The sequence below is a fragment of the Hemiscyllium ocellatum genome, chromosome 8, assembly GCF_020745735.1.
Source record: "Hemiscyllium ocellatum isolate sHemOce1 chromosome 8, sHemOce1.pat.X.cur, whole genome shotgun sequence".
Classification (NCBI taxonomy): Eukaryota; Metazoa; Chordata; class Chondrichthyes; order Orectolobiformes; family Hemiscylliidae; genus Hemiscyllium; species Hemiscyllium ocellatum.
The window spans coordinates 70,090,632-70,216,692 of record NC_083408.1 but is presented as its reverse complement, the minus strand read 5'-3'; the positions used below and the strand labels follow the sequence as shown (position 1 = coordinate 70,216,692).

Genomic DNA, 126,061 nt, shown 5'->3' with positions numbered 1-126,061 from the left:
CAATGATGGGGTCTCTGCGTGTGTTTGATTTATTTAAAGGTATACAGTCTGATGTATTATATAACACATAAAGACTCGCATACTGTTCTATACAGAAAATTGTAATTTTTTTATGGCATGATTGTTGAGTATTTTAGCGTCAGTAACCCCAGTTCCGCCTTGGACTGAACTGATTGGTTTCCAAAGAATGACGTTGAAATAAGGTTTATTGGCACAGACTGCACAACATGTTTGTCCCCAAATTAGAAGACCACGTTTTGCAACTGTACTTCTTTAAATACAAGATTTCAGGTTATTCTTTCACCAAAGAGTGTAACAGAATCAAGAATTGTCTCACATATCGATGCCAAAGTTTAACAACACTCACAGGGATATAATGCAAATTATGTAAACAGTCTGGCTAGCTCATTTGTTTACAACCATGAATCGCAGAAGTCTCCAAATCAAATCTGACTGGGAACTATTTCCCCCTGAGTAGAAAAGGCAGGTATACATGGATCCATTATTAATTGAGAAATAAACATTCTATTTACTTTCTCGAAATCTTAACTGCAATAATTTCAGCATCTATCACTAAAGAAAATTAATCGAGGGATATGGGTTAGGCTGACAAAGTCGGTGATTATTGCCTTTTCCTAATTGCCCAGAGGACAGGAGAGTCAGTAGATTTAAGTGGATCTGGAGTCACATGAAGACAAGACCAGCTAAAGATGACAGATTTCGGAGACATTTTTTACTACAGTCTTGTTCTAAGACAATGTCCCTATTTAGGATTCAAATTATGGAGCAACATTTTTATTGTTGTTATCTTGACCAGGATCCAAATGTTATCATCTTCTTGACCTATGGAATAACTGATTGTATATTCTTTTAATTCACTTGCCAGCTGTTCTAAAACATCTTTACTCAACTGTAATGAGTCTTCATGTTTTCACTTTTAGAACAAAGAATAAAGTTGTAATAAATAATTGTTTCTATTATTCTGCTAGATTTAACCAATTCCATAATCTCCTCCAGTAAACTGGTAGAGATTGACTAGAGAATTGTACACATTGGAACCAACAATACAAGAAGGGAAAAGGATGAGACTCTGAAGGGAAAATATAGAGAGGCAGGAATTTAAAAAAGGAGGTCCTCAAGACTAGTAATATCTGAATTACTCCTGGTGCTACGAGTTAGTGAGGATAGGAATAGGAAGATAGAACAGATGAATGTGTGGCAGAGGAGCTGGTGTATGGTAAGGATTCACATTTTTTAGATCATTGGGATAGAAGTGACCTGTATAAGAATGATAGATTGCATCTGATTTGGAAGGGTACTAATATACTGATAGGAAGATTTGCTAGAGCTGCTCGGGAGGATTTAAACTAGTAAGGTTGGGGGTGGGGGGAGGGGGGCAGAGAGATAGTGAGGAAAGATATCAATCTGAGACTGGTACAGTTGAGAAAAGAAGTGAGTCAAACAGTCAGGGCAGGCAGGGACAAGGTAGGACTAATAAATTAAACTGCATTTATTTTGAAGTGAGAGATGGCATGGGGCAGGGTGACACGAGGCACACGGACACATAAGATGTCTGCTGAGCCATCAGCTGGCCACTTGACTCATAAATTGGTCACCGGACCACAATATGCAGAGCAAATACGCTGTCTGGGGCCACCGGAATGCCAGCACAATGCACTCACAAGCTACTTGGTTAGTTTAAAGCAGTTGGGGGAGAGAATACACACGAGTAGAGTATACTGCATGCCGAAGTATCTGGTTCCAGCCAACACCTTTTATAGAAATGCTAACAACTTGATTCGGACCCAGTACAGAGTGCTAATAGCCAGGGCTGCAGTAACCGTCCTTCTCAGGAAGAGCAATTAGCAGTCATTACAAGACCAATGGACTTCTGTGCAGACATTGAAACTAACAATGTCTGCACTGAAACTAAGAACAACCGTGCTGAAATTAACAAAGGCTGTGCTGGAACTGACAATGACTATCAACAATTCTCTAATGATTACCATAAACAAACCATGATACAAAGACAATAATCTCATCACAGACCTATTGTATCACAAGATGTATATAAAAGTATACATGTGCTCCTGGTCAAGAGAAGATTCACAGCTGACCACTGTGCTGTTGGTGGCTTTCTCTCCCCAGAGCTCTGGTATTTCCTTGTACAATAAACTTTGTCATTGAACCCCGATACTGACTCCGAGACTGGTGATTTTCCCCACAACAATTGGTGCTGCTAGCAGGGTTTTTATTACAGCTACCCTGGTTGAAGGCCACAATTGGGGAGCTGTAGTAAGAACCAATTTGTACCTGCAAACAGGAAGAGTCAGACGAGCCAAAGACACAGTTTAAAAGGTATACCGATTGTAATGTCTGATTTGTTACAGGACTGACTTAATAATTTAAGTGCATATCTGTGGAGAATAAGTGTGTAACTGTATTAACTGCTGTAAGAACCTGCTGCTTGTGCTGAAACAGCCAGAGGACAAGGTAGTGCCTGTCTCAAAAGCCCTGCCCTAAACTGGTTGTTAAGAGGGGTAGCCCCCCCCCATGCGAAGTTGGGATTTGAACTGGGAATTGAGCTACCAAGGGCACTAGGAGCTGTGAAGCACAACTGGCAAAGTTGGATAACATTGGACTGTTGTAGGGGTGAACAACAGAGTCCAGTTAGAGTTTAAGTTAAAAGCTGGGTGCTATTTGTACTTGTAATTTTCGATGTGGTGAGGAAGAGGAGCTGCACTCTGACCAAGAGCCAAACCTCAGTGGAGTGCATGTTACCAAGGTAAGGAGCATGGACACTGTGAGTAGCCGTGATATCCTGGCAGTCCGTCGTAGAACGACTGAATAGCAGCAGTGGCCGGGAGGGTAAAGAGTCCCACCGGTAGAGAGTACACTGGGCTAGAGGGAGGTTTCTGGGCTTATCAGGAGGTTTTCGGTCAGTAGAGGTTGCTGGGAGGGTAGAGGAGTCCCAGTAGAGAGCAATCCTACTGAGCCAGCCTTCCCAGCCAACGGGTAGGTACCGACTAGTAGTGGTGGCCGGGAGGATAGAGAAGTCCCACCGGTAGAGAGCACACCTTGCTAGGAGGCTGCTTTGGCCATAAGAATAGTGCTGGGGCAGTATTATTGGTCAGGGGGTAGAAAAGTACCAGGAGATTAGTAACACTTTACTGTTGGTGGTATTGGCAGGTCAAAGTTTTAAGGGATACTGCTGGTTCCCTTATTGAGAGTACAAGGCAGACAGACAAGGGCTGACAGAGCAACTGAAGAAAAGTGATTGGGATCCATCCCAGGCATTAGCACAACAGAGAGTGTGGGTAGATAAACAGAAAAGGAATAAAACTAAAAAGATCGGTAAAATATTAGTACACCAATTAGCAGGCCTAATTGAACAAGTGAGTGCCTCCACTTGTTGAGTTGATGGAGAAAAGACCAGTAGCAAGTTAGAGAACTGGAGGATAGAATACAAGAATCAGACCAGGGAACAATGTAAAATACTGCAGCCACTGCAAAAGAACAGGGCACACAGAAGCAGTGTGTTGGGAGAAAACATGGGGCATCCCCAAACACCACCCAGAACACCGCGGAACCATGGGAATCCTGAGGACAGTAGAGCTGACAACCAGCTGCACCCATTGGTGAGGGTAAGGGAGAGGGGAGAATTTATGTGCCCGCAGTAATAGGAGGAAGGAAATGTGAAATGCTAGTAGATACAGGAACGGCTGTATCCACCACAAACTTACCCTTACCCCACATAAATAAAATGATTCACTTGACTGAGGTTGGAGGGGAAAAGTGAAACTACCCTCATAGAAATAAATAATATATATATCCCCATGAGATTCTATGTATGCCAAAATAACGAGGGCACCATAATGGGCAACCTCATGAGAGAATATAATGTTCTAATTGATTGTCAAAAGGGAAATTGATTTGGCCCAGACAGGACAGTCAGAAGACTTAGGTTGGGGGGGAACTTACAAATCACCTTGAAACTATTAAAGTGGCTACAGTCACCAATAGGGACTGGAGCCTTGAAAAGGGGGTATTTGGAGCCATTTGTGCCTCCGGCCCTGGAGCACGGGCAGTAACAAAGTTATTCACAGGTCTAGTTAACATAGACCTCATAAGGGTTCCCAGACCAGAACATAAGCCCCACCAACGATACCCAATAAAACCCGGAGCAGAAAAAGCATATGTGGAAATAGTGAAAGGACTAGTGAAACAGGGAATCCTGTAAGAAACCACAATTACAACTAATTCCCCAACATGGCCAGTAATAAAGCCTGACGGGAGCGATAGGCTCACCATTGATTATACAGGACTAAATAAGGTCACCCCCAAATTACACCCCATTGTTGCAGACCCTCCACTATTTTAAACAGCTTGGCCCTGAATACAAGATATTGACTGTTTTAGACATAGCCAATGGTTTCTGGTCTATCCCGTTATACCCTGAGTCCCAGAACAAATTCACTTTTACAGTAAGGGACAGGCAATACACGTGGACTCGCCTGCCACAAGGGTTCCACAACAACCTCACTAGTTTTCACAGGGTGATGAGCGACATTCTGAAGAGAATAGATTTACCAGAGGGTAGCACTGCCCTGCAATGTGTAGATGACATCCTAATTACCTCAGAGTCAGAGTCTGAGTCTGGACACCAGGAAGCTTTATGTCTAGTATTGCAGGGATTGGCAACCACAGGGTTAAACGTAAGTCCCACAAAGGCACGAATTGGCAAAACACAAGTCTTATACCTGGGACACCTTATATTTCAGGGACTCAAAGAAATGCCCAATGACTGTAAGAAGGCAAGCCAACAGATGCCACAACCTGACAGGGGAGTCAGAAAGGTCATGGAGCTGTTCAACTACAGTCAGAGCTTTATACACAAGTTCGCAAAATTGGCTGAACCAATCCAGAGATTAACTAAAGGAGGCAAGACCACTTTGGAACCTGCAACCTGGGGGCCAGAACAGGAGGAGGCACACAGTCAGTTTAAAACTCGGCTCATATCAGACCCCAGGCTAGGGTTGCCAGATCCCAACAAGGATTTTCACATCCATTGTAATAATGAGGCAGGGTTTTACTCCGCAGTGGTCACCCAAAACCATGGTAGCAGGAGAAGGCCCATAGGATACTCCTCAACCACAGAAGGGCCAGTAATCACCAGATTGGCCAGGTGCATAGCAGCCTCAGACAGTGCTGCTTGGGCCGTTAGGATTAATGAGCCCATAGCAATGGCAGGAATGTCATCCTCCACACTAAACACACTCTAGTAGAGATGCTAAACACAGGGAAACTGAGGGCCATCTCCAATATGAGAAGGGCAAAGTGGGAGGCAGTTTTTTTACACCCAAGATGGCCTGTGGTAATAGTCAGGGATATGGGAGAAAACCCAGCTGAGGGAATTCTAGACACAGGGGAACTGCATGGCTGTGGGATATAGGTGGGGATGAGGATAGGGGGTGAGTAAAAGATACCCTCCCTAGACACAGCCAAGGAGACCGTCTTCGTGGATGGGTCAAAAACATAGTTAGCAGGGTCGCCCTGAACAGGATGGGCTGTGGTAAATGATAAGTTAGAAACAGTTATGTCCAAAAGGATTGACGGAAGTCAGTCCGCACAGGCAGCAGAACTGGCAGCACTCACCAAAGCACTGGAACTAGCAAAAGGAAAAACCGTGAATATATATACACACAGTCAATAAGCCTTCAGTGTAGTCCATGACTACATGGTGGCATGGGGTAAAAGAGGGTTCACCACTGCGGGGGATGCTCTATCAGACACCAATTAAGAAGTCAGGAACTATTGCGTGCTAATGAATTGCCAAAAGAGGCTGCAGTAATAAAAATAGAAGCCCAACAAAAGGAACCAGCAAAAGAGAGCCCAAACTGGCTAAAATTCAAAGGGATCCAGGCAGCAGACCGAGCAGCAAGAAAGCCCTAGAACAATAAGCCATTGATGTGGTTGCAATAGCCACTATTGAAAAGACACTATCCAAATTCAGCAGCTGCAGGAGGACACCCCGCAGGAAGAGAAAGAACAATGGAAACTGCAAGGGGCATTCAAAAGGGAGGGCCTGAAGAAGGGCTTATGCCCGAAACATCGAATCTCCTGTTCCTTGGATGCTGCCTGACCTGCTGCGCTTTTCCAACAACACATTTTCAGCTCTGATCTCCAGCATCTGCAGACCTCACTTTCTCCTCGCATTCAAAAGGGAGGATGGTGGTTGGAGGTGAGCAGACAAGGTGGTAGCATTAGCATGTATACAGAACACATTGCTTGAACTGCATCACGGGCTCTCCCATACAGGTAGAGAGGCCATGACAGCAAGCCTAGGGAGAAATTGGTGATGGAAGGGGATGGGAAGAGACGTGGCCAAGTCCTGCTGCAGATGCATTATTTGTGCACAACATAACCCAGGGAGACCCATAAAAGTTAGGATGGGACACCAGCCCAGACCTAGGGGACCCTGGGAAAACCTTCAGATAGATTTTACAGGACCGCTACCACCTTCCCGTGGGAAAACGTACAGCCTGGTCATTGTAGACCAATTCACCCGGTGGTTAGAAGCGTTCCCAACCACTGTAACCAGAATATTAGCAGAGCAAGTAATCCCGAGGTTTTGACCGGGGGGATACCCCTCCAGATCAACTCCGACCAAGGGACACATTTTACTGGCAAGGTCATGAAGACTGTCTGCCTATTACTCAGCATCAGACAAAAATTTCACATTCCCTATCACCCCCAGAGCTCAGGGATAGTCAAGAGAATGAATAGAACACTCAAAAATACTTTAGCTAAGGCTATGCAGGCCTCAGGCAGAGCATGGGCTGAAGTGCTGCCAGCCATACTGATGAGATTAAAAGCCACCACAAATCGGGCAAGCGGGTTAATACCATCTGAATTAATGACCAGGCAAGCAATGCAGTTTCCAGAGACAATAATCACAGGTGGCACTGGAGTGGGTCTACTAAAAGACAAAATTCAGTGATGTGTCATAGAATTAAGTGCCCAATTGAAAGGGATGTGGAAATTTGTAATTGACAAACAGGACAAAAAGGACAAGGCAAGGGGAACTTGAAATCTTCCCTGAGGTCCCAGCAGCAGGAAGCTGCGTCCTGGTGTGAGCATTGCCCAACAAACCAGACTTTGTCCCAAAATGGAATGGGCCATACGACATGGTAATAAGTGGGGACACCTGTGCCTGCATCGATATTAAAGGAAAAGGCACATGAAAGCACAGGACCCAACTAAAACCGTTTGAAGACTCCTGTGACCAAACTCATGTCATTGACCACTCCCCAGGTGCAGACAGGATTGGCGGACAAGATGGTCATCCCAGGGGGAGTACTGAAAACACAACAGAACAAACCACACAGAAGCATGACTGTACCTCTTGACAAAAGTAAAGACTTTGACAACTTTATTTTTACTGCAAAATGTATATATAAAGCATGTACTTCACTGAGTTTGAGTGCTGTGACTGCTGGGAGCATAATGTGGCCTGACTATCCGAGGCAACAGTACCTCGAAAGCTCTGGAAGCAATTAACACAGAGCTGGCTGAACCCAGACTCTATACACAGCAGACACGTTACGCAGTGGATTATCAATTAGCAAGGCGGAGTTTGTATAATTATTGGTGACAATTGTATCACCCAAGTAACTGATGACGCTTTTAACATTACAGAAGCCATCAAGAATATCCGAGGCCAGCTAAACAGTTTTCGACAGGGTGCCACAATTACAGACAGCTGGCTAAATTGGTTACTGGGTAAATCTTGGGGACCCTCTTTGGCACACGGGATAGTTCTCCTCATTGCACGCATGCTGGTATTGTGTGTGGGCCTCGGGTGTTTAAAGCTCTGCTGTAAGGCGCTACTGATGAGAACTGCACCAGCAGCGAGTGTCACCACAGACGGGCCCCCAACGAAATTGGCACTCCATGAGACCCCTTTGGAGGAGGAGCTCTGAGAGATGACCTGCCTCTACATGTGAATTGGATGGTCTACGGAAGATCTCCGAAGTCCCTCATTGACCACAAAGAGGGAAGTGAAGTACGAGATGGCACGGGGGCAGGGTGACACGAAACACACGGACACACAAGATGGCTACTGAGCCATCAGTTGGCCACTTGACACATAAGATGGCCACCAGACCACAATATGGGGAGTGACAGCAGAGCAAATACAGACACTGCCCGGGCCACCAGAATGCCAGCATAATGCACTCACAAACTAGTTCATTAGTTTAAGGTGGGTGGGGGAGAGAATACACATGAGTAACAAACATTGCCCTCGAAAGTGTCTTGGTCCAGCCAACACCTTTTATAGAAATGCTAATTGCTTGATATGGACTCAATACAGAGTGCAAACAGCCAGGGATGCAGTAATCGTCCTTCTCAGGAAGAGCGATTAGACCCCATTGCCACAGCAATGGACTTCCACACAAACATTGAAACTAACAGTGTCTATGCTGAAATTGGAGGAGAAAGTGAGGTCTGCAGATGCTGGAAATCAGAGCTGAAAATGTGTTGCTGGAAAAGCGCAGCTGGTCAGGCAGCATCCAAGGAACAGAAGATTCAATGTTTCGGGCATAAGCCCTTCATCAGGAATGAGGAAAGTGTGTCCAGGCAGGCTAAGATAAAAGGTAGGGAGGAGGGACTTAGGGGAGGGGCAATGGAGATGTGATAGGTGGAAGGAGGTCAAGGTGAGGGTGATAGGCCGGAGTGGGGTGGGGGTGGAGAGGTCAGGAAGAAGATTGCAGGTTAGGAAGGCGGTGCTGAGTTTGAGGAATTTGACTGAGACAAGGTGGGGGGAGGAGAAATGAGGAAACTGGAGAAATCTGAGTTCATCCCTTGTGGTTGGAGGGTTCCCAAGCGGAAGATGAGGCGCTCTTCCTCCAACCGTCGTGTTGTTATGGTCTGGCGATGGAGGAGTCCAAGGACCTGCATGTCCTTGGTGGAGTGGGAGGGGGAGTTAAAGTGTTGAGCCACGGGGTGGTTGGGTTAGTTGGTCCGGGTGTCCCAGAGGTGTTCTCTGAAACATTCCGCAAGTAGGCGGCCTATCTCCCCAATATAGAGGAGGCCACATCGGGTGCAGCGGATGCAATAGATGATGTGTGTTGAGGTGCAGGTGAATTTGTGGCGGATATGGAAGGATCCCTTGGGGCCTTGGAGAGAAGTAAGGAAGGAGTGTGAGCGCAAGTTTTGTTTGCCGGGAGTGGAGGTTGGGTTGGTGCGGGATGTGGACCTGACGAGGGAGTCACAGAAGGAGTGGTCTTTTTGGAACGCTGATAGGGGAGGGGAGGGAAATATATCCCTGGTGATGGGGTCCGTTTGGAAGTGGCGGAAATGACGGCGGATGATACGCTGTATATGGAGGTTGGTGGGGTGGTAGGTGTTTGCCGGGAGTGGAGGTTGGGTAAATGTAGGGGAATGAGTCTGGGAGGGTTGCTCTTCGGAGGGTCGGTGAGGACTTGTTTGGCCGAAGGGCCTGCTTCCACACTGTAGGGAATCTAACCTAATCTAATCTAATCTAATCTTTCCAATAGGAAGGAGACCAGAATTGCATGCAATATTCCAACAGTGGCCTAACCAATGTCCTGTACAGCCGCAACATGAACTCCCAACTCCTGTACTCAATACTCTGACCAATAAAAGAAAGCATACCAAAAGCCTTCTTCTCTATCCTATCTTCCTGCGACTCCACTTTCAAGGAGCAATGAACCTGCACTCCAAGGTCTCTTTGTTCAGCAACACTCCCTAGGACCTTAATATTAAGTGTATAAGTCCTGCTGAGATTTGCTTTCCCAAAATGCAGCACCTCACATTTATCTGAATCAAACTCCCATCTGCTACCTCTCAGCCCATTGGCCCAGCTGGTCAAGATCCTGTTGTAATCTGAGGTAACCCTCTTCGCTGTCCACTACACCTCCAATTTTGGTGTCATCTGCAAACTTACTAACTGTACCTCTTATGCTCGCATCCAAATCATTGATGTAAATGACAAAAAGTAGAGGGCCCAGCACCGATCCTTGTGGCACTCCACTGGTCACAAGCCTCCAGTCTGAAAAACAACCCTCCACCACCACCCTCTGTCTTCTACCTTTCAGCCAGTTCTGTATCCAAATGGCTAGTTCTCCCTGTATTCCATGAGATCTAATCTTGCTAACCAGTCTCCCATGGGGAACCTTGTCGAACGCCTTACTAAAGTCCATATAGATCACATCTACTGCTCTGCCCTCATCAATCCTCTTTGTTACTTCTTCAAAAATCTCAATCAAGTTTGTGAGACATGATTTCCCACGCACAGATCCATGTTGAATATCCCTAATCAGTCCTTGCCCTTCCAAATACATGTACATTCTGTCCCTCAGGATTCCCTCCAACAACTTGCCCCACCACTGACGTCAGGCTCGCTGGTCTGTAGTTCCCTGGCGTGTCCTTACCACCCTTCGTAAACAGTGGCACCATGTTAGCCAACCTCCAGTCTTCTGGCACCTCACCTGTGACTATCGATGATACAAATATCTCAGCAAGAGACCCAACAATCACTTCTCCAGCTTCCCACAGAGTTCCATTGTATACCTGATCAGGTCCTGGGGATTAATCCACCTTTACCTGTTTCAAGACATCCAGCACTTCCTCCTCTGTAATATGGACATTTTGCAAGATGTCATCATCTATTTCCGTACAGTCTATATCTTCCATATCCTTTTCCACAGTAAATACTGATGCAAAATCTTCATTTAATATCTCCCCCATTTTCTGTGGCTCCACACAAAAGCTGCCTTGCTGATCTTTGAGGGGCCCTATTCTCTTCCTAGTTACTCGTTTGTCCTTAATGTATTTGTAAGACAATTTGGATTCTCCTTAATTCTATTTGCCAAAGCTATCTCATGTCCCCTTTTTGCCCTCCTGATTTCCCTCTTAAGTATACTCCTACTTCTTTTATACTCTTCTAAGGATTCACTCGATCTATCCTGTCTATACCTGACATATGTTTTCTTCTTTTTCTTAACCAAACGCTCAATTTCTTTAGTCATCCAGCATTCCCTACACCTACCAGCCTTTCCTTTCACCCGAACAGGTTTATACTTTCTCTGGATTCTTGTTATCTCATTTCTGAAGGCTTCCCATTTTCTAGCCGTCCCTTTACCTGTGAACATCTGCCCCCAACCAGCTTTCAGAAGTTCTTACCTAATACCATCAAAATTGGCCTTTCTCCAATTTAGAACTTCAACTTTTAGATCTGGTCTATCCTTTTCCATCAGTATTTTAAATCTAATAGAATTATAATCGCTGGCCCGAAAGTGCTCCCCCACTGACACCATAGGCACCTGCCCTGCCTTATTTCCCAAGAGTAGGTCATGTTTTGCACCTTCTCTTGTCATTACAGCCACATATTGAATCAGAAAATTGGCTTGTACACACTTAACAAATTCCTCTCCATCTCAACCCTTAACATTACGGCAGTCCCAGTCTATGTTTTGAAAGTTAAAATCCCCTACCATAACCACCCTATTATTCTTACAGATATCAGAGATCTCCTTACAAGTCTGTTTCTCAATTTCCCTCTGACTATTTGCGGGGGGGGGGGCAGGGGGGTCTATAATACAATCCCAATAAGGTGATCATCACTTTCTTATTTCTCAGTTCCACCCAAATAACTTCCCTGAATGTATTTCCAGGAATATACTCCCTCAAACACAGCTCTAATGCTATCCCTTATCAAAAATACCATCCCCTCCTCTCCTGCCTCCCTTTCTATCCTTCCTGTAGTATTTGTATCCTGGAACATTAATCTGCAAGTCCTGCCTATCCCTGAGCCATGTTTCCGTAATTGCTATGATATCCCAGTCCCATGTTCCTAACCATGCCCTGAGTTCATCTGCCTTCCCTGTTAGGCCCCTTGCATTGAAATAAATGCAGTTTAATTTAATAGTCCTACCTTGTCCCTGCTTGTCCTGACTGTTTAACTCGCTTCTGTTCTCAACTATACCAGTCTCAGATTGATCTCTTTCCTCACTATCTCCCTGGGTCCCTCCCCCACCCCCAACCTTACTAGTTTAAATCCTCCCGAGCAGCTCTAGCAAATCTTCCTACCAGTATATTAAAGTGTATAGGTTTAGGGTGAGAGGGGAAAGATATTAAAGAGATTTAATGGGCAACTTTTTCACGCAGAAAGTGGTGTGTGTGTGTGTGGAATGAGCTGCTAGAGGAAGTGGTGGAGGCTGGTACAATTGCAACATATAAAAAGCATCTGGGTGGGTATATGAATAGGAAGGGTTTAGAGGGATGTGGGCCAGATGCTGGCAGGTGGGTCTAGATTGGGGGGGGATATCTGGTAGGCATGGACGAGTTGGTTCGAAGGGTCTGTTTCCGTGCTGTACATCTATATGACTCTGTGACTGTAACTATAGACCAGCGAGTCTGACATCAATGATAGGGAAAATATTGTAGAAAACAGTGAAGGAGAGAATTCATGTCCATTTCAAGAGGCAAAGTTTGATCAGGGATAGTCAACATGGCTTTGTCAGAGGGAGGTCATGCCTCACAAATCTGGTCAATACTTTGAGAAGTTGATGATGGTAGGGCAATTGATACAGTTTATAAGGATTGAACAAGGCATTTGACAAGGTCTCACATGGCAAGCTGATTCAACAAAAATTAGGAGCTCATGGGGTTAAGGATAATTTGGCAAGTTGGATCCAAAATTGGTTTAGTGACAGGAGTGAGAGGATAGTGGTAGAAAGCTGTTTGTGTGACTGGAGCCCAGTATGTAGTGCCATAACACTTACATCAGTCACCAACAATCCCGTCAGTGCAGATAAAGGCAATTCAGCCCCTTGGGTCTGCACTGAACCTCTGAAGAGCACCCACCCAGACCCACACTCCATCCTGTCCCTGTAACCTTGCATTTATCATGTCTAGTAGGGCTTATGCTCGAAACGTTGAATTCTCTATTCCTGAGATGCTGCCTGGCCTGCTGTGCTTTGACCAGCAACACATTTGCAGCATTTATCATGTCTAATCCACCTAAACTACATTCCTGGACACTATGGAACAGTTTAGCATAGACAATCCACCTAACCTACACATAAGGCCATAAGACATAAAAGCAGAAATTAAGCTATTTGGCCCATCGAGTCTGCTCCTACATTCAATCATGGCTGATAAGCTTCTCAACCCCATTCTCTCGCTTTCTCCCTGTAACCTTTGATCATTTTGACAATCAAGAAACTATCTATTTCTTGTCTTAAATACACTTTATGAGCTGTCCTCCACAGCCTTCTGTGGCAATAAATTCCATTGATTCACCATTCTCTGGCTGAGGAAGTTTCTCCTCACCTCCATTCTAAAGGGTCCTCCCCTTAGTCTGTGCCCTCAAGTCCCAGTCTCTCCTGCCAATGGAAACATCTTCCCAACATCCACTCTGTCCAGGCCATTCAATACTCTGTAAGTTTCTATCAGATCCCACCTCATCCCCTAAACTCCATTGAGTATACACCCAGAGTCCTCAAATGCTCCTCATATGTTAAGCCTTTCATTCCTGGGATCATTCTCTTGAACATCATCTGGATCTGCTCCAGAGCCAGTACATCCTTCCTGAGGTATTGGGTCCAAAATCGCGCACAATATTCTAAATGTGGTCTGACATTTATAAAGCCTCAGAAGTACATCCCTGCTTTTATATTCAAGTCCTCTCAAAATAAAAGCTGCAAATGTGTTGCTGGTCAAAGCACAGCAGGTTAGGCAGCATCTCAGGAATAGAGAATTCGACGTTTCGAGCATAAGCCCTTCATCAGGAATAAGAGAGAGAGAGCCAAGCCGGCTGAGATAAAAGGTAGGGAGGAGGGACTAGGGGGAGGGGCGATGGAGGTGGGATAGGTGGAAGGAGGTCAAGGTGAGGGTGATAGGCCGGAGTGGGGTGGGGGCGGAGAGGTCAGGAAGAGGATTGCAGGTTAGGAGGGCGGTGCTGAGTTGAGGGAACCGACTGAGACAAGGTGGGGGGAGGGGAAATGAGGAAGCTGGAGAAATCTGAATTCATACCTTGTGGTTGGAGGGTTCCCAGGCGGAAGATGAGGCGCTCCTCCTCCAGCCGTCGTGTAGTTGTGTTCTGCCGGTGGAGGAGTCCAAGGACCTCAAAATAAAAGCCAATATTATATTTGCCTTCCTAACTACCGATTCAATCTGCAAGGTTACCGCAAGTAAATCCTGGACTAGAACTCTCAAGTCCCTTTGCACTTCAGATTTCTGAATTTTCTCCCCAATCAGAAATGCCCCTATTCCCCCTACCGAAGTCATGACCTCATACTTTCCCACATTGCATTCTATCTGCTACTTCTTTGCCCACTGTCCTAACTTGTCGAAATGTTTCAGTGGCCTCCCACCTCCTCAATACTACCTGTCCCTCTACCTATCTTTGTATCATGATGGCTCAGTGGTTAGCACTGCTACCTCACAACACCAGAGTCTCCTGGTTCAATTCCAGCCTCGGGTGATTGTCTGCGTGGAGTGGTCCCAACAATTGGAAATCCAGGTAGATAACATCCATTGGGTCTAACCTGCTCATTACCTCCTCAAAGAATTCTAACAGATTTGTCAGGCATGACCTCCATTTGATGAAACCATGCTGACTCCACCCTAAGTATTCACCAAGCATTCAGAAATCTCATCCTTCACAATGGACTCCAAAATCATGCCAACAGCTGAGGTCAGGCTAATCAGCCTGTAATTTTGCATCTTTTGCCTCACTCCTTTCTTAAATGGGGGGTTACATTAGCGATTTTCCAGTCCTCTGGGACCCTCCCTGACTGCAGTGATTTCTGAAAGATCACCACTCATGCCTCCACAATATCTTCAGCTATCTCATTCAGAACTCTGGGATGTATTCCATCCAGGCCAGATGATTTATCCAGCTTCAGACCTTCCAGTTTTTCTTGCATCTTTTCCTTGGTGATGGCCGTCATATTCACCTCTTCCACTCCCCCTCACTCCTCCAAACTCTCTTGAATCTTTGTGATTTAACTTGTGTCTTCCATCATAAAGACTGACGCAAAGTAATTATTCAGTTCCTCAGCCATTCTTCGTTCTTCATTACTACTTCTCCAGCGTCATTTTCCAGCAGTCCAATGTCCACTTCTGCTTCTCTTTCATCTTTTCTCTTGCAATCTTTTTTTGTATTACTGGCTAGCTTATCCTCATATTTAATCTTCTCCCTCCTTATTTTTTTAGTGTCCTCTGTTGATCTTTGCAGGCTTACCAATCCTCTGGCTTCCCACTGCCCTTGACCCTATTATATGCTGTCCCTGGTTTCCCTTGTCAGCCATGCTTCCCTCATCATCCCTTTGGTTTGCTTCTTTTTCCTCAGGAAGAATTTCTGCTATGTCTCCCAAATTACTCCCAGAAAATCCTGCCACTGCTAGGCTTTCCTGCTAGGCTCCTCTTCCAGTCAATTCTGGTCAGCTCACTCATGCATCTGTAGTTACATTTATTCAACTGTAATACATCAGATGTTCAACACCTTCTCCCTCTCACATTGTAGAGCAAATTCTATCAAATTGTGGTCAGTACCTCCTAACAGTTCCTTCACCTTAAGCTCCTTTATCAAGTCTGCCTCATTGCATAACACTAAGTCCAGTATTGCCTGTTCTTTAGTGGGTTCCACCACAAGCTGCTCCAAAAAGCCATCTCATAGACATTCCACAAATTCCTTTTCTACTACCACTACCAACCTGATTTTCCCAGTCCCCCTACATATTGAAATCCCCCATGACCACTGTAACTTTGCCTTTCTTACACACCTCTTCTATCTCCTTGCATATCTTGTGCCCCAAATCCTGAATACTGTTTGGAGGCCCATACATAACTCCCATTATGGTTTTTTTTACAAATTGCAGTTTCTCAACTCTACCCACACAGATTCTACATCATCTGACCCTACTTGATTTCTTTGCTTAAATAATAGTATGCGCTTGGATATTTGGCTCCCAGTCCCGATCCCCTTGCAGCCATGTCTCTGTGATGCCCACCATGTCATACCTGCCAATTTGATCTGTGCCACAAGCTCATTTACCTTATTTCATATACAGAGGAGCCTCGATTATCTGAATGACACAGGTGCAGAGTATTTTGTTCTGATAATCAACTGTTGGATAATTGAATGCCAGATAACACAGCTAAGCAAAGAATCAAGACCCTACAATCTTGTCTGGATAATTCGAATTTCAAATAATCGAATGCCGAATAATCAAGGTTCCTCTGTACTACGTGCATTCAGGTACAACACCTTCAGTCCTATATTGACCATCCATCTTCTCATTGTCATTCGTCTAACCGGTGTACTTGAAGTTTGATACCTAACTCTTACCCTTTTCCCAACTCGGTTCAGGTGGAGAACCTGTATTGAATCCCAATGGTACAGATCTCTCCTGTTTCAATGCTAATGCCAATGCCACATGAAATGGATCTCCTCTTTCCCATACTGCTCTTTTAGTGACGAGTTTACTTCCGTTATTCTCGTGTCCCTATGCCAATTTGCACATGGCTTAGGCAGTGATATGGAGATTATAACCCTTGAGGACCTGTTCTTTTATTTAGTTCCAAGATCCTGATAATCAATGAACAGGTCCTCTTTCCTAGTCTTGCCTATGTTATTTGTCCTGATGTGGACCACAATGACTGGATCCTCTGGATCTTTAGACAGTGGGAGGAAATTGGAACAGACTCGGGGAGAATATGCAAACTCCATACAGACCATAACCCAAGGCTGGAATCAAATTGGCTTCCTGATGCTGTGAGACTATGCTACCCAAAGTGCTGCCTCCCTTATTATGCGGGCAGCACGGTGGCTCAGTGGTTAGCACTGCTGCCTCACAGCACCAGGGTCCCAGGTTTGATTCCAGCCTCAGGCAACTGTCTGTGTGGAGTTTGCACATTCTCCCCATGTCTGTGTGGATTTCCTCTGGGTGCTCTGGTTTTCTCCTACAGTCCAAAGATGTGCAGTTCAGATGAATTGGCCATTCTAAATTGCCCATAGTGTTAGGTATGTTAGTCAGAAGGAAATGGGTTACTCTTTGGAGGGTCGGTGCAGACTTGTTGGGCTGAAGGGCCTGTTTCCACAGTGTAGGGAATCTAATCTAATCATTATTTCTGATATTCATAAATGACAGATGAGACTGTGGAGGCATGACAAGTATGTTTGCGGATGACACAAAGTTTAGCTGTGTGTTTAACACCGAAGAGAAAGGTGTTAGGATAGAGGAAGATGTAAATGGATTGTCATATCGACAGATCAGCGGCAGCTGGAATTTAACCCTAATAAGTGTGAATGATGCACTTTGGAAAAAGGATAAAGACAAGGGACTGCTAAATGAATGGCATGAGCCATGGAAGCAGAGGAACTTCAAAAAAACAGAGGGATGATTGGGTGCTTGCCCAATGATCCATGAAGATGGCAGGGCAGCTTAATAGGGTATGTAAGAAGGCATACGGCATTCTTGCTTGTATCAGTTGTGGCACTGATATAGAGGCTGTACAGGACTATGGTTAGGCCATAGCCGGAGTTTTGTCAGTAGTTCTGACCACCACATTATAGGGATGATGTGATTGCACTGAAGGGGTTGAGAAGGAGATTCACCAGCATAATGCCTGTGTTGAAGCATTGCATCTAAAAGGCTGGATAAGCTTGGTTGTTTTCTTTGGAGCAGAGAAGGTTGAAAGGTGATAAAGGTGTATAAGGTATTGAGGAGCATGGACACTGTACTTAGAAAGCACCTGGTGCCCACCCGCCCCCACAACCCACCCACCTTTGTTAAAGGGTCAATAACAAAGGGGTATAATTTTAAAGTGAAGGCAAGCAGGGAGTTAGACAGGATTTGAGGAGATTCTTTTTCACCCAGAGCATCATGTGGGGTCTGAAATGCACTTCCTGGAGGGTTGTCTAAGCAGGAAATCTCATAACCTTTAAAAAGTATTTGGATGAGCACTTAAAGTATCATAACATTCAAGTCTATGGAAGTAATGTGGGAATGTGGGACTAATGTAGGTAGTCATATATTTTTGTTGGTACAAACTTGATAGGATGAAGGCCCTCTTCTATACTCTATGATTCTATGATTCTATACCCCTCCCTTAAATGCCATCCCAGGCCTATCCCTTCCATGTCATCCCCATCTGACTCTTGTTACCACCAACCTCCCATTAATCCCATCATACTTTTGACTAAACAATCTTTCCATCCTAGGTCATAGAGTCATAGAGATGTACAGCATGGAAACAGATCCTTCGGTCCAACCCGTCCATGCCGAACAGATATCCCAACCCAATCTAGTCCCATCTGCCAGCACCCGACCCTTATCCCTCCAAACCCTTCCTATTCACATACCCATCCAAATGCCTCTTAAATGTTGCAATTGTACCAGCCTCCACCACTTCCCACAGCAGCTCATTCCATACACATACCACCCTCTGCCCCTTAGATCCCTTTTATATCTTTCCCCTCTCACTCTAAACCTATGCCCTCTAGTTCTGGACTCCCCGACCTCAGGGAAAAGACTTTGTCTATTTATCCTATTCATGCCCCTCATAATTTTGTAAACCTCTATAAGGTCACCCCTCAGCCTCCAACGCTCCAGGGAAAACAGCTCCAGCCTGTTCAGCATCTCCCCATAGCTCAAATCCTCCAACCCTGGCAACATCCTTGTAAACTTTTTCTGAACCATTTCAAGTTTCACAACATCTTTCCGATGGGAAGGAGACCAGAATTGCATGCAATACTCCAACAGTGGCCTAACCAATGTCCTGTACAGCCGCAACATGACCTCTCAACTCCTGTACTCAATACTCTGACCAATAAAAGAAAGCATACCAAATGCCTTCTTCACTATCCTATCTACCTGCGACTCCACTTTCAAGGAGCAATGAACCTGCACTCCAAGGTCTCTTTGTTCAGCAACACTCCCTAGGACCTTACCATTAAGTCTATAAGTCCTGCTAATAGTAACTTTGGACTCTTGTTAGTATTTATTTTCCTCTAAAATACCTCACATTGCTGTTGCTAGGATCACCATGGGCAGCCCCACATACACTGCACATATGCCTTTATGTATTTTTATTATTGTTCACCACAGAAATTGGGTAAGACATTGAAATGACTAAATTCATGAAGATTTAAGACTTGGCTGAAATACTAACCTAGCTTTGGCTTAAGCGAGGAATCTCCAAGGTAAATCTCAGAGGGAAAGTCAATCTTACATTACAAACTATCTGGCTCGGAAAGGAGAACAGAAGCAATGGCTTGGGAGCAGAAGATAGTTTTTGTTTTAGGAAATAAAGTATCGACCTTAGGGGCAGTGTAAAGTATAGCCATGGCTATACTTTAACATTTTGAAAATGTTAAAACTTAAAGGAGTGAATTTATGTTGCCTACAAAAATATCATTTTTGTTTTTCGTTTGTCTGTTACAGTAGAAATCTTCCAACTTGAAATCTGATTTTGTAATCCTCCCATCAGTCACTGGAAACTCAAATAGCCTTTGAAAGCAATCAGTTTCCACAGTAGCATGCCTGTATATTGACCACACCACCCAATTTTGTGTCATCTGTAAATTTTGAAAGTGACTTTCAATTCCCAATTTCAAAATGTCTATGTAAATACTGGATAGCAGTGTTTCCGGATCTCGTCATTATGGATCACCATTTGTCAATCTGAGTAACCATCTGATATCCCAATTCTCTTTTGCTTTTGTAAGCAGCTTACCACTAATCCTGCTACTTAGCACATGTTCCATTTTTTCTGAATGTAGTTTATGATGTAAACCTTATTGATAGCCTTTTGAAAGTCTAAATTTTTTTTTTACCTTTACCTAATACTTTAACCTTTCAGGTTATACTGGAACAGAAATAGGCCATCTACCACCTGAAGCTTTGTTCCACCATGTAATAAAATCATGGCCAATTTGTCACCTAACTTCAAATACCTATATTTGACCATATATATATATATATCCTAACAGTTTGGTTAATAGAAACATATCAATCTCAGATTTAAAATTAACAATGACCTAACATTAATTGCAATTTGGTAAGTTTCAAACTTCTTCAACACATTGCAAGTAAAAGTGTTTCCTAGACGGACTATAATTTTTAGACTTTATCTGATAATGTCACATTCCCAACCAGCAGAAATAATTTATCTCTATGTCCTCTTATTAGTGCCCCTTAGTATCTTGAAAACTTGAATCAAACCATCCTTTCATCTGGGACGAAACCATCTGGTCCTCAGGATTATCACTTTGAAGTGCCATTATTTTCTTCATTGCTGTTATTCTGCTTACATAGCTTTTGGTGAGTCTCACACACAGAAACATAGAAAATAGCCCTTCAAGCCTGCTCCGCCAATTTGATCATGGCTGTTCATCCAACTCAGTCCCCTGTTCTCACTTTCTCCTCCACTTTAATTCATTAATCCCCTCACACACTCCTTGATTCCCCTCTCTATTCCTGATTCAACATCAGCTTCCTTGGAATGTTGAGCATGTTATCCTCTTCCTCAAACACAAAACCAATGTAAAGTCATTATTTAACATGCTCACCATTACTTTATATCACCATGATCAGGATAGGGTTCATAATGTGTGGATAACCAAGGAAATTAAAGGTATGCTATGAAGATGTGTTATCAGAATTATCAATTTAAAAGTAATTGATGAGACAAACATTTATCTCTTGGAATTTTTGGAAAAATGCTGCTACAATTAGGAAAAATATTGCCTTTGAAAAGACCATGAGTTGTTTGAATGGAGATACCAAATGCATAATATTTTCAGAAAGAGGTCATCTCGCTCACATTGTGGGTGGAAAGGTATATATTAGATTTGAACATAAACAGTCAAAGAGATAACTTTGATAATTTAGAATGACAGGCTTTGTTGTATCTATTGTTTTTTCTAAATTCTTTTTGATCAAAGTTTGTGAGTTGTAAGCCCACTGCAAGACTTCTGGAAATATCCCATCAGATTAGAAAATGGCAAATGTATTCAAGATTCATTCTAGAAAGGAGGGAGAAAGAAATCAAGAAATTATAGGTCAGGTAGCATAAAATCTGTCAGAGAGGAAATGCAAGAGTCTGTCATTAATGTTAAAGCATGAAACTTAGAAATCTTACTGTAAGTCAAAATCAGCATGGTTTTGTGAAAGAGAAAATGTGTTTGACTAATTTGTTAGAGTTACTTAAGGAATTAATAAGCAACAAGGATAACAGAGAAAATGTCCATGCAGTATTCTTGGATTTCCAAAAGGCACTTGATAAGGTTTCTATCAACATTTGTTACACAAATTAAGCACTGCTGGTGTATGAAAGCAGAGAGTAAGCATAGATGGATCATTTCCAGGTTGGCAAGAGAAAACAAGTGGAGTTCCACAGGGATCAGTGCTGGGGCCACAACTACTAATTTAAATTGATAGCTTGAATGAAGGGAATAAATGTATGGTTGTTAAATTTGTCGATTACCCAAAGATAAGTCCTCGAGTAAGTTGTGAAGAGGATTAAAGTAGTCTGCAAAGTGATTATTAACAGATTAAGTGACTGGGCAAACATTTAACAGATAAAGTTTAATGTGGGAAAATGTAAACTTGTCCATTTTGGCAGGAACATTAAGAAAGCAGCAATTGATTTAAATTAAAAGGGATTACAGAACTCTATAATATAGAAGGATTTGGACATCCTCTAATGTAAGTCACAAAACTCTAGTTTGCATGTACAATACATGATTAAATAGGCAAATGAATGCTGTTGCTTATTGCAAGGAGTTTAAAATAGGGATGTTTTGTTATACTTGTACAGGGCTTTGGTGAGATTACATCTGAAGTATTGTGTACAGTTTTGGTCTTCTTACATTCAAAGCAGTACAATCTCTTCTGAAGGGTAAAGTGGAGGACAGAAAGAAGGCCAACCTATAGAAATAGTTGGATATTAAACATCACTCAGCAGTTGCAGAAAATCTACAGTGAATGTGTGAGTTTAACATAAGACAGACAGTACGACAGATCTCCCAGCAACTACAGTGCTTCTTATAGGCAACTAAGAAACTTAAACCTCAACAATAGTCATTGAGACATCATATGACGTAGGACGCTTGTGCTTTCATTATTTTCCTGCTTTTCCTCCCTCTGTCATCCAGACAGCCCTCCACTGCACCACCTCCATTCCCAGTTCCACTGCTCTACACCCCCTCCCTCCAAATACAATAAAGACAGAATTCTCCTTGTCCTCACCTACCACCCCACCATTCTCTGCATCCAGTGCATCATCCTTAAACTCTTCCGCCAACTCCAAATAGACCACATCACTAAGAACATCTTCCCCTCTCCACCCCTCTTTGCCTTTTGCAAGGACAGTCCTTGGTTTGCGCCACTCTCCCTAACAACTCCACTGAACCACCAGGTACCTTCCCCTACAACCGGAAAAGATGCAAAACCTGCCGATACACCACCCCTCACCTCCATTTAGGGCCCCAAACAGACCTTTCAGGTGAGACAAAGGTTCACCTGCCTCTCTTCCAACCTAGTTTACTGCATCAGGTGTTCCCGATGTGGTCTTCTCTACATCGGGGAGGCTAAACGTAAACTTAGGGAACAGTTCGCCGAGCATCTCAGCCAGGCCTGCAGGGGCCAACCAGATCTCCCAGTCATCACCCATTTTCCCACTCCCTTTCCGATATGACCATCCTTGGCCTCCTCCATTGCCCCAATGAACCAAATCACAAATTGGAGGAACAACACCTCAACTTCTATCTAAGCCGCCTACAGCCTGGAGGACTCAACATTCAGTTATCCAATTTCAAATAACCTCCCTTTCCATCCCCTGACTCCCTTCCCAACATCCCCACCCTTCCACCCCTCCCAGAGATTCAATCCTCCCGTTAACCAACCACGTTGTACCCTCTGCCCATCTTCACCTATCCCGACTTCACCACCCAGCTCCCCCCCAACGCCCTTTATCTGCAGCTCCCTCTACACCCACCCCCCAGACCTGAAGAAGGGTTACACCTGAAATATCGACTTCTCCACCTCCTAATGCTGCCTGCCTTCCAGCCTCCTGACTGTCTACACTGTTTCATTATTAACAGCAGGACAAACAAGATACAGTTCATGAGGTAAAAACAATGACTGCAGATGCTGGAAACCAGATTCTGGATTAGTGGTGCTGGAAGAGCACAACAGTTCAGGCAGCATCCAAAGTGCAGCGAAATCGATGTTTCGGGCAAAAGCCCTTCATCAGGAATAAAGGCAGTGAGCCTGAAGCGTGGAGAGATAAGCTAGAGGAGGGTGGGGAGAAAGTAGCATAGAGTACAATGGGTGAGTGGGGGAGGGGATGAAGGTGATAGGACAGGGAGGAGAGGGTGGAGTGGATAGGTGGAAAAGGAGCTAGGCAGGTCAGACAAGTCATAGGGACAGTGCTGAGCTGGAAGTCTGGAACTAGGGTGAGGTGGGGGAAGGGGAAATGAGGAAACTGTTGAAGTCCACATTGATACCCTGGGGTTGAAGTGTTCCCAGGCCGAAGATGAGGCGTTCTCCCTCCAGGCGTCAGACTCAGCCATACCACCTCCAGCCACTAGAGACTATACGGTTTGGAGGTAAGATATCTGTGTGGTCATGTTTTCCTGCCCGAGAAGAGGCTCGTTGTCAAATGCGGCTGAAAGCCTCTCCCCGTCCGGCGGTGCTTGGTGCTGAGCGTCAACATGGCGGATCCGAGGGAGAAAGCGCTTCAGGATTACAGGAAAAAATTATTGGAGCACAAAGAGATCGACGGCCGCCTGAAAGAGCGTACGTTTGCCGAATGTTACTCATTGTTGGTGGGTTGGGGTGCGAACGCGATCTCCAGGTTTTGTGCGATCGAACAGTAACGGAGTCCGGTGCCGAGTCGCTTTGTCATGCTGGGTCAAGCCGGGGCCGAGTGACCCGCAGCTTCATGAGCAGCCGGAGCGGGCTGCCCGTCTGCCGGCCTTCCCTCCAGTTCCCGGCACGTACACTGCGATTCATAATCTAAAGTGCACAAGTGAAATGTAGGAAATTGTAATCCGGGATTCGGTGTGAACTGAACGGAGTTTGTTGTGCGCCCCATTGGAAGGAAGATGATCACAACCATCAGCACCTAATGAGCTGAAGCCATAAATTCACATTCCATCCTGGGAATTCAAAATTAAACAAATTTACTGTCACTCATCTCCTGACTAATTGGATAGATATTGAGGGTATCTGGGAAATAAACTGAATCCAGAAGTGGTTTTGTATCTTAATCTTTCTCACAGAGTGCAATTTTTAATAAAATGGAAAGACGCTACTTAGTATCGTGCGTGTGCCAACCCTTTGCAAGCTATGAAAGTAGTCCTACCGTTCTGCATTTATCCTGAGGCAGTTTTTAATGCAACTTTTAGCTTATTTATATTTTAATTCATTTTATAATGTTGCTTTAACTATGTGAGACATTAACAAAGTTGAATGAAGTACTGACAGGATCTATAAAAGTTCCATATTAAGAGGTTGCCCATTACTTGAAGAAATTGAAGTATATATAGTTTGAAATAAAACACAAAATTAAACCGTTCCTCCCAATATTAATTCCATATTCTAGCCTGTGTCTATAACGAAAATAAAATACTGGAAACAGACCAGTAAGTAGATGTGAAGTGGAAAGCTAAGTTAATGATTTCTATTTTTGTTTAATTACTGGCAATATGGGAAATAGGAACAGGAGTAGGCCATTTGTACCGTCAAGTATCAACCTCTATCTTGACCATACTCCATGATTAAATTTCCACAACTTACTAGAGAAGAACTATTTGAAAGATTCACCACCCTGAGTCAATTTTGGTATTGATACTGTTCTCCCTGGCTTTGGACACTCAAGCTAGAGGAAACTTTGTATCCACTTCTGCTCTGTCACTTCCTGTGAGAATTTTGTAAGTTTAAATGAAATCACTTCTCATTCTTTAAAATGCTAAAGCACACAGACGTAATTTTGCAGTTTCAGCTCTTGAGGCAAATTGGTGAAACATCAGTATTTTTAGTTTGCTGTATAAATATGCTTTGTTGTTGGCAAAGTTTGTTTTGGGAAATTTCCTGAATGTAACACCAGAACAGGACAATTATTTTATTTAGTACCACTTTGTACTTATAAATATTAACACAAAGAAAATAGTATTTAAATGAATTTATGGAAAAATGGTAGCTCACAAGATAACTTTCTTTGGCTATGAAATATTTCACAAGTTGTATTTAGTTTTAAAACTTCTCAGTTTTTTATGATCTTGTGCTTCAAGAGGAAGCAGCAATTATTTTAATAGCAAACTTGTAGCAGAATATTGTGCGTAATGTTGAAATCAAATTTCTTTCAAAATCTTTGCTCACATCCTTTCTCCCTCACTGTGCAATTTAACTAATGTACAGTCCAATTAACAAACCTATGGCAGTGTGTTCTTGGTGGGTGGGATCACCTCTCCTGCTTGTGAGAAAATTCACACTCGTGAATAGATCTTGGGGAATATTGCCTGCTAATCCCATTAACTGCAGTTTTGTATATAAAGGGAAAACAAAGATTAAATACAAGTCCCTAACTTGATAGACATTTAACCTACACACTATTGTAAGGGAGAAGTTTGTTATTTTTGAACAATCTGAAGTCTTGAGTATAATAAGTCTGTGCACAATGTAGCACCATCTGACAATGTTTGTGGTGTCTCAAGTATGACAATGTCACAAAGTATACTTTGCACTCTCTAAATCCAAGATTTCTGTACAGAGTGCTTGCATCCTCAAAATATGCACATAAACACAACAAACTATAAATAAAAACGAAGCGCTGAAAAAAACTCATGATGTTTGGCAGCATATGTAGAGAGAAAACAACGAACAGTTCAGGTCCGGTGCCCCTTCTTCCATTTCCAAACAGGTAAAATTGAACACAAAAGTCAAATAATGCATTTAAAAATGTAAAAATGATCCTTTAGGAATAGCATACAAAAGATGGAAGCTGTGTGAAATGTTTACAAAACACTAGTTAAACCTCAGTTGGCATACTGTTTGATTCTGGTCACCACACTATTTAGGGAGGATGTCAAGGCCTTGGAGAGGTTACAGACAGATATTCTAAAATATTGTCAAGGATGAAGACTTTGGTTTATTTTTAACCTTTAATGGAAAGTGTGTTGCTGGCAAGATCTATATTTGTCCATCCCTAATTGCCTGTCTGAAAGTTATGATGGGCTGGTTTGGCATGGTTGGAGTTGTTAGAAAGTGTGTTCCATGTTTTTCACTCAGCAACAATGAAGGATGCCAAATAAACTTGTAAGATAGAATCATATGCAGCTTGGAGAACTAGTAGACATGATATGGTGCTTCTGTGTCTGCTGTCCTTGTCCAAGGTGGTAGAGGCCCAGAGGTTTCGGAGATGTTGTCAAGGTTGATGTGTTGCCTGTTCATCTTGTATATGGTACGATTGTATGACTGATCAGTGGTGGAGGGAGTAAGTATTTAAGGTGGTGATTACATTTCCAGTCAAGTGGGTTTTTTTCCTGGATGGTGTCAAGTCTCTGGAATATGATTAGATCTACTGTCATCAAGGCAAGTGTACAGCATTCCATCACACTCCTGATGTCTGCCTTTTTGATGGTGGGCATTCTTTGGGGAAATTACTCACTGCAGTGCCTGACCTACCCTCATTGTCATGTAACATGGCTAATGTAGTTAAGCTTCTTGTCAGTGGTAATCACAGGATATCAGTGGTTGTGATTTCAATATTGGCCATGTCTTTGAATGTACGGGATGCATGTTAATCCTCTTTTGTTGGAGATGGTTCTTGCCTGATATTTGGAGAGATTAGACGAGCTGAAGTTGCTCTCCTTAGAGAGATTAAAGAAGATTTGTTAAAAATGTCCAAAATCATGAAGCATTTTGATAGTAACTCAAGACAATTTCCAGTAGCAAAATGGTTGCTAATCAAAAGATGAACATTTAAGGTGATTAGCAAAAAAAAGTGAACAAGAGGAAACTTTTGTTTTTAAGTGGTTTGTGATTGGGCACGTGCCTAATAGTAACCTTCAATTGAGAATTAGATAAGTCAAGGGGAAAATATTATAGGGCAATGAAGGAAGAACAAAAGGTTGGAATTAACTGAATAGCTTTACCTAAGAGCCGACACAGGCACAAACAACATATTGTCTGCATGTATATTGTAAAAGAGAAACTGGAGGGCCTCCTTAAGTAGTTTATTAATTCTGTAAAATAAAAATTCAAACCCTTTGCTTCTTTATAGTAAGAGAACAGCTGAAAGAACTAACCAAGCAGTATGAAAAGTCTGAAAATGATCTCAAAGCTCTTCAGAGTGTGGGACAGGTAGGAGTTTGATTCTTTCAGCAAAAGATTGGTATTTTTCTACAGTTTCTGTTGAGTATAAATGATAATTTGTTTTTCTCAGATTGTCGGTGAAGTGCTGAAACAGCTTACAGAAGAAAAATGTAAGTATTGCAGTTTAATTACTGGTGGCTACAATTCATCTTCACAGACTTTCATAACAAAGCATTTAAAATTATCTTTATTTCTATATAGTTATTGTGAAGGCGACAAATGGACCACGATACGTTGTTGGCTGTCGTCGGCAGGTAAAATATTAAAAATCATACAGAAGTGTTGTGTTTAAACCAGCTATTTTACCATAAATCTCTGGCTGCACGTTTTGTTTATGTCTTAAAGGGGAAAAATTTGAGTTCCTAAATTGTCAGCTGGTACCTTTTAAAGCACATGGATAAGATAGATAAAGAGAGTCTATAAGCAAGCTTCAAGCCAAAGATTCCCCAGTGATTAGTGTCTATATTCCAAACAGCTGTTGGTTTTGTTTGGGTGCCACAATTAGAGTTATCGAGTTGTACAGCATGGAAACCGACCCTTTGGTCCAACTCATCCGTGCTGACTAGATATCCTAAACTGATAAAGTCTTATTTGGTCCATTTCCTTCTCAACCATTCCTTTTCAAATACCCATCCAGATGCATTTTAAAGGTTATAATTGTGCCCTCTTGTGCACATCTTCTAGCAGCTCGTTCCATGCCCTCTGTGAAAATGATGCCCCTCAGGTCCCTTTTAAATCTTTTCCCTCTACTTTAAACCCATGCCCTCTAGTTTTGCACTCCTGTACCCTGGCAAAAATACCTTGGCTATTCACTCTTTCTTTTTATAAGCTACTATAAGATCACCCCTCAGCCTCTGACACTCCAGGGGAAAGAAGCCTCATCCTATTCAACCTCTCCCTATAGTTCAAACTCTCCAACCCTGGCAACATCCTTGTAGATATTTTCTGAACTCCTTCAAGTTTAACAACATCTTTGCTACAGCAGGGAGACCAGAATGTCATGCAGTTTTCTATAAATGGCCTCATCAGTGTCCATGGCACCCCAACTCCTATGTTCAGTGCACTGACCAATGAAGGCAAGTGTGCCAAACGTCGCCTTCACCACCATGTCTACTTGTGGCTTCACTTTCAAGGGCCGATGTACTTGCACCCTTAGATCTGTATGATCAAGGCTCTTTGAGATGACCTTTTTCGCTGTCTAATTTTGGTGTCCTTTGCAAATTACTAATTATCCCTCTTATATTTGCATCCAAATCGTTTAAATAAATTACAAAAAGTGCTGGACCCTGCACTGCTCCTTGTAACACACTCCTGGTCACAGGCCTCCAGTCCAAAAAGCAAATCTCTACCACCACCCTATATTCAAGACAATTTTGTATTTAACTGGCTATCTCTGCCTGAATTCCTTGTGATCTAACCTTGATAACTAGTCTAATGTGCGGAACCTTGTCGAATGCTTTGCTGAAGTTCATACAGACAACATCTGCTCTTCCTCCTTCAGTCTTCTTTGTCACTTCTTCCAGAAACTCAGTCAAGTTAGTGAGAATGATTTCCCCCACACAGAAATATGTTGACTATCCCTAATCAGTAATTACCTTTCCAAAATGTAAATTGTATCCTTCAGAATCTCCTCCAATGACTTAGCTATCACTGAAATAAGGCTCACCAGTCTATAGTTCCCTGGCTTTTCTTTGCCATCTATCTTAAATAATGGCACTGCATTAGCCACCTTCCAGTCTTCTGGCACCTCACCTGTTGCAAGGCCCCCAGCAATTTCTTCCCTAGCTTCTCACAAAGTTCTAGAATACACTTGATCAGGTCCCAGGAATTTATCTTCTTTCATGCATTTTAAGACCACCTGTTCTGTAATAGTTATCAGAATTTCTGATGTAGAGACAGGATATCATTCATTACTCATTAAGAAATTTGAGATGGCACCCTAATCATTGTATTATACGATAGAGACTAGATTTTGGCAAATGGTTGCACTTGACTATGAAAATGTAGCAAAAAGTAATTTGGCTATACCTTTTAACAGACAAATGAGTCTTTTCAGACCCTGTACAAGCCGAATTACCAACAGATTTATTTATGAGAGAAATATTTTGCAATATCCGTAACAATTTGTCAAGTATGAACCAGTCAATGAGAGTTAAAGACAAACCATTAAATTGAATTCTTCTTGTGGTTGCAGATTTTTCCAATTGTAGGCAATTAACATTTTAGGTAATATTATTATCCAGACAACAATTGGTCCCAGTTGTTTTGGAAATATATGCACATCACTAACTATGTAACCAATATGATACCTCTGTGTTCATTGTTAGCACAATTTTATAACACCCTTCCTTCTCTATGTAGTGTTTACATTGCAAAACCAACTTGCTAGACAAAATTCTGGTGAATTTCTAGTACAATCTGCACCCTTTCACGTACAATCATATCCTTTCTATAGTCTGGCAACCAAAAGTGCATACAATACTCCAACTGTGGCATAACTCACATTATACACTATTATAACTTCTCTGCTGTTGTAGAAAATGCCTTGATGAATAAAGGCATGCATCCCATATGTCTTCACCATCTTATTCAGTTGTCCTGTTGCCTTCAAGGATTAGTGAACATGCACATTAAGGTCCCTCTGGTCCTCTGTATTTCCTAAGGTCCTACCATTCATTATGTACTCCTTTGCCATTTAGTTCTCAAAATGAATCACCTCTCATTTTTTTGGATTAAATTCCATTTATTATTGTTCTGTATTGTCATGTAGTTTAAAGCTTTCTTCTTTGCTTGAAAATCGATGGTGTGGTAATTAGCGATCAGAAAAATGTACTCATCAAACATCCTACAATTGTCTAGACCATTCATGTACACTACGAACTGTAAGGAACCCAGACCAAATCTGGCGGTTTCCAGTCATGAAAACAGTCTTTGACTATCTCCCTCTACCCCCATCACTCAGCAAAATAGATTGACAATTATTTAAAGTATCCTGAACACACACAGTAGCACGCGGGTACAGCAGGTAAATAGGGAAGCTAATGGAATGTTGGCCCTTATTTCAATAGGGTTGCAGTTTAAGAATAAGGAGAGTCTTGTTGCAGCTGTACATGGTGCTAGTGAGACTGCATCTGAAGTACTATGAGCAGTTTTGGTCTCCTTATTTAAGGAAAGATACCATTGGATGCAGTTCAGTGAATGATCCCTAGTATAGAGGAAATGTCTTCTGAGCAAAGGCTTCTGAGTTCTGAAGAATGGTCATTTTTTCCACACATGTTGCTAGACCTGCTGAGTTTCTGCAGATACTTCTGTTTTGTTTCATTTTCCAGCATCCACAGTTTCTTGTTTTTTTTAAAACAGGCTGGAATTCTACTTGAGTTTAGAAGAGTGAGAGTGATCTCATTGAAACATAGGGTTCTTAAGAGGCGTGATAGGTTAAGTGCTGAGAAGATGTTTTGCCTCAAGGGTAAGTCTAGGATGAGAGGCACAGTTTCAGAATAATTTGCCCATTTGAGACTGAAATAATGTGGAATTTCTTCTCTCGGGATTGAGTGTCTTTGGAACCCATTTGCCACAGAGAGCTCTGGGGGCATAGTGCTTATTTAAGGCTGACATAGATTCTTGATCAGTAGGGGAAATGAGGGTTATGGGGAAATTGCAGGAAAGTGGATGTGAGAAATGTTAGGTCAGTCAGATCATCTTGAATGGCAGAGCAGGCTCAAAGGGCTGAATGGCCTACAGCTGTGCGTATTATGGTTTTCTTGGGCTTTTAGCTTCTTGACTGTTCTCCCATGTTAGACCTTTTCAATGGCCTTACCAAAGCCCATATAGACGACATCCTTTATGTTGCCCTTATCCACACATCAAGTCGCCACCTCAAGAAACCCAGTAAAACCTGTCAGAAATGATCTCCCTTGATGAAGCCGTACCCGTTATATTTGATTAATCCTTGTCTCTGCAAGTGGAGAGTAATTCTGTCCCTTAGAACTTTTTCCAACAGTTTCCCCCCACCACTGGTGCCCAGTCATCTTGATTCTGATTAATTATTGAATTAGACGTTTGTGGACATTGTCAAAAGAATTTCTTGTTTTATTGTTTCTTCTGTGCCACCTTTTCCCAAAAACTATGCCAAATGAATATATTGCCCAACTTTCCTCATCAATTGCTCCTTCAGCTGTCTGGGCCCCACTCAATGGAATTTCTTCTTAAATGTATTCACATCTGTGTCCCCTCCGGATTCTCCTATAAAACCTGCCTCTTTGGCAAGCTTTTAGTCACCTGTCCAGTCTTGATTTGTGGATGGATGCTAACACTTGTGTGATAATGTCCTGAAATATCTTGGGACATTTTACAGTGGTTTACACTGCTGTCTCACAGCACCGGAGTCCCAGGTTCGATTCCAGCCTCTGGTTACTGTCTGTGTGGAGTTAGCATATTCTCCCTGTGGCTGCGTGGGTTTCCTTCGGGTGCTCCGGTTTCCTTCCACGGTCCAAAGATGTGCAGATCAGGTGAATTGGCCATGTTAAATTGCCCGTAGTGTTAGGTGCATTAGTCAGAGGGAAATGGAACTAGGTGGGTTACTCTTCGGAGGGTTGATGTGGACTTGTTGGGCCGAAGGGCCTGTTTCCACACTGTAGGGAATCTAATCTAATCTAACATTTTTCCCAAAATGTTACACATCTGCCTCCAGGAGCTATCTCACAATGCTGACAAGTATTGCAAGATGCTGTACATGCATGATCATAAATCAAAGTCAAACATACTCCACATTAAAATGTGCAGGCCACTCATGACACAAAATTTAAAGGAAACTTTAGATTTAAATACAAGTTGTTATTGCATCAGACCTATTTCACCTTGTATATGTTTGTTTGGCTTTCAATCTAACTGAAATGTTTCTTGAAATTTATTAATGTACTGGCTAGTACATTAAATTATCTAATCATCTTCTCCTTCAGGGTCTCACTATTTTGTATGTAAAATAGTTGTGTATGCTCTCTATTTGACAACTGTTTCAGATCTATTCTTGCACAAATGTTAAAGAAAACTATACATTTGTGCTGTACAACCGTTGACCTGTCCTCTGTTTAAAAGTTTAATTGTCTTCTCAGATAAAAGCTTAAGCCTTGAGCGTAATGGAGGTAAAAATACTTTGTGTTGTAACCAAATACTACCTGGACATATTAGTGTTGTGGACTGTACACAATGGAAGTAGTCCTTGTAAAATTTCAGTAATCATTTGGTTTGAATATTTGTCCAGAATGTAGTGTGTGTCAGATTTGTTGTTTTAAAGTTAAAAATCTGTATGATGTGATCGCCTGCTAAAACTGATAAACATTATCATTTGGATTTCTGATGTGATGTGCTGAATTAAACACTGGGATGACTGAGAAAGATGAACAACCAAGGCTGCAGAACAAATTGTTCTGCTTCATTTATGTTCAGTTGCAGAAATATAGCTAAGATGATGGCTATCTGTTAAAAATGTGGTCGTGCACAAAATATTTTAGAATGAAGCATCCCTTTGGGACAAACTATTACAATATATCTTAGAATCATGGATTAGTGCAACACAGGAGGTCAGTAGATCCATTGAGTCTGTTAACATTTTTAAAGAGCAATCCAATTACCCATCTCCCCAGACCTTTCCCTATATCCTTGATGTTTTTTCTCTAAGTATTCATTCAAATTCCTTTTGAATCTGTATTCTCAACCCTATTAGACAATACATTCCAAACTCTGACCACTTTTCTCATCATGTTATGACACTACTCTTGTTTCAATTGCATTAACTTTGTTCCTACTGGATGTAGACTCCTATGGCTGTTGTAAATAGTTTCTGTATTTTCTAGATTGAAACACTTCATGATCTTATTTAAAAAAAAACTTGACAAATTCCCTTTGGCCTTCTGTGTTCTGAGGAGAATAAGCATTTATAATTATCATGATGCAGAAGGCACTATCATGTTTTTATGAGCAACACAAACTGTTTTGTATCATTTATATCACATGATGTTTCACAGTTCCATAAGCAGATAACTTTAAAAATTGAAGAAGGAAGATGAATTATTTTCAAACTAATAGTGTAAGGAAAGATGTTGTTACTCAGCTTTTTAAAAAAAAATCAAAAAGGAGCCACAAACATGCTTTTAAAAAAAAATTGTGTTTTCTGATTTATTTTTTGTATAATAAATACAGCTTGAAAAAAGCAAGTTGAAACCTGGTACAAGAGTTGCCCTGGATATGACAACTCTGACTATAATGAGGTAAGTGTTGTAAGCCTTTTATTCAGTAATAAAAAAAAGCTCAATGATGCTGCATTGTAATTTAAAATATCAACAATGAGGTGCTCACATTACAGCCTGATGGATTGTAGTTATTCCTGCTTTAGTCCACCCACAATTCTGAATATGTTTTGTTGTTTGAAATGCCTAGATACTTGAAATTAGATGAATCGTTCCAAAATAATGGAATTCCTGTTGCGTGCTTTTATTTTAAGCAGAAAGGTATTCTACTGCAGATTATTAAGGAACTTCTTTGTATTTATGAATATAAAAAAGCTTTCTTGCTACAGTGAAGAGTGGAACATTTTCAATGCAATCTACTTGTGTAATAGGTATTTGCCAAGAGAGGTGGACCCTTTGGTGTATAATATGTCTCATGAAGATCCAGGAAATGTTACTTACTCTGAAATTGGTGGATTAGCTGAACAAATTAGGGAATTACGAGAGGTCTGTATGCTAAACTTGTTGCATTAAGATAAATATTTAATTGTTCTATGAAATGGGTAATAACTTGTAATTCTTCTGTTTGGTTTAACTTGAAATTGTTTTGTGTTTGCAGGTTATTGAGTTACCACTTACAAACCCAGAATTGTTTCAACGTGTGGGAATTATTCCACCAAAAGGTTGCTTACTCTATGGACCACCAGGTAAAACAAACTACTCTGGTGTATTTTCATTAAATTACTTTTGACTAATTAGAAATTGATCCTGTGTTCACTCTACTGTATTAAATTGAAGAAGTATATACTGTGAAACATTTAAAGAACGTCACCACCTTTGTTACTAGAAAAGGTTATTCTTGGTTGAGTCAAACTGGTTGCAAATTCCTTTTACAGAGGTCCTGCAAAGTGAGCCAATGTATTTCTTTTTATTATTGAATTTGCCTTTACATGTGTCTAGATGTAAGAATATTCACTGACCTTTTGCAGTTGATTCATGCAATTTATTCCACAATAAAAGTTGTTCTGTGGACCCCCTCTCACCAAAAAACATGATAAAAAAGAGCACCATATAATTCTGTAGCCCTCCTATTCACATGTCAAGTTCAGCATATCTCTGAAAGGAGGAAAGATATTGGAAGATTAGTATTTCATGCCCAGAAGTCCAATTAAGAGAAGGGCCACAGAGGTAGAATGTTTGACAAGCTGCAATTAGGCTGAGAACTGGTGTGCCACAGAAGAACAGAGTCCATAATCCATTATTCTTTTATCATAGCAAAAAAATGTAAATTGGTAAAGCATACATTTCTCTTTGTTAAACATATTCTGTTATTAATGAGATACAAAGGAACAGAATGTCAGTGTATGATTTTTTAAAAATCTTTTTCAGGTACAGGAAAAACACTCTTAGCAAGGGCTGTTGCTAGTCAGTTAGACTGCAACTTCTTAAAGGTACTTCAAAAAAACCTGAACTACTGATCTCTTTTGAACTAAATACTCTTTTAAACTATAGCAATGAATGTTGGCAAGAATAGTTCAGTCATTCCTGAAATGTAAAATCTTGCAACTTTTTAATAGGTTGTTTCCAGCTCCATTGTTGATAAATACATTGGTGAAAGTGCTCGTTTAATCAGAGAGATGTTCAACTATGCCAGGGATCATCAACCATGTATTATTTTTATGGACGAGATTGATGCTATTGGTAAGCTTGTCTGCCTCTGCTATTTAAATTTAAGGCATTAATTTTTAGCAAGACTTACAGTTTAATCTTGATTTTCTTTAAAACCAATCCAAATTTTGATGCAACAATCATCTTTCTCAATTCTACCAGCCAAAGAAAAGCCAAAAAGCTTTTCTTTTTAAACTTTTCAAATGCAGTAAAACCTATTGCAATAATGTTCTTTTGCAGGTGGTCGCCGTTTCTCTGAAGGCACCTCAGCTGATCGAGAGATTCAGAGAACTCTTATGGAGGTATGGACAGTATATTTGTGATGTAAAGTCTGAGAGTCATTGTGGCAGGTTTCAAAATACGTGGGCATAAGTTTGCCCTGGAGAGCTACCAAAAATCTTGGGTAAATTCAAAGACTGGGGCAAGCAATGAGAGTAAAGTTGGTCCTGTGAACATAAATGACAGAACATTTGAGTAACCACTCTTCTGATCACAGGCTAGTTCTGTCCTTTGCTTGTTGCTGATAGGCTCAGTTCTGGCTTTGTTGTATGGTTTCAAACCATTTTCTGCCCCTTATTTAGGTGATAGTGTTTTTGTGTGTAGAAGTCAGTTGAAGAAAACTTTGCCATCTTGCCGATTGTTTTCTGCACTAGTCTTGTGCAGTATGGAGAAAATCCATTGTATTTTGTGACTTTAGTTTAATTATGGAGTGATAATTATTGAGGATAGTTGTGGTTCTCCTTCTGAGAATCCAAATGCCCAATATGTCAACATAAATACAGAAGCTTGTAATACTCTGGTTACATCACTGAATAAAGAATTTGGTAAAAGTGAAATAGGAGCCCCTGAAAATCAAAATGAAACCCTAAAAATCAAGATGTTGAACTTGAAAATCTGATTTTGACACTCGTTTACGGTGTCCTTTTAAATAACCCTTCACTTGTACTGGAGCAGTACAAAGCGATGCTTACCTCCTAAGTGTTTACTTCTGTTCTTATCCTTCCTCGGTCTGGTAACTTTTAAATCTACCAACTGTGTTTCATAGTGAGGTACTTTTTCTCCCCGGAGACATTTTTCTGTGTTCGAGACTGAGTGAATATTTCCAGCCTTCTTTTAACACAGTGAATTTGGTCTTTCTGTTCTAACTGCAAGCTTTCACCTGCGATCCTGTGCAGCGAACCTCCGAGACAGTCACCTCAAAGTTGCTTTCTACATTCCAGACTCTGCCAGATTAATTTTGTTTGTCTTTTCAGAAATGACTTATACCCTTCCCATATCACACTCTAGCTCCACGGCAACATGAGTTATATAGGTCGTGAGTTCAGGTATGGAGTAGATATCCTTGAGAACCTAAAACATGCACATCTCGGAGGGAAATGAAATTTAATGTGCAGTTGTTTACAACCCGATGGTATTAACATTTTTAATGGAACATTGGAGACTTGGTCTATCAACTGTTGGCACACAGGCTGCTGCTATTATCTCCGAGCATAGATGCCTTGCAGCACCTTTTTAATAAAACAGGGTGGTCCTCCTTTGATTCCTGCTTACAACAACTAGAGTCTGGGCTGCCTTGAAATGTTTTGAGGGGTCTAGCCTGATCCATAACAGACTGGGGGCTCGTCTGTAATTCATTTTGTAGTTCCATATTGGGATTAGGAGTTGTTGGACCTAAAGGCAGCAAGTGGTAGGTGTTGGTGTCTTTTGTTCTGGTGTTGAATTTTGTTGGTTTAAACCATGCTTGGGATAGCAATGGCTCTTTCAGTCACCAAGACTTTTCTAGGGGTGGAAGAAGTGACCTTAGGAGTTTTACAAAAGGTGATTAAGGCCAAGCTGCTGGAATTAGCAGACAAGCTGCAGTTGGAGCTGTCTTCTTTCATGAGGAACGGAGAGGTATTTACAACAGTAGCTCAGCATTTAAATTTGCTGAAAACGCCATCAAAATCTTTGGAGATGGCTAGAATTCAATTGAAAATGAGGCAAAAGACAAGGAATTACGATTAAAAGCAAAAGAGAGTTTTAAAAAAAGAGTTTGAACTTCAGAAATTGTCACTTTGACAGGAGTTCAGAAATTTACTTTCTGAGGTAGGGAGAACTTGTGGAAGAGCAGAGTGTTAAAACGACAAGATTAGCAGCTGGAATGGCTGATGATTGAGTTGGACAATAAAGCAGAGTTTGGCTTCCAGAATCATTTTCAATCCGTAAGGGATAGAAAATGGGGAAACGAGAAATCTTCACGTGGAAAGGGAAAGGTAGATCTCTTTGAAGATCCTAAGAATAACTTACAGGGTGAAAAGGAAACCCTTGATGGGGACAGAGAAGTTAAAAAGCTCTGGTGTTTTCACTGCACTACAGTAGGCCACATGAAATCAGTGTTGGTTGGTGAGGAGAAGTATTGGGAAGCTAGATCTAGGAAAACAGGATAAGCCAGTGAATTTTGTTGGAGTGGTAACACAAAGCATAGTGGAGGCTAGAAAGCTGCAGTTGAATGTACAACCTGGTTGGAGGTTGTTTAAGGAGGAAGTGCCAGATCTTCTTAAACTTTACCTTTGCAGGTATATGGTTTATTCGCAGAGGCCAAGTTCTGCAGGTAAACAACATTTAAGAAACATAGGATCTTTTCAGTCTGTGATGCTGAAAGATGACGTATTTGCTTATGAAGGACTATTGCCAGAAAAGTTACTAGTAATGGGAATTTTGCGATGAGACAAAAAGCACTCAATTATGTAAAGTGAGGCTAGAGAGTCCAGTGAAGAGAGGATAATTTGTGTTAGGAGTACTGAACAAACTCTCAACTTCAGGAATACAATTTGTCCTTGATAATGATATAGCTGATTCTCTAATAGGGATGCTGCCTACTGTGGTTGAAAAGCCAGTGGAAACTCAGGCAACTGAAATATTGCAGGACACACATCCTGGGATTTTTCCTGACAATGTGGTAATGAGGTCATAACGTCACCAATTGAAATAACAGGAGAGATCAAAGAGTACAGATAGAAAGTTGAAGTGGAATTAGCAGAGACCCGATTTGATCAGATGTTTGGGACAAACTGGGACCTGATATTTGGGGCAGCACGGTGGCTCAGTGGTTAGCCCTGCTACCTCTCAGCACCATGGACCCGTGTTCGACTCCTGCCTCGGGTGACTGTCTGTGTGGAGTTTGCACATTCTCCCCATGTCTGCGTAGGTTTAATCCAGGTGCTCCGGTTTCCTCCCACAAGCCACAGATGTGCAGCTCAGGTGAATTGGCAATGCTAAATTGCCCATGGTGTTAGGTATGTGAGTCAGGGTAAATATGGGTCTGAGTGGGTTGCTCTTCGGATGGTCGGTGGAGACTTGTTGGGCCGAAAGACCTATCTCCATACTGTAAGGAATCTAATCTAATCTAATTTAAAAAAAGATGATGCAGACATCTTTAGCTCAGATAAATTAACTGAGCTACACCAGAAAGTTGAAAACTTAAAGCAATTGTATCAAAAGGCATTCACAGAAAAGGAATCTGAATGTATTCCTGAATATTATTACCTTAAATGTGATGTCTTCATGAGGAAATAGTGACCATCACGCATTCAGGCAGATGAGAAATGGGCAGAAGTTCATCAAATCGTATTGCCAATGAGGTATAGGAAGGAGGTGTTGCGAGTGGCACATGAGCTACCACTTATGGATCATTTAGGGGTGAGGAAAACCCAAGCTAAAATACAGAAACATTTTTACAGGCCTAGACTGCACAAGGATGTATTGACTTTTGCCAGACATGTCATACATGTCAGGTAATTGGAAAACCACAGGCAATGATTAAACCCACACTTTAAGACCTATTCCTGCATTTGAGAAACCTTTCACAAGAGCCTTGATTGATTGTGTATGTCCCCTACCTCAAACGAAAAGTGGGAATCAATATTTGTTAACAATAATGGATGTGTCGGCTAGATTTCTAGAGGCCGTCCCATTACATGATATCACCACTAAAAGGATTGTGGAGGAGTTACTCAAATTTTCCACTAGATACGGGACTACCGACAGAGAGAAAATCACATCAAGAGTCAAACTTCACATCAAAATTATTCAAGGAAGTTATGGACAGCTTAGGAATAAAACAATTCAGATCTACTGCGTACCATCCAGAATCGCAGGGACTGCTAGGAAGTTGGCATCAGACATTAAAGACCACGTTGAGGGCTGATAGTCAAGACAATCCAGATGACTGCTGTTTGAAATCGGAGGTGCACCAAATGAATCTATCAAATTCAGTCCATTTGAATTAGTTTTTGGGTATGAAGTGAGAGGACCATTAAAATTGATTAAGGAGAAATTGGTAAGTCAGAATTACTTCCAGTGATAGATAAACCTTTAAAAGCTAGGGTTAGTGGACCTTATCAAGTTGAAAGGAAATTAAGGTGAACTACTTGATAAGGACTTCAGATAGAAAGAAATCTGTCTGTCATGTGACTATGCTGACAAGGTATTTTGGCAGGGAAGGAAAGCAAGAGGAGAATGTGTTATTGACAACACAGAGGGAAGAACCAAGTTCAGAGGATTCTGAACTGGACATTCCTGAAATTAACTTGGACAATGAGGATGTCAAAAATTTGGATAAATTGAGTTACCTTCCAGAGGAACATTGAAATAACCAGTTGTTGACTTTACCTTTTGTGCCAGGGTGTTCATGGGAATTTGGTATTTGGAACAGTGTCATTAAGTTGGGATGTTCAGTTGGGTTTTTGGAGAGGTTAAGTTATTCAGTGTTCTGTTTTCATGAAGTCATTTTGTAAATAAATTCTGTTTTGTTTTAAAATAAATGGCTTAACCAGCTGATTCTCTCCTGGAATACCCACTTTACACCAGCTTAAAACAACTAGCAAAGTTAGGGTCTGGGCTACCTTCTTGAAATGTTTTGAGGGTCCGGTCTTGTCCACAGCAAACGCTTCAAATGATTATGCTGCACTAAATGGTAAGAGGTTAATATGGTACAGTTTTTTTAAATTTTGTCTCCAATCTGACAACTAACTATTTGGAATGGAACATTTCCACTTAAGGAAAGCTGACCTGAGAGGTGGTGGTTGTGGAACTGTACCTACAGAAAGACTTGCATTGCACATCAATATCCAACGGAGAGATTTTGCCATACGTATTATTTGAGTTTGCAATTTATTTAAGTGAATCCTTGAAATGTGAATCATGTGTCTACTGTACAAAGTTATAACCTTCATATGTGAGGCCACAGTCTTAACATGACATGAGTTTTTCATGAGTTAAAAATGCTTCATTCATTGAAAGTAGTAATCATTTTACATGAGGTACACAGTCAGTTTTATACTGTCGCATGAATGAGTGACATTTGTCCATGTACTAGTCCATATTTGCCTTGAGACTAGGTGTTTGTCTGCCTCCCTTCATGTTCGTGACCTAACTGCGTTCCTTTGTAGTTATTGAATCAAATGGATGGCTTTGATACTCTTCATCGAGTTAAAATGATAATGGCTACAAACAGACCAGATACATTGGATCCTGCTTTGTTGCGTCCTGGCAGACTTGATAGGAAGATTCGTAAGTATGATTGTCGTAGTTAAGATTGGTTTTCAAAAAAAGTATGTCCAGTTGAAATTTCGCAAGACAATACAACTAAATATTCTTAACATTTCTAGATATCGAGCTTCCAAATGAGCAAGCAAGACTGGATATTCTGAAGATCCATGCTGGTCCCATCACAAAGCATGGGGAAATAGGTATGTTAAGATCCTCCACCTTTCTATTTTTACAAATTAACATCTGTTGCTTTTCCGAGTAAGTCTTATGGCTTAGTAAAAGTTTTAATGATGAAACCTCCATTCTGTCGTTGTGTAATGGAGCTTGCTAAGACTCCAGGATACTACTGAATTCAATGTTGTCAAAAACTTGTGAATATTATGATGAGCTGCACGGCCTTTTTCTGTGTTGTATGAATACAATATTAGTGCATTTTGCATTGCAGATGTTTTAAAATCTGTTCAATGTGAAAATTAAGAATTTTAGTAGTAAACTAATTTTTTAAAAATTATGCTGGTAGTTAATGGGATTAAGCACAATGTATGGTTATTAGATAAATGTGCTCTGCATTACTGTTCATTAGAATCATAAAAGAGTTGTGGTGATCCTGCTGGTAAAGTCAGATCCCAGAATGAAATCTGACTTGATATATTTTATTTTGTTTCTTTAAAATTAACATGGCAATCTTTCATTGAAATGTTCAAGGCTGCAGATGTTTTTTAAACAATAAACAGTTTTATTTAACAAAAGAAATTAAACAAAACCAAGCCAGGCTATCAAAATATAGTATAATTTAAAAGATTTAAAAACATGACCAAATAAAATCCCCAACACATCATGTTACAGATGCTCAAAACTGCAGAGAAATTTTACTTTCCTACCAAATCTGTTTAGTTGTTACTTAACAGCTTCTCAGTTCCAGTTTTGTGAGCTGTGAAGCTTTTTCCTTGAATATTCATACAGTTAAGAGCGTAGACTTTCACAGTCTTAATAATCTGCAGGATTCCAACCAAACCATCCTGGTCAGCAGTTTTGCAGAGTACACTCTTCCACTGAAGAAATTTATTCCCTAAACTGCTCTTAACAATCCCCTTCTCTTGGGAGAAACTTCACTCACATCTGAGTTCAATCAGGTCCTTTTCAAAATGCCAAGCTCTCCAATCTCTGGGTTTTTCTAAGCTAAGATCAATACTTGATTATCCAAAACCCAAAACGAAGCCAATGACTTTTAATGTTTTCTCTATCTTGTCATTAAACCCCATAATATAAATAAACTTGCATTAACAGTACAGGAGGACTTGTCATCATCTCTGTGACATATGCAGGTTTAAAATCATGATTCTGGTATATCTCATGCTAACTATTAAGCATCTTCACAGAAATTACCCTTTTGATGGGTAATTAATTGTGATATTGTTTTACATGGTGATATAACTGCAACTTCCATTACCAACATTGGTGGCACTAAAAATCCAAGGTGGAGAGGAGTTGAGGAAATAGCAGGGAAGGGAGGATTGCCACAGGATTGTTTTGACTCTCCTGTTGATTTTCTATAGTTTTGTTCAAAGAAAAACAGGAGTTGATAAAATTCCTTGCCAGTGTTCATTTCTCAACTAAAATACCAGAACACGTTATCTGGTTTCTTGCAATTCTTACCTTGTGAGACCATATTTTGTGTATTTAACAAGAACAGTAGTTAGAATTTTTTTTAAGAGCATTGGCTACAAAAGTACAATGTACACCATTCCTATTTTTCCTGATTTTTAAATAATGAGCAATAAAGTAATTCATCTGTGATGTTACTGGAAATATAAGCTGTGCACCTGCCCTTGTGTTTTACCAGTGAATCCCACTCCTTGTCAGGTTCTGATAGCTAGTTTCAATTAAAAAGTTAAAACTGAATATATGGAACTTATATGTGAAGATTAAAGAAAAGCAATACTTTTGCGTGCTATCTATTAGATTCTACAGTGCCAGGCTCTTGTCTTCGCGGACTTTTTTCATTTTCACTATTTCACACCTGTTGCAATGTTCACACATCCAAAGGACATCAACCCCATCTCCTCTTGTAATGGTTAGTTACATGCAGAGCTTCAAAGTAGGTCCACAGGTTTCAGATACAGTATATTTAGGGAAAATAATTAGCAGTTGTCAGTTATCATGCAAGTTGCTGCACTCTCTCGACCTGATGGAAATAATAAAATGGCTGTGACCGTACTTTTTAATCATTAAATCCGTTTGCACAAGTACTTTATACTATAGGAACCTGTTTTCTTTGTCCTGCATTTTTAATATGTTAAGAAGCACAGTATAATAAATGACTTAATCCAAAAAAAGACAGCTTAGTATCCGAAGGACCGTTTTGTTGCTTTTATGTGATCAAAGTAACGATAGAAAGTATCTTCCACTTTTATTCCTTAAGGTTTCAACACGCATTCTGAAGGTAGCAACGAAACAATGCAGGGTAAAATTCCATCTATCATGAATGTAACATACTTAAATGGAGTTCTAAATAGTCAGAGATTGCAGAGCTCTGGGATGCAAAAGGATCTGGGTATTCTTGTGCATAAATTTTAAATATGTAGGTACGACAATTAGGAAAGCTAATAAAATGTTATCATTTATCACAAAGAAATTGAATAGAGAAATAGGGAAATTTAACCGGGTATTAGTGAGACTGCATTTGGAGTGTTGTGCCATTGTATGTAAGGAAGGATGGAAGTAACTGCACTGGAGATAGTTCCAATAAGGTTGACTAGACCATTAGCTAGAATGAGGGTATTTGTCTTATGAGGGAAAGTTGGACAGTCTAGGCTTGTATATACTGGAGTTTAGGAGATTTGAAGTGACTTAATTGAAACAGACAAGACCTTGAAGGGTCTTAACATGGCAGATATGGAGAAGATGTTTCCTCTTCTTGGAGAATCTTAAACTTGGGATCATTTTTAAACATCAGAGATCACCCATTTAGAATAGGTGAATTGTTTTCGCTTAAAGGACCATGAGTCTTTGAAACACTCTTCCTGGAAAGATGATGGAAGCAGAGTCCTTGAATATTTTTATGGCAGAGTTAAATAAAGTCTTGTTAAGCAAGGGGTGACAAGTTTTCAGAGATAGGAATTTAAATTTGAGGTGACAATCTTAAAGTCATGATTTTATTAAATGGAGGAGTAAGCTTGTGGGATGAAGCCTTCTGCTGGTGCTCCTAAATTGCATATTAACTACATAGACCATTCTTTAAATAAAGCAAATTCTGATGAAGAGTCACCAGGCTTGAAATGTTAACTCTGCTTTCTCTCTGTGGATGCTGCCAGACCTGCTGAGTTTGTCCAGCAATTTTTGTTTTTGATTCAGAACATCCTTTTAAATACAGAGCAGTATTAGGAGATTTAGTAAGAGTATTGCTATAATTCAACAAAAGTATTGCTAATGGATAATGGCTGGATGTTATGCATCATGGCTGCTGTATTTGAAGACAGAGACCTTATAAAATGCAGGGTGTGGCAGCTTGCTTCCCACCATCTTCCAATTTATGGGAGTGGCTAAAGGAGAGGTGGAGGTGTTGGGGTTAGGGGCCTTCATTAGTGTCTACCTAAGTGCCTTTTCCCATGAACACTGTTTTACCCTTTAAAAAGCCTGGGCCTGCCAACTGTATGATCTTTAATCCAGCTTCCATAGCCTCCCCTTATCCAAAGGCTGACTATAGTACCTGCAGTGACCACTACTTTAGCACTGCAGAAATGCTGACCAATCTTGCTGTGGGTGAGAGTTGCATCCCAGATGTGGCCACACACCATGACTAACACCATGCAGAGTGGAAAAATGCTTGAGGTAGGGGAACATAGTATGCTGTAAAGTCCACAGTGAGAATGATGTCAAATACTGCCTATCCAGCATCAAACAAAGGAAGAAAATATTTATAACACAATTTTAATGGTAACTTTATTTACCTTTCTACAAATTGATTCATATCATTAATTTTTTTCAAGCTAAAGCACTTCTATGGTTAATTTTACAGATTATGAAGCGGTTGTCAAGCTGTCAGATGGATTTAATGGTGCAGATTTGAGAAATGTTTGCACTGAAGCAGGTATGTTTGGAAGTAACTTAAACTTTTGCGTAGCCATTGGAACATATTTACCATTTATTACATACATCTTTTGGTGTGTTGTAAAGAACAATCTTAAATGATTATTCTGAAAAGGAAATGCTAAGATGTCTTCTTTTTTTAAGCCATTTTGAAACATTTTTGTAATCTTATGAGTTGAAAGTAAATATGTATTTCAAACTTTTCTTGTTCAGGTATGTTTGCAATCCGTGCTGATCGTGACTATGTTATCCAAGAGGACTTTATGAAGGCTGTTCGCAAAGTTGCTGACTCGAAGAAGCTAGAATCCAAGCTTGACTATAAACCTGTATAAAATAATCCACCTTTTTAATCTTAATTGTACAGTTTAAAAGGGTTTAAAAGCATACAAACCTTAAAAGGGAGAGGAATATGTTGGTGGCTCTATACTGTAATTCATTACAAGTGTATGTTAATATGCTGCAGACTGTAGGTGACCACTAACTTTCATGTTCTGCTGCATTATATACGTACTGACTTTTTCTAAGGCCACGGTTTGGCTGCTAGAAAAAATATTCTGTTGAAAATAATTTTAAAAAGCAAATGTTAGCACGGAGACAGGTCTGTCTTAACAGTGTAATGCATTCTCTTGTATACAAATGACACTTAAAGCCTTTGTGGTGTGACGGTCAAAATACAGATTTATAGGTTTTTGATGAATTTGATTCATTTTCCCCAGGCCTCAATAAAATTTAAATTTACAAGAATTTGACCAGCTATTTGTTGAATACTTATGTAACACTTGCAGATCTCCTGTGGCATTTTCATGGTGAATCAGAAGTTTTGAAAAAGTGTATTTTATTATCATTAACCAAGGACATTGATTTATCAACATTAGAAACAGACCTCCGGGAACAGTATCTAGGATATGGTATGGCAGGGTGGAGAATTAGACATGGTGCTACAGAATTTCTGAGATGTGCTCGTAGAAGTACTTAGACCACTTGCCCTTTAGTGTACTGTTTATATGTTAATCAACTTGTATAATATTTAATAGAAATAAGTTTCCAAAAGAAATATAAAAGATTCTCACTTCATAATTACTCAGTTTCTAGGCTTTTGTACAGAAAGATTTCATTTCGCATCATCACTTATTCTGAAGAGAATGTGTTTTAGCTGAATATGTGTAAGCAAAATAGAAATGAGTAACTATGAAAGAAAGATAAACAATTTTTTTCTGTTGAATAAAGAAATTATGATCATAAGTGGTAGTGATCATAAGTGTTTTCTCTTTGCACAGTTTTTTAAATATACAACAGTATTAAATAAATATAAATAGTTGTATGAAATTAAAACTTTGACAATTAAATTTCTATTACATTGAAGTCTTAGACACCAGCAAATTTTCATAGGGTGAGATGGTTTGTCCTTCTACCCGTCAGCATTTGCTGATGCACACCTTTTGCAGTCAGAGACTCAGTAAAATGTATAAATTCAAAATGCACACACACTCAAAAGATCTGACTAATTGTTGAGGATGAAAAATGTCAGTAATGCTCAGGTCTTTATGATTGGTGAAGCCATGAAGTAAAAGTTTATTTTTCAAAAATATTAAAAAGTCATTCAATAAATATTATAGATTTTCTTTAAAGCTTTTTGTAAATTCTTAATTCAAAGTATCTAATTCAATGTGTTTGAACCATATTTCCTAATAGAAATACTTTATTTTAATTATACCTGATATGAAAGATAAAAATTGGCACAAACTGGTTGTATAAACATATGAAATAGGAATGGAATTCAGCTCTTCGAGCCTGTTCCAGAATTCAGTGAGATTATGCTTCATCTGTTTTGAATTCTACATTTCCATTAACTTCTGAAAACCTTAGATTTTAGTGAGGCAAAGGAATCACTTTCTTAAAATTATTTAATGACACAGTCTCACTGCTTTCTGAGGTACAGAACTCCAAAGTGTCTCAGCCCTCTAAGAGCATTTCTTCTCAGCTGTGCTCTTAAGAGGTAACCCCTAATTTTTAAACATTGCTCTCTAATCCTTTGCTGACTATAAGAAAAAATGAGAACTGCAGATACTGGAGATCAGAGCTGGAAAAGCGCAGCAGGTCAGGCAGCATCCAAGGAACAAGAGAATCGATGTTTCGGGCATAAGCCCTTCTTCAGGAATGAGGAGAGTGTGCCAAGCAGGCTAAGATAAAAGGTAGGGAGGAGGGACTTGGGGGTGGGGTGTTGGGAATGCGACAGGTGGAAGGAGGTTAAGGTAAGGGTGATAGGCCGGAGAGGGGCTGGCGGCGGAGAGGTCGGGAAGAAGATTGCGGGTCAAGAAGGCGGTGCTGAGTTTGAGGGTTGGGACTGAGACAAGGTGGGGGGAGGGGAAATGAGGAAGCTGTAGAAATCTGCATTCATCCCTTGTGGTTGGAAGGTTCCTAGGCGGAAGATGAGGTGCTCTTCCTCCAGGGCGTCGTGTTGCCATGGTCTGGCAATGGAGAAGGCCAAGGACCTGCATGTCTTTGGCAGAGTGGGAGGGGGAGTTAAAGTGTCCAGCCACGGGGCAGTTGGGTTGGTGGTGCAGGTGTCCCAGAGGTGTTCTCTGAAACATTCCGCAAGTAGGCAGCCTGTCTCCCCAATGTAGAGGAGGCCACATCGGGTGCAGCGGATGCAGTAAATGATGTGTGTGGAGGTGCAGGTGAATTTGTGACGGATATGGAAGGATCCCTTGGGGCCTTGGAGGGAAGTGATGGGGGAGGTGTGGGCGCAAGTTTTGCATTTCTTGCGGTTGCAGGGGAAGGTACCGGGAGTAGAGGTTGGGTTGGTGGGGGGTGTTGATTTGACGAGGGAGTTGCGGGGGGAGTGGTCTTTCTGGAATGCTGACAGGGGAGAGAAGGGAAATATATCCTTTGGTGGTGGGGTCTGTTTGACCATAAGAGGAAATAGGAGAAAGTGTATACTGCAGATGCTGGAGATGAGAGTGAAGAGTGTGGTGCTGGAAAAGTACAGGTCAAGCAGCAGCTGAGTAGCAGGAGAATTGATTGTTTCAGGCAAAAGCCCTTCATCAGGAATGAGGCTTGTGAGCCAGGAGTGTTGCCACACAAATGGGGTTGACGCTGGGGGGGAAAGTAGTTGAGAATGTGATGGGTTGATGAAGGTGGGGTTCATGGTGATAGGTCGGAGAGGAGGGTGGAGTGGATAGGTAGGAAGGAAGGTGGACAGGTCATGAGGGCGGTACCAAGTTGGAAGGTTGGATCTGGGATAAGATGGGGGGAGGGGAAATGAAGAAACTGGTGAAATCCACATTGATCCCATGTGGTTAGAGGGTCCCAAGGCGGAAGATGAGGCATTCTTCATCCAGGCTTTGGTTAGGGTTTGGCGATTGGTCCCGTGTGGTTGGAGGATCCTATGTCGATTTCACCAGTTTTCTCATCCCCCCCCCCCCCCCCCCGCCCTATCCCAGATCCAACCTTCCAACTTGGCGTTGCCCTCATAACCTGTCCTACCTGTACATCTTCCTTCCCATCTATCTGCTCCACCTATCACCATTCACCCCATCTTCATCTATTTAACACACTCTCAGCTACCTTCCCCCCCCCCCCCCCCGCTCCGGCCTGGCTCCCATCCTATTTATCTCTCCACATGTGAGAGGAAATGCCCTTCATCTTGTCAAGACCATTTGATACATTTCAATACAACTCTTATTCTAAATTCCAGTGAAAAGAAGCCTATCTATCAAACATACCTAAGATATCTCACTCATTCCATGAACATCCTTTATGTTTGATTCTCCTTGTCAATAAAGGCAACCAACCTGTTCGTCACCTTGATTAGGATGCAGGTACAGCATATAACCTTTCATAACTCACGCAGTTGAACACTAAATCCATTTGCACCTTTGAATTCCATAGTCAATTTAAGTAGTAATTGGGCCTAATAACTGTTTTTAGTTTGCAACTTCCAAATATTCTATGGAAAGCTAACAAATAGGATTACAAGATTCAGTGAATGTTGAATATTGTGTAACGGTGCCTCTAGGAATGCAACGTAAGGTAAGTTACAATCTCCATTGAAATTATCTTTTGTTTGTGTCATTAAATATATTTTTAGGAAAACATTGTTACTTGCTTTCCAAAAGAAACATTTTAAATGTTTATTAAGCTGCTAATTTTGTATATTTTAAAAGTAATGACTGTTCAGATAAATAGCCGTAAGAATTGAGCTAATTGGTTTATGTAAGCCTGATCATAATTCCCCATTAAAATGATTTGAAATGCATTTAGTTTTTTTGTTTATCTCAAAGGTTATTAATGACTTGTCAGGAGTCTGATTTTGTGGATTCTGATGCTACAGAGACGAGACCATGATTCACTACAAAACTACTGCAAATCTGCTATTGAAATCAGCCATTCGCAGTATCCTTATTTAATGCAAATCTATATCTCTGATGGATACCACTAGGATATTTGGGCTTTTTCTTAATCTATTTTTGTGCCCAGGCTTATCACACTTAACTGCTGCCCAATCTGAAATGGGTTAATTCCTCACACAGGATGAAGCTTTTGAGCCTTCCTAACCTGATAGTCAATTGCTACTGTGTTAATCCCCAAAATCATTGAGGAAATGAACAGTACTATTTCAAACTTTCAATAGCAAGTTTCTATGGTAATTTTAATTTAGAATATTACTATCAGAAGTTAGCAACTTTTTAAATTGATGTCATAATTGTCGTAAGCATATACGATATAGCACAAATCATGATGACCAGAATCAACACAGTTGTCTTTCAGCCTTGGCTGAATTGTTGAATTTATGATTTCTAAATTAATTGAGTAATACGATGAGCCTCAATGATAGTATATGCTCAATTTTTAATTATCTCCATATAATACTTACACTTACAATACACTGAAACAGGTCATTTTTCTAGAAAACAAAGTATGATGTTATATGAACATTGTAAACTTTGTTTAAAAAAAACAAGAAGGGCTCATGCCCGAAATGTCGATTCTCCTGCTGCTTGGATGCTGTCTGACCTGCTGCGCTTTTCCAGCAACACATTTTCAGCTTAAAAAAACTCAGTTTGGTACCCTATTCTTCTATTTTAATTTCTAAATTGTGCGGCCATATTGTTAGTAATTTTTTAAAAATCTGCTATTCACATGTGTGACTTAAAAAGGCCTGCTGGCACTCACTTTTAAATCATACAAGAAGTCACAACTAAGCCTTTTGTCCCTCACTGCAAGCCTGCAATTTTTCAGCACTTGGCTCTAAGCAACAGTCAACAGAATGGACTATGACTCAAAGCCCTCCGCTTCTTCCTTTCCCGCCGCACCAACCAGTACCCTTCCACTGACACCCTCCTTCGACTGACTGAACTGGTCCTCACCCTGAATAACTTCTCTTTTCAATCCTCCCACTTCCTCCAAACTAAAGGAGTTGCCATGGGCACCCGCATGGGCCCCAGCTATGCCTGCCTCTTCGTAGGATATGTGGAACAGTCCATCTTCCGCAACTACACTGGCACCACCCCCCACCTTTTCCTCCGCTACATCGATGACTGTATCGGCGCTGCCTCGTGCTCCCACGAGGAGGTTGAACAGTTCATCAACTTTACTAACACCTTCCATCCCGACCTGAAATTCACCTGGACTGTCTCAGACTCCTCCCTCCCCTTCCTAGACCTTTCCATTTCTATCTCGGGCGACCAACTCAACACAGACATCTATTATAAACCGACTGACTCCCACAGCTACCTGGACTACACCTCCTCCCACCCTGCCCCCTGTAAAAACGCCATCCCATATTCCCAATTCCTTCGTCTCCGCCGCATCTGCTCCCAGGAGGACCAATTCCAACACCGCACAGCCCAGATGGCCTCCTTCTTCAAGGACCGCAGATTCCCCCCAGACGTGATCGACGATGCCCTCCACCGCATCTCCTCCACTTCCCGCTCCTACGCTCTTGAGCCCCGCTCCTCCAACCGCCACCAAGACAGAACCCCACTGGTTCTCACCTACCACCCCACCAACCTCTGCATACAACGTATCATCCGCCGCCATTTCCGCCACCTCCAAACGGACCCCACCACCAAGGATATATTTCCCTCCCCTCCCCTATCAGCGTTCCGCAAGGACCACTCCCTTCGTGACTCCCTCGTCAGATCCACACCCCCCACCAACCCAACCTCCACCCCCGGCACCTTCCCCTGCAACCGCAGGAAATGTAAAACTTGCGCCCACACCTCCACACTCACTTCCCTCCAAGGCCCCAAGGGATCCTTCCATATCCGCCACAAGTTCACCTGTACCTCCACACACATCATCTATTGCATCCGCTGCACCCGATGTGGCCTCCTCTATATTGGTGAGACAGGCCGCTTACTTGCGGAACGCTTCAGAGAACACCTCCGGGCCGCCCGAACCAACCAACCCAATCACCCCGTGGCTCAACACTTTAACTCTCCCTCCCACTCCACCGAGGACATGCAGGTCCTTGGACTCCTCCACCGGCAGAACACAACAACACGACGGCTGGAGGAGGAGCGCCTCATCTTCCGCCTGGGAACCCTCCAACCACAAGGTATGAATTCAGATTTCTCCAGTTTCCTCATTTCCCCTCCCCCCACCTTGTCTCAGTCGGTTCCCTCAACTCAGCACCGCCCTCCTAACCTGCAATCCTCTTCCTGACCTCTCCGCCCCCACCCCACTCCGGCCTATCACCCTCACCTTGACCTCCTTCCACCTATCCCACCTCCATCGCCCCTCCTCCCTTCCTTTTATCTCAGCCTGCTTGGCTCTCTCTCTTATTCCTGATGAAGGGCTTATGCTCGAAACGTCGAATTCTCTATTCCTGAGATGCTGCCTGGCCTGCTGTGCTTTGACCAGCAACACATTTGCAACAGAATGGACTATAGCAAGTTTTCACTTTCTTAGCACACCAATTTACTGAAGCAATTTATAACACTATTTTCTCTCCTGGCTGCATCACTTGATAGGTTTTTCTGCTGCTGCAATCAGGCTCTTTGGTACAATGCTAATTACATTCTGATGGACCTTCAATTGAGATTGTAAATCTTAGCAGCATAACTATCTTATATTGTTATGGTGATGCTAGAAGTTGTTTTACAATAAGTTTATAATAAATAGCAGAAATTATAATTTGGTGTATGGCCTGGCATCAGCAGGCGGATAGCAGCAGACAGAGGTGGTCTGATTGACTGGTGGAAAGTATCAAAAGCTTGTGCATTCAATGTTGGGGGGTGGATGGGAGTATGATGTCTGTGGGTGAGTTGATGAGACAGGAAGAGGCATTGAATAGATGGTGAGAGCTGAGTGGAGTCCGGGTCAGAGAGTTCAACAGATGAATGGGTCAGTGAGGGGGTTCGGTTGGGTTAGCAAGTGGGCTGTAACGGAATTCTGAGGGTCAGTGGGTGGATGGTTCCAGTGAATGGGTTGAGAGATGGTTCTGAGGATTAGTGAAGGTGATAAACGTCCCTATGTAGTTGGTGAGGTGTTGTGTGGAGGGGCTAGTGTCCATGAGAGCTGCTGGGGTTGGAGGGAGCTGTTGTTGAGAGTGCCTCGAGAAGGGTTGGGTTGGGTCATGGAGATGGGGAAGAGGGGTTTCGGTGGGATGGGGGTGGAGAGGTTAACTGGTGTTGGCGAGGCGTCGATGGAGAGGGAGTTTGATGTTGTCAGCGAGAGGAGTGGATGGGGGGGTTAAGGTCAGTGTCGGTAATGAGCGGTTGGTTTTTGTCATTGGGGTTGGGAGGGAGGGAGGTCCATGAGCGAGATCCAAGGGTCCGGGGGTGGTGAGGTGGGGAAGAAGCGGTGAATGAGGTACGCTACCTGGAGCCTGCCGATTGGCCGCGGCGTGCGGCGTGATGACGTTGTGTTGATGTTGGTCTCCAGCAGCATGGCGGCGCGTGAGCTCCAGCATACGTAACAGAAAGAGCGAGAATATCTGACGGGGGTGGGGGGGCAAATTAACGGCCGTTACCGTCCCCCCCCCGGATCGACAGAGCGAGAGATGGATGGAGTACACCTGGAATTCCCGGCTTTACCGTCTTCCAGGGAAGACGCGGGGGTGGGTAAACGTAAACCGGCGCCGAGTTTCGGCCTAAAGTTGTGAACAAAGCCGGCTCTGATCTTGCAGGGGACGGGGACGGGGGGGCAGGGGGTGAGCCTGACCCGGGGAAGGTGAGTGCAGGCCGGCTCCCAGGCACTGTCAGCGGGGTCTAGGCACCGGGCGAGCCGCCGTTTGGCTTCCATAGTGTGAGATGGCAGCTTACCGCAGAGTATTTATTGCTTTGTTTTCACTCGTGTGTCTCAGGAGTAACCGTGAAGTTTACTGAACTGTTCAGGCTCTTGTGTTTTTGTCTCTTGTGGCGATTCAGCTTCTTTTTAGGGAGCAGTATTTATTTAATCTTGGCCGCGTTTGCCCCCATTTGACAAGTCAGCAACACGTGGGATTGAGGAACAAACCCAACTCCACTTAAACTTCAACAAAACGTATTCAAAAGCGTCCAGGATACTTTTTTGCTCTTTTTCCAAAAAAGACACACGGATTAAAACTATTTATTAACCTTATGGTAAAATATCATAAGCTTTGAGCTAAAGAAGAAAAGGGAAGCTTGGTGGTTGTGTAACCTGTGATCGTTCTTCCTGCTTGAGGCATGGGGAAGGCCTTCTGGCTGTTGGACTTAGCTGGAGCCTGAGTAAGGGAGAAAAAAGCTAGTAAAGCTATTCAGATTTCCTTACCAATGTAAGGTATGGTTACCTGTGTTTGGCGTTGGACATACCCAGGAATAAATCTCAAACAGGTACGATATTCTTAAACTTTGGTTTCAGTTCCTTTTAAACATTTAAAATTACTTGGAGCAAAGAAGCGCATACCATAGATTTGACAAATTCCTGCTGAGCGAATTTGTTGAAAAAATAATAATTCCTACCCCCTTGTTTGCTCCAATAGCTATAGTATTTCTTTGCCTGGTCCAGTTAAATTTCTGGTCAGTGATAATCCACTAGGATAGTGAAAGATTTTGCGATGGTAATATTGCCAAACATCAGTGCGAGGTGGTTAGCTTTGATCTTGTTGAGGCTGGCCCATTACCTGCACCTGATGTGAATGTTAATGCCATTTATCAATGTAAATCTGGATGTTGATCATGTCTTCATGAGGGCTATTGAACTACTTAAGTATTTTTGAGGCTGCTTTTAAGAGACACCGTGACAGAGTTAATAGAAGTGACCTACTTCACTTTCAAAGAGATTAATGACCAGTAGCATACATGTTAGATAAAGGGGAGATGAGAAACATTTATTATCAGGGGATGATGGAAGTCTTGAACTGCCCAAAAGACTGATAGAGGCAGAATATAGAACATAGAAAAATACAGCGCAGTACAGGCCCTTCGGCCCTCGATGTTGCGCCGATCCATGCCCACCTAACCTACACTAGCCCACTTTCCTCCATATGCCTATCCAATGCCCGTTTAAATGCCCATAAAGAGGGAGAGTCCACCACTGTTACTGGCAGGGCATTCCATGAACTCACGACTCAATATCTCATCATATTTAAAATTAATGCTTGGATATGCACTTGAATGTGGAGAGAGGGGTTAGGTTGAATAGCATTTCTTTGGCCAGGACAGATCCAATAGGTTTCTTGGTGTAAATTTTCTTTTTAAGTGTAAAACATTAATTGGTAAAAGATGAAGTGGCTGAAAATTGTGTTGCTGGAAAAGTGCAGCAGGTCAGGCAGCATCCAAAGAGCAGGAGGATCGACGTTTCAGGCATGAGCCCTTCTTCAGGAAGTGGTCCCAGTAGGGAAAAACAAAGTTTAGAAGACGTGAAATAGGACAGCTATGATATGAAGAGGGACAGAGGCTACATAGAGATGCAGTTAGGTTAAGTTGCGGGCACACATCTGGCAAATGATATATGGGAAATGTAGAATTAAGGCAGAAGTGGATGGGTTCTTCATAACCAAAGGGCTGAAAGATTATTGGGGCGAAGTAGAAATATGGAGTACAGTAATCAGATCAGCCATGATCTAAGTGAATGGCAGAACAGGCCTGAGGAGCTGCATGGCCTGTTCGTGTTCCTAGTTCTTGTATTCTTACATAAATAGAATTAGTTTTCAGATACGTGGCCTTTTCATTAAAACCAGTTCTGACCGATCATTGATCTAAAATATTAAACTCTTTCTCTCTCTGTAGATTCTGACCAATTATCTTTGTTTATGTATTTTTATTTCAGATTTACAGTATTTTTTATACATTTAAATTAACCAAAAATACATTCATTGATTGCGAGAGAATCTCTTGCATCGAATATTTAGGAGAATTTGATAGACAAAGCCAAAATTAGGAAATTCAAAATATAATTGGATCATAGGCTGGGAGAGTTGAGGTGCTCAAGAAATTTTTTTTAATGGACCACATTGAGGAATTTGGTTTTCCTTTCTATTGTGATTAAACGCAATGCATCCTTTTTATAACAGAGTACTTTTTTTATTTCAGGGCCTCAGTTTTGGTGATCATTAACTATTAATTCCTTTCTGCATAATGAGACTGTGTAAATATAATTTAAAAAAGTATATACACCTTGCACTTCAAAAAAATTAAGTGGACAGTATTTTAAATTAACTTTTTAGATGATAGCTCTGAACCCTCACCCTGACTGATACTGAAATGGGATCTCTGAAAATAATAACCAGGTTTGACCACATGACCCGTCAACCCATGTCAAAGCAGACCTGTGGTTAAGTCGGCTTCTCCTTTTAGAGTTATCTCCTATACTAAATGGTAATCCCTTAGATTTAATTACATTTGTGTAGCTGAACGGTTATAAACACATTCCTTTACAGATTTCAGCATTGGCTTCCATCTATCATGTCAGTTGATTGCAAAAAAAATTAATCATGATTTGTTACTGAAACTCCTATCCTATCCTGTCCTGTCTGTTGAAATAATGAGCACACTTTGATTATGGTTGTGACTCTGGTACTTACAGACTGTTTGCTCATTAGAATTGCAGTTAAAATTATGATAAAGACTTATTTTTTGGAACTGCCTTTTTAGCTCTTTAGTTGATGTTTGTTTGAAAGTAATACAATTAAACTGCAATTTTATTTGAAAGTTGGTAACATTTTATGATATTTAACTTTGGGAACTTTCATATTTTTTCTTTGTAAGCTTCTTGATTGAAGTTAAAAATATAATGAGCTGTTGCATTATTATCAGTGTAGATGCACTTTATTACTTGGCTTTTTCAAAAGTACAAATTGATATTTCCCTCTAATAGCCATATTTCTTTCAAAGACAATCAACTCTTAACTTTTAAAAAATGAAATAGTTTTGTAGTCTGTTTGATTCAAGATAATTTCTCAAGGCAACCTGACGTTCACGTGTGTGAAATCAGACTAAGTATGGAAGAAAATGTTTTAAATACAACTGGCAAAATAATCAGGCTGAAATTCAAAATCTGAAATAATGGTCATAAAAATTGGAGTTTTGGAAATAGGAAATAAATGCTGTGGTTTGAAGAGGTGATGAATTTTAAATGTCACAGATTCAAATTGGGCAAAAATGAGTGTTATCGATTACTCAATTTAGGAAGAATTCACAACTTTAATATCTTACATAATTTTTTTTGCTGTTTAGGATTGGATATATCCAATGAGACGTGCGATGCAGGTAATCCAAGTGCTATTGTTTTACTGTTTGCAACACTAAGGCCTCTTTTATAGTTCATTCATTTTCTCATTATATTATTCATAGCATCATAGAATCCCTAGAGCAAAAGGAGGCCATTCAGTCCATTGAGTCTGCACTGACACCCTGAAGAGCATTACACCCAGACCTAGCTCCTTACCATATCCTGTAACTCCATATTTACTATGGTTAATCCACCTAGCCTGAACACCACGGACAATTTCAGCATGGCCAGTCAGCCTAATCAGCACATTTGTGGACTACGTTGGAAATGGAGCACCTAGGAAACGTGCATAGAATGTGCAAACTTCATACAGACAGTTGGCCAAGGCTGAAATTGACCCGACAAAATCATTACTTATTATGATTATATTTCGCATTTTGTATGAAACAGCTAATAATAGTGAGTTTTGAGAAGATTTGTAGCTCAGATTGAGATTTTACATGTAGGTTTGCTCACTGAGCTGCAAGGTTCGTTTCCAGATGTTTCGCTACCTTACTAGGCAACATCTTCAGTGGGCCTCAGGTGAAGCAATGCTGAAAATTCCTGCTTTCTTTTTATATGTTAGGGTTTCTTTGGGTTGATGATGTTATTTCCTGTGGTGAAGTCACTTCCTGTTCCTTTTTTTCAGGGGGTGGTAGATGGGGTCTAACTGGATGTGTGTGTTGATAGAGTTCTGATTGGAATGCCATGCCTCTACGAATTCTCGTGCATGTCTTTGTTTGCCTTGTCCTAGGATGGATGTGTTGTCCCAGCCGAAATGGTGTCCTTCCTCATCCTTATGTGAGGATCCTAGTGAGAGAGGGTCATGGCTTTTTGTGGCTAGTTGGTGTTTATGTGTCCTGGTGGCTAGTTTTCTGCCTGTTTGTCCAATATAGTGTTTGTTACAGCCCTTGCATGGTATTTTGTAAATTACATTAGTTTTACTCATTATCTGTATAGGATCTTTCAAGTTCATTAGCTGTTGTTTTAGTCTGTTGGTGGGTTTGTGGGCTACCATGATACCAAGGAGTCTGAGTAGTCCGGCAGTCATTTGAGATGTCTTTGATGTAGGGGAGAGTGGGTAGGGTTTCTGGACATGTTTTGTCTGCAAAGACTCTATACAGATAATGAGCAAAACTAACACCATTTACAAATTATCATGCAAAGGCTGTGACAAACAGGCAGAAAACTAGCCACCAGGATCTATGAACACCAACCAGCCACGGGGAGAACATGGAAACTCCACACAGTCAGTCGCCTGAGTCGGGAATTGAACCCGGGTCTCTGGCGCTGCGAGGCAGCAGTGCTAACCACTGTGCCACCATGCCACCCACAATTGTGTGCATGTTGTGTAAATTAGGTGTCGTGTGTCAAGTTAAATCTTTACTATTTCTAATTATGTACTTAGACAGCCATTGCAAGTGTAATTTTTTTTTGCATGTGACTGGATAGCTGCAGAATATTTTTTGGTATATTCTAACTTTGAGTTCTTTGAGTAGAATGCAACTAAGTAGAAAAGTCCTGTTAATTTAGAAATAGAAAATGGAACTAATTTATAAACAATTGGAAAAGAACAAACTGCAAACATATTTTCAATGAACAAGCAATAAATTAACATGGCATTAAACAGACAAAACAGCAGGTACAAAATTTAAAGACATTTCAGATGCTTATTAGAACAAAATTCTTATAATGCAGAAATAGAGGAAAACATTATTACACTCTACTTTTGAAAACTCAGTTTTATTTTGACTTTTTATTATAGAACATAGTTATCATTGGTAATGTGCTTTTTCATTTTATCCAGTTGACTAACAACCATTTTTGTTCATAGGAGATACTACCTGGCTTGTATTTGGGGCCGTATTCTGCTGCTATGAAAAGTAAGGTATGAGCTTTAAGAAATAAAACAAGACTGTTCTCAGTGAAACGAAATATATGCTACTTCTGCATTTAAAAAAAAAAGTTTTACTGTTCCCTTGCTGGTAGCACAATTCATTTCATCAACCCTGTGTATCGGAAAATCAAATCAGACAAAGTTAAAAATCACACAAAACCAGGTTATAGTCCAACAGATTTGGAAGTACTAGCTTTTGAAGCGCTGCTTTGAAAGCTATACTTCCAAATAAACCTGCTGTACTATAACTTGGTGTTGTGTGATTTTTTTTTAACTTTGTCCACCCCAGTCCAACACCAGTACCTCCAGAACATGAATAGGCAGCGTAACAATGATGACAATGAGCATCTTCGTTTTTAAACCAGAATGTCTTGATTCCTAAAATGGGCCAGTTGGGAATTACAAGATTTCACAAGTACAGTTCATGTAGTATGAAAGTCAAATGATCAGCAATGCTGATAATGAACATGTATGTCGAATAGAAGGATGAACATAAGCATCTGAGATATTCAATAATTCCTACAAAAGAATATCTCGAGAGGAAGGAGTTTACCTCGATTATCCGAATATCAGATTACCTGAAGGGGATCTCAAGGTCCTGATAGAAACATTATGTCAAAGAGCTGTTTCAACTCTGATAGCGTCCTTTGTTGACAGGTACAATGCTTAAAAATGAACTTGGCTCACTGATGTGGTGCCAAGAACAGTCGTGGACAGTCTAGGCACCGGCTCCAAAAGACAGACCACCTACTGCCCCACCCCCCACCCAACCTTCAAACTTTCCCTGGAGTTCTACACGGGAGTGAACCCTAAACCTTCTTTTCCAGATAATCTCTCCAACATTGTCCTGTACAAGGCAGAGGAGGAATCTGTCAAAAAGTTTGTGTGTGTGTTTGGAGACTTACCCCACAACAGCAGCAGCAGTCTTACTGTTGGTGTACAGTCCACTTGCCCTGGCAGGAGTTGTGGGCAGGCGATGGGGTGGGGGGGGTGGGGGTTGGGGTCTCACGCGCAGTGAGCTTTTGCCTAGTCTCCTGAGCGGGGAGCAGACATCACACAAAACTCCGAGCCCCAGAAGAAATCAATTAACCGAATAATCAGTTATCCGCACAAAATAGTGCCTGCCCATCTCGTTCGGATAGTCGAGGTTCCTCTGTACTTAGACAGTAATTTTGAAGATTATTCTGAAGTAAGTCCCTACTAGCTTCTGATGCATGAGATTAATGTTTATTCCTGTGATAAATGAAATTTCTGCTGCTAAAGATACATTCAAGGAATTGACGCACTTTTTTTGTGTTGAGCCTTTCTTTCCTCAGAAAACTTTAACTCTTTCCAGTCAGTCTGTCTTAAGACTTGAACGCAACTCCCCTAAAGTTAGGCATTGATATAATGAAGGATGCATTGTGTCTCTTATATTTAAAAAAAGGTGCTTATTGAATGACTATTTGCAAAGTAGTATTTACTTTTATGTTTTTTCCACAGTCGTAGAAGTTCTATTGAGGTCAGTAATCATCCTGCAACTGGTTAAATCTTGGGTTGCTTGAAAGAAGCTATGGAGCCACCATGGCGTTTGTTTGTCAAGCCCAACCTTAGTGTTGGTCTCCCACTCGATTTTTAAAAAAAAAGGCTTTATGATCCTCGTAGAGATGACAAATTCTGTTTTCAAAAAAAGCTTGAATTTCCAATGAATGAGTAAATGTGTCATGCAGGACTTTTTATGATCTGAGAGCAAGAGTGAGCTATTCAGCCTTTTTAAACCTGCTTTGCTGTTCAGTAACATCATGGCTGAACTGATTGTAACTTCAAACTTGCATTCCTGCCTAGCCTTTCATATCCTTGTTTAACAAGAATCAATTTCCCTCTGCCTCAAAAATATTCCATGGCTCTTGTTACCGCTGCATTTTTAGAAGTTCCAAAGTCTTCAGCCCTCTGAGAGAAAACATTTGCTGTATCTGTTTTAAATATGCAATTCCTGTTTTTTGTACAGTGATCCCAAGTTCTAGATTCTCCCAAAAGGAGAGACATCTTCTCTGCATCTATCTTGTCAAGACCCCTCAGATTCTTGTGTTTCAATTAGTCTAAACCCCAGCAGACAGAACCTGGCCTGTACAACTTTTTCTCATCTTTAGATTAGATTAGATTAGATTAGACTTACGGTGTGGAAACAGGCCCTTCGGCCCAACAAGTCCACACCGAACCGCCGAAGCGCAACCCACCCATACCCCTACATTTACCCCTTACCTAACACTACGGGCAATTTTAGCTTGGCCAATTCACCTGACCCGCACATCTTTGGACTGTGGGAGGAAACCGGAGCACCCGGAGGAAACCCACGCAGACACGGGGAGAACGTGCAGACTCCACACAGTCAGTCGCCTGAGTCGGGAATTGAACGACTGACTGTGTGGAGTCTGCACGTTCTCCCCGTGTCTGCGTGGGTTTCCTCCGGGTGCTCCGGTTTCCTCCCACAGTCCAAAGATGTGCGGGTCAGGTGAATTGGCCAAGCTAAAATTGCCCGTAGTGTTAGGTAAGGGGTAAATGTAGGGGTATGGGTGGGTTGCGCTTCGGCGGTTCGGTGTGGACTTGTTGGGCCGAAGGGCCTGTTTCCACACCGTAAGTCTAATCTAATCTAAAGATGAGAAAAAGTTGTACAGGCCAGGTTCTGTCTGCTGGGGTTTAGACTAATTGAAACACAAGAATCTGAGGGGTCTTGACAAGATAGATGCAGAGAAGATGTCTCTCCTTTTGGGAGAATCTAGAACTTGGGATCACTGTACAAAAAACAGGAATTGCATATTTAAAACAGATACAGCAAATGTTTTCTCTCAGAGGGCTGAAGACTTTGGAACTTCTAAAAATGTGTCATCTGATTTGACAACCATACCTTCTGTCTTTTAATCCAATTTAATTAATTAAATTGTAAACATTTTAAATAGTAATGGAAAAGGATAGACCAGATCTAAATTGGAGAAAGGCCAATTTTGATGATATTAAGCAAGAACTTTCAAAAGCTGATAGGACGCAAATGTTCGCAGGTAAAGCGACGGCTGGAAAATGGGAAGCCTTCAGAAATGAGATAACAAGAGTCCAGAGAAAGTATATTCCTGTTAGGGTGAAAGGAAAGGCTGGTAGGTATAGGGAATGCTGGATGACTAAAGAAATTGAGGGTTTGGTTAAGAAGAAGAAAGCATAATGTCAGATATAGACAAGATAGATCAAACGAATCCTTAGAGTATAAAGGCAGTAGGAGTATACTTAAGAGGGAAGTTAGGAGGACAAAATGGGGACATGAGATAGCTTTGGCAAATAGAATTAAGGATAATCCAAAGGGTGTTTACAAATAGATTTAAGGACCAAAAGGAGAGAATAGGGCCCCTCAAACATCAACAATCCGGCCTTTGTGTGGAGGTGCAGGAGATAGAGGAGATACTAAACGAGTATTTTGCATCAGTATTTACTGTGCATAAGGACATGGCAGATATAGAATGTAGGGAAATAGATGGTGACATCTTGAAAAATGTCCATATTACAGAGGAGGAAGTGCTGGATGTCTTGAAAAGCATTAAAGTGGATAAATCCCCAGGACTTGATCAGGTGTACCCGAGAACTTTGTGGGAAGCTAGGGAAGTGATTGCTGGGCCTCTTGCTGAGATATTTGTATCATCTATAGTCACAGTTGAAGTGCCGGAAGACTGGAGGTTGGCTAACATGGTGCCACTGTTTAAGAAGGGTAATAAGGACAAGCCAGGGACCTATAGACCAGCGAGCCTGACATCGGTAGTGGGCGCATTGTTGGAGGGAATCCTGAGGGACAGGATGTACATGTATTTGGAAAGGCGAGGCCTGATTAGAGGTGGTCACCATGGCTTTGTGCGTGGGAAATCATGTCTCACAAACTTGATTGAGTTTTTTGAAGAAATAACAGAGGATTGATGAGGGCAGAGTGGTGGACATGATCCATATGGACTTCAGTAACGTATTCGACAAGGTTCCCCATGGGACACTAGTTAACAAGATTAGATCTCATGGAGTACAGGGAGAACTAGAACTAGCCATTTAGATACAGAACTGGCTCAAAGGTAGAAGACAGAGGGTGGTGGTGGAGTGTTGTTTTTCAGACTGGAGGCCTGTGACCAGTAGAGTGGCACGAGGATCGGTGCTGGGTCCACTACTTTTCATCCATAATATAAATGATTTGGATGTGAGCATAAGAGGTATAGTTAGTAAGTTTGCAGATGACACCAAAATTGGAGGTGTAGTAGACAGCGAAGGTTACCTCGGATTACAGCGTGATCTTGACCAGATGGGCCAATGGCCTGAGAAGTGGCAGATGGAGTTTGGATTAGATTACATAGTGTGGAAACAGGCCCTTCGGCCCAACAAGTCCACACCGACCCGCCGAAGCGCAACCCTCCCATACCCCTACATTTACCCCTTACCTAACACTACGGGCAATTTAGCATGACCAATTCACCTGACTGTGGGTGGAAACCCACGCAGACACGGGGAGAACGTGCAAACTCCACACAGTCAGTCACCTGAGGCGGGAATTGAACCCGGGTCTCTGGCGCTGCGAGGCAGCAGTGCTAGCCACCGTGCCGCCCACAATTGTGTGCATGTTGTGTAAATTAGGTGTCGTGTGTCAATTAGGATCTGGACCAGATGGGCCAATGAGCTGAGAAGTAGCAGACAGAGTTTAATTCAGATAAATGCGAGGTGCTGCATTTTGGGAAAGCAAATCTTAGCAGGATTTATACACTTAATGGTAAGGTCCTAGGGTGTGTTGCCGAACAAAGAGACCTTGGTGTGCAGGTTCATAGCTCCTTGAAAGTGGAGTTGCAGGCAGATAGGATAGTGAAGAAGGCCTTTAGTATGCTTTCCTTTATTGGTCGGAGTATTGAGTACAGGAGTTGGGAGGTCATGTTGCGGCTGTACAGGACATTGGTTAGGCCACTGTTGGAATGATGTTGTGAAACCTGAAAGGGTTCAGAAAAGATTTACAAGGATGTTACCAGGGTTGGATTTGAGCTATAGGGAGAGGTTGAATAGATTAGGGTTGTTGTTACCCTGGAGTGTCGGAGGTTGAGAGGTGACCTTATAGAGGTTTACACAATCATGAGGGGCATGGATAGGATAAATAGACAAAGGCTCTTCCCTGGAGTCTGGGAGTCCAGAACTAGAGGGCATAGGATTAGGGTGAGAGGAGAAATATATAAGAGACCTAAGGGGCCACCTTTTCACGCAGAGGGTGGCACGTGTATGGAATGAGTTGCCAGAGGCAATGGTGGAGGCTAGTCCAATTGCAACATTTAAAAGGCATTTGAATGGGTATATGAATAAGAGGGGTTTGGAGGGATATGGGCTGGGTGCTGGCAGGTTGAGACTCATTTGGGTTGGGATATCTAGTCGACATGGGTAAGTTGGACCGAAGTGTCTGTTTCCATGCTGTACATCTCTGACTGTAATTGAGATTGCAGTACTACTTGCTGTGACACACCACTGCTTACAGACAGTCCCCCAGGTTGCATATGGGTTCTGGTCTGGAGTCCATTTGCAAGTTGATTTGTTTGCAAGTCAGCAAACCATATAAAGAAGTAGTTCCTAAGTACAGGAAATGTTCACATATCGGGTACTCAAATTTATATCTCTGTATAAGGTCACATTCTTAAGTGGGAACATTCATTTGTCAGATCCTTTTAAATCGGGGACCTTTTGTAAATCTTGCTGACCTCAAAAAGACTTCCTGTTCGTTAGCTAATCATTCATTTGTGTAAATATGCTGTCTCCCACAACATGAGTTTTTATTTTCCCTAGTAATCTTTGATGTGCTACTTTATCAAAAGCCTTCTGGAATCTTAAGTGCAGTACAGCCACTGGTTCACCTTTATCCACAGCTTGGTTACCTCCTTAAAGAACTCCAATAGACTGATGAAACTTCATATATCTTTCATAAACTATGTTCACACTGACTCAACTTATTTAAGTGCCCTACTATAACTTTCATTACAGCTTCAAACAAATCTCCTATTATAAATGTTAAGCATTTAGCTTGCATTTTAATGCTTTATCTTTTTTTGAATAAGGTTATTATGTTAGCTTTAAGATTTATTCTAAACACCTAAGAGCAACACTTTTTGTGGGCTGCTTATATTCTAATCAACTGAAAGTAAATACTTTTAATTTTTAGTAAGTCTTAATTTCTCCCTCTGATTATCTGCTGGTGTCCTATAGTGGACATTTCATTCGCCTGGAGCCATCCAAAGTTGTTCTCCGCTCCTGATAGCTTGCTTCCTTTTCCTTTCCAAGCCAGATAACTTCTCATCCTAGAGCTGACTTTCACTGTGGGACTTAAAAATGGGGATTCCTCCACTATAGCTCAAGTTAGGTGAATTTTCCAGCCTCCTTTAATTTGTCCGGAGCTCAGTCTCTCCACCCTGAATGTGGAATCCAGTTTGCATGATGAACAATAGAGTATTTTCTCTATTTCAGGTTCAGTACTAGCTAGCTTTGTCTCATCCTTTCTGTCTGTCAGATGTTTAAGTACTGACTTGATTTTGACCGTTTCAGGGCTATCTAAGCAAACTTGCAACCCGATTCTTCAATCACTTTCTACTAATATTTCCTTTCCCAAAGCTCCATCCCCATGGCAGTACATATCATGGGCCTTGTGTCCAGGTAGAAATATGGATCAGTTATTTTCTAAACTGTCATTGAGCAAAAGCACATTTTGTCAAATACTTTTGCACTCTTGCGCTCATTAAGACATTTTGCAAGAATACCAATTCAGGAGAAAATCAATATTTATATTGCATGAAAGGGGAATGGCATTGCCAAGTAGCATGCATCTGTTAATATTGATTTGATTTTTAAACTAAGCAGGTAGACTCTGATTAGGCAGGGCATTGTCTTGAGAAATTAACCAGGAGATGGCTGTCAACTATTTTGTTCAATTGGAACAGGCACAGGGCTTGTATATGTTCTTTCTGTCTGCTAAGAACAGGATCTATAGCTTCCAGAACACACAAATATGCCTTGCTGCAAGCTTGAATGATCATCTTAAATTGATTGTCAGCATATATCCTTGCACATTCATTATTATCCATTAGACTTTTTTTTTGCCGAATCACACCTAATGTTAGGCATTGTTTTGAATATTGCTAGTATGAGCTGGTTGGATGCATCGGTAGCCACTCATTATGAACAGCCAAAAGGCTTCCTATTTGATGTGATCTGCCAATTTTTGGGATGTATGGCCTACGCGCCATCACATTGGCACTGAAATTTATATTCCACGTGCCCATGTTTGAGAGAGGCAGAATATCTATTTGACTTGACTGCAGCATCCAGATAGTGGCAACCACCACTTGTATTACTGCTGCAGAGTACTGGTGTAAAACAACTAGTGTCGTTTGTTGATCATACATTTGAAATACCTTACTCTTCTGTGGGTAATCTGATGTAGACTTCTCAGAACTAAAAGTGACCACGCTAAGGCCTTCCACAAGTTTGTGCAAGATAAAATGAGAAGTGATGTAACCAGGATAGCTATTATGCCACAGTATGATTTTGATGTGCCCCATTTCAGAATCAAGTTTGTACAATGGAAAAGTTGGCTTGGGCCCTATTTATGAGGCTATCCAAAAGACCAATTTTATAGCATATGAAACTAGGAATCTCAATTTGTGTACTGACCAATGATGCTAGTTTTGTTGTAATAATCAACCTGATTGATTTCTCAGTGAATACATTGAAGAAAGGAAACTGATTTGACTGTTTCACTTCAAACGTGAATTTGAGCACAGGATGAGACCCATTAAAATCGGTCAGAAATTCTTTTAAGCAGCTGTGGATTGAAGGATGGCAAACATTATCATCAACATATTGGAAATATTCAAGGGGTAGCAGGCTCATGGTCATTCTATTAAAGACCCATTTCTCATGGAACTCAAAGATATTTGAGAGCATTGTGTATAGTAGACATCCCATGGTAACACCATCTATGTTGTAGAAGCTGAATGCAGCTGAACAGGTTGCTGAGTTCACAAGTTGTACAAATATTGATTCATGTAATGGTGACAGGTCTAAATTGTCATGATACAGTACTGCAGCCCAGATGTTGATGGCTTCTTTGAGCACATGGGGACTGCATTGCTGTTCATATGTAAGTCCTCTGATCCTTTTAAATGTGAAGGAATCTTGCATTGTATGAATCTGTAGTTTGCTGTTTGTCTAAACCTGGTCTTGACTCCTATTCAATAAAAAGCACACCACTTAGTCCACTCACCAAGGCACAGGATCAGCACATTAGTAAATCATGACGCATTCATTTGAAAGCTGCAACAAATGCACGAGTACAACTGTACCAGCATCTGTATTATTAACATGATTTTTTTTTTAAATGGGAGTGTGATAAGTTCATCCACACAGTGTTGCTCATATCTTGCATACTGTTCTGTTCACCAGTCACTTCTATGCTTATGGACTTACTTTGGGTCCTGGACCAACAATGTTTTAATTTTTTAAATTCTTATTTTTGTTTTCATATTCCTCTAGTGCCTTGCAGCTCCTCTAACCTTCTACCTATACTTCAACTCTCTGCTTTCCTTTTAAGATACCCTTAAAATTGGCCTCACTATTTGTGAATTAATTTCAAAGCTGGTTTTCTCGTTCCTCTGTGAAATTCCTTTGGCTGTTTTAATATATTAAAGATATTATCCAAATGCAAGTTGTTATTGTGATTTGGAGGCAGGTTTATCAAACCTTAATGCCTGAGCTGCTGACTGAAATCTTAATCTTTAGAGAAATCTCCCTATTCAGAATTTGAGCACTTAATGCTGGTCTCATCAGTGAAAGGTAGTTAGAGATTGCTGAGCCCCATGAAAAGGTACTTTTTGAAATTCCTCTATTCATTGCTTTAACTCACCGGCATTTGGTGGTTGATTATTTTTAAAAGCGTAGCAGAGATTGATAAATGACAATTTGGTATGAATGCAATTTCAATTCAAGAAAACATGTACTGGCCTCTACTGTTCTGATTGGCAAAGTATTGTAATTTATAACTTTATTGGATCATACACCTTAAGATCTGGTGCAGGCCATTCAAATCTGCTTCACTATTCAACGAGATCATGATAAACTCCTATTTCACTTTCCTGTCTTTGCTTTGTAATCCTTGATTCTTTTACTGATGAAAATTCTGTCTGTCTCCACCTTGAATATATGCAACGATTCAGGCACTACAGTCCTCTGCGCACAGAATTTCACAAATTCACTACCGTCTGAGAGAAAAAATCCTTCCTCATCTTTATCTTAAAAGAGCAACTCCTTACTCTGAGATTATGCCCTCTGGTTCTCGACCATACCGCATGGGGAAACAATCTTTGTGCATTTACCCTTCAGGTCCCCTCATGATTTTTTTGTTTCAATAAGTTCCCCATCCCCCCCAAAAAAAAAGCAACAAGTGCAGGCATGGTCTGTTTAATCATTCCATACCTGGGATCAGTCTGGTTATCCTTCTCTGGACTGCCTTCAATGTTAGTGCATCTTTCCTTGGGCAACAGGACTAAATCTGTTCACAGTATTCTAATTGCCTTCTATGGTTTCAGTAAGGCCTCCCTATTTTATACTCTCTTCCATTTGAAATAAAGGCCAACCTTCCATTTGAATTCCCCTATTACGCATTGAGCTTCTTTGCTAGCTTTTTTTGTATTTATGCACAAGGACACAAATCTCTTCATGCTACAGCTTTCTGCAGTTTTTGTCCTTTGAAATCATATTCAGCTCTTCTCAGCCTGCCAAAGTGTATAACCTCACATTTTCCACATTATATTCCATCTGTCATGATGTTGTCTGCTTACTTAAATTGTCTACGTCCCTCTGTATGCATTTTGTGATCTTTGTTACTTCCTACATATTTTTATGTCATCACAAACTTAGTCATCACAAACTTAGTTATAATATGTTCACTTTTCTCATCCAAGTCATTAATGTATGCAATAAGTCGCTATGGCAGTCCACTAGTTATAGAGTCATAGAGATGTACAACACAGAAAAGACCCTTCGGTCCAACCCGTTCATGCTGACCAGATATCCCAACCCAATCTAGTCCCACCAGCAAACACCCGGCCCATATCCCTCCAAAGCCTTCCTATTCATATACCCATCCAGATGCCTTTTAAATGTTGCAATTATACGAGCCTCTACCACTTCCTCTGGCAGCTCATTCCATACACGTGCCACCCTCTGTGTGAAAGTGTTGCCCCTTAGGTCTCTTTTATATCTTTCTCCTCTCACATTAAACCTATGCCCTCTATCTCGGGATTCCCCCATTCCAGGGAAGAGACTTTGTCTACTTGCCCTTTCATGATTTTATAAACCTCTGTAAGGTCACCACTCAGCCTCCAACGCTCCAGGAAAGCAGCCCTACTGTATTCAACCTCGCCCTATTGTTCAAATCTTCCAACCCTGGCAGCATTTTTGTAAATCTTTTCTACACCCTTGTACGTTTCACAACAGCTTTGCAAGCAATATTCCAAAAGTGGCCTAACCAATATCCTGTACAGCTGCAATATGACCTCCCCAACTCCTGTACTCAATACTCTGACCAATAAAGGAAAGTATACCAAACGCTGCCTTCACTTACAGGTTACTATCTTGAAATTGCCCTCCTGATTGCAACTCTGCCTTTTATTAGTTAGCTAATCCTCTATCTATGCTAATATACTGCCTACAACACCATGAATCTTACTTTACTTTAATGTGCAGTCTTTATCAAAAACATTATAAAAATCCACATATATTCACTGCTTTCCCTTTATCTAAGCTGCTTCTTACTATCTCAAAGAATTCTAGCAAGTGTGTCAGGCATGATTTCCTGAAGCCGTGAAGCCATGCCTTTGTGAAGCTGTGCCTTTTCTGCTTGATCATATTATGTACTTTTAAATGACCTGTTGTTTCCTTTCAATAGATTCAACTAACAGATGTTAAACTAACCGACCAATATAATTACCTTTATTTTGCTTCCTTTTTTCAATAAGCATGTTAGATTTGCAGTTTTCCAATCCTCGGAGTTTTCCAGAATATGAGGTTTCTTGAAAGATTACTAACCGTATATCCACCATCTCTAGCTTTTCTTTTAATCCTTCATTTTGCTTGCACCCCATGGCCTTAGTTTCCCCGGTGCTTTTTCTCTAGTTATTGTATTGCCGTACCTCCTTTGATAGTACAGTAACTTTGGAATGCTGTTTGTGTTTTCTACTGTGCAAAGTTTTTATTCAGTTTTTCTGCCTTTTCCTTGTTCTCTATTATTATTGTCTCAAAATTTATCTTTTTTCTCTACTCTGTTTTTGGTCATCTTTTGGTTTTTATAACTTTCCCAATCATCTACCTTATCACTAATCTTTGCCACATGGAAAGAAAAAAAAATGCAGTTGATGTTATCCTTAACTTCATTGGTATTAACATAAAATCATATTTTCCAGCTTCGTGTTATTTGCAATTTGTTTGATAGGATGTTGCAGATCACAGAATCTAAATAGTAAATATTTTTCTTTGGTAGCTTCCTATTCTTGAGGAAAATGGAATAACTCACATAATATGTGTACGGCAGGATATCGAGGCAAATTTCATCAAGGCAAATTTCCAAGAGAAATTTAGGTAAATATTTGAAATTATCCTCTTAAAAATGTTTTTGTGTTTTTGCTATATAGTCACCTTTATTAGGATCAAGCAAAATTCTTGACTGTGCCATTGAGCATCAGAAACAATTGTAACAGCGATTATAAACTTGACAATTCTCTCCACCTTTTTCCTAACTTCAGGAGAGTGATTTGAGAGAGGGAAGGAAAGATGGTTAGGTCACTTCTACCATATTGGTTCTTCTAAACAAGCCAGCTAAGAAATATCTAGACTTGTTTACCCGTGGGATCTAGATTTTGTTAGCAAGGCTAGCATTTGTTCAACATCCTTAATTACCTTTGAACTGTGTGGCTTGCTAGAATATTTCAAAGGGCAGTTAAGAGGCAAACATATTGATGTGGGTCTGTTGCATTAAAGTCGGCAGATTTCCTTCCCTAAATTGCATTAATGAATCAAATGGGGTTTTATAACAATGATAGTTTGTATTGAGTCACCATTACTGAGGCTAGCTTTATATTACAGATGCATCATTTGAATTTCAGTTTCACCAACCGTTAGCCTGGGCCTCCATAATACTCCAGTAACATTGTCGCTTTCTGAAAATTCATTTATGGATGAGGATGTCGCTGGCTAGGCTAGCACGTATTGCCATTTGCCATTGTGCAGAGGGTAGAAAAGAGTCAAATCCAGGCTAGACCAAGTAAGGATGGCAGTTTACTTTCCTAAAGGACATTAGTGAGCCAGATAAGATTTTTTTTCCAATAATTGGCAATAACTTATTGGGCATCATTAGATTCTTAACTAGACTATTTTTATTGAATTCAAATTCCATCATCTGCCGTGTCAGGGTTTGAGCCTCTGTCCCGAGAGAATTACCTGTGTCTCTGGATTAACAATTCTGCAGTTGCGCCACCGTCATCCCTCTGGACTATCTTATGCTCTCGATTGTGGGATTTACAATGAGGAACATACAAAAAAAATTCTTCACTTGATGTTTACCTTGTGCTTGCAGATATTTAGTTTTGGATATTGCTGACAATCCAGTGGAGAATATAATACGATATTTCCCTGTGGTAAGTACTTTCTACATTTCTGGTTGTCTGTATTTCTTGTGTTTCTTCCAACTTATATAATACATTACTTTTTTTTAAAAAATCCAAGTTTTGTGAACATGTGTCTCGTATATTATAACCTGAATTTAACTATCAGTAATGTTTAAAAGGTAGAATTGCATTTGTTCTAGTTTTAAATATCTATTATTCCATCATTGTGACTGTACTTCTCATTTTTTTTGTCAGGATAACTTTGTTTTATGAAACTGATCTCAACCAAATGAAACATCCAGCACTTGTTACTAAAATGAACATACAAATGTTGTAGCATCCCAGCAAAAAGTAGAGTTTACGTTTCAAGTAGAGTATTGCTGTTCAGAACAGAAATTGGTTGGAAAATGGTGACGTTTTAATATGATTTTGCTACAGATGCAAAGGAGGAGCAAAGTGGGGGGAGGTGGCAGGTGGTGTGGAGGACTAGTGCAAAAGACTAAAGTGTTGCTAATTGGAGTCAAGGAGGAATAGAGGTGTAGCACAGATGTAAATTAAGGTGTGCAAGGGTCAGAGTGGGTCCTCATAGCTGAGAGCAAAGTAAACAAGACAAGTCTGTTGAGTGTAGAGAGAATATAAGAAAAATGGAAGGTAGATGTCATGAGTTCAGTCTCTGAAGTTGTATAATTTAGTATTGAGTCCTAGAGGTTGTAAAATGTCAAAATGGAAAATGAGGTGGTATATGCTGTGCTTTGATGGAACATTGTAATAGGCTCTGCACAGATATGTAACAGAAAGAGTCAATGAAGCTCATGCCATTGATGTAATGCACATGAACTTCCAGGGGGCATTTGATATGATTATGGCAACATTGATGCAAAAGTGAATAAATGATCAGAAACAGCAAGTAACAGTGGATATTTATTTGACTAGGAGAGGGTATGTGGTCCAGCTGCCCAAGGCTCAGTTTTAGGACCCTTGCTTGTCTTCGCATACATTAATGATTTAGATTTTGATGTACACCTGGAAAATTTGATGTTTGTGAATGATACAAAGTTTAGCAGCGTTGTAAACTGTGAGGAAGATAGTGAGAACTTCAAACGATAGAGACAGATTTGCAGAGTGAGTGTATAGTGGTAGGTGAAGTTCAATGTAAAAAAGTTAAGATACAAAATAAGGAGTAACACTAAAGGAGGTGCAAGAACAGAGGGACAAGGGTGAGTAAGTGCACAGACCATTGAAGATGCAGACCAGTGGAGACAACAATTGACAAAACCTGTTGTATTCTGGGCTTTCTTAATTGCACCTTGGAGTAGAAGAGCAAGGAGGTGATACTGAACTTATAAGACACTTGTTAGACCTTGGTTGGAGTATTTTGAACAATTCAGGGTGACATAGTCTGAAGAATGTAAAAGTATTGGAGTGAGTGCAGAAGAGTTTTACAGGCATGGTTCTAGGGATAAGATACTTCGCTTAAGAGAATATATTGGAGAGCTTCGGACTGCTCTCCTTGGAGAGAAGAAAGCTAAGAGGAGATCTGATAGAAGTTTTCAGAATGATGAGTAGGCGCTGGGGTGAAACTGCTGCTCATAAAAGAATCAAGAATGCGAGGATGCGGATTTAATGTCTCACAAAAGAAGTAAATGTAATGTACGAATAAAACTTTTCTAAACCAAGTCTGGAATACATGGGATGGAGGTATGGTGGCGGCAGTTTCATTTGAGGCATTCCAGAGGGCACTGTGATTTTTAAATAGCCTGCCATGTTGTTTCTGTGTGGAAAAGGCAGGAGAGTGGCACCAAGTCATGGTGCCCATTTAGAGAGCGGGTGCAGATTTGAAGGGCTGAAAGGTTACTGCCTCTCCTGGAACATTTCTGAGGTACATGCCAGGAATATTTTGCATCATTATGGTTCATGTTCAGAATTAGTTTCAGGAAATAATCAATATTGGCTTTGTTTCCTGGTAGCCAAACAATCTGAATTGTGTTTGGACATGATTATTGTATCAAAATTCATCAGCTACAACAGAATATGTATTGACCTCACACAGCTCAACAAAATAATAGCTAGGGAAATCCATCCAAGACAAGTAACTTGGGATGAAGGCTGAACGATAAATAAGTCTTGGCGGAAGAGACACTTAGCTCTAGCAAGTTAAGGTTTCTTGAATTTAAGTAATTGTATACAGATTACGTTATACACTTAGTAACAAGAAGAGTAGAAGACATGAATGTCTCTAACTACTACTGCTGAGATTTACCCAATGCTCCATAAGACCATAAAATCTAGGAGCAAAAGTAGGCCATTCAGCCAATAGAGCAGCGAAAGTGAGGACTGCAGGTGCTGCAGAGTCAATATTAGAGTGGTGCTGGAAAAGCACAGCAGGTCAGGCAGCATCCGAGAAGCAGGCATATCAATGTTTCTGCAACCCAGAGAGGTGGGAAGGAAGGTTGGCAGGTAGGACAGGTCACGAGGATGGTGCTGAGCTGGAAGGTTGGAACTGGGGTAAGGGGGGGGAGGGGCAGTGAGGAAACTGGTGAACTCCACGCTAAGAGTGCAATAGGTGGATGCTCATTCATCCAGTTGAGTCTACTCTGCCATTCAATGTAATCATGGTTGATCTGATCATACTTAGTTCCATTTTCCTGCCTTTCTTGTAGAACCCTTGATTCCCATACTGATTGATAATCTGTCTATCTCAGCCTTGAATATTCTTAACTACACAGCCTTGAGAGACCTCTTCTGTAAAGAATTCCACAGATTCACCACCCTCGAAGAAATTCCTCCTCATCTGTATTTCAAATGTGCTACTCTTATGGCCTGTTCATCCTCAACTCTCCCACATGGGGAAGCAACCTTTTTGCATCAACCCTGTCTCTTCTATGTTTCAATAAGGCTGCCTCTCATTTTTCTAAACTTTGAGTACAGGGTCAATCTAATGAACCTTCCCTCGACCACCTCCAATGCCAATATATCTTTCCTTAGATTAGGGTAAATAAGACTGTACACAGTATTCTAGCTTTGGTCTTACTGGTGTCTTTTATAGTTTTAGCAAAATCTCCCTACTCTTATATTCCATTCCCTTTGAAATAAAGCCCAAACTTTCCTTTGCCATTCCTATTGCCCACTAAACTTGGATACTAGCTTTTTGCATTTTTGCATAAGGATGCAAATCCCTCTGTGCTATAGTTTTCTGCAGTCTTTATCTATTGAAATCATACTTCACTCCTCTCCCCTTCCTGTCAAAGTGCATAACCTCACATTTTCCCTCTTGTTCCAACGACCATGTTTTTGCCCACTCATTTAACCTGTCTATATTCCTCCACAGACTCTTATCTTCACCACTTGCCTTTCCACCTATTTTGTGTAATCTTGTAAACTTGGCCATAGTTCATTTCACTTTCCTCATCCAGATATGGCACACTGCTAGTTACAGGTTACCAGCCTGAAAATGCCCTCCTTATTCCAATTGTCTTCTGCCAGGCAGTCACACCTCAATCCGTGCTAATGTATTCCTTTCAACACTTTTTTTGGTCTCCTTCCCTTTATAAATAAAAGCGTTACATTGGCTTTCAGAATGGCTTTCTGGACTTTTTCAGAATGTAAGGATTTTTGGAAGATTACAACCAGTTCCTCCACTATCTCTGTAGCTTCTTTTAATACTTATTATGATAGAATTAAAACTTGAACATATTTCTACTTGGAATAGGTCTTGTACCTAATTAGAACTGGTAAGTTTTAGGTGTACTCAAAACACAATCTATAATAGTGTTTGATATAGGTCTTGCAATTAAAGTTAGTGTACTCAAAATTTTACAGTATCATTAATTTGTCAAGGATATACTTGACAATGAAGTTGAATACCTAAGTTGATTGATAAAGCGATGCTTATGGATATTTTAAGTCTTTCTCATTTTGATGTACTTTTTACACCCTGTTCACTGCTATGTGTGGCCATGTTATACAGAAGGATATTAATATAATAATACCCAGTACATTCAACAGAAATGTTGTTTGTCAGTCATCTTAATCATTTCAAATGAAATGGTTTAGCATCATCACTAATTGAGAAAATTCAGACAAATGCGTGAATGGATGTAAGTTTGCTTCATTTTCAGACATTTCATCACCATATTATGTACCATCGTCAATGAGCCCCTGGTGAAGAGCTGGTGTTACGTTCCGCTTTCTATTTGTGTTTAGGTTTCCTTGGGTTGGTGATGTCATTTCCGGTGTTGGTAGTGGTATTTCCTGTGCTTTTTCTCAGAGGGTGGTAAATGGGGTCCAAGTCGATGTGTTTTTTTGATCCCGGTTGGCTTGCTGTGCTTCCAAGAATTCTTGTGCAGTCTCAGTTTGGCTTGTCCAAGGATGGATGTGTTGTCCCACTTAAAGTGGTGTCTTTCCTCGTCTGTATGTAAGGATACTAGTGATAGTGGGTCATGTCTTTTTGTGGCATCACCAACCCAAGGAAACTTAAACACAAATGGAAAGTGGGAAATAACACCAGCGCTTCACCAGAGAAATACTGATGATGTTACCTAGTATTGTGATGAAACATCTGAAAATGAACCTTCCAACTTACTGAGCAAACTTACATCCAGAACCTCAAACTGAGCTGCAAACCTTCTCAAAACTTGCTAAAATGCATGAATATTAACTTCTTGTCACATTTACAGACTTTATTCTTACTCCTTAACTTTGTGCCTATGATATTGATAGTTTTTTAAAAATAATTATCTGAAGTGTATGTTGAAAGGTTTGACTTGTTCTTATTTTGCATACAAAATATCTTTTCATTAAACATCAAAAGATTGAGTGTATTCCATCCAATATCTGTGCAATTAGCATTGAACTGGTGCCTTTTGTTTTGACAGTATAAATGTATTTCCAGGTTCATTCATTAATTGTCTAAAGCAACCTTTGCTATACAGATTTCTTTCAAATAAAATACATGAAGATTCCATCTTGGGTGTTCCTGATATCTCTCAACAGATATTGTTATTTGTACATGCACACAAGTACGTGTATGGAATGAACTGCCAGAGGAAGTGGTGGAGGCTGGTACAATTACAACATTTAAGAGTGATTTGGATGGGTATATGAATAGGAAGGGTTTGGAGGGATATGGGCCGGGTGCTGGCAGGTGGGACGAGATTGGGTTGGGATATCCGGTTGGACCGAAGGGTTCGTTTCCATGCTGTACATCTCTATGACTCTATAGTGGAAAGGCAGAATGTGGGTTGAGGTCTACAGTTTTATCCAATGGTGTTTCTAATTCCTGATTGTTTCATAGAAATGCTCTGAAGCAAAACAGTATATCAAAGTCCTGTATGCATGTGATTTAATAAGCTGTTATAGTGTGTTTATTATCACCAGACATCTCTTGTACGTTTGTGCAATTCACTTGCATAATGAATATCCGAGCAACAATGTTAAGAGCATAACTCCAAAAAAGATCTTAGCTGAAATGCATTCCTATTTAATTGTGAAATATATTCAGTTGCATGTGCTTTGTAGTTCTGCAAGGGGTGAATCGGGTTAGACCAGAAGTCAGATAAGATGTGTAAGTCAGTGTAAAAAGATATCAAAAATGTGCTGTTATAAATAGTTTTTGTGAATCAGCCCATTAAAACTGAAATTACAAAATTGAGAGAATGAATCATCTTAAATTTTGAAATAACAAGGTCTTCCAAAAGTGAAGATTCAGTTTTACCACCCAGTTCAGCAGATGGGTGACTTGAGGTAGCTACTGGAATAATGGGCCCCAGTTATGTAGTATTCCCAATTACGTTTTAATCCTTTTCATAGCAGGGAAGCTGCTGCAGCTTCACCACAATGTAGGTACAGTTTATTGGGAAGTTAGATTGGCCTCAAAAGTAACAAGACTCTCATTCTACCATTTCGCTGGTTGTCAGCATGCCTGGCTGTGTGCTGAATGGCCTGCCTTTCATTCCCATCCACCAGCCAAACTGTTGATTAGACTTTTAAGACCGATTTGCACTTTCCCTGCTCTCTACCAGTCTGAAATTCACTATGGTTTAGAGCCAATCCCTTTGTATTTACTATTTGAGACGTTTGAATATAATATTGCATTCCAGTGGAAGAGCTTTGGTGTATTTACAACACTTTTTGTTGCAAACTTTCTCTTCTAATTTGGGTGTAAGTAAGGAATGGATGTAAGAAAGAAATCTGGTTTGCTTGGTTCACTGTCACATTCAAAAAGTGTGGCCTTGGAATAGCACAGCAGGTCAGGCAGCATCTGAGGAGCAGGAGAGTCTATGTTTCAGGCATAAGCCCTTCACTGTCACATTGTTTGTTACATTTATTGTAGCTTTATTTTATGCTAATCAGACCTGTCTAGAGCCTAGTATAAGCATGTTTAAATCAGCAAAGACTTCCATTAAATGCTAGTTCCCTTTGAAAAGTAATTGTAATACTAAGATTGTGTGAGAAATATATACTTTTATTTTTGTTATTTCTTCAGACAAAAGAATTCATTGATGGATGCTTGGAAAATGGAGGTAAAGATCTGATTTTGATTAGTTTTCATAATGTTTTGCACAATCAAAGCTATGGTGATGTATCCTGGCCACTTTGCTTTCTCAGGGAAGGTTCTTTTGCATGGAAATGCAGGTATTTCTCGAAGGTAAGAACATGATTCACTTTGGAGTTATAATCTAATTATCATGCCCCCCCCTCCACCCCAGAGGAAAATTTGTGATTTTATTTTTTTTCTTCTTTCCTCCAGTGCAGCCTTGGTGATAGCATATATTATGGAAACATTTGGTGTTAAGTATAGGTAAGCAATGAAAAGAAATATTAAGTTTAAGGCGTTGATGACCATACTATATCTGTTACTATTTTAGCTCAACTCAAAGCTGAAGTTACCCTCTCCTAATAATGTAAATGACATTGAAAACCAAATTACTGGCAAGGACAATAATTTTTGCCTATTCTCAATTGGCCTTTTGAGTGTGGTGTTGAGCTACCTCCTTGAACCATTCCAGTTCATCTGGTGTGCACCCATGGTGGTATTAAGAAGGGTATTTCAGGAATTTGCTTCAAACTATTTAGTAGTGATGTTGACAAGTTTTATGAACAATGGTCAATACATTGTTACAAATGTACAGTTTATAACTTTGGATTTTATAACAGTTTCTTTAATTTGGAATAAAATGGAGGAACAAAGAGGGTATGTGATCATAAAACATAGAACAGAACATTTCAGGAACAGTCCCTTTGACCCTCTGTCTAGGCTGACCATGATCCCATTCTAAACTAATCATATCCCTCTATTCCCTACCTATTCATGTTTGTTTAAATGCCTTTTAAACATTGTGCTTGTATCTACTTCTACCGCCTCTCCTGGCAGTGTGTTCCAATGCATATGCCCTCTGTGTAAAAATAAAACTTGCCTCTCTCAACTCCTTTAACCTTCCCCTTTTCACCTTAAACGTGTGTTACCTAGAGTTTGACATTACCACCATGGGAAGAATAATTCAGACCATCCACCCTATCATGCTTCTCATTTTATACATTTCTTTCAGGTTCACCCCTCAGCCTCCAACACTGTACTGAAAAAAATCCCAGTTTGTCCAACCTCTCCTTATTACTTATACAGTCCAATCCAGGCAACATCCTGGTCAACCTCTTTTTTTTTGTGCCTTCTCCAAAGCATCCACAGCCTTCCTATAGTGTGGTGACCTGAAATACTCTAAATGTGGCCCATCTAATGTTTTAAACAGCTGCAGCATTGACTTATCAACTTTTGTACTAAATACCCCAACCGATAAAGGCAAACATGCCATATGCCTTCTTTACTCTCTCATCCTGTTTTCAGGGAGCTATAGGCTTGGACCCCACAATCCTTCCGTTTATCGTTGCTACTAAGGTACTGCCATTAACTATATAATTAATGCATTTGACCTCTCAAAATGTATCACCACACAGTTGTCTAGATTAAACTTCATCTGCCATTTCTTCACCAACTTTTCAACTGATCTCTATCCTGCTATACCCTTTGACAACCTTCTTCACACCCATCAATTTTTGTATTGTCTACAAATCTACTAATCAGACTTTGTACATTTTTACCTAAGTATATATATTTTACAAACAGCAGAGGTCCCAGCACTAGTACTTAGGGAGCACAACTGGTGACAGACCCCCAGAAAAACACCCCTCCATAACTACCCTCTGTCTTCCATGACCAAGCTAATTTTGTATCCAACTTAACAACTCACTGTGGGTCCCATGTGACTTCATCTTCTAGACTAGCCTCCCATGCGGGACCTTGTCAAATGCTTTTGTAAAGTCCATGTCCACTGCCCTACCCTTAATATCCTCTTTGCTTCCTCAGAAAATTCAAATTTTTGAGACAAGACCTCCTCTACATAAAGCCATGCTGACTATTCCGAGTGAATTCATTCTTCTCCAAGTGCAAGTAAATCCTGTCCATAGGTATCTTCTCCACTAATTTCCCCACCAATGATGTAAGGCTAATCTGTCTATAATTTTCTGGATTACCCCATTGCTCTTTTTTTAAAAAATAACATTAGCTATTCTTCAGTCTTCTGGGACTTCACCTGTGGCTAAAGAGAATGAACAAAATCTGTCAAAATTCCAGCAATCTCTCCCTTTCCCCCCTCAGTATCCTGGGATAGTTCCCTTCAGGTCCAGGCAACTTAATGTTTTTCAAGACACCCAACACCACCACCACCACCACCTTAAAATCGATATCCCTTAGAATATAAACATATTCTGTCTTTTTCTGTTTCTATCTTTCTAATCTTTCTCACTTCTGTCCTCTTTCTCTTTGGTTAATTCAATCCGGCTGAAGTATTCATTAAGGACTTCACCAACTTCCTCTGGTCCATGCATAAATTGCCTCCTTTTGCTCCTTGTCCACCTGAGATTTCCATTTGTTAAGGACATTTCATGGCCACTTTTAGCCCTTCTAACTTGTTGCTTGATTTCTTCACTGCTTCCTTATATCTGTCAAGGGCATTACCTGATTTTAGTTTCCTAAACCTTTACGTATGCTTCCTTTTTTTTTGACTGAAGTTTCATTGTGTTTTGTCATCCAAAGTTCCCAAATTTTGCCATCTTTATCTTTCAACCTCACAGGAACATGCTGGTCCTGAACTCTGATCAGTTGGCCTTTAAAGACTCACACATTGTCAGATTTCCATTTCCCCTGAAATAGCTGCCCTCCGTCTAATTTCTGCAGTTCTTGTCGAATAATTTTCCCCCAATTTAGCACTTTCACTTGAGAGCCAGTCTTAATCATCTCTGCTCCATCTAAGGCCCCTGAAACTGAGAGACAAGCTAAGGGAGATTAAAATCACCCATTGCAACAACCCTGTTGTTTTCACGTTTTTCCATGATCTGCCTACGTATCCATTCCTCTATGGCCTGCGCGCTATTGGGAGGCCTATAGTATAACCCCGTCATAGTGATTGCATCTTTCTCATTCCTGAGTTCTACACATACTTGCTGATGAGCCCTCCAAGATGTCCTCTTAGTGCAACTGTGATATTCTCCTTAATCATTAATGCAGTTTCCCCCCTCCCACTTCATCTCTGTATTCGCTTGAAACATCTAAACACTAATGACATTGAGATCTCAGTTCTGCTCTTCTCTCGACCAAGTTTCTGTAATGGCTGCAACACTGTAAATCCAGGCTCTAAACTCATCTGTTACCTGTTATGCTCATTGCATTAAAATAAACACACATCAGACTGTCAGTCCCGTCATGCTCATTAACCTGGCCCTGCCTATTCTTTGCATTAGACTTACTTAACTTTTCCTTTCTTCTCAATCGCTTGACAAGTTGATGTATTACTCTTATCCCCAGCCCGTGCCTCACTAGTTTAACCCTCCTGAAATCAGTTTTGCATTCTCCTGACGACAAGTGAAGTATGAGTGTTAAAGATTAAAGTGTGTTAAAGCCCAGGTTTACTTGGTACAAGTTGCAAGGTACAAGGTGTGAACATGATTGTGGGGTAGTCAATTTGTAAACTTTTAAACTGTCTGTTTATCTGCAAGGTTATGTTCTTAGTTCAGAGTGTAAAGGAGAGCTAGTCAACATCTCTACATGGATAGAATTGTAAATGATTCACATGGCCATAGCGGTTAACGTTTTGAGGGAAAAATTGCATAGGAAACCACTAAGATTGCAAGGTTCTATTAAAAACATCTCTGAATCTCTCAGATAAATTACAGGAAATGGGGGAGAGAGAGAGAGAGAGAGGTGAAAACTGCAGGTTTTGCACTCCAGTTGAAGAAAATAGTTCACAGGAATTTAACCAAAACAGAAAGATTCACTTGGTTTTGGCTGGAGGGAGGAATCAAAAAGTGTGGCGCTGGAAAAGCACAGCAGATCAGGCAGCATCTGAGGAGCAGGAGATTCGATGTTTCAGGCATAAGCCCTTATCAGGAATGGGGAAGAGGGGTGAGGTAGTTGGGATGGTGATAGGCTGATATAGGGTGAGGGGTGATGGTGATATGTCAGAGGGGAGGGTGGAGCGGATAGCTGGGAAGGAAGCTGGGCAGAGAGGACAGTTCAAGAGGATGGTGCCAAGTTGGAGGGTCTGGGATGAGTTGAAGTTTCCTTTTCTCCCCTTCCCCACCTCATCCCAGATCCAATCATCCAACTCGGCACTGTCCTGACTGTCTATCTTCCTTCCCAACTATCTGCTCCGCCCTCCCCCTGACTTATCACCATCACTACCTATCACCTTCCCAGCTATCGCACCCCCACTCCCACCCTCCTATTTATCTTTCAGCCCCCTTCCCTCGCCTTCTAACATTCCTGATGAAGGGCTTATGCCTGAAACATTGACACTGCTGCTCCTCGGATGATGCCTGACCTGCTGTGCTTTTTCAACGCCACCCTTTTTGACTGATATCCAGCATCTGCACTCCTCACTTTCTCCTGGAGGGAGGAATCTCCAGGGCAACCCTCATTTTAAATGTCAGCTTGATCCTGATGGCAAAGGAAAAGAAGAGGTAAACAAAGCCTCAGGAGCTTTGGACTGGATCTGAGAGAATAAAATACCTACTTAAAGAACAGTTTAAAGTATATCTTATAGAACATGTTCAGTTTATGTCTTAAACGGGGAATTTTTTAATGTAGTTTGGAGCTAAAGTTGCCTTTTTCTTTCAGTAAAAGTCTGAACTTGCAATCTTGTGCAAATCTAAATTAATTTTAGGGATTCAGTTTTTAAAGTTAGTCATGTCTATGTGAATCATAACATGCTTTAAGATTTGGGGGAATGATGGAAATGATAACCTTTTTCAATCATCTTAAGAACTACTTGTTACTTTAATAGATAATTTTCGGATTTTTCTGATTGAATGAATTAAGATGAGTCAGATCACCTTACTCATTCTATTGAATGTATTCATGAGTGCAATGAACCAGATTGCAGTGATTCAAGAAGGCAGTTCACCACCACCTTTTCAAGGGCAAGTTGGGATAGACAAATAGATGCTGGCCCAGCCAATGATACCTACATCCCGTAAGTGAATTGGAAAGAGAGTTTGGGTATGAGCAGAACCTTTCTGGTTTGTTACATTTTAAGTTATAGAATGTGTTATCAAATTGTAGAAGTTCCTGTCTTTGTCCTAGTTGTTAGACTGGGTAGTCTCTTCATTGCTTGCCCTTGCTGGCTGCTAACTTGCCAACCTACTTTTATGTTATCGCCAAACTTTGACATTTTGTTCTATTTAAATGAGACTTAATCATATGCACATGGATCACCATTACTGATCTTTCGAATAGAATATCATGTGAATCATTGTCACTCTTTGGTGACAAAGGTAATAGCACAGAATGAGGCCACTCAGTTAATCATTCCGAGAAGCAATTCTTTCGTTTTTTAAGTTTACAGTTTTAATCCAATTCCTTCTTGAAGGCCTGGATTGAACCTGTCTCCATGAGGCATTTGGGTAGTCCCTCCAGACCCCAACTCCTAACTGCATGTTTTTTTCTTCATGTCGCCATTGCTATTTTTGCCAGCTACCATAAATTCATGACTTCTTGTTCTCAATCCTTCCACTAATGGGTACAGTTTTACCCTGTCTCCTTAATCCATTCGAGGCTACTCAACTTGACAGCATACTGACAATAGATTGAAGACCTGTATTCCAGAATAAGCTGCATCCATAACCAAGCTGTTCCAGTACAGCTGCAACACTAGAATCTATCTGGCAATGTTAAAAATGCCCAGGTCTGCCCTGTCTACAAAAGGCAGAACAACTACCAGACTACCAGTCAACAGTCCTTCATCAGAATGAAGGAAGGGGCTGTCCGCAGTGCCATGAGAGATATTTGCTCAAAATAATCTGCTCTCTGTCATTAGTTTGGCTTTAGCGAGGACTAATTAGCTACTGACCTTATTACTGCTTTGGCCCAGATATGTTCAAAAAAGCTGTATTTGAATGTTATCAAGGAGCCCTAGCAAACTTAGACTCTGAGAATCAAAGGAAAAATTCTGCTTGTTAGAATCTTATATCGCACAGGTAGTTGTGGTAATTGGAGATCATTTAATTCAGTCCTGGGACATCATGGCACAAGGTAATCAGGTAGCATCCTAGGTACAATCACTTTCTGCTATTCCATAATCTAATCATAAGGTCAGAAGTTGGGATGTTTACTGATAATTGCACAATGTTTAGTGTGTTTGCAACAGAATGAGGCAAGGGTAATAATAATGGGGAACTAGGAAATGGGAGTGAAGTAAAGTATTTATTCAACATCACTTTTAATAGCAGAAGATGCCAGTTGCATTCTAAAAATATTAAACAATCAAGGAGCAAAAGGAGGAAAAGCTATAAAGACAATAACAATCATAAGAAAAAAGATGCTGGGGAAACTAATATGGCTAAAAACTGATACTATTCTAGGGTCTAGGGAACTTAAAGGAAATAGGTAAAGAAATAGTGGATTCACTGGTAATAATGTTCCAAGAATCTCTTGATTCTGGAAATGTCCCAGAGGATTGAAAAACTGCTAATGTTTTAAATTTATTTTAAAAACAAAAGAAAAGGCATAATATGTAACTATAACCAGTAAGCTTAATATGTTACATTCTTAAAATGTTACAATTTTAAAATTTATCATAAAGAATGTAAGAATTGAACATTTAGAAATACATAATATGATCAAGCAGAGGGGAAATCGTGCCTGACAAATTTTGTATAATTCTTTGGGAGAATAACAAGCAGGATAGATAAAGGGGAAGCAGTCGAAGTAATATATTTGGATTTTCAGAAGGCATTTGATAAGGTACCATATGTTAAGCTACGTATTAAGATAGATCAAGGATTGATTAATAGAAGACAAGTTGGAAAAAAATGGGTATTTTCAGAATGGTGATCTGTGACTAGTGGAGTGTAACAAGGATCAGTGCTGGGGCCACAATTATTTACAGTATATTATGATGAGTTGAATGAGGGAAGCGTATATACTATAGCCAGGTTTGCAGATAACGCAAAAATAGATGAGAATGCAGGTAGTGAGGACACAGTGTCTAAATGGGTTTATAGACAGGTTAAGCAGGTAGGCAAGCACATGGCAGATGGAATAAAATGTGGGGAAATGTGAGGAAGAATAGAGGAACTCAATATTATTTAAGTTGAGAAAGATGCTGCACAGAGGGATTTGGAGTCCTCATGCCTCAACCATTAGGTTCGCATATAAATTCAGTTGTTATTAGGGAAGCTAAATGGAATGTTGGCATTTATTTCAAAAGGAATGGATTCGACAACTAGTGACATCTTGCTGAAGCTATACAAGGCACTAGTTAGATCATAGCTAGAATATTATGAATTTATTTTGACCTCTTTATCCAAAGAAATATGTACTAATGTTGGAGGCAGTCCAGAGCAGGGTCACTTGGTTGAGCCAAGGAATAGAGGGTATCTCTTTTGTTGAGTGGGTTGGGCCTATACTCGTTGGAATTCACAACGATGAGAGGCAATGTTATTGAAACAGACAAGATTCTTACGGACTTGATAGGGTAGATGTGAAAAGGTTGTTCACTTTGTGGGGGAGCCTAGGACCAGAGGACGTTATTTCAAAATAAAGGGTTGTCCATTTAAGGCAAATATGAAGAAGAATATCTTTGGGAGTAGTGAATCTATGGAATTTTTTACTGCAGAGGATTACAGAAGCTGGGTCATTCAGCATATTCAATGGACAGATTTTTAATTCGTATGATGATCAAGTGTTATGGGGCAAATGCAGAAAAATGGAGTTGGACCATGATCATCTTGAATGGCTGAGCAGACTTGGTGGGTGGAATGGCCTATTTCTCCTCCTTTTGTCTAATGATCTCAGATACAGAAGCAGTTCATGTCCATATGCAGTACTCCTGGCCAATATTGGCAGGTGCCATAATTGCCACGTAATGACCATCTCTTCCTGCAACAGAGAATCAAATAATCTATTCTTGATATTCAAATGCATTGATATTGCTGAATTCCAACTATCAGTATTCTGACCAGAAGTTGGACCAGCCATGAAAACAAACTAGCTACAAGAACAGGTTAGAGTCTAGGAATTTGGAGGTAATTACTCATCTAATCTTATTGGGCAATGTGTTGCCATTACTGTACATGGTACAAGTGGAGTGTGATGGAATACTCTCCCCTTTCCTGAATGGGTGCAGCTTCACTAACACTGAAGGAATTTGACATCATTCAAACCAAAACAGCCCACTTGGTTGACACCCATCCACCATCTTCACCATCTGTTACCCCCACTCCCCACAATTTGCAGTATATACCACTTCCAAGATGGACAGTAGCAAGTTATTAAGGCTTTTTCAACAACATCTTCCAAACTTGTGACCCCTACCGTTTAGAAGAGCGGCAGACACATGGGAGCACCACCATCTGCACGTTTCCCTCCAAGCCACTTACCATCCTGGCTTGAAATTATTCACCGTTCCTGCATGCAGGGTCAGAACCCTGAAATTCTTAATAGTATTGTGGGTGAACCTACATCCATGGATTACAACAGTTCAAGATGGGAAGTTGCCACCACATTCTCAACTTGGCCTGTCACTTCATTGATTTATGCACAAAAACTGTACTTTCAGGACCTCCTAATCCTGTACCCTCTTTAGAAATGTCCATGCAATTAATCTAGTGGTAGCTTTCAAGCAATGCTGTTACACATTTCTTTATACCAGATATGAGTTTTTCTGATCAACCTGTGGTGACCTACCTATTTGAACACTTTCTGACAATCTACGTATAAAATTCCCATTTCTATTGACTGGATCATTCCTTCGGAAATCTGCTAATTTCATTAAAAACAACTTTTTAATAGGTCCTAGGAAAAAAAGATTGGTATTCCCATACTGAACTGTGATCAGTGGCAGTTGTGAAGATAAGGCAACATATTTCTTGAAATTGAACAGTAAAATTGTAAATCACTTATCTATCTCCTAATGATCAATTAGGAAATCACCAGTGCCAAGAATCAGTTTACTTGGTTAATCTTTTATTTGTGAATTGGTTTGGAAATGAGCTAGGAGAAAGAGGAAATAAATGGTTGGGTTTTGAGTGGATAAAATAACAGTTTGGAAAGATGTTCATAGTATGCACCTTTACTACTTTGTTTTCAGGGATGCCTTTACATATGTTCAGGAAAGAAGATTTTGTATTAATCCAAATGCTGGATTTGTCCATCAGCTGCAGGTAACTGGCTCGTCTTTTTATTAATCACCATAAAATATTAATCTATATTGATAATATAACATTTGAGGAATTGACACAGATTTGGTGTGTATGTTTTAAAATGAATGTCTTATTATTTTATACAGTTTAGGCTTTATTTCCTTTTAAACTATCCATGTTTCTCACCTGGAAGATAACAAACATAAGATGTAGAGGCAAGGGGAGACCTGATGGCTTCATAAGCCTTTTTTGCCACTCAGTCTTCTACCTCCACTTTATTTTTCCACCCATTTCCCATATCCCTTCACTCCTTGTCTAAGGGCCAATGGTCTGTTTATTTCAACCTGAAATATTTTTAGTAATGGAGCATCCATAAGTATATGGAATAGATAATTTCAAAAATGAACAATCCTTTGAAAAAATTGCTCCTCATCTCCGTTTTAAATGAACCGGTCCTTATTTCTATGATTCTGTCCTGGGGGTCTGAATTCCCCAGCCAGGGAAACAACTTCTGTGTCAACCCCGTCAAACACCTGTAGAATCTTTATTATTTCAATCACTCTTCATTCTTCTAAGGTTCCGTATAGGCCCAATTTACACAGCCTATGGTTGTAAGTCAACCTCATGAGGAAACCAATGTAGTCATCCTTTACTGTGCTACCTCAAAGGCAGTTATATATTTCCTTAACAAAATAGAAACAGAAAGCATGGTAAGCCAGATGGAGACTCGCCAAAGTCCTGGTAAATGAATTTGAACAATTAATTACTGATTTGGTGATTTAATTACTGATGAGGCTGAAGGTCAGCAAGTAGCTGGAGAAATTAGCAGGGGTAGGACTGAGGAGGCAGGTAAGTCAGATTGAGTGACTTCAGTGTTAAATAAGGTTCAGGTTAAAGAAATGAGTGGGATAAAATAAAATTGGATCAAAAGAGAACAGCGACAGAAAAATGGGGAATAAAATTAACAGTAGAATTTGACATTTACAAATTCTCCCAACAATAATCCATAAGGAATGATGCACCATACATTTAATGTTCACCTTTTGGGAGGGACTGATCGATTGCCAGCTAGTGACAGTTGTAACTTTGTTAAATAGGTACTTGCACTGTTAATTGTGAGGGAGAACTTTCTGTGGGAAGTTTAGAGAATGAGCAAATGTAGCAACTTCACAAAACTCATGGGAGGTAAGAGCTTGATGCCAGTTTTGTAAAGCTTATAGCAGAATGGTGCAACACATCCAATGATGTGCAAGCAATTCCCAGAGTCTGTCTCCTTCACGTGTTATTAGCTGATTTGTGCACATGCACTTACATGTTCCAAAAATTGCAGAAAAATGTGTGAGGTGTTAAGCTGTTTTAGATGATTGCTTTAGTCAAATCAACAAAATATTTTTTAATAAAAGCTAACGTAAAAACTGTTCTGTAAATAGGAGTATGAAGCCATTTATTTAGCAAAATTGACAATAAAGATGATGTCACCACTTCAACTGGGCAGATCAGTTTCTGCACAAGGTTAGTAATTGTTGAAAATGATTGTTTTCTTACATTTTCTTGTGCAAAGTAATACTACTGATGGATGTAATGTTTGGCTAATATATCATTCTGAAATATGCCGAAAACCACATCTTAGTACAAAGCTTCAACCTTTGGAGCATTATAAATGTTGTAGTTATTGATTTAAGAATGTTACAGCCTGAAAATAAGCTGCTAGGAATACAGATATTGACATGTAGTTGGAGAAGTGATGTTATATTCTGAAACTCAAGTAAATTAAGTATATACCCAATGTAAATAAAAACGACCAATATTTTGGGAAAGAGAAGGGCATGTACCCAGGACAACAATGTCCTGAACAATTTTTACTTTTTTTTTCTTTTTCAGTTTGCATGTGCACAGGGCAAATCAAAAAATGCCAGCTATTTATAGATAAATTAGAGAGGATTTAGTTATCTGAATATGTTGTTGGCATATTGTTCATGTTTATTCTTTCCTGTGTCATATTAAAGTTTTTCGTGATGACATTAAAATGTTCCTCCGGTGTGCTGCAATCAATTCTGTATATTCCTGAATTCAGGGAGCAGATGTTACTCTGTACATACCCTTTGATTCCCAGAGTATTGCAGCAAAATTAAACATGATTTTAAACATCTCATTCAGGGTGTAAAATGATTAGTTCTCAAATATTCTTGTGCTAAATTCTTGAACAAATCCCATACTATCCTGTTACTAGATTTAATTCTTTATTTGGTCAACAGGTTTCTGTTTTATTGTTTGTTTTTCATTATTTCCTTTCAATAGCCAAAGTGCTCACTTTCTAGTAAATACTTTGATTCTAGGAAATCTTTTGTGAGTAAGGCATATCCTACAAGTTGAAGTTGTTAATCATTTGGAGTTTATCCTGGAACCCACATCTGCTAAGCCTGGTTTTGAAATGAAGCACCAACATTGTTCATTTACAGCTTCTGCAGTACTCCGTGTTTCCTCTCTGGACTCTTGGTGAAAATCCTTTTGTATCTTATTTTATGAAAGGAATTTGGAAATCAAGTCTTGCTTAATTTCCTTCTCGAGATTTACACCTGGTATTCCATATCAAGCCTTTGAGCTCAATCGTCCACATGATTTTATCATTGTAAACTACTTTCTTGGTAGCTGTGATTCTTTGTTGGAAGCATCTTCATATCTCAGTTGCTGTTACTAGTGCAATCACTGAGCTAATTTTAGAACTGTTCTCAGATTCTGTTTGATGGATAGTAAAAGATATATGATCTATGTAAATGCAACACAATCTTTTCCTTTTTTTAGTTGTTCTCGGGATTTGGGCGACATTGGAAAGGCCTCATTTATCACCCATCCCTTGTTGCCCTGAGAAGGTGATGGGCCTTCTCCTTTAACCGCTGCAGTCCTTCTGGTGATGGTGTTCCCTCAATGGTGTTAGGTAGGGAATTTCCTAGTTCTCAGTAGCTGTTGTCATCTGGAGACCACACACACATCTGACAAGGTTATCTCAACATACAAGATTATTACATGTTTGGTTGAATGTTCTCTAGATTTGTGTTGTTTTAGCGTAGCAAACATCAGTTGCTCTACAATGGTATCTGCAATAATCTCCCAGCAGTCAATTATTTAGTTAGAGCCTTTTATGGCTCTAATTGTTTTTAAGCTCAATCTGGAATTTCTATGGGGTTCTCCTGATTCACTGCCCACGATACAAGTGCAAACCCCAGAGAAGTGGTGTAAGTAGTGGATGGTATAGAGAACCCTTTTAAGATTTTCCATTCTAAATTGTAAGAAGCTACTGAGTCAGACAGTGTGGTACTTAGGCAATGATGTAATGAAGTGGATTTGTTTACTTGTAGGGTAGTCTTTCTTGGAATTTCTCACTCTATCAGGATTCCATCTACTTAGTCCCCAAAACTTTCCCATGGTTAAGTATTTATTGCTTCCTCTGAGGGGACATGAGGCTAACTTGAGGCTAGTGGACATTCTCTTTTATGAGATAGAAAATATAATCATATGGTATTCATAGACTTGGAGATCGTCAAAAGCTGTTACAACGTCCTCTTGCCAATCTGAGCATTCTTTTATATGTTGACCTATATGTTCTGATATTTGCTGTGGCAAGTAGTATACTAATGCAAATCCAGGAATACAAATAAACTTGTCATTTCTAAACTGGCACATCTTATGTCCCTTCCTATGCATCAATTAGTAAAGTTTAAATTCTCAAGTATCAATTCTTCTCATACTTTCATTTAATAATTTTGATTTTTCTCAAAATTAAAGCTTGTGGACATTTCAACTAGGCTTCTGCTATGAGATTCAGCTATTCTTCTTGCTTTTGGTGCCTATCTCCATGTGTCAATGTACAAGGTATTCCTGAGTTTCTCTGAACTAGTTAAATCACCTTTTGCAGAAGAGAGAGAGGGGCCAGATGCAATACATATGAACATCATACAATAGAATTTAATGGGTTTTGTTTTGAAGAGCTTACCTGTTGGTTTTGGTTCAGCTTGCCTGACACTCTTATGACAGCAACATTTGGGATAATCCAAATGTTGGCCAACATGTATGCAGAAATTTATCCTTAAAAGTGCTACACTAAATCAGCTCCGTCCTTGAAGAGAGCCTTCATTTACAGAATGCAGTCTTCGGTGGCCAGGCCAGCATTTATTGCGCATCTTTAATGGTCCTTGAAGAAGTGATGGTGAGCTGCTGCCTTGAACTACTCCCACAGTGCTGTTAGATATGGAGTTCCAGGATTTTGACCCAGTGATGATACAGGAAGGGTGGAAAATACCACGTAGGTTTGGTGTGCAATTTGAAGATGGTGCTATCCCAGTGTCTGCTGTTCTTGTGATAGTAAGGGTGCAGGTTGGGAGTTGCTGTTGTAGAAATCTTGGTGACTTGCTGCAATGCACCATGTAGATGTTATGCACTATAATCAAGTTGTTGTAGAAGTGGTGAATGTTTAAAGTTGTAGGAAGTGTCAGTCAGTAGTTTGGATTGTCTTAGATGTATCAAGTTTCTTGCATGGTCTTGGAGCAATGGTTCTCTAGATTTCCATACTTTCTGACTTGACTTTTAGATGGTGAATCTTTGAGAGACATTTCTGTTGATTGCCTACCTGAACTCTAGGGAAGAAAACAGTTGAGAATTCCAGTGCTTCATGTTGCCATATTAGTTCGCAGTGATTATGCATGCTGCAGGGTTATCAATAATGAACATCATTATTTGGGAACTGCAAGAGTATCACTTCCCTGCAGATAGTGTAAACAAAGCTTCCGGAAGCTACCCCATTAGGATTAGGAAGATTTGCTCTTAGGAGATCCTATCAGAATGTAACAATGGCTTACCAACTACTTTAATTGTCTCCGTGTTAAAATGGATTGCCTTTGAAAAATATCTACATGTGGGTACGAAGAACTGCTTCAGATATAATCAATCAACAGGAAGAAAGCCTTCTGCACAAGGACCTTTTATACTTAAGCACTGCAAATAACTGCGACCATAGTAGACTATGAATGTTGTCTCTAACTTCTCTCTGTAAAGTTTAAGGATTATATTAAAGCATTGGCAGTTAAACAACACTGCAGATGCTAGAAATAACTGAGGAAGTCAGCAATTTCGTGGTGGAGGGAGAAGAAGAAAAGCTCTGATGAGAGATTAACATGCAGAAATGTTACTTCTGAATATTGTTTGACCTAAATATTTCCTGTATTTGTTTTTCTATGACCTGTGTTTATCATTACTCTTCAAAGCTTTAGTAATGGCATTTTGTTTTGTTTAGGAACCTTGAAAAGAATGCTGGATGATGATGATGATATTTCAAATATGCAGGTGGCTGCAGTCCATGATGGGTAACCTGTAACTACTCCATTAATTATAATGGACATGATTACTGTACTGTCTCAAACAGTGAATAAAGGATGAGAAGTGTTATGGGATATTTAAGATTATGAATACTAAAAACTTAGTTGGCAAAATTTACTTTCTTTCCATTTCTTGTCTTGCTACTTCTGAGGAAGTATGCTAAAATGGAGAACTTGCCCTTTCATATGAGAACAACCTGGAGCACTAGAATCTCTTATGAAAATATTAAAATGACCAGGAACAGCACAGCACAACACATTTTTGATGGATTTTGAAGTCTTCATATGCTAATTATTTTACATTTTTACCAATTGCAGTTTTGACAGTTAATAAGTATGCATGTGCTAAGACATGGATGCACTTTTGATACTTGAATTTTGATTGTATGAGAGTTTGATAGGGAAATAATGCACTGTGTGCTTGATGTCAGACCCATACATGCAATTTGTTACAAAGTGTTAATCTTTGAGTGTAATTTATTAAAACTTTCAATAAAAAAAGTTTGATTAATTCCTTAAGTGTTACACTTATCTGTCAAACCATATGTAGCACCTCATTTTATTTAGTTCGCGAAATGCAGATTGTAGACCAGCAAGATATATTCAAAAATTAAGGTAATTTTCACAAAACGTACTTTTGATTTTTCTGACCATGCAATGAAACTATAATAGTTAAGGCAACTAGGTAAATCTTTTCAGGCCTTTGTTACTTGGCTTAATTATTATGCTTCACCTACTCAAATTAATATTGGAAAATTTCTTTAATACTCAAATATAACCACAAACTTAAAGATACATAAGTACATTAACTGTACAGATCTTTAGGAGAAAGACAGCTACAGCTAGCCTATGACATTATATCGTGAAGGTCTGTCAATTGAGATGAATTCAATTAACTTTTATTTTCTGCAAAAACATGCATAAATTGAATAAGTTAATGAAACAAGCTGTCAAATTTTTTATTTAAATAGATTTGTAGCTCAAATTGTAACTTTGCTTGTTGAGCTGGCAGATTGTTCTCAGATGTTTTGTCACAGTGCTAGGTAACATCATCAACAAGCCTCTGATGAAACGCTGCTGTTCTGTCCTATTTGCTATTTGTATGTCTTGGTCTGTTGTGGTGAGTAATATCACATCCAGTTCTTTTTCTGACAGGTTGGTAAATGGAGTCCAAATCGATAAGTTTGTTAATGGAGTTTCAGTTTGAATGCCAGGCCTCTAGGAATTCCCGTGTGTGTCTTTGTTTAGCCTGTCCCACATTGTCCTAGTCAAACTGGTGTCCCTCTGTCTGTGTGTATGGATACCAGTGATACTTGGTCTATCACTGTCAACTCCATTAACAAACATATCGATTTGGAGCCTATTTTACAACCTCTCAGAAAAAGAACTGGATGTGATATCACTCACAACAACAGATCTAAACACACAAATAGCAAGCAGGACAGAACACCAGCGCTTCATCGGAGGCTCATTGATGATACCTAGCATTGTGACAAAACGTGTGAGAACAAATCTGCAAGCTCAGTGAGAAAACATACAACCAGAAGCTATCAAATGTAGCTATTTTGCTTTTTTATTTTGTAAAGCAGAAACATTAACATAGCTTAATATAATTAGACTATTACTGAACTGTATAAAATTTATATTGAAGACCATATTGTATTCCAATTATACAGAGTTTGATATTTTATTTGCCCTTTGACCAAAATACTATAGTTATAAATAAATACAAATTATTAATACTAATAAAATAACTGAAAAAATAACTAATTTGGATCACAATAAATCTCTCAACCAAAAACTGTACTTAAAAGCAACTGTAATTCAAAAAAGCACAACAGTTTTTTGTATGGTTCATGTCATATATGCATATCTTAAAAAAAACTAAGTATAATTTTTGGGCCCAAAGATGGGTGTCAAAAACTTTTGACAAAGTAGTCAGTACAGTAAACAGAAGGTGACATATTATGTTGAACTTAAATGCAGACATTTACCATCTCGGTCCTATAAATTATAGCGTCTAAACAACAATGACAGACCCCGTTTACAGCAATTCTTTGCAGCATTTCTCACCACCCATGTACCCACATCAAAGTGTACCAAGTTTCTACAAATATTAGCTCTGATGCTGTAGTATAAAACTAAAGCTCAATAGTTTAGACAAAAATTCTTAAAAATTAACAGGGTGAAAATATACAATCTTTTGTAAAGTAAATTCCTTCAGAATATTAAATTTTACTTTAACTGCATCTTTTGCGCTAGAATTTACCTTTCCTATAAGGAAGCAGTGCTTTCTTTGATTAAACTATATACAATATATACCAAATCTCCGGTTCTAATTTTTACTTATGTATAACTTGTTACAATAATCAATGATGATCACTATTCACATCCCCATCTCTATTGGAATTTGTTTTTCTTGTGCGTGTGTATGTATATATAAAACATCTATAAATATACACACACACATTAACTTTCAAAGGATAAATTTAGGGATAATGTTTAAATTTATGGAGCTCTCTCAAATACCATTTTACTAATCCATAGATTAATTGTATTTAGCTACAACTCTACAAACAAAAATAAAACGTTTTCAACAAACAACTCCCATAATGCACAGCAGACAAGTGTGAAACTCCTATAAACAGGCTGAAAACAGTAGATTTATCTGCAATGTTAACCATGAAGCCTAAAATTTGAGATAAAGAGTAAAATCCTGTTGGGTAAAATCAGTTATATCCTGTGCAATATTGCATCTACACAGCGAGCAGTTTATCTTCATTTATACATATTTAAACAAATATTTAAATTAGATAAATGTGCTTTGGAATTATCCAATTTTAAGATCAATTAAATCACACTAATGAAATCACGTATATATGACCTAGAGTCTTAATGCTTATATTTAGTTACACTGCAGCAAGCTACTTCAGAACATCAACATATGGTGCTCGTGCGCTGTTTGATACTGTCTTGTTCCTCCAAAACTCCACAACTTAATTAAAAAAAAATTGGGAACAGCCACACAAGTATTTTTAATATCGCCACTTCAACTTGGAAAGTGCCATAAAGCCCATGCACTTAAGACCAATCAGATTTCTGCTCCTAGGATTTCCTGCAAATTTTGCACTTAATGAAAATGGAATTACTCCCAAATAACTGCATAACATTGTTCTTCCTTTAACATTGCAGGCAGAGCATCATGGCAGCCATAATTACTAGTTAAGTCACTTAACAGAAATTAATGCATAGAAATGTTCTGCTCCAAGTTCTACATAAATTCAAGACAAAGGTTTTGGAGCTAGACAAAAACAAAAGTACTTTGGTTAAAATTCTTGATATCTTCAGTTTTTAAATAAAACAATGTTCCTTCATAGATACAGCGCTCTCAGCCAAAGTTTAATAATGTGAACTATGCTGCAGTTTACCCCTCATCCACAAAACTGCTTAGTCTGAGAAAAACATTCTTAAATTTCAACTACATCCTGTTACCACCAAATTAAGCAGAAAATAGGCCATTAATGCCAGACTATTCTATATTCAGTCCTGCATTAATAGATCAGAATACCAGTAATATAGCCAGATCTCAAACATCTTTTTAGAAATAAAAATAAGCAACCAATTAAGCAGATTTCAGTCGAAAAATCTGCACTGCATGTACACTTCTTCTGTAGCTTTATATCCAAACTTTTGATAGAAGGGTTCATTCTTTGGTAGGCACTCTAGTGTAATTTTATAACAGTTGAGTTTCTTGCTGAGAAGTGTGAGGGCTGAAACTAACCTGTTAATAGGACAGAAAATATAGCTACAGGTTAGTAATAGTTCATTTATTTGCAAGCATGTGTGAAAAGTTTTTTTTAAAAACAATAGGCCCTTTTAGGCAATATTTCAGGTAGAACTGCATGGAACATGTAACAGCAATATTACAGAAAATTCAAAATGCAATGCAATTCTATAACTAATCAACAGACATTTTGTGAGACAGCAGGGTGAAATTGAATGTTTTTGTTAAAAATCATATTGTGAAGTGGTGAAGATTGTTAAGAAGAGTTTTTTTAAGCAAAGTCATAATCAAGATCATGAGAAGCCAGCGCTAGACCACCAAACCAATCCAAGATTGACCATGAACTGTTCATGCACGAATAAACCACCAGTCAAAGATGTGTTTCTGTATATAGGAGGGTAGTGACTTAGTAAGGGTAAACAAAGCCTGTGTTTTTGTGGTTCCATGTACAAAAAAGATTAAAGACAGAAAAACGTTAAGCCCCCTGCCTTTTTAAGTATCATTTCTTTTGTATCTGTTATGATAAACCAAAGAAAATATTTATAGCTGTAAATAAGTCTTGTATCTAATCAGGACAAGCAACCTTAGATTGGCTTTCTTAAATCCCAGTCTGTGATTTTAATTAATTAGAATTCAAAAACCTCAATCAAGATGCACCTAAGAATATTATAGCACATACCATAACCCCAACCAAAAACAATACATATCAAGTTTGAATCCTTCCTTGGATGTGTTATGCAGTTGTTATTCAGAGACAAATAGCCAAAGACATGAACTGAATTCAACATCTAAACTTCAAATTAGTTTCAGTGATGTTTGTGTTTACATAACATATCTTCTTGAAAAAGCTACTTGTATTTATAACTTTAACTATTATATGTAATCACATAATCAAACAGGTTGGACACGGTGGCATGTAGATCATGTAGGAATAATAAAACTTCAGAAGTTTCTCTCCGACCCTCTCAGGTAATTCAAACCAGCTTTTTGCTGCTTGAAAATCTCAGAATGAATTGCATCAAAGTTGATGGTAGTTACCACAATAAAATTTACATCAAATGTCAGAAAATCCAGTAAATTTACTACACCCATGACAGCCAAGCAGATCAGGAATTGAAAGTCCTGAGTCAGAGATGTTGAGAAGACCTATGCTTTTAACTATTCTTCTTACCTACTTACACAACTACAATTTCTGAAAATGTGAAATCAAGGTGAAGATGAGCTCCTGGACTGCAAGGTCACTGACATTTGAAAAGATTAAATGAAAAGATAAGATCAATAATGTGTGGGTTTTAAGAGTCTATTGATTGTAGGAAGAAGAGAAGGATTTCTAGTCTCAAGAATGTTTATGTCCACTTGTGATGCTATGCTATTTCAAATGGTATACTGCCTCTCTAGTGCCAGGGTGAGGGACATAATATCATAAATAAGAAAGTTTCTGGAAAGAGAGCAGATAGAAACCATCCTTAGTTAAGAACAACTACCATAGGAAAGAATATAACAGTGGACTTTAGAGACCAGTTTCAGTAATTATGTTCTAAATTGAAGACCAAGGCAGAACAGAGGTATCTCACTATTACTTGATGTTACACACTGGTCGGGCATGGAGACAAAGGATTATGCACATCCATGTGATGTAGAAGGAGAACATTCCCATTCAGGAATGAGGTGGTAGAGACAAGAAGGGCCTTCCCTTGACTTGAATTCATTTAAGGAATGAATCAGACAGGCACTGGGGAGGATTCAATGAAGGTCAGAGGATAGCAACAAATGACAACATAGCTACAGAGTAGTACAGAATGTTCTGTGAACAAAGTATTAAACAGAATTCTAAAAGTAGATGTAATTAGCACCTAGATAAACTCACCATAGTAATTTCAAATAGCAAATTACATAAGTAAGATTCCAAAACACTCAAACTTACAGTTTCCCAAGTTGCTTTCCTCTGCATTCATCACTCACGACAACCTCTTCTATTCTCCCTCGCTAAATTTGAAAACAAATTTATTGTTACATTTTAATGCTTAAATACTGACAAATTAATCTCTCAATGATTTAAAAATTGCTGCAACAGATGGTCTATCTACTACATGCACATTTATTTCATTTGCTAAATGTATTCCCCCACAAAGCGGTTTTATCAACAAATGTCAGTTCCAGAACTGAATAGAAAACTCATAACCAAACTAAAAGTAAACATTAACATTATAATATCCATTGAAGACCTACCTTTGCACAAGAATGTATAAATTTATGTTCAATTATTAACGTTGCTGTAGCAATAACCTGTCCAAGGTGTGTGTCTTCAATCACAACGGTATAATAATCTCCAGTTTGTTTCATGTGCTCAAATTTTTCTGTGAAGTTTAGAATATGATCAAAAAATAAATGCTTCAAAATGAAACACGTGCTTTATATGAGTAGCTCCAAAATATTTAAACATGTCAATCTACTACACAAATTCTAAAGATTTCTTTTCATCTAATTTTTCCAGTTCTGCTTTTTCACATTATACATGTGAATGTTGGTACACAAGAAATTTGCTTCAGACAGACTGCTAATTTTTAAAAGATTTGTTAATGGGATATAGCTTTGTCTAGCTATTTATTGATCATCTCTAATTGACCTGGAGAAGGTGATATGAGCTGCCACCTGGAATTGCTGCAGTCCAATAGTGCTGTAAGGAAGGAAGAACCAAGATTTTGACACGGTGACAATGACAGATCAGTGATACATTCCAAAATCAGAACAATGTTTGGCTTGGGGATGAACTTGGAGGTGGCTGTGTTCCCTTACTTGTCTTTTAAATTATAGATACCATGAGCTTTGAAGGTGCAGTCAAAGTAGGCTTGGTGAGCTATTGAAGTGCACCTTGTAGATGGCCCGCTCTGCTGCGATGTGTCATTGAAGACGAGTGACTATTAGAAATGGCGGATGTGGTGTCAATCAAGTGGGCTGATTTGTCCTGGATAGACCAACCTGAGGAACACCTGTAATGATGACCTGGAGTGGAGATGATTAATCACCAATGACAACCAGCTTTCTTTGTGCTATACCACCAATCAAGATAGACATTTCTCCCAATTCCCATTGACTGCAGCGTTGCTAGGCTTCCTTGATGCCAAATTCAGTCAAATACTGCATTGATGTCAAAGCAGTTGCTCTCACCTCACTAAGCTGTCCTCAAAAACAGTGGCATATTGGGAAGATAGGAAATGGAGCACTAACATTCTGCAGTGGTTTGTGGTCAAAGTTTACATTCTTTCATAAGTTTATAACACCAGCAAACTCGAATAGACTTGCACTCTTTTGTAAAGTCTTAATTAAAAATAGCTGAGGTTCAAGCACTGATTGTTATGGATTTACACCATTTATAGTCTCCAGTTATACCTCTCCACTTTCTGTCCAATAACCAATTGTTCATATCTGATAATATTTTTTCCCAATTTACTAACTTTTATGTTGTCCATTAATCTATTGTGTGACAGCTTATCAGATGTCTTTTAGGAATCTGAGTTCACTATGTCTACTGACTCCTCTGTCTAGCCTATTTGTCACATTCACAAAAAGCTGGAAAAAATAGTATTTCCTTTCAGTAAAAGGGAAATAAGACTTACACAGTAATAGATTAAAGCATTTTTCTGACGACTGATAGCAGTCTAACTAGCCTATAATTTTCTGTTATCTCTCCCTCATTTCTTATCTAGCAATGTTGCAACTTCCTACCTTCCAATCTGTGATTTTCCTAGAATTTAGGGAATTTTAGAAAATTATAACAACCATCCACTACCTTTAAAGCTACCTCTTAAACTCTTGTGCCTCCTATACTGCTCACATTTACCCCAACTGCTGTAATACTGTTGCCTTGATCTTTCTCTTTAGACTTCTAAATTTCTCTTCACCTGACCTCATCCCACCTGTTTAGTTTAACTGAAGGGTGAAGGAGAACAAGGATGACAGTGCAGGGAGGAGCAGTAGAAGAGGGTGGGATTGACACAGGAGCAGAGCAAAGTATACAACAACCGCATCTTTCATTTGTCATATATCTCTCCCCACTATTTACTGCATTTTCTAATTCTGTGTCATTTGAAAAATTTGGAATCTAGTTTTTTTTTAATAAAACGAATTTATGAACTTATACACTTATACTATTCCTCTTGTGTAAAATGGCAATGAGCCTCCTTGAATTGTTATGGTCCATGTGGTACCTCTTGTATTTTGTCACAGTTCTTTGGTTCAATTTAATAACTGGGCCATTTTAGAAAGCAGTTCAAAATTTCTTCACATTTTGATATGAAAGGAACAGCTTTATAGCACACATAACATCATTACAAGAGAGAAATACTGCTTAACAGTTTGAAATTGAATGCAGAATAATGTTGAAGGTGCTTGTCCACTTACTTATAAATATTTCAGGTGCAACTTGGTCTACTTTCGTTAACTGTGCAAGTACCTTAAAAAGACCTGTTTAAAAATCAAAATTAAATGAGTTCTGTCAGCATAGTCAAAAGTTTTTGGTGCAATGAGTTCTATACAATCTGGTGCATTTTGACTTTGCATGAAAGTGTAAGGCAGGTAACAGCAGGTTGGCAGCCAATTCTACAGCTCTCCTGATTTTTATTTCCATTGATAGCAAATCAGGACAGACAGATGGGGGAGCACTTTGGGGCCAGCAACCATAATTCTATTTGTTTTAAAATAATTATGGAAAAGGATAGACCAGATCTAAAAGTTAAAGTTCTAATTTAGAGAAAGGCCAATTTTGACAGTATTAGGCAAGAACTTTCGAAAGGTGATTGGTGGCAGACGTTCGCAGGTAAAGGGACGGCTGGAAAATGGGACGCTTTCAGAAATGAAATAATGAGAATCCAGAGAAAGTATATTTCTGTTAAGGTGAAAGGAAAGGCTGGTAGGTATAGGGAATGCTGGATGATGAAAGAAATTGAGTGAATGATTAAGAAAAAGAAGGAAGCAGGTAGAGTCATAGAGATGTACAGCATGGAAACAGACCCTTCGGTCCAACCCTTCTATGCCGACCACATATCCCAACCCAATCTAGTCCCACCTGCCAGCACCCGTATCCCTCCAAACCCTTCCTATTCATATACCCATCCAAATGCCTCTTAAATGTTGCAATTGTACCAGCCTCCACCACATCCTCTGGCAGCTCATTCCATACACGTGTTAAAGTTTTCCTTAGGTCTCTTTGATATCCTTCCCCTCTCACCCCTAAACCTATGCCCTCTAGTTCTGGACTCTCCGACCCCAGGGAAAAGACTTTGCCTATTTATCCTATCCATGCCTCTCATAATTTTGTAAACCTCTATAAGGTCACCCCTCAGCCTCCAACGCTCCAGGGAAAACAGCCCCAGCCTGTTCATCCACTCCCTGTAGCTTAGATCCTCCAACCCTGGCAACATCCTTGCAAATCTTTTCTGTACCCTTTCAAGTTTCACAACATCTTTCCAATAGGAAGGAGACCAGAATTGCACGCAATATTCCAACAGTGGCCCAACCAATGTCCTGTACAGCCGCAACATGACCTCCCAACTCCTGTACTCAATACTCTGATCAATAAAGGAAAGGATACCAAACGCCTTCTTCACTATCCTATCTACCTGCGACTCCACTTTCAAGGAGCTATGAACCTGCACTTTGTTCAGCAACACTCCCTAGGACCTTACTATTAAGTGTAAAACTCCTGCTAAGATTTGCTTTCCCAAAACGCAGCACCTCACATTTATCTGAATTAAACTCCATCTGCCACTTCTCAGCCCATTGGTCCATCTGGTCCAGATCCTGTTGTAATCTGAGGTAACCCTCTTCGCTGTCCACTACACCTCCAATTTTGGTGTCATCTGCAAACTTACTAACTGTACCTCTTATGCTCGCATTCAAATCATTTATGTAAATGACGAAAAGTAGAGGACCCGCACCGATCCTTGTGGCACTCCACTGGTCACAGGCCTCCAGTCTGAAAAACAACCCTCCACCACCACCACCCTCTGTCTTCTATCTTTGAGCCAGTTCTGTATCCAAATGGCTAGTTCTCCCTGTTTTCCATTAACCTTGCCAATCAATCTCCCATGGGGAACCTTGTCGAACGCCTTACTGAAGTCCATATAAATCACATCTACTGCTCTGCCCTCATCAATCTTATTTGTTACTTCTTCAAAAAACTCAATCAAGTTTGTGAGACATGATTTCCCATGCACAAAGCCACGTTGACGATCAGGTTTTGCAAGATATCACCACCTATTTCCCTACAGTCGATATCTTCCATATCCTTTTCCACAGTAAATACTGATGCAAAATATTTATTTAATATCTCCCCCATTTTCTGTGGCTCCACACAAAGGCCGCTTTGCTCATCTTTGAGGGGCCCTATTATCTCCCTAGTTACCCTTTTGTCCTTAATATATTTGTAAAAACTCTTTGGATTCTCCTTAATTCTATTTGCCAAAGCTATCTCATGTCCCCATTTTGCCCTCCTGATTTCCCTCTTAAGTATACTCCTACTTTCTTTACACTCTAAGGATTCACTTGATCTATCCCATCTATACCTGACATATGCTTCCTTCTTTTTCTTAACCAACCCTCAATTTGTTTCATCATCCAGCATTCCCTATACCTACCAGCCTTCCCTTTTACCCTGACAGAAATATACTTTCTCTGGATTCTTGTTATCTCATTTCTGAAGGCTTCCCATTTTCCAGCCGTCCCTTTGCCTGCGAACATCTGCCTCCAATCAGCTTTCGAAAGTTCTTGCCTAGTACCGTCAAAATTGGCCTTTCTCCAATTTAGAACGTCAACTTTTGGATATGGTCTATCCTTTTCAATCACTATTTTAAAGTGCTCCCTCACTGACACCTCAGTCACCTGCCCTGCCTTATTTCCCAAGAGTAGGTCAAGTTTTGCACCTTCTCTAGCAGGTACATCCACATACTGAATCAGAAAATTGTCTTGTACACACTTAACAAATTCCTCTCCATCTAAACCTTTAACACTATGGCAGTCCCAGTCGATGTTTGGAAAGTTAAAATCCCCTACCATAACTACCCTATTATCCTTACATATAGCTGAGATCTCCTTACAAGTTTGTTTCTCAATTTCCCTCTGACTATTGGGGGGGGTCTATAACACAATCCCAATAAGGTGATCATCCCTTTCTTATTTCTCAGTTCCACCCAAATATTTCCGGGAATATCTTCCCTCAGTACAGCTGTAATGCTATCCCTTATCAAAAATGCCACTCCCCCTCCCCTCTTGCCTCCCTTACTATCCTTCATGTAGCATTTGTATCCTGGAACATTAAGCTGCCAGTCCTGCCCATCCCTGAGTCATGTTTACGTAATTGCTATGATATTCCAGTCCCATGTTCCTAACCATGCCCTGAGTTCATCTGCCTTCCCTGTTAAGCCCCTTGCATTGAAATAAATGCAGTTTAATTTATTAGTCCTACCTTGTCCCTGCCTGCCCTGACATGAAAGATGTAGACACGATAGATCAAATGAATCCTTAGAAGAATATAAAGGAAGTAGAAATATACTTAAGAGGGAAATCAGGAGGGCAAAACGGGGACATGAGATAGCTTTGGCAAATAGAATTAAGGAGAATCCAAAGAGTTTTTACAAATACATTAAGGACAAAAGGGTAACTAGGGAAAGAATAGGACCCCTCAAAGATGAGCAAAGCGGCCTTTGTGTAGAGTTGCAGAAAATGAGAGAGATACTAAATTAGTATTTTGCATCAGTATTTACTGTGGAAAAGTATATGGAAGATATAGAATGTAGGGAAAAAGATGGTGACATCTTACAAAACGTCCAGATTACAGAGGAGGAAGTGCTGGATGTCTTGAAATGGTTAAAGGTGGATAAATCCCCTGGACCTGATTAGGTGTACCCTAGAACTCTGAGAAGCTAGAGAAGTGATTGCTGGGCCTCTTGCTGAGATGTTTGTATCATCGATAGTCACAGGTGAGATGCCGGAAGACTGGAGGTTGGCTAACATAGTGCCACTGTTTAAGAAGGGTGGTAAGGACAAGCCAGGGAACTACAGACCAGTGAACCTGACGTCAATGGTGGGCAAGTAGTTGGAGGGAATCTTGAGGGACAGGATGTACATGTATTTAGAAAGGTAAGGGCTGATTCGTGATAGTCAACATGGCTTTGTGCATGGGAATCATGTCTCACAAACTTGACTGAATTTTTTGAAGAAGTAACAAATAAGATTGATGAGGGCAGAGCAGTAGATGTAATCTATATGGACTTCAGTAAGGCATTCAACAAGGTTCCCCATGGGAGATTGATTAGCCAGGTTATATCTCATGGAATACAGTGAGAACTAGCCATTTGGAAACAGAACTGGCTCAAAGGTAGAAAACAGAGGATGGTGGTGGAGGGTTGTTTTCAGACTGGAGGTCTGTGACCAGTGGAGTGCCACAAGGATTGTTGCTGAGCCCTCAACTTTTTTTCATTTACATAAGTGATTTGGATGCAAGCATAAGAGGTACAGTTAGTAAGTTTGCAGATGAAACCAAAATTGGAGGTGTAATGGATAGCGAAGAGGGTTACCTCAGAGTACAAATGGGCTGAGAAGTGGCAGATGGGGTTTAATTTAGATAAATCCAAGGTGCTGCATTTTGGGAAAGCAAATCTCAGCAGGACCTACACACTAAGTAATGGTAAGGTCCTAGGGAGTGTTGCTGAACAAAGAGACGTTGAAGTACAGGTTTATAGCTCCTTGAAAGTGAAGTCACAGGTAGATTGGATACTGAAGGTGGCGTTTGGTATGCTTTCCTTTATTGGTCAGAGTATTGAGTACAGGAGTTGGGAGGTCATGTTGCGGCTGTCCAAGACATTGATTAAGCTACTGTTGAAATATTGTGTTCATTTCTGGTCTCCTTCTTACAGGAAAGATGTTGTGAAACTTGAAAGGGTTCAGAAAAGATTTAGAAGGATGTTGCCAGGGTTGGAGGATTTGAGCTATCGGGAGAGGCTGAACAGGTTGGGGCTGTTTTCCCTGGAGTGTTGGAGGCTGAGGGGTGACATTATAGAGGTTTACAAAATCATGAGGGGCATGGATAGGCAAAGTCTTTTCCCTGGCGCGGGAAGTCCAGAACTAGAGCACCAAGGTTTAGGGTGAGAGGGGAAAGATATGAGAGAGATCTACGGGCAACTTTTTCATAGAGGGTGGTACGTGTATGGAATGAGTTGCCAGAGGAAGTGGTGGAAGCTGGTACAATTGCAACATTTAAGAGGCATTTGGATGGGTACATGAATAGGAAGGGTTTGGAGGGAAATGGGCCAGGTGATGGCAGGTCGGACAAGATTGGGTTGGGATATCTGGTTGGCATGGATGGGTTGGACCAATGGGTCTGTTTCCATGCTGTACATCTCTATGACTCTAATTGTCCACCGAGGTACTTCAGAACTCCATATAGAGTTTAATTTCAGAACATGAACACCCTATTCCTTTTTCGTTCCCTTCCCCACCAAGCCCCTCAGGTCTTGTTGCATGTGGACTTCCCCCAGCATTGCCAACCCATTTGTCTCAGCATCTGTTAGCTTATTATTTACAATCTCTTTGTTTGACAATCCTCCTTTTCTCTCTCTGGGCATCATTTCCATGCACTCTATTCTTCTGCTCTCCCCATCCTCTCAACACCACCCATTATCAGCATTAATATGAACTTTTCCAAGCTATTTTCAGTTTTGACAACCTTAAACTGGATTTAGACATTAACTCTGGAGAAATGAGGACTTGCAGATGCTGGAGATCAGAGTGGAGAGTGAGGTGCTGGAAAGGCACAACAGGTCAGGCAGCATCCGAGAGCAGGAGAATCGATGAAGGGCTTCTGCCCGAAACATTGATCCTCCTGCTCTTGGATGCTGCCTGACTTGCTGTGCTTTTCCAGCACCACACTCTCAACACTTAAAACATTAACTCTGTTTCTCTCTCTACAGATGCTGCCAGACCTGCTTAGTTTCTCCACTATTTTCTGTGATCTTCAAGACCCTCAGTTTATTCCAAAAAGGTGGACACATCATGACTTTAGAATTAGGTTTATTGTCACATGTACTCAAGTACAGAGATACAGGAGTACAGCGAAAAGTGTAAAAGTCGCTATTTCTGGAACCACCTTAGGTCCTAAGATATCTTGGTACAAATTTAAAAAATGAAAAAGTATAGATGAAAAATAAGCTTTACTGTCCTTTATAAAGCTACGTACAAAGATACACAGCTATATTTAGGTGTAAATTCAAAAGAAATGAAATATGGGTCCAAGTTCAGCAATACAGTCTAAAGCAGGGAGTTCACGCTGGCTTCACCTCAAGGCCGAGAATCCACACTGGGCTTCATCAGTGAGTTGATTAAGCAGTTAATGTGCAAGCAAATATAGGTACTATTAACTTAGGATATATTAATATGTTTGTGTTTTCTTCAGTCGATTTTCACATTGTTAGTTTTGAATACATAGGCTAATGAACAAATTTCATATCACAATTTTGTTTTTTATTAAATCTTTGAGCCCAAAGACTGAAATGGTGGAAGGCATTTATCTTTGTTAGGAGCTTATGTGTGTTGAGTATCGGCAGCATACAACTGTCCATAGTTTGGTATTAGATTGGAAAAAATAACCATGGTTATTTCTGTGCAAAGTGAAAAAACTCAAGTGCTCAAGTAAAGAATAATGGTAGAAAATAAAGATGGATAGGTGGATAGATAAATGACAAAACTAACTATAGTCCTAACTTTTTCTTATCTAATGAACATCCAAGAAAAATAGAAAGTATATGCTTTGAACTGAAATTGTACTAGAGATATGAATGACAGGTATCGTTCCTTCTCTGCATGTTCCTAAACTATATACAGTAGAACTGAATCAGGAACCAACGACAGTTTGGAGGTTTCAACAGGTTAGATTTATCATACTGATTGCAAATTTATTTCCATTATTACATAGACATCATTTCATTATTCAAATAATAGTTACGTTTCAACAAACATGAAGATAATGCTTCAAAGTTATTGAGAATTAATATTGAATTCTTACAAGTTTAGTAGTGAAAAGTTGCATAAATACATTCAACAATAAAGCAAATGTCTCCAAAAGTATTTCCAAACATTAGACAGAAAAATTGTTTTGAATTTTAATTCCTTCAATTAATCCTTTATTTTAAAAGTTTATTGATATTGTATTGCTATATGCTTGTAAGATGTAAATTACAGTTCATAAGGTACCTCTATTGAAGTCAGCAGTACAGAGAGGCCTCATAACTAATCCAACCCCAGGGTTCAGAGGAGAAATTTCAGGAGAGAATTTCACCATATTTTGGGTCCAATCCAGGTCACGTAACATGATCGGATCAAACAAGGGTGTGTCATCAAGAATCATGGCAGGAGGACGACACAGTTGATACACTGCATTAAAGAAATATAAAATGCTTTGAAAATCTTAATCAAAGATGCTTTTTCTCAGATCAGATTAGTACAACTCCTAAACACAGTCAAAACAAATCTTTCTTTGTAAATTCAGTTTCTTTCACTGGTTTGTTTTACATTATTGCAAGTGGTTGAAACTGTGCATAAATTCTCAAAGCAAATGTATTTAAGGAGTGACAGTTATGGCATACAAATGTAATAGGAGCATGAAGCAGTAAAGAAGTTACCACAAGTGAAGGTCAAATGATTAGATCACTGACTAAAACTTTTCAAGTATGTTCATCATTGGCGATCTACCACAATGAACAGGGAAGAGACAATTCAGATGCAAACTAAGCATATTCCTTTGGAAAGGAATATTTCGAGCTTCCAAAGTTAATGCTACCAAGATGGCAAAGCTAGTAAGTTTAAAAATAAAACAGGAACAGCAGGCTTATGACAAAATAATAGCTAATAATGATTAAAAAAAAATCACAACACCAGGTTATAGTCCAACAGGTTTAACTGGAAGCACATTAGCTTTCGGAACGTCACTCCTTCACCAGGTGGTTGTGGAGGACACAATTGTAAGGCACAGAATTTATAGCAAAGGTTTACACTATGATGTAACTGAAATTACACATTGAAAAATACCTTGTGTAAGACTTAAGACACTCTACACTCACACTCTCTCTCACACTCACAACCCCCCAACCCAGACAGACAGACAGACAAACACACACACAAAGACCCACATGCACACATATACGTTTGTGGGGTGAATATGTATTTGCAGAGTTACATTGTACTTTGCTCAAAAACTGCGTGAATTCATGTAAAACTCATCTCACTTTTTAGATTAGAATAATGGCATAGACAGAACACAGGGGGCTAACAACTCTAACATATTGTCTAGCTAACACCAATTGTTACAGTTAACCTGAAAATGCAACTTTTAAAAATAAGTTTTATGATTTACACATGAAAGAAGTGAAACTATCATGGTATTCGAACAGATGAAAGACTCAACAGACAATCAGGGTATTTTTCAATGTATAATTTCAGTTACATCACATTGTAAACTTTTGCTATAAATTCTGTGCCTTACAATTGTGTCCTCCACAACCACCTGATGAAGGAGCGGCGCTCTGAAAGCTAGCGTGCTTCCAATTAAACTTGTTGGACTAAAACCTGGTGTTGTGTGATTTTTAACTTTGTACACCCCAGTCCAACACCGACATTTCCAAATAATAGCTAATAATGAGGATGACTAGAAAAAAAAATGACAAGAGGAAACTAAAAAATGCAATGCAGAAGACAAAGTACTGGGAAAAATTAGCATGCAACATGAAATTGAACCTTCAAATATTTTATATTCACAAAATAGGTAAGCGGTTATTGGGGAGTAAGTAACGCCTATTAAGGGCTCAAAGAGAAATATTCATGCAGAGGCCGAGGATTTGGGGATGCAAGTATTAAATATTTTGAATTTCCCTTTACAAGCTGAAAATGCAGGTCCTGGGCCTCCTCCACCACCATTCCCTCACTACCTGACGTCTGGAGGAAGAACACCTCATCTTCTGCCTCAGAATACTTCAAGCCCAGGGCATCAATGTGGATTTCACCAATTTCCTCATTTTCTCTCCCCCACGTTACCCCAGTTCCAACCTTCCAGCTCAGCACCATCTTCATGACCAGTCCTACCTGCCAATCTTCCTTCCCACCTATCTGCTCCACCCTCCTCTCTGACCTACCACCTTCATCCCCACCCCCATCCACCCATTGTACTCTTTGCTACCTTTCCCCACCCTTCTATCTGACCTAGCACCTTCAACCCCACTCCGATCCACCTATTGTACTCTATGCTACCTTCTCCCCAGCCCCAGCCCCTTCCATTTGTCTCTCCACCCTGGAGGCTCCCTGCCTTCAGTCCTGAAGGGCTTTTGCCTGAAACGTTGATTTTCCTGCTCCTGAGATGCTGCCTGACCTGCTGTGCTTTTCCAGTACCACTCTAATCTAGCCTCTGATTTCCAGCATCTGCAGTCCTCACTTTTGCCTAAAACAGAGGGAAGTCTGGTAATATAATAAATAGGGAAAACATCTTTAAAAAGCATTACTGAAAATTAGTATAGTCTAGGTGAGATGCACCCTCAATTACTTAAAATAATTGGTTTCACCACCTGTCCATTTCCCTAACTATAGGATTCCCTATGACTGCTGCATTTCTGCTCTTTATCCTGCATGGCATCAAATCTCTGATAGTCCAAGGATGGGACTCTTACTGCTAAATTGTTTTGTGGAAAACGTGCATGCAGGGTCTTACCTGAAAAGCTGTAGTCAATGATCCAATCATTTGGCCTTTTCTGAGTTGTAATTTGCTTTAGAAGCAACATTTTAAAAGTAAACATTAATTGTTCACTATAACTAAGCTAAAGAACACCTCCATCTCATTCCATTTTTTAAAAGTTCTATTTTACAAATTTCTGTTGCATATTTAAATATGGAATTGCCTTCATTCAAGTCTTCCCCAGAATTCTAAAATGATTTAACTTTGGAAGATATATTAATGCTAAAACATACTGTAATTCTTCCAGGGTTTTGCTAAATCTACAAGCTGCACTGAACTTATACAACTTAACTTGTATTCCTGCCTTTAGAGCCTCTATCAACAGTATTCCCTAAGTGGAAGAACATGGAATCTTCCCAGTTCCAGATATGGGCCAAAATGTCAATTCCTCTAATGGCATACAAAATGATCAATTCTTTTCCCTTCTGCTGCACCCGTGTCAGAAAGTATTCAACTTTGATAGTGCATTGTCTCTAAATTCCCTTGCCTTATGCATCATATTAATGCAGGGTTTCCCAAATTGGTGAAGTCATGGGACCTAAGACAGTAATGAATGCCATGGAAACCTAGAGTTATAACAACAGCATTCCTTATCTAACAGGCTCTGATCTCACCGAGAGGTCAAGACCATTTTCAGTCCACATCGGGAAAATACTTGGGGAACTGTGTGTTAGAGCACTAACTTCACAGAAGAAGGGCTTATGCCCGAAACGTCGAATCTCCTGTTCCTTGGATGCTGCCTGACCTGCTGCGCTTTTCCAGCAACACATCTTCAGCTCTTATCTCCAGCATGTGCAGACCTTACTTTCTCCACTAACGTCACAGCCATGGTAATGGTTAAACAAGTAACATGAGATAGCTTTCAAAAATGGGATTTCTCAACACGGAACTTCAAAGATTACTTCAGAGAAAAATATGAATGAAACACAAAAGAGAGAGCATCTTATGTTTGTGTAATCATAAAAAATATGGTCCAGACAGAACCTTACAGGCTAGTATCTCTTTACACATTGGAGGATAAACAACTATCTTCAACAACTGCATGTGTATCAACATTCAGTGGATAAGTGATTGAATTCCACATTAGTAGGATCTTACTTGAAAAGCTGTAGTCAATGATCCAATCATTTGGTGTTTTCTGAGTTGTAAATTGCTTTAGAAGCAACATTTTAAAAGTAAACATTACTGACTGGTATCCAATGCAAATCTATTGCTGTAACTTGAGGTATGGTAGTGACACAGAAAGTGTCATTTTGCAACTTGTGCAAGACATGTAGTTGCTGCAGACAAAAAAAACTCATTTTTGTTTAATATTTAACATTGTATTAGTTTCTTTAATTCTGCTAAGGTATTAAAAATAAACAAATTATATCCAGTTTAAATTCAATAAGATTTTCATCATCTAGAGAGCTAGAAAGGTCAAACTATTTTATTCTAAAATTATCTTGTAGGATTTATTCATATGCATTTCTAGTTTAAAGCTAGCTTGTTAAACCGTTTGTTCAATTTTTAAAGCTTGGCTGTGATGTTTAAAGTCACATTAAAGACATTTTAAAGTTTACTTAGATATTGAGAAAAAGGAGATCACTGTGCAAGAATATGAATTTAGCATAGCAGCTTTAAGGTGTTTTAGACTTGAGTCATACACCATGGAAACAGACCCTTCAGTCCAACCAGTCCATGCCGACCAGATATCCCAACCCAATCTAGTCCCACATGCCAGCACAAGGCCCATATCCCTCCAAACCCTTCCTATTTATATACTCATCCAAATGCCTCTTAAATGTTGCAATGTACCAGCCTCCACCACATCCTCTGGTAGCTCATTCCATACATGTACCACCCTCTGTGTGAAACAGTTGCCCCTGAGGTCTCTTTTATATCTTTCCCCTCTCACCCTAAACCTAAGCCCTCTAGTTCTGGATTCCCCGACACCAGGGAAAAGACTTTGCCCATTTCCCCTATCCATGCCCCTCAATTTTGTAAACCTCTATAAGGTCACCTCTCAGCCTCCGACATTCCAGGGAAAACAGCCCCAGCCTGTTCAGCCTCTCCCTGTAACTCAAATCCTGGCAACATCCTTGTAAATCTTTTCTGAACCCTTTCAAGTTTCACAACATCTTTCTGATAGGAAGGAGACCAGAACTGCACGCAGTATTCCAACAGTGACCTAACCAATGTCCTGTACAGCCGCAACATGACCTTCCAACTCTTGTACTCAATACTCTGACCAATAAAGGAAAGCATACCAAACGTCTTCTTCACTATCCTATCTACCTGCGACTCCACTTTCAAGGAGCTATGAACCTGTACTCCAAGGCCTCTTTGTTCAGCAACACTCCCTAGGACTTTACCATTAAGTGTATACGTGCTGCTAAGATTTGCTTTCCCAAAATGCAGCACCTCGCATTTATCTGAATTAAACTCCATTTGTCACTTCTCAGCCCACTGGCCCATCTGGTTCAGATCCTGTTGTAATCTGAGGTAACCCTCTTCGCTGTCTACTACACCTCCAATTTTGGTGTCATCTGCAAACTTACTAACTGTACCTCTTATGCTCACATCCAAATCATTTATGTAAATGACAAAATGTAGAGGGCCCAACACCGATCCTTGTGGCACTTAACTGGTCACAGGCCTCCAGTCTGAAAAACAACCACCACCCTGTCTTCTACCTTTGAGCCAGTTCTGTATCTAAATGGCTTGTTCTCCTTGTATTCCATGAGATCTAACCTTGCTAATCAGTCTACCATGGGGAACCTTGTCGAACGCCTTACTGAAGTCCATATATATCACACCTACTGCTCTGCCCTCATCAATCCTCTGTTATTTCTTTAAAAAACTCAATCAAGTTTGTGAGACATGATTTCCCACGCACAAAGCCATGTTGACTATCACGAATCAGTCCTTGCCTATCCAAGTACATGTACATCCTGTCCCTCATGATTCCCTCCAACAACTTACCCACCACCAAGGTCAGACTCACCAGTCTATAGTTCCCTGGCTTGTCTTTACCACCCTTCTTAAATAGTGGCACCACGTTTGCCAACCTCCAGTCTTCCGGCACCTCACCTGTGACTATCTATGATACAAATATCTCAGCAAGAGGCACAGCAATCACTTCTCTAGCTTCCCACAGAATTCTCAGGTACACCTGATCAAGTCCTGTGGATTTATCCACCTTTAACCATTTCAAGACATCCAGCACTTCCTCCTCTGTAATCTGGACATTTTTCAAGATGTCACTATCTATTTCCCTAGAGTCTATGTCTTCCAAATCCTTTTCCACAGTAAATACTGATGCAAAATATTAATTTAGTATATCCCCCATTTTCTGTGGCTCCACACAAAGGCCGCCTTGCTGATCTTTGAGGGGCCCTATTATCTTCTAGGAGAAAGTAAGGACTGCAGATGCTGGAGATCAGAGCTGAAGAAGGACTCATGCCCGAAACGTCGATTCTCCTGCTCCTTGGATGCTGCCTGACCTGCTGCGCTTTTCCAGGGGCCCTATTATCTCCCTAGTTACCCTTTTGTCCTTAATGTATTTGTAAAAACTCTTTGGATTCTCCTTAATTCTATTTGCCAAAGCTATCTCATGTCCCCGTTTTGCCCTCCTGATTTCCCTCTTAAGTATACTCCTACTTTCTTTACACTCTAAGGATTCACTTGATCTATCCCATCTATACCTTACATATGCTTCCTTCTTTTTCTTAACCAAACCCTCAATTTCTTTTGTCATCCAGCATTCCCTATACCTACCAGCCTTCCCTTTCACCCTGACAGAAATATACTTTCTCTGGATTCTTGCTATCTCATTTCTGAAGGCTTCCCATTTTCCAGCCGTCCCTTTGCCTGCGAACAACTGCCTCCAATCAGCTTTCAAATGTTCTTGCTTAATACTGTCAAAATTGGTCTTTCTCCAATTTAGAACTTCAACTTTTAGATCTAGTCTATCCTTTCCATCACTATTTTAAAACGAATACCAGAAGTACTGCTGAAGTTTAATAACAATTGGAATAAAAATATTCCTAGTGTTCTTTCCTTGTTGTTAAGGGATTAACAAATCTTTTTTTGGTTGCTCGCATTTGAAGTTGAGAGCAGTGTCATCACACCACTTTTCTTTTGGTTACTTATTAGCAAGTAGTGATCAATCACATATCGTAAAATAGAAGTCTAAATACAAAATGACAGCAGCATTAGGTCAATATTATATAATTGCGCAACCCAAATACAAGAGCCATATAACTAAATCTTCCACTTTCAGGTTCTCCACAATGCTGGTTGATCACCTTCCTGTTCTTTTGGCAGATGGTTTCCAGCTCAATACCCTTCGTCTTGCAAACCTTCCCTGTTCATCTTGATAGGTACAACACTGGTACTCATAGTTTGCCAATACAGAAGTCATTAAGTATTTCTATTCATATTTTGACCAAATGTTTGCTGTGTGTAAAAGGTTTATAAATATTACCAATATGTAACAAATTGTTTTCTAGGGCACAGTATATTAGTCCACAGTTTGAAATTGTTTTAAGCTGTTTTGTTAGTGCTCAATGCTGACATCAGGTGCAAAACAAAGGTGTTTAACTCCCCAACAAAGCATTATTTTAAAATATAGTTTTAGAAATTAGCTTCATGTTAGTTCCAAATGACAACTCAGGGGAGCAACTATAATTATAAATACTATGCAAATTTTATAATTTAATACTATTTACTTGCAATGCTAACTTGACCATTCACAGGATGTCTATTTGCATGTTACGGAAGTGGATTAATAAAGAGGAGGATGTAGAAAATGAGAACACAAAACTCACATTCATGAACAATAGTGACACAAAGCTACCAAAGACTAATTTTCAACTTTAACTGCCTTTTTCAATTTTCTTCAGTTTTGCGCACACAGAATTTCTATTTCATTGAGGATAATCAAATCCCATGATCATCAATTTAAATATTCTGTTTTTCTATCCTTCCAACAAAAATGAACCTCATTTTTCCACATTATACAGCATCTATCAAAGACTTGTAGACTGTCTGCTGGTCACTCCCATACAGAGTGGGTTGGGGGACACTGTCTGCTGGTCACTCCCATACAGAGTGGGTTGGGGGACACTGTCTGCTAGTCACTGCCACAGAGTGGGAGTGGGGGGCACTGTCTGCTGGACACTCCCACTCAGAGCAGGGGGGCACTGTCTGCTGGATGCTCCCATGCAGAGCAGGGGGGCACTGTCTGCTGGATGCTCCCACGCAGAGGAAGCTCTGCCTGCTAGTCACTCTCTCGGTTCTTGCTGGGTTCAGTTATTACTGCGTAGAAAGTGAGGACAGCAGATGCTGGAGATCAGAGTGGAGACGGTGGTGCTGGAAAAGTACAGCAGGTCAGGCAGCATCCGAAGAGCAGGAGAATCAACGTTTTGGGCAAAAGCCCTTCATCAGAAATTATTACTGTGTTCAGTTCTAGCTGGATTTAGTTATCATTGGATTCAGTTATTGCAAGATTCACTTATCTCTGGGTTTAACTAATACTAGGTTTAGTTGTTGGCAGGTTTAGTCCAAGCTAAATTTAGTTATTACTGGGATTAGTAATTATTAAGTTTAGTTATAGCCGGGTTTCGTTGTTGTTGGGGTTAGTTTCTAGCCGGGTTTAGTTGTTGCTGGGTTTGGTTCTAGCCAGGTTTAGTTGTTGCTGGGTTTGGTTATTGCCGGGATTAGTTCCAGCTGGGGTTAGTTCCAGTTGGGGTTAGTTATTGGGTTTAGTTATAATTGGGTTAGTTCTAGCTGGGTTTGGTTATTGCTGGGTTTAGTTATAGCTGGGGTTAGTTCTAGCTAGGTTTGGTTATTGCCAGGTTTAGTTATAGCTGGGATCAGTAAGAGTCAGGTTTAGTTGTTGCTGGGTTTAGTTCTAGCCAGGTTTAGTTGCTGGGTTTGGTTATTGCCAGGTTTAGTTATAGCTGGGAGGAGAAAGTGAGGACTGCAGATGCTGGAGATCAGAGCTGAAAATGTGCAGCAGGTCAGGCAGCATCAAGGAGCAGGAGAATCGACGTTTCGGGCATAAGCCCTTCTTCAGGAATGACTAATGAACAGCTTATGCCCGAAACGTCGAATGTCCTGTTCCTTGGATGCTGCCTGACCTGCTGCGCTTTTCCAGCAACACATTTTCAGCTTAGTTATAACTGGGGTTGGTAAGAGTCGGATTTAGTTCTAGCCAGGTTTAGTTGCTGGGTTTGGTTATATCTGACTTTGGTTATTGCCAGGTTTAGTTATAGCTGGGGTTAGTAAGAGTCAGGTTTAGTTGTTGCTGAGGTAAAAACAATGACTGCAGATGCTGGAAACCAGGTTCTGGATTAGTGGTGCTGGAAGAGCACAGCAGTTCAGGCAGCATCCAAAGTGTTGTTGCTGGGTTTAGTTCTAGCCAGGTTTGGTTATTGCCAGGTTTAGTTATAGCTGGGGTTAGTTGTTGCCGGGTTTGGTTATTGTCGGATTTAGTTAAAGCCGGGTTTGGTTAGAGCCGGTTTGAGTTATTGCTGCTGACACGGGCCAATTGTCAGCGTGGCTGCTGCCACCCGGAGCCTGGCAGGAAACTGCACTCCGGGGGAGTGTGTGTGTGTCTCTCTCTCTCTTTCTCTGCCCAGCACGGCCTCACAGAAAAGCAGCCGGCACAGGCGATGGGGAAGGAGAGGAGGCGAAAGCCGAGAGTCGACAAGCGACAGTACTCACCCGCACAGAGAAGCTCTCGAGCGGCTTCCTTTCCGGATTGGAGCCGCGCGGGAGGAGCCTAACCGTCAACTAGTGACGTGGCACAAGGGGACACGTGATGACGTGGAGCGGCAGGTACGCAGCGGGCTGGAGAGAGGGAGAGTGAAGGAACCTGGAGAGAAGGAGTGGGACAGAGAGAGAACGTGGAGAGAAGGGAGAGGAGAAGGGAGAGAGGGGGAGAGGGGGTGGGAGAGGGGGAGAGGGGGGTGGGAGAGGGGGAGAGGGAGGGGAGGAGGGGGAGGAGAGGAGGAGGGAGAGAGAGAGAGGGGGGGGAGAGAAGAGAAGAGAGAAGGGGAGGGAGAGAAGAGAGGGGGAGAGAAGAGAGGGGGAGGGGGAGGGTGAGAAGGGAGAGAGGGAGGGTGAGAAGGGTGAGGGTGAGAAGGGGGAGGGGAGGGAGAGGGGGGGAGGGAGAGAAGGGAGAGGGAGGGAGAGAAGGGAGAGGGAGGGAGGGAAGGGAGAGGGGGGGAGGGAGGGAAGGGAAGGGGGGGAGGGAGGGAAGGGAGAGAGGGGGGAGGGAGAGAAGGGAGAGGAGGGGAGGGAGAGAAGGGAGAGGAGGGGAGGGAGAGAAGGGAGAGGAGGGGAGGGAGAGAAGGGAGAGGAGGGGAGGGAGAGGGGGGGAGGGAGGGAGAGGGGGGGAGGGAGGGAGAGGGGGGGAGGGGGAGAGGGGGGGGAGGGAGGGAAGGGTGAGAGGGGGGGAGGGAGGGAAGGGTGAGAGGGGGGAGGGAGGGAAGGGTGAGAGGGGGGAGGGAGGGAAGGGTGAGAGGGGGGGAGGGAGGGAGAGGGGGGGAGGGAGAGAAGGGAGAGGGGGGGAGGGAGAGAAGGGAGAGGGGGGGAGGGAGAGAAGGGAGAGGGGGGGAGGGAGGGAGAGGGGGGGAGGGAGAGAAGGGAGAGGGGGGGGAGGGAGAGAGGGGGAGGGGGGGAGGGAGAAGGGAGAGGGGGGGAGGGAGGGAGAGAGAGGGGGGGAGGGAGGGAGAGGGGGGGAGGGAGAGAAGGGAGAGGGGGGGAAGGAGGGAGAGAGAGGGGGGGAGGGGAGGAGAGGGGGGAGGGAGAGAAGGGAGAGGGGGGGGGGAGGGAGAGAAGGGAGAGGGGGGAGGGGGGGAGGGAGAGAAGGGAGAGGGGGGGAGGGAGAGAAGGGAGAGGGGGGGAGGGAGAGAAGGGAGAGGGGGGGAGGGAGAGAAGGGAGAGGGGGGGAGGGAGAGAAGGGAGAGGGGGGGAGGGAGAGAAGGGAGAGGGGGGGGGGGAGAGAAGGGAGAGGGGGGGAGGGAGAGAGGGGGGAGGGGGGGAGAAGGGGGAGGGGGAGAAGGGGGAGGGGGAGGGGGGAGGGGGAGAAGGGGGAGGGGGGAGGGGGAGGAAGGGAGAGGGGGGGGAGAAGGGAGAGGGGGGGAGGGGAGAAGGGAGAGGGGGGGAGGGAGAGAAGGGAGAGGAGGGGAGGGAGGAAGGGGGGGAGGGAGAGAAGGGAGAGGGGGGGAGGGAGAGAAGGGAGAGGGGGGGAGGGAGAGAGAAGGGAGAGGGGGGGAGGGAGAGGGGGGAGGGAGAGGAGGGGAGGGGAGAGGGGGGGAGGGAGAGGAGGGGAGGGAGAGGGGGGGAGGGAGAGGAGGGGAGGGAGAGAAGGGAGAGGGGGGGGAGGGAGAGAAGGGAGAGAGGGAGGGAGAGAGGGGGGAGGGGGAGAAGGGGGAGGGGGGGAGAAGGGAGAGGGGGGGAGGGAGAGAAGGGAGAGGGGGGGAGAAGGGAGAGGGGGGGAGGGAGAGAAGGGAGAGGGGGGGAGGGAGAGGGGGGGGGGGAGAGGGGGGGAGGGAGAGAAGAGGAGAGGGGGGGAGGGAGGGAGAGAAGGGAGAGGGGGGGAGGGGGGGAGGGAGAGAAGGGAGAGGGGGGGGGGGAGAGAAGGGAGAGGGGGGGGAGGGGGGAGAGGGGGGGAGGGAGAGAAGGGAGAGGGGGGGAGGGGGAGAGGGGGGGAGGGCGAGAGAAGGGGAGAGGAGGGGAGGGAGAGGGGGGGAGGGAGAGAAGGGAGAGGGGGGGAGGGAGGGAGAGGGGGGGAGGGAGAGAAGGGAGAGGGGGGGAGGGAGAGAAGGGAGGGGGAGGGAGGAGAGGGGGGGAGGGAGGGGAGAGGGGGGGAGGGAGAGAAGGGGGAGGGGGAGAGGGGGGGAGGGAGAGAAGGGAGAGGAGGGGAGGGAGAGGGGGGGAGGGAGAGAAAGGGAGGGGGGAGAGGGGGGGAGGGAGAGAAGGGAGAGGGGGGGAGGGAGAGAAGGGAGAGGAGGGGAGGGAGAGAAGGGAGAGGGGGGGAGGGAGAGAAGGGAGAGGGGGGGAGGGAGGGAGAGAGGGGGGAGGGAGAGAAGGGAGAGGAGGGGAGGGAGAGGGGGGGAGGGAGAGAAGGGAGGGGGGGGGGGGGAGAGAAGGGAGAGGGGGGGAGGGAGAGAGGGAGAGGGGGGGAGGGAGAGAAGGGAGAGGGGGGGAGGGAGAGAAGGGAGAGGGGGGGAGGGAGAGGGGGGGGAGGGAGGGAGAGAGGGGGGGGGGGGAGAAGGGGGAGGGGGAGAAGGGAGAGGGAGGGAGAGGGGGGGAGAAGGGAGAGGGGGGGAGAAGGGAGAAGGGAGAGGGGGGGAGAAGGGAGAGGGGGGGAGGGAGAGAAGGGAGGGGGGGGAGAAGGGAGAGGGGGGGAGGGAGAGAAGGGGGGGGGGAGGGAGAGAAGGGAGAGGGGGGAAGAGGGGGGGAGGGAGAGAAGGGAGAGGGTGGGAGGGAGAGAAGGGAGAGGGGGAGGGTGAGAAGGGGGAGAGGGGGAGGGAGAGGGGGGGAGGGAGAGAGGGGGGGAGGGGGGGAGGGGGAGAGGGGGGAGGGAGAGAGGGGGGGAGGGGGAGGGGGAGAAGGGGGAAGGGGGAGGGGGGGGGAGGGAGAGAAGGGAGAGGGGGGGAGAAGGAGAGAGGGAGAGGGGGGGGGGGAGAGGGAGAGAAGGAGAGGGGGGGAGAAGGAGAGGGGGGGAGGGAGAGAAGGGAGGGGGGGAGAAGGGAGAGGGGGGGAGGGTGAGAAGGGGGAGAGGGGGAGGGAGAGAGGGGGGAGGGGGAGAGGGAGAAGGGGGAGGGGGGAGAAGGGGGAGGGGGAGAAGGGGGAAGGGGGAGGGGGGAGAGGGGAGAGAAGGGAGAGGGGGGGAGGGAGAGAAGGGAGAGGGGGGGGAGAAGGGAGAGGGGGGAGGGAGAGAAGGGAGAGGGGGGGAGGGAGAGAAGGGAGAGGGGGGGAGGGAGAGAAGGGAGAGGGGGGGGAGGGAGGGAGAGAAGGAGAGGGGGGGAGGGAGAGAAGGGAGAGGGGGAGGGTGAGAAGGGGGAGAGGGGGAGGGAGAGGGGGGGAGGGAGAGGGGGGGAGGGAGAGAAGGGAGAGGGGGAGGGTGAGAAGGGGGAGAGGGGGAGGGAGAGGGGGGGGGGGAGGGAGAGGGGGGGAGGGTGAGAAGGGGGAGGGGGGGGGGAGAGGGGGGGAGGGAGAGAAGGGGGAGGGGGGGAGGGAGAGAAGGGAGAGGGGGGGAGGGAGAGGGGGAGAAGGGAGAGGGGGGGAGAAGGGAGAGGGGGGGAGGGAGAGAAGGGAGAGGGGGGGAGGGTGAGAAGGGGGGAGGGGGGGAGGGAGAGGGGGGGAGGGAGAGAAGGGAGAGGGGGGGAGGGAGAGAAGGGAGAGGGGGGGAGGGAGAGAAGGAGAGGGGGGGAGGGAGAGAAGGGAGAGGAGGGGAGGGAGAGGGGGGGAGGGAGAGAAGGGAGAGGGGGGGAGGGAGAGAAGGGAGAGGGGGGGAGGGAGAGAAGGGGAAGGGAGAAGGGGGGGGGGAGGAGGGGGGGGGGGGAGGGGGAGAAGGGGGGAGGGGGAGAAGGGGGAGGGGGAGGGAGAGAAGGGGAAGGGAGAGGGGGGAGGGAGAGAAGGGGAAGGGAGAGGGGGGAGGGGGAGAAGGGGGAGGGGGGGGAGGGGGGAGAAGGGAGAGGGGGGGAGAAGGGAGAGGGGGGGAGGGAGAGAAGGGAGAGGGGGGAGAGGGGGAGGGTGAGAAGGGAGAGAGGGAGGGTGAGAAGGGGGAGGGAGAGAAGGGAGAGGGGGGAGGGAGAGGGGGGAGGGGGGAGAAGGGGGAGGGGGGAGAAGGGAGAGGGGGGAAGAGGGGGAGAAGGGAGAGGGGGAAGAGGGGGAGAAGGGAGAGGGGGAAGAGGGGGAGAGGGGGGAGGGGGAGAAGGGAGGAGGGGGGAGGGGGAGAAGGGAGGAGGGGGAGGGAGAGAAGGGGGAGGGGGGAGAAGGGGGAGGGGGGAGGGAGAGGGGGGAGGGGAGAAGGGAGAGGGGGGAGAAGGGAGAAGGGAGAGGGAGGAGGGGGGAGGGGGAGAAGGGGGAGGGGGAGAGAGAAGGGGGAGGGGGAGAAGGGAGAGGGGAGAAGGGGGAGGGGGAGAAGGGGGAGGGGGAGAAGGGAGAGGGGGGAGAAGGGAGAGGGGGGAGGGGGAGAAGGGAGAGGGGGGAGGGAGAGAAGACCATAAGACATAGGAGTGGAAGTAAGGCCATTCGGCCCATCGAGTCCACTCCGCCATTCAATCATGGCTGATGGGCATTTCAACTCCACTTACCTGCATTCTCCCGTAGCCCTTAATTCCTCGTGACATCAAGAATCTATCAATCTCTGCCTTGAGGACATTTAGTGTCCCAGCCTCCACTGCACTCTACGGCAATGAATTCCACAGGCCCACCACACTCTGGCTGAAGAAATGTCTCCGCATTTCAGTTCTGAATTGACTACTCTAATTTTAAGACTGTGTCCACAGGTCCTAATCTCCTCGCTTAATGGAAAAAATTTCCTAGCGTTCACCCTTTCCAAGCCATGTATTATCTTGTAAGTTTACTTGTAAATTAAGTCTCCCCTCAATCTTCTAAACTCCAATGAATACAATCCAGGATCCTCAGCCGTTCCTCATATGTTAGACCTGCCATTCCAGGGATCATCCGTGTGAATCTCCGCTGGACATGTTTCAGTGCCAGTATGTCCTTCCTGAGGTGTGGGGACCAAAACTGGACAAAGTACTCCAAATGGGGCCTAACCAGAGCTGTATAAAGTCTCAGTAGCACAACGGTGCTTTTATATTCCAACCCTCTTGAGATAAGTGACAACATTGCATTCGCTTTCTTAATCACGGACTCAACCTGCATGTTTACCTTTAGAGAATCCTCGACTAGCACTCCCAGATCCCTTTGTACTTTGGCTTTGCGAATTTTCTCACCGTTTAGAAAGTAGTCTATGCTTTTATTCTTTTTGCCAAAGTGCAAGACCTCGCATTTGCTCACGTTGAATTCCATCAGCCATTTCTTGGACCACGCTCCTAAATTGTCTAGATCTAGCAGTGGTTAGCACTGCTGCCCAGTGGTTAGCACTGCTGCCTCACAGCGCCTGTAGACCCGGGTTCAATTCCCGACTCAGGCGACTGACTGTGTGGAGTTTGCACGTTCTCCCCGTGTCTGCGTGGGTTTCCTCCGGGTGCTCCGGTTTCCTCCCACGGTCCAAAGATGTGCGGGTCAGGTGAATTGGCCATGCTAAATTGCCCGTAGTGTTAGGTAAGGGATAAATGTAGGGGTATGGGTGGGTTGCGCTTCGGCGGGTCGGTGTGGACTTGTTGGGCCGAAGGGCCTGTTTCCACACTGTAAGTCTAAGTCTAAGTCTAATCCTTCTGTAGCCTCCCCACTTCCTCAGTACTACCTGCCTGTCCACCTAACTTCGTATCATTTGCAAACTTCGCTAGAATGCCCCCAGTCCCTTCATCCAGATCATTAATATATAATGCAAATAGCTGTGGACCAACACTGAACCCCGCTTGTCACTGGCTGCCATTCCGAAAAAGAACCTTTTATCCCAACTCTCTGCCTTCTGTCAGACAGCCCATCCTCAATCCATCCCAGTAGCTCACCTCAAACACCATGGGCCCTCACCTTGCTCAGCAGCCTTCCGTGTGGCACCTTATCAAAGGCCTTTTGGAAGTCTAGATAGACCACATCCACTGGGTTTCCCTGGTCTAACCTACTTGTTACCTCTTCAAAGAATTCCAACAGCTTTGTCAGGCATGACCTCCCCTTACTAAATCCGTGTTGACTTGTTCTAATCAGACTCTGTTCTTCCAAGAATTTAGAAACCTCATCCTTAATGATGGATTCTAGAATTTTACCAACAACTGAGGTTAGGCTAATTGGCCTATAATTTTCCATCTCTTGTCTTGATCCTTTCATGAACAAGGGGGTTACGACAGCGATCTTCCAATCATCCGGGACTTTCCCTGACTCCAGTGACTCTTGAAAGATCTCAACCAATGCCTCCGCTATTTCCTCAGCCACCTCTCTCAGAACTCTAGGATGTATCCCATCGGGGCCAGGCGATTTATCAATTTTTAGACCTTTTAGCTTTTCTAGCACTATCTATTTGTAATGGCAACTCAAATATCCCAATAATTGTTGGGATATTACTCATGTCTTCCACTGTGAAAACTGATGCAAAGTACTTGTTAAGTTCTCCTGCTATTTCCTTATCTCCCATCACTAGGCTTCCAGCATCAGTTTGAAGTGGCCCAATGTCTACTTTTGCCTGTCATTTGTTTCTTATTTTTTTTAGATATGTATTGAAAGAAACTTTTACTATCATTTCTAACATTACTAGCTAGCCTACCTTCATTTTTGATCCTCTCCTTTCTTATTACTCTCTTTGTTATCCTCTGTTTATTTTTGTAACCTTCCCAATCTTCTGATTTCCCATTGCTCCTGACCACTTTACAGGATCTCTCTTTTTCTTTAATACATTTCCTGACTTTCTTTGTCAGCCATAGCTATCTAATCCCTCCCTGGATAATCTTTCTTTTCTTGGGAATGAACCTCTGTACAGTGTCCTCAATTATACCCACAAACTCCTGCCATTTTTGCTCTACTGTCTTCCCCGCTAGGCTCTGCTTCCAGCCTATTTTTGTCAGTTCCTCTCTCATGCCCTCATAATTACCTTTATTTAACTGTAACACCATTACATCCAATTTTACCTTCTCTCTTTCAAATTGCAGACTGAACTCTACATATTATGATCGCTGCTTCCTAAGGGTTCCCTTACTTTAAGATCTTTTATAAAGTCTGGTTCATTGCAAAGCACTAGCCTGCTCCCTTGTGGGCTCCATGACAAGCTGTTCCAAAAAAATCCTGTCAGCATTCCATGAATTCCCTTTCTTTGGATCCACTGGCAACATTATTTACCCAGTCCACCTGCATATTGAAGTCTCCCATGATCACTGTGACCTTGCCTTTCTGACATGCGAGAAGGGAGCGAGGGAAGGGGAGAGGGGAGAGGGGGGGAAGAGAAAGGGGAAGGGGGGAGAGAAAGGGGGAGGGGGAGAGAAGGGAGAGGGGGTAGGGAGGGGGGAGAGAAGATATAGGGGGAGAGGGGGGAAGGGGGGAGAGAAGGGAGGGGGGAGAGAAGGGAGGGGGGAGAGAAGGGAGGGGGGAGAGAAGGGAGGGGGGAGAGGAGGAGAGAAGGGAGGGGGAGAGGAGGGAAAAAAGGGGGAGGGGACAGAAGGGAGGGGGAGGAGAGAAGGGAGGAGGGGGAGAGAAGGCAGGGGGAGAGGAGAGGAGGGAAAATAAGGTGGAAGGGGGGAGAGAAGGGAGGAGGGGGAAGAGAAGGGAGGGGGGAGAGAAGGGAGGGAGAGGGGGGAGAGAGAAGGGTGGGGGGGAGAGGAGGAGAGAAGGGGGGAGAGAAGGGAGGGAGGGGGGGGAGAGAGGGGAGAGAAGGGAGGGAGAGGGGGGAGAGAAGGGAGGGAGAGGGGGGGAGGAGAGAGAAGGGAGGGAGGGGGGGGAGAGAAGGGAGGGAGGGGGAGAGAAGGGAGAAGGGAGGGGTAAGGGTGAGGGGGAGGTGGGGAGAGAAGAGTGGGATGGGGGAGAGAAGGGGGTGGGTAGAGAGGTGGGAGAAAAAACCTGGAGAGAGAGAGAGAGAGGACCCGGTGAGAATGAGTGGGACAGAGAGAGAGAGAACCTGGAGAGAGCGTGTTTGTGGGGGGAGGGGAGAAGAGGGAGTGAACCTGGAGAGAGTGTGTGGGGGAGAGAGAGGGAGAGAACCTGGAGAGTGGGTGGGGGGAGAGAGGGGGAATGAACCTGGAGAGAGGGAGTGGGGGAGAGAGGGCGAGAACCTGGAGAGTGGGGGTGGGGGGAGAGAGGGGGAGTGAACCTGGAGAGAGGAGAGAACCTGGAGTGAGGGAGTGGGGGAGAGAGGGCGAGAACCTGGAGAGTGGGGGTGGGGGGAGAGAGGGGGAGTGAACCTGGAGAGAGGGAGAGAGGGCGAGAACCTGGAGAGAGGGCGAGAACCTGGAGAGAGTGTGTGGGGGAGAGAGAGGGAGAGAACCTGGAGAGTGGGTGGGGGGAGAGAGGGGGAATGAACCTGGAGAGAGGGAGTGGGGGAGAGAGGGCGAGAACCTGGAGAGTGGGGGTGGGGGGAGAGAGGGGGAGTGAACCTGGAGAGAGGAGAGAACCTGGAGTGAGGGAGTGGGGGAGAGAGGGCGAGAACCTGGAGAGTGGGGGTGGGGGGAGAGAGGGGGAGTGAACCTGGAGAGAGGGAGAGAGGGCGAGAACCTGGAGAGAGGGCGAGAACCTGGAGAGAGTGTGTGGGGGAGAGAGAGGGAGAGAACCTGGAGAGTGGGTGGGGGGAGAGAGGGGGAATGAACCTGGAGAGAGGGAGTGGGGGAGAGAGGGCGAGAACCTGGAGAGTGGGGGTGGGGGGAGAGAGGGGGAGTGAACCTGGAGAGAGGGAGAGAGGAGAGAACCTGGAGTGAGGGAGAGGGGGAGAGAACCTGGAGAGAGGGAGAGAACCTGAAGAGAGGGAGTGGGGGAGAACATGGAGGGAGGGGGGGAGAGAGAAAGAGAGAGAGAGACAACCTGGAAGGACAGAGTGGGGGAGAGAGAGGTTGGAGAGATGAAGTGGGACAGGGAGTGAGAGAGAACGTGGAGAGAGGGAGTGGGACAAGGAAAACCAGGAGAGAGAGACTGGGACAAAGACAGAGCACCTGGGGAGGGGGTGTGGGGGGAGAGTGGGAGAAAATGTGGAGGGGGTGGGGGGAGAGGGGGAGAGAGAGAGAGGGATAACCCGGAGAGAGCGTGGGTGTATGAGGGAGAGAAGCTGGAGAGAGGGAGTGGGGCAGAGAAGCTGGAGGGAGGGAGTGGGAGAGAGAACATGGAGAGAGGGAGTGGGACAGGCAGAGAATCTGGAGAGAGAGGGAGGGTGAGAGAGCGAAAGAACCTAGAGGGAGTGGGACAGAGAGAGAACCTGGAGGGAGGGATTGGGGGACAGTGGGAGAAAATGTGGAGGGGGGAGGGAGAGAGAGGGAGAACCCGGAGAGAGCATGGGTGTGAGAGGGAGAGAAGCTGGAGAGAGGGAGTGGGGGAGAGAGAGAGAGGGAGAACCTGAAGAGAAGGAGTGGGGGGGGGGGGGAAGAGAGAGGGAGAGAAGCTGGAGAGAAGGAATGGGGAGGAGAGAGTGAGAGGGAGAGAAGCTGGAGAGAGTGAGTGGGGGG

At 41.8% G+C, this 126,061-nt stretch overlaps 3 protein-coding genes across 5 annotated transcripts; 2 read left to right on the top strand and 1 right to left on the bottom strand.

The window, feature by feature from the left end:
- Nucleotides 1–23,698: 23,698 nt before the first annotated feature.
- psmc6 (proteasome 26S subunit, ATPase 6) lies at nt 23,699–45,670 on the top strand. Its single transcript, XM_060829162.1, has 14 exons — nt 23,699–23,837; nt 27,325–27,404; nt 27,487–27,526; nt 27,618–27,670; nt 33,615–33,682; nt 34,033–34,147; nt 34,260–34,347; nt 35,030–35,091; nt 35,218–35,341; nt 35,549–35,610; nt 40,738–40,858; nt 40,957–41,037; nt 44,856–44,927; nt 45,140–45,670. The coding sequence occupies exons 1-14, from the start codon at nt 23,753–23,755 to the stop codon at nt 45,256–45,258; spliced, it is 1,170 nt and encodes a 389-aa protein (XP_060685145.1). The 5' UTR covers nt 23,699–23,752; the 3' UTR covers nt 45,259–45,670.
- Nucleotides 45,671–52,808: 7,138 nt separating this feature from the next.
- On the top strand, nt 52,809–92,752 carry styx (serine/threonine/tyrosine interacting protein). Of its 2 annotated transcripts, none has more exons than XM_060828444.1 (11): nt 52,809–52,991; nt 56,572–56,604; nt 58,440–58,493; nt 70,060–70,157; nt 71,152–71,212; nt 77,667–77,703; nt 77,789–77,828; nt 77,931–77,981; nt 86,821–86,893; nt 88,303–88,384; nt 92,160–92,752. In XM_060828444.1, exons 1-11 carry the CDS (start codon nt 52,935–52,937, stop codon nt 92,231–92,233), a joined length of 660 nt encoding a protein of 219 aa, XP_060684427.1. In that variant the 5' UTR covers nt 52,809–52,934; the 3' UTR covers nt 92,234–92,752. The 2 variants fall into 2 exon arrangements, with proteins under 2 accessions (XP_060684427.1, XP_060684426.1); XM_060828443.1 differs by lacking the exon at nt 92,160–92,752 and adding an exon at nt 89,675–90,259.
- Nucleotides 92,753–94,157: 1,405 nt separating this feature from the next.
- On the bottom strand, nt 94,158–116,572 carry gnpnat1 (glucosamine-phosphate N-acetyltransferase 1). 2 transcript variants are annotated; one of them, XM_060828441.1, is made up of 6 exons: nt 116,508–116,572; nt 107,270–107,449; nt 100,427–100,489; nt 98,255–98,382; nt 97,950–98,011; nt 94,158–96,022 (listed from the first exon to the last, which is right to left on the bottom strand). In XM_060828441.1, exons 2-6 carry the CDS (start codon nt 107,421–107,423, stop codon nt 95,875–95,877), a joined length of 555 nt encoding a protein of 184 aa, XP_060684424.1. In that variant the 5' UTR covers nt 107,424–107,449; nt 116,508–116,572; the 3' UTR covers nt 94,158–95,874. The 2 variants fall into 2 exon arrangements, with proteins under 2 accessions (XP_060684424.1, XP_060684425.1); XM_060828442.1 differs by lacking the exon at nt 100,427–100,489.
- Nucleotides 116,573–126,061: the final 9,489 nt, after the last annotated feature.

Excerpts from the sequence above, each read along its gene's own strand:
- psmc6 (XM_060829162.1), top strand. The coding sequence starts at position 23,753 with ATGGCGGATCCGAGGGAGAAAGCGCTTCAGGATTACAGGAAAAAATTA. Across the intron at positions 27,527-27,617 it reads ACAGCTTACAGAAGAAAAAT|TTATTGTGAAGGCGACAAAT; the intron begins GTAAGTATTGCA and ends ATTTCTATATAG. Across the intron at positions 40,859-40,956 it reads CAGACTTGATAGGAAGATTC|ATATCGAGCTTCCAAATGAG; the intron begins GTAAGTATGATT and ends TAACATTTCTAG.
- styx (XM_060828443.1), top strand. The coding sequence starts at position 52,935 with ATGGATGGAGTACACCTGGAATTCCCGGCTTTACCGTCTTCCAGGGAA. Across the intron at positions 58,494-70,059 it reads CTGCTGCTATGAAAAGTAAG|CTTCCTATTCTTGAGGAAAA; the intron begins GTATGAGCTTTA and ends TTTCTTTGGTAG. Across the intron at positions 86,894-88,302 it reads GATTTGTCCATCAGCTGCAG|GAGTATGAAGCCATTTATTT; the intron begins GTAACTGGCTCG and ends TTCTGTAAATAG.
- gnpnat1 (XM_060828441.1), bottom strand. The coding sequence starts at position 107,423 with ATGATTCTTGATGACACACCCTTGTTTGATCCGATCATGTTACGTGAC. Across the intron at positions 98,383-100,426 it reads TGCACCTGAAATATTTATAA|AAAAATTTGAGCACATGAAA; the intron begins GTAAGTGGACAA and ends TAAACTTCACAG. Across the intron at positions 96,023-97,949 it reads GGAAAGCAACTTGGGAAACT|GTTAGTTTCAGCCCTCACAC; the intron begins GTAAGTTTGAGT and ends TCCTATTAACAG.